Source organism: Lynx rufus, unplaced genomic scaffold (assembly GCF_022079265.1).
Source record: "Lynx rufus isolate CCGP_SWC_20201006 ecotype Redwood Valley unplaced genomic scaffold, mLynRuf1.p SCAF_8, whole genome shotgun sequence".
In the NCBI taxonomy this organism is placed as follows: domain Eukaryota; kingdom Metazoa; phylum Chordata; class Mammalia; order Carnivora; family Felidae; genus Lynx; species Lynx rufus.
In genome coordinates, this window is record NW_025814896.1 from 16,968,653 (window position 1) to 17,112,831 (window position 144,179).

General features: G+C 45.5%; 2 long non-coding RNA genes across 2 annotated transcripts; both read left to right on the forward strand.

Moving 5' to 3' along the window:
- The first annotated feature begins 7,989 nt into the window (after positions 1–7,989).
- LOC124502986 (uncharacterized) lies at positions 7,990–51,947 on the forward strand. The gene is made up of 3 exons (XR_006960093.1): positions 7,990–8,115; positions 15,054–15,174; positions 51,757–51,947. It is a non-coding gene; the product is annotated as an uncharacterized LOC124502986 (long non-coding RNA).
- Positions 51,948–58,059: 6,112 nt separating this feature from the next.
- LOC124504396 (uncharacterized) lies at positions 58,060–67,310 on the forward strand. The gene is made up of 7 exons (XR_006960393.1): positions 58,060–58,222; positions 59,359–59,526; positions 61,780–62,023; positions 62,150–62,437; positions 65,015–65,156; positions 65,444–65,604; positions 66,331–67,310. It is a non-coding gene; the product is annotated as an uncharacterized LOC124504396 (long non-coding RNA).
- The last annotated feature ends 76,869 nt before the right edge of the window (positions 67,311–144,179 follow it).

A 144,179-nucleotide genomic window follows, 5' to 3' on the forward strand; every position in this document is an offset into this window, starting at 1 on the left:
CAGTTGTCTCAGAAAAATTTGTTGAAAACATTGCTTTTTGTTTTGGATCACTTTGGCACATTCATCAAAAATCTGATGCCCCCGTGGATGAGAATATGTTTCTGGGCTCTCTAGTTTGTTCCACTGATGTATTTGTCTGTTCTTGTTACCAGTGCTGCAATTCCTGGCTTAGTGTGGTATTATAGCACATTGCCTATTTAAGTCAGGCTGCTTAGTCCTTCCAATTTGTCCTTTATCAAGATTGCTTTGGATATTTCTAGATCCTTTACATTTGTACGTAAATTTTAGAATCAGCTTGTCAGATTCTACAAAATGGACTGATCAGATTCTGGTTGAGATCGTACTACATTTATAGATAATGGACACCTTAAAGATGTTGAATATTCCAGTCGGTCAGTTTGGCATACCTCTTCACTCATTTAGGTCTTCTTTGATTTCTCTCAGTAGCGTTTCGTAGTTTTTGATATAGATGTTTTTATCATAGTTGTTTTTAACATAGAGGTAATGTCTTCTGTTAAATTTGTTTCCAAGTATTTTGTGTTATTTGACAATACAGTAAAGAAATTGTTTTTTTAACTTCACTTAACTATTTTCGCTACTAGAATATAAAAGTACAGTTGATTTTTGTATATTGTCCTTGTAACTCCAAGTTTGCTAATTTACTTGTTAGCTCTAGTAGATGTTTTGTAGATTCCTTAAGATTTTCTGTGTGAACAATCATGTCATCTGTGAAAAAAGACTTTTACTTCTTCCTTTCCAATGTGTATGTCTTTCACTTCTTTACCTTGCTTTAATTCACTGTCTAGGACCTTTGATACACTGTCGAATAGAAGTAGTGAAAATGGATATTTAACCATTAAATATAATGTTAGCTGTATGTTTTTTGAAGATGCCATTAATTAGATTGAAGTCTCCTTTGGATTCTGAATTGCTAGGTTTTTTTTTAGTGAATGGCTGTTGATTTATTTTTTCAAATGGTTTTCCTGCATCTACTTAAGTATTTAATTTTTCTTTTGAATCTGTTAATATGGTTAGTTATATTAATTGGCTCTGCATAAGCTAAACCAAATTTAGATTCCCAGAATACACCCAATTTGGTCATGATACATTATACTTTTGATATATGTTGTTTAATCTATTTGCTAATATTTTCTGAAGGATTTTGAATCTATGTTCATGAATGAGATTGGTCTGGAATTTTTTATTGCTGCTTACTTTTTTTTTTTTTTTAATGTAGCCTCCATATCCAGCGTGGGGCTTTAACTCACAACCCTGAGATCAAGAGTTGCATGCTCTATGGACTGAGCCAGCCAGGAGCCCCTGGAATCTTATTTTTCTTTCTTTCTTTCTTTCTTTCTTTCTTTCTTGGTACTTTCTTTTTCGGATTTGTCACTAAGGTTATGCTGGTCTCATAAAGTGGGTTGGGAAGCGTTCTTTCTTCCATTTTCTGAATTTTTTAAGAGAAGAGTTAATTCCTCCTTAATAAAACTCACTGGTGAAACTACATGTAGATTTCTTCATGGGAAGGTTTTAAATTATGGATTCAATTTCTTACTAGATATATGGCAATTTAGATTTTCTGTTTGACTTGTTAATCAGTTTTGGAAAGTTGTTCTTCCAAGGAATTTGTCTATTTTATCTAGATTCTCTAAATAATTTTTAGTATAAACTTATTTATAATTTTCCATTATTATTTTCTTAATATCTGTAGGATTTGTAAGGCTGTCTCCTCCTTCATTTCTGATATTGGTAATTTGGGTTCTTTTTCTTCTTTTCTTCAGTCAAGCTAGGGTTTTTTTTCAGAGAAACAGCTTTTGGCTTTGTTAATTTTCCTCTATTGTTCATTTTCTATTTTGATGATTTCTGCTTTTTTTAAAAAAAAAAATCTCTGTTTTTACCTACTTTGGCTTTGCTTTGTTTTCTTTTTCTAGCTTCTTGAGGTGGAAACTTAGGTCATTTATTTTACATCTATGTTATTTTCTAACATAAATATTTAGATTTTAAAAAGCCCTCTAAGCACTGCTTCAGCTGCATTCCACATATTCTGATATATTGTATATTTATTACTTATATAAACATGTTTTAAAGTTTCTCTTATGCTTTCTTCATTGACCCAATAATTATGAGTCCATTGCTTAATATCCAAATGTTTGTTTTTTCTAGATTTCTAATTGCTAATGGTTTTAATAATTAATTAAAATTGCTAATGAGTTTAAATTTAATTCAGTCATTGTCAGAAAATGTACTCTGTTACTTCAATTTAATTTTATTAAGACTTGGCTAATGGCCTAGGGTAAATGTACCATAAGCATTTGAAAAAAATATGTTTTTTGCCATTGTCGGGTACAGTGTTCTATTAATATAAGTTAGATTGAGGCGGTTTATGCTATAGATTGCTCAAATCTACATTTTTAATTATTTTAAAAATTTAGTTTTTCTACCAGTCACTGAGAGAGGAGTGTTAGGTTAGATTTTCTTAATTTTTGTTTCATGCATTTTGAAGCTCTGTTATTAGGTGTGATTGTAATTTTTATGTCTTACTGATGAAAATGGACCAGGGAAATTTTCTTCTGGTACCAAGTCCATGAAATCCAGTATGTATTTTTATACTTACAGCACAACTCAATTTGGACTAGCCACACTTCAGGTGCTCAGTAGCCACATGTAGCTGACGGCTACCGTATTGGACAGCACAGTTCCTAGAAAGTCAGATAGTGAGAGGTGGGGGAAACTGCCTGGTAACACCTCACACTGAAGGAACGCAGTAATTTCTTTGCCCCATTTCCAAGTGTTGGCCAATTTTTTTTTATAACATTATCTTCTGCACATGACAGCTCTGGAACCAACAGTAGAACTTGGTAGGGAAGGAGAGGCTAATAAAGAGGTGATTGAGTGAGAAAGGGCTCTGAAAGAACAGGTGTCTGAAGTTTTGAGCTAAGGAGCCAAGGTTCCCACTTGCCTATGGTATTTTGGTTCACATTTGAAAAATGGGCCACTCTGGGTGGATGAATCAGAAAAGCCATGCATATCCAGACATCTCATGCAAGGGTCTAGGACTTGGAAAAGAAATGTGGGTTGGATTTTAGTTCCTACTGGCACCTTGGCAAGGTGCTCTTGTGCAGTGCACAACCCACACAACTGTACTATCAGGCCCTACCAGGGTTGAGAAGCAGCCTCAGATTGATAAGTAATGGGACCTTCTCCACTCTGGCAGGGAGGATGGTGGTGAAGTGAGGGCATGTGGCTGGGAACAGGACAGAGTGAGAGGTATGTAAGGATGTTGAGGGGGTTCTATTTGATGACATTATTTTCATTGTGAAGAAGGAGAAATAGGCTGAGTGAGGGTCATAGGTTTTGTGGGAGAGGCAGGTCTGGAACAATTACTGTGGAAAAGGCAAGAGGACAGACTAGAACATATCAGAGGTTGTTGAGCAATGTCACAGCCTGACAGACTTTTGTATGGAGTGAACAGCAGGAGTGACCAAAAGTTAGAAAGTGAGCAGTGAGCGCCCCCAGGGAAGTAGACCATCCTGAGGTGCAAGAGTGCAGAAGGTGCAGGAGGTGCAGGTGTGCAGGAGTGCAGGTGTGTAGGCGGTGTGGGAGTGCAGGAGGTGCAGGGGTGCAGGAGTGCAGGTGTATAGGAGGTGCAGAAGGTGCAGGTGTGCAGAAGGTGCAGGTGTGTAGGAGATGCAGCAGGTGCAGGAGTGCAGAAGGTACAAATGTATAGGAGGTGCAGGTGTGCAGGAGGTGCAGGAAATGTAAGAGTGCAGGAGGTACAAATGTGCAGGAGGTGCAAGGGTGCAGGGGTGCAGGAGGTGCAGGAAGGCAGGTGTGCAGAAGGTGCAGGAGTACAGAACGTGCAGGAGGTGCAGAAGGTGTGGGAGGTGCAGGAATGCAGGTGCCCAGAAGGTGCAGGTGTGCAGAAGGTGCAGGAGTGCAGGAGGTGCAGAAGATGCAGGAGGTGCAGAAGGTGTGGGGGGTGCAAGAGGTGCAGGAGATGCAGGAGGTGCAGGAGTGCAGGAGGTGCCGGAGGTGCAGGTGTGCAGGAGGTGCAGGAGGTGCAGGTGTGCAGGAGTGCAGGAGGTGCCGGAGGTGCCGGAGGTGCCGGAGGTGCAGGAGGTGCAGGTGTGCAGGAGTGCAGGAGGTGCCGGAGGTGCAGGAGGTGCAGGTGTGCAGGAGGTGCAGGAGATGCAGGAGGTGCTGGAGGTGCAGAGGTGCAGGAGTGCAGGTGTGCAGGAGTGCAGGAGGTGCAGGAGGTGCAGGTGTGCAGGAGTGCAGGAGGTGCAGGTGTGCAGGAGGTGCAGGAGATGCAGGAGTGCAGGAGGTGCTGGAGGTGCAGAGGTGCAGGAGGTGCAGGTGTGCAGGAGTGCAGGAGGTGCTGGAGGTGCAGGAGGTGCAGGAGGTGCAGGTGTGCAGGAGTGCAGGAGGTGCCGGAGGTGCAGGTGTGCAGGAGGTGCAGGAGATGCAGGAGTGCAGGAGGTGCTGGAGGTGCAGAGGTGCAGGAGGTGCAGGTGTGCAGGAGTGCAGGAGGTGCCGGAGGTGCAGGAGGTACAGGTGTGCAGGAGATGCAGGAGGTGCAGGAGTGCAGGAGGTGCTGGAGGTGCAGAGGTGCAGGAGGTACAGGTGTGCAGGAGGTGCAGAGGTGCAGGAGGTGCAGGTGTGCAGGAGGTGCAGGAGGTGCAGGAGTGCAGGAGGTTCTGGAGGTGCAGAGGTGCAGGAGGTGCAGGAGGTGCAGGTGTGCAGGAGGTGCAGGAGATGCAGGAGCTGCAGGAGGTGCAGGAGGTGCAGGAGGCTGTGTGTGTTGGTTAGACACAAGACAAAACGCCAGCAGCTTGCTTTCATCAAATAATGTATTCCAGTGCCTTTTATAAGCATTTTATGAGTATTAAGTCACTTGATTCTCAATTGTTACTTCCACTGGGCAGATGAAAAAAGCAAAGCACAGAAAGGGTAAGTGACTTGCTCAGAGTCACACAGCTAGTAAGTGGCAGAGCAACGTTTGAACCCCGGGCGGTCTGGCTCTAGCAGCCTATGGGAAGGATGATTTTGGTCCTGATTCTATCCCTCTCTAACTGTGGGATGCCTTCCCTTCTACCAGAGGTATGCATGAGGTCATGGGGGGAGTCTCAAGGATGGGGTAAGGTAATTTTTTAAAAGCCAAAATGTTAATCATTCGTTTTGTTCAGTCTGAGCATTCTTAGGTCATGATATCTAAATACCTTGTGCCCATAGGGAGGACCTGGGAACCATGGGTAGGTCTACATTCTGTTCCAGGCTCAGAGACAGACCTGGGTGGCCTGGGGGAATCCTGGGGGTGAGGTCAGGAAGTGACACCCATCTTCTTCATTAGCGGGTGGGGGGAGGTGGCTAGGGCAGGTAGGGGGAGTTTTGATCTCTAAGTCCTATCTCTACATGTAGAGCCCTCATCTGAGAGAAACCATTTTTCCATTTTCATTTTTTTTTAATTTAGGAAAACATGCCCAAATCAGCTTTATAACAATCTCAGTGCTGGTTTTATGAAACGCAACATTTCTGTTGAAGCCACCAGCAGAATCACTTCTGTCAGCCACCAGCCTTGTAAAAGGAATGAATGCATTTTCTGTGCCCATAATCATTCCTCTATGGGAATGAGGTCGATTTCAATGACTATCTAATAAAGGAATAACTTAACATTCGAAAAAAAAAATCAGAATCCTGAGGAACCCTAGAGGCAAAAGGCAAAGGGAATTTGATCTGATGGAAAGTGAGATCTTTTTTAAAGGAAAGCTTTATTTATTTATTTATTTATTTTCAAAGATAAAACTACCTTTTAAAAACAGTAGGTTGCTTAATCAATAAATCTCTATTTAAAGGAATTGAATACGGAACTGATTATACAGCTGGCAAAACCTCACTATTCCTACACATTCGGAGATGGTCTAATTTAGTGAAAGGTCTGAATCAGTTTGAAGCATGTGGTTTTGTAGCTCTGACGGGCTTAATTACCTTCAACTCAGACTAAGCCGGGAAACTCATTCTTTCAGGTTGTGGCCTCCAGAGCCTGGGGGAACTTGCGGCAACAAGGTAATAAGAATGGTTTGTAATTAGCATGTCAATTGAGCACTATTAATCACCCACTTCCTGATATTTGCACTGTTTATTGTATAGGGGATAGATTCCGTCTGTGGTCTGGTTCCTGTGGGTGTTTGCACCCTCCAAGAAAGAGTCTTAACTCTCTCTCCTTGGACTCTGTGCATCACCACTGCACCGGTGACATACACACGAGGAAACTGAGGCTTAGGGAGAAGGGGTGCTTTCCTTGAGGTTTCAAAGCTGAGCTGCTCCTGGAACACGCCTCCTTCCGACTCCCAGTCCAGTGCTCTCTGTGACTTGTGTCAAAGCACTTGGAATATGGTTATTAATAAAAGAGGAGAATGTTTAAAAAAACAAAAGAAGAGAATGTTAGAAAATGGATCTCTGATGCATTTTAGACATTTCCCTATAATCTTGCCAACTAACTCATGTGGCCTTTCTGTGTAGTAATAATGTGTATACAACAGTTGTTATGTACCAGGTCCTATCCTAAATACTGCATATATTCTCAGTCCTGTCAACAACCTTATGATATGTTATTATCATCCCCAACTTATACTTAGGGAAACTGAGGACCAGAGAAGTGAAGTAAATGCTGAAAACAGAGATTCCCACAGTTTCTCTGTTCCCAGTACCCACAGTATTTCAGTAAGTTTTCTAAGTGCCCAGAGGCCAAAAGAAATACCTATTGGTCTTTTTTTCTTTTAATTTTGTTAATGATTATTTTTGAGAGAGAGAGAGAGACAGAGAGAGAGAGAGACAGAGAGAGAGACAGAGCATGAGCAGGGGAGAGGCAGATAGAAGGAGACACAGAATCAGAAGCAGGGTCCAGGCTCCCAGCAGTCAGCACAGAGCCAAACGCGGGGCTTGAACTCAGGAGCCATGAGATCATGACCTGAGCTGAAGCCAGATGCTTAACTGACTGAGCCACACCTCCCTAGTAGTCTTATTTATTGAGTAGTTAGGTACAAACAACTTAAAGAGTTATTTCATCACAGCTTAGTAGCCATTTGAAAAAATAACTCACATAAACTGAAAGAAAAAAATTTTATTCCATCTGATATAACACCATCATGTAGCAACGGGATGTATGTGCCCATTGGGTATTGCACAACTTTTTAAAACTTAGAGTCAGATGGGACATTGCTGTCCTCATTTCTTGTTCTACACTGATTTTCACATGGTGTTTGCTTTTTATCTCTGTAACCACTGAAAACCCAGATTTGAAAAGATACGATGTCGTCAGAGGGAACGTGGCACAGATTAATGTTCACAGGGTGGCCACTGTGTACTTAGGTCATGATAGGTTTGCGGTTGTGTGACACACACCGGTGTTTCTAACACTTAAAATAACCCATGTTACCCTTGTGTGTTTGCTGCAGTGCACAGGGGTTTCTTGGCACACACTTTGGGAACTGTGGGCCTGAGCGGGGAGGGCCGGCAGACTTGAGCTGAAGCAGTCTAGCTCCTGAGCCCACATGCTTGGTACTGGGCTCTTTGGCCCAGTGCAATCCATCCAGTAGTGCAACCCATCCTGTAGCCCTTACTCTGTAGGGAATGGGCTCATTCATTCAGTGGATGTTTGGTGAGCTGCTACTCTACTGCAGACCTTGTGCTGTGGCTGGGGTAGGCCAGGGACAAAGACAGATTTCCTCCAGGGCCTGTTTTTTAATCATCTTGTCATGTAGGCAGAGAATTGCAATTCAACTGTAAGAGAAGGATGTGTAAAACACCACCTCATCCTGGGTGGGGAGCCTGGAGGTGATGTGGGGTGGGGCCGATGTAAGTGCCAGGAGAGCTTATGTGGGCTACGGTGATAGCAATGTGGTTTGGGGAATGAGATCATGCTGTCCCTTCCCATTCTGTGCAAGTCAGATCACTCCAGAATTGTGTACTGGCTGGAGAAGAGACAAAGAGGGGTTTCGGTGGGCATCTTGCCACCTCTGAGGGCTAGTGTGGGCAGAAGCAGGAGGTATGAGCCAATCATAAGCCTGTGATAAAGAACTTTGGGCAAATATAGTGCTGAGCACCCTGTCACTGAAGGTATGTAAGAAAGGGTATGTGATAGGGACCCACTTCAGAGGGGGCTGGGCCAGCTGGCCCTTGAGGTCCCACCCAACTCCAAAAGGGGATGATTTGGGGAAGCTGTCCTCTTACTGTCCACAGCTGTCTCCCCCTTGTCACTGGCTCTGAGATTCCAGCATGCCTGTCACTGGCCTTGAGACAGCACTGCTCTTGTCTCACCCGTGGAGACTGGTTTCTGGAAACTGATTTCTCTTGGTTCATTTAAAACGCATTTGTCTTGGGACTTCAGCGGCAGCTCCTGTGTGAGGTCAGGGGTGAGGGCGGGAGGGAGGAAGGGCTGTTGCCCGACACCCTGCAGAGGCTGGAGGGGCCCGTCCATTGCTGGAGGTGGAGGCTGGGCATCTGATCACCCTCACTGCTGCCAAAGTGACCTTTGCACAGTGCACCTTGCCTTAGCCCTCCCTTGCTCAGGATTCCTCCTGTGCCTTCCCACTGTTTTCTGGATAAAGTCCAAACTGCCGCGCTTGGCACTGGCCCCATCTGTCCCAGAGGCCCTGCAATCAGTTATCTTGGGTGACTCCTTTCTCTGAAAACAGAGTCCTCCAAGCCCACATGGCTTTGCTTGTGCTGTTCCCTCTGCCTGGTTTATTTTTCCTTATTTGTCCACCTGGTAAATCCCCCTCATCCTCCTTAGCTCTCTCCTTTGCTGTGGAGGGTTGAAAACAACCACCATCCACTGAACTCACGGTCTGTAGTTTGGCAATTTGGGCAGAGCTCAGCCGGGTGGTTCTTGCGGGCTAGGCTGGGCTCGCTCGTGGTCTGCAGCGTGGGGGGACCAGGGCTGGCTGGCTGGCTTACGGTGGCCTCCTCTGGGTCGTCTGAGATGGTGGGCAGGGCTCTCTCTGCATATGGCTCCGGAGGTCTCTCATTCTGCAGCATGTTAGCCCGGCTTTTTTCACACGGTGGCTTCTGAGAGCTGCCAGAGAGGACAAGCCCCAGGCCCAAGAGTGTTTCAAACCTCTGCCCGCATCATGTTTGCTGACATCCTCTTGGCCCACACGAGTCACCTGATTGAGCCCAGAGGACTGACTGGGAGGGCATTTGAAGTAACATAGCAGGAAGTGCAGATGTGAGACGCGAGGGGGATTTGGTGCCATCTTTCACAGCCGGACAGCCTTCATGCCAAAGAGGGTCTGAGCTCAGTAGGCTGGAAGCTCCCGGAGGCCTTGGTTTGAAGTGCGTTTCCTCAGAACCTGGCACAGAGCAGATGCTCACTAATGACTGACTTCTGCTTCAGTACCTGTGAGGCCACCTTGAGGTTTGGCTTAGGGAACCCAGGGAGCCCCAGGGGAAGCCAGTACAGGCTGGGGGAAGGAGAGACAGACAGTCCTTCACAAACTTGTGCTCAGGGCTCAGGGGTCCAATTTGTCCCAGAGAGCGATCAGATTTGATTCAGCCACAGTCTGGTCTCCACCTTTAAATGTTGGGAACTGCATAAATCAGCACATTTCCCCCCAAGCGGAGTCTATATACAGCACTACCAGGCTGCTCGCCATAATTAGGCCTCCAGCAATGATTGTTTTTGCTCCCTGTGTTTTATCACCAGCCTTGCAGGGGAAGGGGAGGGGTAAGATCAGGGTTATGATGTTTGTGTGCGAGCCCAGTATTTGAGAGGTCTGGGGCCAAGTGCAAATGGAGGCTCCGGTCTGGAGCCTCCTCTTTTCTATCACACGCTTTTGTCTTGCACTGTGAGGGGTTTCCCTCCGTGCAGGCGATCATGTCTGAGTCCTCCCCACCTCCTCATCCCCCTGCAAATAACCTCCTTTTGGCCCTTTGGGACTAGGGGTGCACACACTGGGGTCAGTGCACCCCTGGAGAGAAGGATTGGAGAAGGTCCTTGAGGCAGGCATTTAGGCAGGGAATTAGGGGTCCTGGGGAACTACGGCATGACCTAGGAGGGAGTGGTGGCTTACAGGAGGCACATTCTCTTGATCGTTCGGATTTGTTGCCCTCTGAGGGGGCATTGGCCATTGGAAGGCCAGAGAATGTCCCTCTAAAGTAGGAGTACAAGGCAAGGAGGCCCTGGTTGCTAGACTCTAAGGCTGATTCTCTTTGTGTGTGTGTGCAAAGCTAGAGAGGCATGGAGGTCCTGAACTCTGACCCTGTCACACCGCCGGCAGGACAGGGCCTCCCCCACGTTCTAGGAGTCGCCTGCGTAAAGCCAGGCCTGTTCACTGTTCTGGAAGCAGCAACCATCACCCCCCAAATTTACAAAGGCCTCTACTGATATGAAAGTCTCTCATGTCTGTTTCTTAAATTTTTTTTTTTTCAACGTTTATTCATTTTTGGGACAGAGAGAGACAGAGCATGAACGGGGGAGGGGCAGAGAGAGAGGGAGACACAGAATCAGAAACAGGCTCCAGGCTCCGAGCCATCAGCCCAGAGCCTGACGCGGGGCTCGAACTCACGGACCGCGAGATCGTGACCTGGCTGAAGTCGGACGCTTAACCGACTGCGCCACCCAGGCGCCCCTCTCATGTCTGTTTCTATTTGGCTGTCACCGTAGACCTATGACCTCACTAAGAAAGGATGAGGCTCTCAATGGATGAGGAAGCTGAGCCTCAGAGGAGTGACGTGACTTGCCACACACCACACGCCTATCAGCGGTGGAGGAAGGCTTGAGCCCTCACGGTGGACGCCATGGGCAATGCTCCTGTTGCTGATTTTAAAGTAGATCTTACTCTAAATATCACAGAATTTAGAGTAGATCTTAAATGTATCGGTCTATCACTCACACCGATAGTTGTTTGAACATTCCCTCAATGGTAGCAATTTGGGTTGTGTCCATTTTTTTGCTGTTGTAAACAACGTGGCAGTGAGCATCCTTGTACTGGCAATGCAGTGTCAAGGTCTGGAGTAGAATCTGACCACCGTTGGGAGCAGTTACTGAAGCTTGCTCAATCTCCATGTCCCCTTCCATGTAATAACGGTACTATTACCGTCTTCGTGAGATACTGAATAAATGAATGGATCGATGATAGTGGTGATGGGGATGATGATGATGATGGTGGTGGTGATGACATCTGGTCTGCCTGACAATTATGTTCCTTGTTGGGTATTCTGGTTTACATGCTAGGCTCTGGTGACCTTTGCTGGTCTGAGGCAGCATTTCTGCCTATCCTATCCTGGGATATCCTGGGCCTAGCATATCCTGGGACCCCCACCTCACCTAGGTCCTATGCTTTTCTCTACTTACGCTTGCTCTCTGACCGTGGCTTTAAATATTACCTAAATGCTGACGCTTCCAGGTCTACCTGTCTAGTTATGACTATCCCACTGAGTTCCACATTCATACATGCATCTTCTTTGCTGAGTCTTTGAAAGTATCCCAGATCTTCCTCCGCCTCTGCTACTATAGTCCAAGCTTTTATCACCTCTCTTGCTCTTTTCCAATTTCCTTACTGAACATTTAGCTTGTTTGCATTAAATCTTTCTGGTTTTATGATAAATTCTTTTTTTTTCTTAAGTTTTTATTTAAATATTCTAGTTAGTTAACATACAGTGTTATTAGTTTCAGGTGTACAATTTAGTGATTGAACACTTCCATACATCACCCAGCGCTCATCATGATGAGCACACTCCTTAATCCCCATCACCTAGTTCACCCAGCTCGCCACCGACCACTCCCTGGTAACCATCAGTTTCTTCCCTATAGTTAAGAGTCTGTTTCTTGGTCTGCCTCTCTCTTTTTTTTCCCCCATGTTGATTTGTGTTGTTTCTGATATTTTTCAACTTAGGCATTTTGCTCTAGGCATTGCTTTAGTCTATTCTCCCAAATTTTGACATGTAGTACTTAGTTTTATAATTCTATAAGTTCTTATAATTCTACAAATAGTTATTAATCCATAAGTTATGTAGTATGTTAATTTCCAGATATAAGAGAATTTGTCAGTTATCTTTGCTGATTTTATTGCATATGGTCAGCAAAAGAGCCTAATTGATCTTTCGATCTTTTGAAATTTATTTTGGTTTACTTTAACAGTTTTTATAAATGTCCTGTGTGTGCTTGACAAGAATGTTGGCTGATTCTAAGGTTAAGCATTCTGTATACATGGATCAGCTTGCTGATTGAAATATTCGTTTGTCTGCCTGATTCATTTCCAGGAGAGATTAAAGAAAAAAAAATAAATAATTTTGTCTCTAATTCTATAAGCTGGCATTTTACGTATTTTGAAGCTACATTTTTTAATGGAAATGTATGCTCGTGGGTGGTTATTTGAAAATCTGTTATTCTTTCTTATGATATTATGGTTTGCATTGGATTCTGTTTGTCACATCTTAGGACTGCTACTATTAAGGTGACTGTAGCTTTCTTTTGGCTCATATTTACCTGATATATAATTTTTAATTCTTTTCTCTTTAATCTCCATATCCTTTTGTTTTAAGCATTTGCTTGTAAACAGCACATCTTGGATCTTGTTTTGCTTATTCAGTCTTAGATTCTCTCTCTTTTTTTTTAATGTTTGTTTTTGAGAGAGAGAGAGAGAGAGAGAGGAGGGGCAGAGGGAGAGGGGGACAGAGGATCTGAAGTGGTCTCTGTGCTAACAGCAGAGAGCCTGATGTGGGACTCAAACCCACGAACCTGTGGGATCATGACCTGAGCTCAAGTCAGATCTCAACCAACTGAGCCATCTGGTGCCCCAGATTCTCTATCTTTTGGTTGATGACTTCAACCCATTTATCTTTATTATAAACACTGTTATATTAGGCCTCATTTTTTGCTGTTTTATTTCATATTTCCCATTTAATTGTGCTTTCTTTTTGTTTCCTTTTTTCTCCTTTATTACCTTTTAGTTTTCTTTTGTCCATCAGCTGGTGAAGAAACTGTGGCACATCCATACAGTGGAATACTACTCAACAATAAAAAAGGAACAAACTACTGATAAATGCAATAATTAGGCAACTTTTAAAAGCCTTGTATTAAGTGGAAGAAGGGAGACTCACATGTTTCCATTTACATGGCATTCTGGAAAAGACAAAACTATAGGGACAGAAAACAGATAAGTAGTTGTTAGAGCTGGAGGGTAGAGGAGAGGTTAACTCGAAAGTGGCAAGAGGATTGTTTTTGGGCGATGGAAATATTCTATATCTTGATTTTGGTCATGGTTTCATGATTCCATGTATTTGTCAAAATTCACTGAAATGTGTACTTCAAAAAAGTGAATTTTACCATGTGCAAATTGTATCTCATCTTAAAAAAAAGAAAGATAGGGGGCACCTGTGTGGTTCATTCAGTTGGGTGTCTGACTCTTGGTTTTGGCTCAGGTCGTGGTCTTGTGGTTCATGGGTTGGAGCCCTGCATTGGGCTCTGTGCTGGCAGCGTGGAGCCTGCTTGGGATTCTCTCCTTCTCTCTCTCTGCCCCTCCCCTGCTCGCTCTCTCTCTTAAAATAAATCAACTTTAAAAAATAAAAAAAAAAAGGAAGCTAAAGCTCTACCAAAGTTCTCACATTGGTTTTGTGCAATCTGTCATCTCACCCCCAAGGTCTGTCTGGACTTCTTCACCCATATGTGCACAGAAGTCACTCTTTGCCTCTTTCAAAAGTTTCCTGATCAAAGGTCTCCTTATCCAAGGGCTCCTCCTTAACCTCTCCCTGTCCCCAACTGTTTTTCACCACCAATTTACTTGAGATTTGCTAATTGTATGTCTTTTCTGGAATCCAAGCCCCATGAGAGCAGGGGCTTTGTCTGTTTTGTTCGCTACTGCATTTTCTGAACAGTGCCTGACACACAGGAAGAGCTCAAGGAAGAGTTAACAAATTCACTGAGACAACTAGATCCTAGACCAATGCTGTCAACAGAAATAGAATGTGAGCCATAAATGTGAGCTGCATATACAATTTAAAATTTTCTAGTTGCCTCATTGAAAAAGTAAAAGGGAACAGGTAAAATTAAGTTTTTAATAATGTGTTTCATTCTACTCAATCAATTCAAAATATTATTTCAACATGCAAATCATATAAAATTATGAATGAGATATTTAAGATTAGTTTTTCATACCAAGTCTTTGAAACTGGAAATATATTCTACACATATGGCACATCTCAAATTTGGCTCGGTCACCTTTCAAGTGTCCAGTAGCCACATGTGGGTAGTGGCTGCCTCATTGGACAGCACAGTTCTAGAAAAGGGCAAAGACTTGTCCCAGGGTCCAGAAGTAGATTTTCTCTCAAGGGGCCTGTTCTGTTGTTGGAAGTAATTCTGAATCAATAATGACTTTTGGATTTAAAAGTAAACAGTGAGGGGGCGCCTGGGTGGCTCAGTCGGTTAAGTGTCTGACTTCGGCCTAGGTCATGATCTCACCATTCCTGAGTTCGAGCCCCACTTCGGGCTTTGTGCTGACAGCTCAAGAGCCTGGAGCCTGTTTCAGATTCTGTGTCTCCCTCTCTCTCTCTGCCTCTTCCCCACTCACGCTCTGCCTCTCTCTCTCAAAAATAGATACACATTAAACAAAATAATAAAAGTAAACAGTGAATGATGGAATTAGAATATCAGAGTTCTGCAGTACCCAAGGAAATAACGGATCTAGGTAATGACCATGGGTGGTTGCTGACATCAGTAGAGAGGTCAGTTGGCATCACCTGCCTCCTGATAGCAGACATAACAAGAGATGAAGACAGACAGAATCTGAATAAACCTTTGGATTCAACTCCCACTGACAGAATGTACAACTTAGAAGTCTGAGGAACATGTTAAATGTTACCATAGGGGTGAAACCAACAAAATCCCAAGTGTGGGAAATGTGACCAGGTTCTTTCAACAAATGAATTTCAAGTGAAACAAACCAAAAACCATCCCCCCCACAACCATTCTTCCCCCCAAACACGCAAAAAAAAAACCCAAATGGAGGAGAAACCTATAGATTAAAAAAAACCTCCCACTCTTTTCGCTGCTGAAGAGAGAAGCCATATGGAGAGGCCCAAAGAAAGAGAACCCAGGCACCTCAGCTGAATGCAGGGAGGTGTTGGAACCACCACCATGTGGGGCAGAAGAACCGCCCAGTCAAAACCCAAAGATCGGTAAGCAAAAATAAATAATAAATTGCTATTGTTTGGAAAAAAAAAAAGACTCAAAAGACATTGCAACATGTAGTTGCAACATGTAGACTTTATTAGGATTCTGGTGAATAAACTGTAGAAAAGCATTTATGAATTCATGAGACACTTACCCAGTTGTCAAGATATTGTTTGGATATTTGAGGATATCGAGGACTTCTATGATTTTTTTGGTGAGACAATGGTATTGTGGTTACCTTGTAAAAGTACTTATTTTAGAGAGACATAAGAACACATTTAGGGGTGAAATTATATGTTGCCTGGAATTTGGTGGGAAATAATTTGGAAGGGGTAAGCAGGAGGGAAGGGTAAAGAGGAAGCCAGATCAGCCATGCACTAACTAGCGAAGCAGAGTGATGGGTATCTGGGAGTTTGTGACTACAGTTCTCGCTACTTTTGGGTATGTTTAAAGTTTTCCATGATAACATGCAGAAAAAGGAACAATAAACGGCTGATCTGCTCTCATGGGCATGGCATCTCCTCACCCCTGCAACTCCTATTGCGGGGGGCCTGAGGCTGGCTGGGCGTGAACTGCACTCCCTGAAGGCTCCAGGAGGTGGCGCCGTTGGCTCTCTGCTCCTTGGCTGTTGCTAGAGGGCCTCAGAGCTACTGGGACCCCCCCCCACCACCACCCCTGCCACCTCCCCAGACTCCCAGAGGCTGCTGGGGTTTCTGCTCTTTCCTACAAGGCAGGGTTTGGGGAGGGTGGAACCTGGGTCCAGCGGGGACTTTCCCTTTCCACTGCGTGTTCCAGGCTGCTCCTGACCTCTATCCTTCAGAGCTGTGGCCACCCCTGATCCGCCAGCCTAGGCTGGGGGAGGGACCTTGTCTTGGTGTTGGGTCACCCCACCTGGTCTAGGCTCCTGAGCTCCACCTTGATCCGGAGTCCCTATCCCATCCCCTCTGGCCTCCCACACCTGGAGGTTGAATTCCTGCACCCACTATGGGTCAGGTGTATCAGCCCTGCTGCCCTGCACCCCACTGCTGCCTGTCCCCCATGCCTTCATTCCAGACCCCTCTCTCAGGGATGGGGAGATGTCCCTTGTGTCTGGGCCTCCAGGTGCAAGACCCCCATTTGGAAGCAGACCCATGTCTGTGGGTGGACTTGGCTGTGGTATTGAGCTGAGTGAGCACTGGACCAGGAGTCAGTAAATTTATGTCCCAAACCAGCCTCCCTGGGGAATAAGTCATGTCCCTTCTAAAAAATGCAGCAGCTGGAACTGTAGAATAATGGTTTTCTGACTTTATTTTTTATTTATTTATTTATTTTTTTTAATTTTTTTTTTTCAACGTTTATTTATTTTTGGGACAGAGAGAGACAGAGCATGAACGGGGGAGGGGCAGAGAGAGAGGGAGACACAGAATCGGAAACAGGCTCCAGGCTCCGAGCCATCAGCCCAGAGCCTGACGCGGGGCTCGAACTCACGGACCGCGAGATCGTGACCTGGCTGAAGTCGGACGCCCAACCGACTGCGCCACCCAGGCGCCCCTGGTTTTCTGACTTTAAAAAAAAAAATGTTTATTTATTTTTGAGACAGAGAAAGACAGAGCATGAACAGGGGAGGGTCAGAGAGAGGGAGACACAGAATCTGAAGCAGGCTCCAGGCTCTGAGCTGTCAGCACAGAGCCTGACACGGGACTCAAACTCACGGACCACGAGATCATGACCCGAGCCGAAGTCAGATGCCCAACCGACTGAGCCACCCAGTCACCGCAATGGTTTTCTGACTTTTTAGAGAAGTGAAACTCTATTTCCAGAACCCCAATATGTGAAATCAACAGGAGTGGAGCATCCTGGTTCCATATGGGAGAAGTTTAGTCCTCTGGCCCCTCTTACCCATCCCTCCCCTCAGAGTGGAAAACACTGGGCTTCCTGATCTCTGGGTTCCTTGTATTTCTCACTGGCTGTCAGCCCAAGAGTTCAGTTCCTTCAAGTTGGTCTCAAGCTCTAATAAGTCCTGGCATCCATCCATCCATTTAACATTTACCAAACTTGTACTCCCTGCTGAACCTCCAGTGAAACTAGTTGACCAGTATGGGGACTCTGTCCTCTATGGGTCCACAGCCTGCTGAGCAGACAGCACCATCTGAGGCATGCCACACAAGCAAGTGGTCCCAAATTCAGGGAACACAGAGGTCTGGATGCCTGCCAGCTTGAGGAAGTCAGGGAAGCCTTCTTGGAGGAGGTGACACTTGAGTGATCTTGAGGAAATGCATGTAGAGAATGAATTGGAAGGGAAGAGGAGGGTCTGGAAGACAATGGGAAACTTTTCTTTCTTGATGCAGTCATTTAGAAGGGACTCCCAAAAAGCACAGGGCAGAGCAGTTACTCCAGACTATGGTTTGGGTGGAGACCAAGTGCTTCACCGTAGATACCCTGCATGACACTTTGGATGAGCATTTATCTAACGGGCCACCCACACAGATGAAGCAGTGAGAAACACCACTACAGCATGTCTGGGAGGAAATTCACTTCCTTCACACAGTGCAATTGCCAATAATTGGTGTTGCTGAGAACATGAATAGCTTCATGGGCCCCAAATGAAAGACTAAATCCCAAGTGTTCATTCCAAGTGCTGGGGGTGCATCAGTAAGAAGATGCCAAGATTTTAAAGCCCCCCCTTCTTGGGCAGAATGCCTCTCCATCCACAAATAGAAACTTGCTGAGATTTTAATTAAGAACAGTGTACATAAAACTCACTGTTCCCAAGTAAACAAATATTAAGCAAGATACTTTGCTTTCGTGTTATGGGCTCTTAAGAGATGGGAAAAGTAGGGACAGGAGGGGTGGGTGGAAGATATTGAGGGGGAAGAGGAAGAAAGACTCAGACTAAGAAGAAAATAGATTCCAGGTTGGAGAGGGAGAGCAGACGAAAGGCAGACATATATGCTCCAAAGAAAAGAGAGGAGGAGAGGAGGCAGATGGAAGGTTCTAGCTTCTTCTCTTCCCGCAGCTTTCTTTTGTCTCAGGGCCCCACTTTCTGGCTTAGTTCACAGCAGGTTCTGATAGCTACTAGTTTGTTAGTTGGAGACCAACGCTGTTGTTACACTCAGTTCTTCCCTTGGGCTTTGTAGCAGACACTGGTGATGACTCCTACCCCTATCTGGCCCTCAGCATTCCCAAATATGCTGAGGGTATCCTACTTGAGGCACTGGCCACTTTCTGCTCAAGGACTATCCCTCAGCCCTGGTGCGTGGGCAGGCTGGAATTACTGGGGAGTTAATGCCCCTGGAATTGGAGAATAACTACCCAGATCCCTTTGTCCTTCAGTGGGTCAATTCAGAGGTGAGTCAGTACCGTCTCCCAGAGTCCCTGTAGGATCAAGTTGTAGTCACCCACGGTGGTAACTGGGTGGGTAACATGCTATTAGTTCCATCCCTTCTCTGTCTTTCCTCCCCTCTCCCCTGCTGGTGCCTCCTGGGGTCATCTCCCAAATAAAACACTTGCACTCGAACCCTTGTCTCAGGGTCCCCTTCTGGGGGAACTCAACTCTAAAAAGACTTTATAGAGCACGATTTTATTTTGAGGATTTCATTAGCCCTCCAGAATTAGGCCAAGCCTGTTTGCAATGTGGAGTGACTGATATCCTTCTATTGTCAAGGTTTTGAATTGAGGCTTATTTTCTTATTGCGTTTTGAAGGTCTCTTGTCTCAGAAGGATGGTTTAGGGTTTAAAAAGTTACTCTGAGACTGTTCAGTCAATGTGGGCTGCTATAATGAAGTTCCATAGGCTGAGTGGCTCATAAACAACAGACATTGATTTCTCACAGTTCTGGAGGCTGAGAAGACGGGGCTCAGGATGCCGGCAGGGCTAGGCTCTGGCGAGGGCCTCTTCTGGGTTGCAGACTGCTGACTGTTCTTTGTACCCCTGTGTGGTGGAGGAAGAGCCAGCTAGCAATCTGCCCTCTTCTTATAAGGACACTCATTCCATTTATGGAAGCTCCACTCTCATGAGCAAGCCACCTCCCAAAGGCCCCAGCTCCAAATGCCATCACATTGGAATTAGAATTTCAACATAGGAATTTAGGGCTGGGGGGCACAGACATTCAGCCTGTAATAGGGACCTTAGAGTTAATGGTCAGTTTACTAAAAAGTACCTGAATGTTTCCATTTGTTTTTTTAATTTTTAAAAAAGCTTAGAGAGAGAGAGAGAGAGTGTGTGCACAGAGGAGGGACAGAGAGAGAGGGAGAAAGCAGGCTCCAGGCTCTGAGCCGTCAGCACAGAGCCCGACGCGGGGCTCGAACTCACACACTGCAAGATCATGACCTGAGCCGAGGTGGGACACTTGACCGACCGAGCCACCCAGGAGCCCCCTGATGTTTCTTTTTCTAAATCCTATGATATATCTGGATGCCTGGGAAGATGTTCACTAGAAGTGTGTAAATGCTCAGCTGTGCTCATGGTTCATTCATTCATTCTTTTTCACCATGAAGCAAGTTTTTATGAGCAAGCACATGCGTGTGCCAGGCATCCCTGCCCTGTGAACTTGTTCTCCTGAGTAGCTTGAAATTGGGTTTCTGATGAGCTTTTGGTCCATTTGGTTCTTCATTCAGTATTTACTGAGAGCTTCCATGTGCCTAGTGCTGAGCTAGACCCTGGGCAAACAGAGATGGCTAAGGCAAGGACTGCATTTCCCAGAAGCCTAGAAGCCAGAAGGCTGAGATCGACATTTTCCACATATGGTGGAAATGTTTCTTGTGACAGATATACCTGCAGAGTCACCGGGGCAATGAAGGAGAGATGGGCTCATTTTACCTTGGTGGCTTGGAAGGGTTAGAAAGTCTTCATGGAGGAGGGGACCCATGAGTGGAGCCTGGTGCATTGAGGGGAGGCAAAACGGTGTGAGCAGAGGTATGGCAGGACCGGGAGCTGCAAAGGCTGTAGTGAGGCTGCAGCCAGAGAGTCTTTGGTGCTAAGATCTGGGAAGCAGTGCTTCCCAGTGGTTAGGACACAGGCTCTGCCTATGGACCAAAATTCTCATCTCAGGCCTGCCACTGGCTCATGATATAGCCTGGACAGGTTAGCCTCTCTAAGCCTCAGTTTACCCCTCAGGCTTATACTGGGGAGAGACTACCTTCTGCATAGTCACTATCCTGGCACAGCACCTAGGAGGCAGTGACTGATGATAAAAGGAAATTATTTGTTAATGATATGCATCAAGATGCCCTGGCTGGGCTTACAAGAGAATGTAGAATTGAGAGCACTTCACCACTTTACGTTTGTGTCAGCCGATTACTTAGGGACTGAGGAACCTCTTTGTAAAAGAGACTTGACAGTGCCCCGGGCGGTAAGAAGCAGGAAGTGCACTGAATCGGGACAAAGGGGTGCTACCCCAGAGGCTGTAGAATTGTTACCATTTCCATCACCACCAGTGTTCCAATGCTTCCAGGAATGTATCCATCGACACCTGGGCAAGCGCAGGGTGCCCTCATCTCCTGGAAGGACCCAGAACCCCCATGGGGAGTTATCAGTGCTTTGCATTCAGGGGATGGATGGTGCCTGTCTGGGGAGCGTGGGGACAGGCAGGACCGAGTGGCAGCACTCCAGACTTCTCACTTATCGCAAGGCCCACGTCTCACCCTTTTCAGAAGCATCTGTAGAGATGTTCTCAGAGAAGTTGGAGACCTCCCAACTGCCCACCCATCCCGGTGTCGCTCTGTAAACAGGACTGGCAGATGGGCAGTGAGACCTGCTTTGCAGAGGGCCTGGAACATGGCTCTGCTTTAACGGTTTGGGGACACCACAATCTCATGAAGATTCCTTGGATCTGGGAGATAGAAGGGACCAGAGAGAGGGAGAGCTAGGACAGCCCTACATTTGTGTACACAGAGAAATGAGGCTTGGTGAGGTGTAGAGAGTGGCTCAGAGTCACATGGCAGGTCAGGGAGCCTTTGTCTCCCTGGTCAGTATTCTATCTATACCATTCATAGCTACTTGTTCCATTCAACCTAGGAGATCTACCAGCCTACTGGCCTCACCTCAGCCAGGTGTTCCTCATTCTGCCTCTAGAGTTCTACCATGCTCTCATTCAGCATTTGTCTGTCCGTCTGTCCATCCATCCATCCATCCATCATCCATTCAGCATCCCTCATTCCTCCACCATCTATCATCCCTCCCTTCATCCCCCCATCTAACCCAAAGCATTGATGCCATGTCTTTGCCACAGATACTTTTTGCCATTGGTATACAAAGATGCATATTGGGTGTGTGTGTGGCGGGGGCGGGGAGTGAATTTGGGCTCCTCATTGAAACTGGTAGGTCTGGATTCATAGCTATTCCAGTAAATATTTTGCCTCTGATTTCCCCATCACTCATGAGTGCATCTACTCATCTATTGAACCAGCCTCCATCCATTTGTAACTTGTAGTCCCTTTGACTCATATTTTCCTTTCCTCCTTCCCATGCGAAAGTTTGCTATCAGTCTGAGCTATCATTGCTGGGCACGATGGGGAGATCCAAGGATGACTTTCAGGGCCAAGGGGTCTGGCATGGCTCTGGTTTTTCAGGGAAGATTGGAACCATCTTCAGAGGCCACAGGACATGGAGAAGATGGGAGGGAACTTTCCAGAAAAAACCTTGAGTCACAGGTAAGGGCTACAGTAGTACATTTCCCCCTTGTCTCCTGAATGTCATGAAAAATATTACCCTCTCCTTGGGTTAGTCATGAAAGGGACTTACTCTTTTGTATTTAAGTCTTGCTTATTTGAGTCAGGTCTCTTTGGTTGTAAGTGAAAGACACTCATGTGCTGGTAATAGTTGTAGTAGTAGAACAACATGGAGCCTGAGAGCTCACAGTTTCAACCCCCAGGGAGGGATAAGTTCAATTCTGTTAGTTCCAAGTCCAAAATCCCAGGGAAGGGTTCACCTTAGGTCAAGTACCCAGCTGTGGCCAGGGGAGTGAGGTCATAGTATATGAAATGTCTGCTTTTGTAGTAGCCATGGGAGTGGTGGCAAAGGCTCCCACCAAAGACAGTTGGTGAGCTGGGTTGGTGAAATATTTTTTCGATAAAGGTTTGTTTAGAATGCTCATGTGGGAGAGGGTCTGGAGATACCAGTGCCTTTGCTCCAAAGGTGCTCAGTTTGACCTCAGTATATTTAGTTTATCATCAGGTTTAATAAGCTTCTCCAGGCACTGACGCTTGTCTTCATTACCTCAGACTCCAAAGGCCACAGCGACTACAAAGGGGCCTGGGGCTGGTGGCCTGGCCTTTGTGGTATTCGTGGTCTGAAAGAGACAGACCGTGCCCCAAGCCAGCCTTCCGTCATCCCCTGCTGCCTGTCTTCAAGGAGATGTGTTAGAACAGAAACAGCAGTCCCTGGTATCATACTGAGTGAAGTTCATCCTGTTACTAAGTCAGGACTAAATCAGAACTTGGGGAAGGCATGAGGACTCTTCGGCCTCAGTTTCCTTGTCTATGAAATAGGGACAAAACTTTCACTTTATGTAGGTAAGATATAACTGACACCGCTGTGTCAAACTTGAAGGAGCATCAGATCCACCTGGAGGCCTTATTCCTGGGACCCACTCCCAGAGTTTCTGATTCAATGGGTCTAGAGTGGGGCCTTCCAACATTTGCATTTTTAACAAGCTCCCAGCGATGCTGCTGCTGCTGCTGCTCATTAGGGATCACACTTTGAGAACCATGGGTCCACATTTACAGTGGTCCTCAACTGAGGGCAACTCTGCTCCCCTTCTGCCTCTACCCTCACCTCAACCAGGGGACATTGGGCAATGTCTGGAGATAATCTGGTTGTCGTGACTGGGTGAAGGGCTGCTATTGACATCTAGTGGGTGAGGCCAAGGATGCAACAGCCCCCCCCCCCACCAAAGAATTATCCAACCCAAAATGTCAGCAGTGCTGAGGTCGACAACCCCTTTTGTAGAATAAGGCCCTGGTCCTAGTTTTACTTCATAGCTGTGCTACCTTGGCAAAGTCACTTCATTTTTCTGAGCCTCATGATCATGGAGAATTAGTTCTGAGAAACTTTGTAGCTCTAATGTTCAACAACTTTAGTTAACAAACATTTATGGTGTGCCAACTGCATGCAAAGCATGGTAGCATCTCCAGGTAAGGGATTTCTCCTATAGGAGATCGCATAGTTGGCAAACACTTTGAAAATGTGGTTTGTGATTCATGTCACTATATGTAATGACTGCTTTTACAATCCTGCATAAATAGTACTATGTTTCCCTCCCTGTCCTTGGTGGAATTTAGAAAAAAACAATGCACAGCACCATAGCTGTTTATTTTTGTTGATATGTCATCATTGCATGCACTAATGAGTGCTTTTGAGGCATCAGCATGCTAATTGGTGATGGTGACTATGGGCATATGTGCAAATCACCGTAATCAACTGTTTCACACTTGGTTAATTGAAGGCAACCTTTTGTTTGAAAATTAATAAAATATTGATTGCAATTAGTTCTGGTCTACAATATATTGTTAATTAACAGTAGCTTTCAGTGACTGGCTAATTGAGGTAGAAAGTACAGAGAAACTGCAGGAATGGAACAGGCAAGAGCCTTCCTCAGGCAGATGTTTGGCTGTTGTCTTTGGATTCTAAGTAGCTGTTGTGGAAAAAATGGCAGCTCAGCTGGGGTGACCAGTGCATCCCAGTTTGCGTGGGATCATCCTGGTTTTTTTTTTATGTTTAGTTTTGAGAGAGAGAGAGACAGAGTGCAAGTAGGGGAGGGGCAGAGAGAGAAGGAGACACAGAATCTGAAGCAGGCTCCAGGCTCCGAGCTGTCAGCACAGAGCCTGATGCAGGGCTCGAACTCATGAATGGTGAGATCATGACCTGAGCCGAAGTCAGACACTCAACTGACCGAGCCACCCAGGCACCCCAGGGTCATCCTGGTTTTAACACTGAAAGTTTTGTGTCTCAGGAAACCCCTCATGCCTGGGCAAACCTGGATGGTTGGTCACCCATGGCAAACAGAAGAATTAACAAGAATGATGATGATGATGATGATGATGATGATGATGATGATGGAGAGGACACATAATGAGAGGGATAGCTTGTGCAAAGGACACAAGGAAGGTTAAAAATATTCATGGTAGCCTTGTAATGCTTCTGGTGATGGCTGGCAATCCTTGGTATTTCTTGGCTTGAAGCTGAAATCTGCCTCTGCCTTCACATGACTTTCTCCACTTGTGTGTCTGTGTTTTTGTGTTCCTTCTCTTCTTATAAGGACACCAGTCCTATTGGATTAAGAACCCACCCTACTCCAGTATGACCTCATCTAACTAATCACATCTACAATGACCTTATTTCTAAATAAGATCACATTATGAGGTACTGGGATTAAGACTTCAATATATCTTTTGGGGAGACACATTTCAATTCCTAACAATTGTCTAGAGACATAAGTTCCTTGCCATGTGGACCCATTTGTAGGGTATCCTTCAACATGGCAATTGTCTTTTCTTAGAGACAGCAAGGGAGAAAGAGAGGAAGCCAGCAAGTTAGAGGTCTCAGTCTTTTTGTAACTTAATCTCAGAAGTGACATCCCATCACTTTTACTGTATTGGAATAAGGTCACTAGGTCTAGCCCACCTTTAAAGGGTGGAGATCTCACAAGGACCTGAATATTAAGTGGTGGTGTAATTGGGGACCATCTTGGAGGCTGCCTATCATACTCCCCAAGAGGCAAGTTTGCTGGTTTATCCACCAGATCCTACTTTTACTGGTTGAAAGCTTCTCCCAGGGAGTTTTCCTGGGTTTATTCCTGAAAGTTCTGTTCCTGGGAAACTCCTCAGTCCCAAGCAAACCAGGACAGTTGGTCACCGCAACATGAACAGAGTCTGCTATCTGGGCAAAATTGCATCAACAAACAATGACATACTAAAATCTCATGAGATGTTATGAGATTTTATACCTGGATCCAAAATACCAACAGCTGAAATGCATGGAGAGGATGTGGCTTAGAATTACTCATGGAAAGTAAATCAGGGGCTTTTGTTTATTATGGGTTCAATTAGTGTCAAGCATTTGATGTAGCCCTCCAAAATCCAAATGTGTCAGAGGCATTGCTGAAAGCATTGCTAAAGGAACAAAATTCACAACAGTAGGCAAAAGCTAGGACCATCAGCTGATCTGTTGTCAAAATCTGGGAGGACTCTGCACTGATTTGAGAGGACAAAGTGGGATTAGACAAAAATAAGTTCTCAGCGTGCCAAAGGAAAAGGCAAAGAGCTGGGACTAGTTGTCACAGACAGGCAAAGCGACAAAGGGCACAGGAGTTTGATTTTATGTACAAATTCTTCTAAGAAAAGATGTTCTTGTGGTGAATGTCTGAGACCCACCAGGAGCATCCATGTTGCTATGGTGATGTACTTGGTCTACCAGAAGGAGGGTAGGCTACTCTCTGTAGTTGTCTACTGAAGGGGTTCCTGGGGCAGAGGAGGATACAGGCCTTTTAGCATTTTGTTTTTTTCTGGTGTGACTTTTCCAGATATCACAGGTATGGAAAATGGTTCTCAAATTTGAGTATGATAATCATCTAGAAGATTTGTTAAAACACAGATGGCCGGACCCTACCACCAGAGTTTCTGACTCAGTAGGTCTGGGGTGGGGCCCAAGAATTGTCATTTCAGGCAAGATAGCGGGTGATGCTAATGATGCTGTGCTAGGAACTACTGACCTAGGGTAATGTGGCCCAAACCAAACCTGCAATTATATTAAAGGAGGTTAAAACTTACCTTTTAATCCTACATTCATAATTTTCTCCTAATGCTGTCCTCTCCACCGTGTGTGTGTGTGTGTGTGTGTGTGTGTGTGTGTGTGTGTGTGAGAGTGAGAGGGGCGGGGGAGGAGAGAGAGTTTATCACCATTTCCAACATCTCATGGTGAAGAGGCTCCCTATTAAATCATCTAATTGTTAGACTTCTCCCACCAACCTAGCATTCTTGAAGCTGACATGATGTTAGACATTTTTGCCTCTTTATGATGTCTTATCCAGTCGTCAAAAGTGGGGAAAGAAACATTATGGGTCTTTCCTCTACCTAAACCCTGACTGCACATTAGAATTTCCTGGGATTTAAAAATTCCAAATGTGGAGCTCAACTCAAATGAATTAAATCAGGACCTCTGGGGGAAAGTGGGACATCACCAGTTTCAAAAAGTTTCCCCATGTGATTACAATGATGTGATAAAACCAGGGCTGTGAACACTAATCTTTTCCTTATTGTCAGAGGTGGTAACAGGTCCTATGCACAGATAATTCTAGGTCAGTGGTCCTCAACTTTGGCTACACATTAGAATCACCTGGGGAGCTTTTAAAACTCAATTCTTGGCAGTACCCCAGACCAGTTAACTCAGAATTTCAATGCATAGGATCTATGCATCAGTGTTTTTAATATTTCTCAAGTGATTTCAGTGTGCAGCCAAAGTTGGGAACCATGACCCAGAAGTATCTCTGCATAGGACCTGTCATGGTTCCAGATCTTGGCAGGGGGATGTTAAATGCTCGGCTTAGAGCACAGGAAATACAAGGTCTGGTTCCAGCCTCAAGGGGTCCCTTGAGATACCAGCACAGCCTAGCAGTGCCGGCTCCTCAGAGGTCTGATTTTCAGGTCTGTAGAGATGTTCCTCCAACCTTCTAAGTATTTTTAAAAAAATTTTAATGTTTATTTTTGAGAGAGAGAGACAGAGAGAGAGAGAAAGAGACAGACCGCCAGTGGGGGAGGGGCAGAGAGTGAGGGAGACACAGAATCCAAAGCAGGCTCCAGACTCCGAGCTGTCAGCACAGAGGCCGACATGGGGCTTGAACCCACAAACCATGAGATTATGACCTGAGCTGAAGTCAGATGCTTAATTGACTGAGCCACTCAGGCACCCCCCAAAATTTAAATATTTATATATTATATATTAATTATTATTATATGATTATTAGTTATTATATATATTATATATAATGCTTTTATTTTTTGGATCTAGCTTCTTTTAACAAGCAGACCAAAAAATACCTAGGATCTAGCTTTTTTTTTTTTTTTTTACCTGGACAAAAGGACAAGACAGAGGAATTCATCCCAAAAGAAAGAACAGGAAGTAGGAGTAATGGCCAGGGATTTAATCAATACAGATATAAGTAAGATGACTGAACTACAATTTAAAACAACAATTATAAGGATTCTACCTGGTCTTGACAAAAAATCATAGAAGACACTGGAGAATCCCTTTCTGCAGAGATAAAAGAGCTAAAATCTAGTCAGGCCAAAATTAAAAATGCTATAGCAGAGATGCAAACCTGAATGAATGCCATAACAATGAGGCTGAGCAAAGCAGAGGAATGATTGGTGATATAGAAGATAAAATTATGGAAAATAATGAAACTGAGAAGAAGAGGAAAAGAAACATAATGGGTCATGAAGTTAGGCTTAGGGAACTCAGTGATTCTTAAAATGTAATGACATTCATATCATAGGTATCCCAGAAGATGAAGAAAGACAAAAAGGAGCAGAAGGTTTATTTGAGCAAATTATAGCTAAAAACTTCCCTGATCTGGGGAAGGACACAGACGTAAAAATCCAAGAAGCATAGAGAGCTCCCATTAAATTCAACAAACCTGGCCATCATCTAGACATATCGTAGTCAAATTCACAAAATACAAAGACACGGCAAGAATCCTGAAAGTAGCAAGAGAAAAAAAAAAGTTCTTAACCTACAAGAGAAGACAGATCAAGTTCACAGCAGATCTGTCCACAGAAACATGGCAGGCCAGAAGGGAATGGCAGGATATATTCAACCTGCTGAATGGGAAAAATACGCATCCAAAAATACTTTGTCTAGCAAGACTGTCATTCAGAATGGAAGGAGAGATAGAGTTTCCCAGACAAACAGAAACTAAAGGAGATTGTGCCCACTAAACCAGGCCTGCAAGAAATATTAAAAGGGACTGTTTGAGTAGGAAATAAAAGGCCCCAAACCACAAAGACTAGAAAGGAACAGAGAATATCACTGGAAATAACAACTCTACAGGTAACACAATGGCACTAAATTCGTATCTTCAATAATCACTCTGAATGTAAATGGACTAAATGCTCCAATCAAAAGACATAAGGTATCAAATTGGATAAAAAAACAAACAAACAAACTTAAAAACAAGATCCATCTATATGCTGCCTACAAGAGACTAATTTTAGACCTAAAGTCACCTCCAGATTGAAAGTGAGGGGATGAAGAACCATCTATCGTGCTAATGGATATCAAAAGAAAGCTGGAGTGGCCATACTTATTTAATACAAACTAGAGTTTAAGACAAAGATTGACTGTAACAAGAAATGAAGAAGGGCATTATATCATAATTAAGGAGTTGGTCCATCAAGGAGATCTAACAATTGTAGGGGCAGCTGGGTGGCTTAGTTGGTTAAACATCTGATTCTTGGTTTTGGCTCATGTCATGTTCTCATGGTTTGTCAGATAGAGCCCTGTGTCTGGCTCTGTGCTGACAGCATGGATTATGCTTGTGATTCTCTCTCTCTCCCTCTCTCTCTGCCCCTCCCCTGCTTGCTCTGTCTCCCTCTGTCTCAAAATAAGTAAATGAGCTTAAAAAGAGAAGATCTAACAATTGTAAATATTTATGCCCCCAACTTGGAACATCCAAATATATAAATAAATTAATAAAAAATATAAAGAAACTCATTGATAATAATACAATAACAGGGGACTTTAACAGCTCACTTACAACAATGGGCAGATCATCTAACCAGAAAAATCAATAAGGAAACAACAGCTTTGAATGACACACTGGACAGATGAACTTAACAGATCATATATTCAGAACATTTCATCCTAAAGCAGCAGAATGCACATTCGTTTTGAGGGCACATGGAACATTCTCCAGAATAGATCACATATTGGGTCACAAATTAGCCCACAACAAATACAAAAAGATTGAGATCATTCCATGCATATTTTCAGACCACAATGCTATGAAACTTGAAGTCAACCACAAGAAAAAATTTGGAAAGACCACAAATAACATGAGGGTTAAAGAATATCTTACTAAAGAATGAGTGGGTTAACTAGGAAATTAGAGAAGTAAAAAAGTACATGGAAGCAAATGAAAATGAAAACACAATAGTCCAAAACCTTTGGGATGCAGCAAAGGCAGTTTTAAGAGGGAAGTATATTGCAGTACAGGTCTACCTCAAGAAGCAAGAAAAGTCTCAAATATGCAACCTAACCTTACACCTAAAGGAGTTAAAAAAGGAACAGCAAATAAAGGGAAGGGAAATAATAAAGACTAGAGCAGAAATAAATTATATAGAAACAAAACAAACAAAAAAACCCAGTAGAACAGATCAACAAAACTAAGAGCTGCTTTTTTAAGAGAATTAATAAAATTGTTAAACCCCTAGCCAGACTTACTAGAAAGAAAAGAGAAAGGACCCAAGTAAATAAAACCATGAATGAAAGAGGAGAGATCACAACCAACACCACAGAAATACAAATAATCATAAAAGAATATTATGAAAAACTATATGTTAACAAACTGGGCAATCTGGAAGAAATGGACAAATTCCTGGAAACATACAAACTACCAAAACTGAAACAGGAAGAAATAGAAAATTTGAACAGACCCATAAACAGCAAAGAAATAGAATCAGCAATCAAAAATCTCCCAACAAACTAAAGACAGGGCCAGATGGCTTCTCAGGGGAATTCTACCAGACAGACATTTAAAGAAGAGTTAATACCTATTCTTTTCAAACTGTTCCAAAAAATAGAAATGGAAGGAAAACTTCCAAACTCCTTCTACTAGGCCAGCATTACCTTGATTCCAAAACCAGACAAAGACCCCACTAAAAAGGAGAATTACAGGCCAATATCCCTGATGAACCTGGATGCAAAAATTCTCAAGATACTAGCAAATCAAATCCAACAGTACATTAAAAGAATTATTCACCATGATCAAGTGGGATGTATTCCTCAGCTGCAGGGCTGGTTCAATATTTGCAAATCAATGAATGTGATACAACACATTAATAAAAGAAAGGATAAGAACCATATGATCTTTTCAATAGATGCAGAGAAAGCATTTGACAAAATACAGCATCCATTCTTGATAAAAACCTTCAACAAAGTACGGATAGATGGAACATATCTCAACAAAGGCCATGTATGGAAAACCCATGACTAATATCATCCTCAATGGGGAAAAACTGAGAGCTTTTCCTCTGCCATCAAGAGCAAGACAGGGATGTCCACTCTTACTATTTAACATAGTACCGGAAGTCTTAGCCTCAGCAATCAGAAAACAAAAACAAATAAAAGGCATCCAAATCAGAAAGGGAGAAGTCAAATTTTCACTATTTGCAGATGACATGCTACTCTATGTAGAAAACCCGAAAGACTCCACCCCCAAATTGCTAGAACTAATACATGAATCAGCAAAGTCACAGGATATAAAACCAACGTACAGAAATCTGTTGCATTTCTATACACCAATAATGGAGCAGCAGAAAAAGAAATCAAGAAATTGACACCATTTGCAATTTCACCAAAAACCATAAGCACCTAGGAATAAATCAAACCAATGAGGTGAAAGATCTGTACTCTGAAAACTATAGAAAACTTATGAAGGAAATTGAAGAGGACACAAAGAAATGGAAAAATATTCAATGCTGATGGATTGGAAGAACAAACATTGTGAAGATGTCTATACTACCCAAAGCAATCTACACATTTAATGCAATCCCCATCCAAATACCACTAGCATTTTTCACAGAGCTAGAACAAACAATCCTAAAATTTCTGTGGAATCACAAAAGACCCTGAATAGCCAAAGCAATCCTGAAAAAGAAGAGCAAACCTGAAGGCATCACAATTCCAGACTTCAAGCTATATTATAAAGCTGTAGTTATGAAGACAGTATGGTACTGGCACAAAAGCAGACACATATCAATGGAACAGAACAGAAAACCCAGAAATGGACCCACAACTATATGGTCAACTAATCTTTGACAAAGCAGGAAAAAATATCCAATGGAAAAAAGTCTCTTCAACAAATGGTTTGGGGAAAACCAGACAGCAATATGCAGAGGAATGAAACTGGACCACTTTCATACACTGTACACAAAAATAAATTCAAAATGGATGAAAGACCAAAATGTGAGTTAGGAAATGATCAAAGTCCTAGAGGAGAACACAGCAACCTCTTTGATTGCAGCCAAAGCAACTTCTTACTAGCCATGTCTCCAGAGGCAAGGGAAGCAAAGCAAACATGAGCTATTGGGACTTCATCAAGATAAAGAACTTCTGCACAGCAAAGGAAACAATCAACAAAACTGAAAGGCAGCCTATAGAATGGAAGAAGATATTTGCAAATGACATATCTGATAAAAGATTAGTATCCAAAATCTGTAAGAACTTCTCAAACTCAACACCGAAAAAACAAATAATCCAGTTATGAAATGGGCAGAAGACATGAATAGACATTTTTCCAAAGAAGACAACCAGATGGCCAGCAAACATATTAGATGCTCAACATCTCTCGTCATCAGGGAAATAGAAAACAAAGCCACGATGAGATGTCACCTCGTATCTCTCAGAATGGCTAAAATTAACAACATGAGAAACCACACATGTTGGCAAGGATGCAGAGAAAGGGGAGCTCTCTTGCACTGATGGTGGGAATGCAAACTGGTGGAGCCACTCTGGAAAACAGTATGGAGATTCCTTAAAAAGTTAAAAGTAGAAGTACCCTGTGATCCAGCAATTGCACTACTAGGTATTTACCCAAAGGATAAAAAAATACAGATTTGTGGGGGTTCATGCACCTTGATGTTTATAGCAGCATTATCAACTATAGCCTAACTATGGGAAGAGCCCAAATGACTGATGAGCATATATATGTAAGCGTCTGGCAGTGCGGAGCCTGATTAGAATTCTCTTTTTCTCTCTCCCTCTCAACCCCTCCCCCACTTGTGCTCTCTGTCTCTGTCTCTCTCTGTCTCTCAAAATAAATAAATAAACTTTAAAAAAATAAAATAAAAAATAAATATAACAAAATAACCCTACAATTATACTAGAAAAGATCAAGACAAAAACTCTCAGATCATACCACTAAAAACCAGAAGAGGGGGTGAAAAGAGAGTGAGGATGCATGAAGGAAGGTATTTTCTTATATTTCATAAAGGGAGTCAACTGCTATTTTTTTTAGTTTCTGAAATTAGTATCTTCAGACATGGATGCAAAGTATGTTATTTAAAGATATAAAAATAATCAACAGTAGAACTAAAAACATTCTGTTTACCAAATTAGCAGAAGGTAGGAAAAATGAGAAAAAGAGAAGCATATAAAACATAAAACAAAAAATGGAATTAAGGCCAAAGATATCTGTTATGAATTGAAAAAAAAATTCTATCCATTAAAAGAAAATGACTCTCATGTTGGGTGAATTCAACCCAGATCCAGCCAGATGCCAATTCAAAGCACATCCCTGAAATTAAATAATTAAGGCACAATAATCACAAATACATTGGACAAATGAAAACGAAAAGAAGGCAGGGGTCACAACACTATTATCAGAGGAAGGGGAATTCAAGGTAGACATTACTCAATGAGACTAAGAAGGTCACTTGACAAACTGATAGGGGTTTCATCCACAACCAAGATATAACAACCTTGAGTGCAATATAGCTTATAAAAATATACAGAAATGAAGTTGGACATGCCAATCAGAAATTGATAGAAAAGCAATTAGTGAGAGACTTGAAAGTATTCTTTTAATTCTTGACAGGTCGTATTGATGAAAATCTAAATTAGATTATTGAGAGTATTTAAATAACAGAATCACTTGAACGCTGTGCATGAAGATTAACGCCCTGTCTCCCTTTGGTTCTGGAAGAGTGGTCAAGGGTCCCCAATTGTCTTTTGTAAAGTGGGTCTTGGGGTGAAAATGGGAGGAAATCTGCAGATGATGGGAAAGGCGGGGTTTGGAATCCCTCAAGCCTGGATTTCTGACTCAGCCCTATGACTAACTGCTGTGCAACCTTGGGCAAGACACTTCACTTCTCTGAGCCTCAGTCTCTCCTGCTATAGAATCTGTAAATGCTTCTTACAGAGTTCTGGTAAAAATGGAATGAGGCCCCCTCTAGGGAATGGGCAGGACTTGATCACAGAGCTACATATCCATATCTGTATAGTAGGATTTCTCTGCCTCAGTGCTACTGACATTTGAGCTGATAATTCTTTGCGTGGGGTGGGGGGCTGTCCTGTGCATTGTAGGATGTTTAGCAGTATCTCTGGCCTCTACCCACTAAATGCCAGGAACACTCCCTCCCAGTTGTGACAACCAAATATGTCTCCAGACATTGCCAAATGTCCCCTGGTGACAAAACTTCCCCAACTGAGGACTGCTGGAATGGAGAGAGATGTGGAAGAATGCTCTCCAAAAGTGGATGATTTTTGTCTCTGGGTGGTGAGATTTGGGGGACCATTTTTGTTGTTCATTATAGCCTGTTCTGCATCTTTGAATGCAAAATCTACAAAAGTCCATACGTTAAGGTGGTGAGTAAGACACAAATGTGCAGTGTTTTATTTCATTATTATTTATTTTGTGAAACCATAGGCCAAGCAGCACTCTCTCTGTTCTCTACTCTGGCTCCTATGAGGAGATACTTGTTCAAACCTCTTTTGTGTGTGACTAGTTGTCTCATGGGAAGAACACCATCATTGTGGGCTTTCTGTCCCTCCTTCAGCTCTTTACTGCAGGAGAACATGGGGTGATTAGTACAAAGTCTTCCTCTACAGGGCAAGCAGAATGGAGCAGTCTTTGTGCAAAGACATTACAACTTCATGATTTTATTTCAAACGAGTAGACGTGCAATTTGTTAACAAAAATCGACCAAAGAAGCATGCATTAGGCAGTAATCCACCTGAGCTCCTAGGCTTGTGGCAAAAATCTCAAAGACCCCAAAAGCGTAGCATCATCATGTTTACATCACGGCTCTGAAACGAACATGAAATGTGCCATTGAGACTGATTTCTCCATTATCCCCTTGCGTTCTGATTTTTAAAAGATATCAAAATTCCATTTTTCCCGAAGAAAGGGAGCGCAGATTCACAGATTTCATTACCAACTTAAAACAAATTGAGCGAAAAATTAGGGAGAATGTTTTTTCATACGCAGCAAAGGCCTCTTTTTAAAACGAGCAAACATCTGTGCACTTAAGTACCTTCTGTTAAGGTCTAAGGAAGTCAGTTTCTGGAATATGTGTGAGTTCATTGACTCTGCCTCACTTTCAACTACTGAATAAGAAATGAAGAAGTCATCCTTCAGTTTTTTTAAAAAGTGTAAAAAAATGATACATCTGCCAAGAAAGTTTGGATGGGGCATTTAGATCTTATAATAAACAGATGCAGACTGCAGCATTGGGCTGGAATCGGGCCAGACGCTGGGGCAGCATTTGGATTTTCTGTTCTGAATTTTTATTTATTAACTTAGAAATGTCATCTAGTGCTCTTTTTCTAAGTATTAAAAGATATTTGTTCACGTTAAAGCTCTGCTACTGTATTCAGTAGCCAGTAGGCACGTGAGGTTATGGAAACAGTAATTGCAATTAATAAAATCATATAAAAAATTCAGGCCCTCAGTCATATCTTGCATGACATATTTCAAGTGCTAATAACTACTTCCTACCATATTGGACAGCACTGCTCTACAGGGTTTGGAAAATAAAGACGTACATAAAGGAGAAATGATAAAGGGATTGTATACCTGTGGCCTGCATCTCAGAACCACTGTTGTTGGAATGTGATGGATTACCTCCTGATCTTTTTTTTATTTCTTTCCATATAAAAATTAAAAAGCTGTTTTAATTGGGCTATATATTATGTATAGTAAGTATTTTCTTTGGGTATCTCACTTTCCCTCTAAACTTATTTCATTTTTTTTTTATTTTAGAGAGAGAGAGAGTGAGCATGAGCAAGGGAGAGGAGCAGAGGGAGAGAAAGAGAGAATCTCAAGCAGGTGCCACGTGGAGCCCAAAGCAGGGCTCAATCCTAGGACCCCAGGAGCCAAAATCAAGAGTCAGATGCTCAACCGGCTGAGCCACCCAGGTGCCCCTCTGTCCAAACTTTTCACATGAGATTTTCCCCATCTTAAAATACATTCTTTGAAAACACATGATTTATAAAATTTTCTGCTGCGGAGGGTAATTCTTATTGTAGGAAATTGAAGTAAAGGGAAAGCAAAACTCCCCCTAAATCTTACCACTCAGAGATCAACATCTTCAGTCTTTTGGTGAGCATTCTTTCAGATAGTTCTTTGGACATAAATACACAGATGGGCATATAAATAGTCAGCTTTATTAGGGATGTTTCCATGTCAGTGAATCTAGAGATGCATTATCCCTTTTATTAGCTACAGATTGTTTCAAGACACAGATGTCACATTTGACTCTTGTTGCTACGTCTATCAGTACCTCCTTGCCTTCTGCAGTGCTGTCCTCTTCGGGATTTTATTCCCCCTTCCTTTCTTTCTCCCTTTCCTCCTTCCCACTTCTCCCTCCTTCCATAAATGTTTTCTGTGCCTGGCACTCTGCTGGTGTCAGGGATAGAACAGTAAAGAGAATAGTTAAGTTCTTGCTTTTAAGGACTTTGTATCCCATTGGAGGAGGCAGAAAGGAGAATGGGCAAAGGGAAGAAATACTAACAAAGAACAGTTCATTACAGGTTGGGGGAAATGCTAGGAAGCAGGCAGCCTGGTGGGAGTGGGTGTGGATGGATTCAGTCCTCAGGTTTCGCCTTGCTTGCTGGCTGGTCCTGGGCAGTGGAGCAGGCAGGTGGCTGCCCCAGGAAAGGGACAGATAGATGGAAGTGGTGTCACTGGGTCTGGAGTGGTCAAAGGCACTGGACCCGGAGTCCAGATGCTGATGTTGCTCTAGACTGGAGTTCTCTTCCCCTGGAAGACATTGGACAATGTCTGGGGACATTTTTGGTTGTCCTAACTGGGGGGACAGGCTACTGGCATCTAGTGGGTAGAGGCCAGGGATGCTGTTCAGCCTCCTACTGTGTGCTGACAGTCCCCACAATAAAGAGTTATCTGGCTCAAAATGTCCATGGGACTGAGGTTGAGAAACCCTGCTCTGGAAGGCGCCAGGACATAGGGTGGAGAGGGAGACTGAGTCTGGAGATGGGTGGGGAGTCTTCAGGAGGAGGGACGGTGATGAGGAGGGGACAAGAGAGCTTGAAGAAACAGCTCTACCTGGCCGGGGGAAGCCTGGTCCTGGGGTGGCCGCTAGCAGCTGCGAGGGTGCTTACTGAAGGTGCTTACCGCGGATTCAGATTCGGGCCCTAAGGTGTGTGTGCATGGGGGAGGGGAGAGGGCCCCAGGGCAAGTGGGGGTCTGGGGGACAGAGAAGTCAGGCAAGACAAAAGGCTTGGTTGCTGAGCTTTTGGTGAAATGGGGGTGGGTTTGTTTACATCAATAAGGGGCTCCTGAGGGCGCAAGAGAGGTCTGGGAGGGAGCAGTGTGATGAAAGTGGGTCAGGCTGGAGGAAGCCTGGAGCGGTGTGGTGGTGGCCCCTGGGGCAGTGACAGGTGTGGTCAATTAAGTTCCTCTGAGTCAGGAGGTCCTGGGTACAAATCCTGCCTCTGCCACAAACCAGTCGGGTAAGTTTGGGCAGTTGATTTGACCTTTTTGAGCATTAGTTTCCTTCTTGGCAGGGTTGCCGGGAGGATGAAATACGATGGGGCATGGGGCGGTGCTCTGTAAACTATCAAGTGACGTCCCCGCGGGAAGTAGAGTGAGAAACAGCCCTTGAAAAAAGAGACAAGAGTTTTTGAGCAATGGACGCTGACCAGATGCAGCCTGCGAGGGGACGCGAAAGATACTTTGGATTTGAAATGTCACCAGAACAGGCTCTGCCTGTGGTATTTCCGTGCTCACTGCCCGAGGCTGAGTCAGGAGAACAGCTGATAGGACTTGAGACCTTCACACCCCTCCTGGAAGCAGAAAGGCAGTGAAAGCATGGCGAAGGAAGCTGGAGGAAGAGCCCGCTGAACAAGTGTCCTCTCTCACGCATGGCCCCTCTGTGCTACCGGACCCCAGGTGATGGAGGGCTTGGGAGACAGCGACCATGGACTGCCCACCTGGGCGCCGGGCTCTTTCCTCATGTCATCTCACTTAATCTGTACCACAGTCTTGGGCGGGGGGCACTTTTTAGCCCCATTTCACAGATGAGGAAGCTAACACCCAACGGATGAATTCGCCGGCCCCGCGTCACATGGCTCACAGATGGCGCTGCCAGAATTTAAACTCAGGCTGGTCTTTCCTATTTGAGGAAAGATTCTCTTCCGCTCATGTCTCCCCAGCTTCCTTCATGAAGTTGATGCTGGAGAAGATGTTAGTTTTGTTTTGTTTTTTAGATAGGAATAGCATAAGAGCTGTTTGGGACCCAGGCCTCAAAGGGCCAATGATTGTGGCCCAGTGGCCAGGGGTGACCTGAATAGAGTCAGGTTGTAGCCAGATGGTAGCTGAGCCAGAGGCTCGATGCCTCCATCCCCTCCCCATCCCAGAGGGAACCACTTTCTCATTTCTATAACCGTGAATTCGTATTCCAAGTGGGGTTTTGTAAGGGTGACCAACATGTTCTGGTTTGCCTGAGATTTTTCTGGTTTTAGCACTGAAAATTCTGGCAAACTAGAGCAGTTGGTCACCCCAGTCAAGCCTCATGCTCCAAACAGGTCCCTTCTTCTGCTTCACAGAACCCATGGCCTCTAACAAGGGGAGCTTTGGTCCCCAGTAGCCATCTCCCTTGGTACTGAAGGCAGGAGTTAGGTGTTTCTGGTTCTCCTGACCCTCAGTACCATCAGACACCATCAACACTCAAGGTTTTATTTATAAGTAGGACGATGAAGAGAAGGAGCAGGTGGCAGTTGACAGTGGGTGGTGCGGAGACTCATTACTCCAAGTGGGGTCCGTGGACCAGGCACACCCATAGCACTGGGATCTTGATAGAAATGCAACATCCCCAGCACTGCCTCCTGTCCCTGCCTTCCCTCCTTCCAGACCTACTGACTCAAGATCTACATTTAACAGGCTCCCCATGTGATCTGTGTGCCCACTGGGGTTTTACTTCTCCCATCAACGATGATCATGCTCCCTCTTTCCATCCTCAAGCTGAGACCCTCCCCTCAGACCAACCAGAGAGTGGTCTCAGAGAGCTGTTGCTAGACTCACAGCCCTTGCCTATGGAAGGTTCTTCATTTCATCATGCTTAGGTTCTGATAAATTATTGAACCAGGTGAAAGTTTCCTTCCATCTCCCTGAAGTAGATTGGGCGAAGCATCCAGTACATTAAACCCTCCCCCATTTCACTCAAACCCAAGGTCATCTCTCGTCCGGATGGAGGGAGGGCGATTTTAGCTTGTATTGAATGCGTTCCTCCATTCTCCCTTAAGGATGGAGCTCTGCACTCACACCCAGCTTCAGGCCATGAATTATTGAAATCTGAGAAACTTGTATTTGGTCAGTCACGTAGGCTTGGGGTGTGGGGAGAGAGCAGGGCCTCAGAATAGTGCTTTATTATTTGAGAAGTTAAAACAAAATAAAAATACAAAAGTAGTAAATTGGCACGCTCGCTGCTGGGATAATAACTGTGAACATCTTGTTATATTTACTTCAAGTATATTTTTAATAAAAGATAAAACATTACAAAGTTGAAGTGCCCTTTGATTGACATCCTCAAATTTTATCCTTTACCCCTTTCCCAGAATCAATCGCTATCATGGCTTTCATGAATAGCTGTGTTTCCTTCCGGGCAAGCCTTTTAAAAGAAATTGTTTTGAAACCTTTGTATTTTTATATACATATGTATTACATTATAAATAATAGATACATGGGGTTGTTTTGTGGAAATGCATTTCAATATGTACATAAATTTGCTCTGGGTCTCTTTACACCTGGCTTTTTCACATAAGGCCACTTTTGACCTCTATTCTTGTTGATAAATTTATCTCTAATCCATTTGTTCGAACTGCTGCAAGGTATTCTGTCATGTGGATAGGCCATGTTTTGTTTCTCATTTTCGCCTTGTTGCATATTTAGATTGTTTCCAATTTTTCACCATAACAAACAGTGCTGCAATAAGCATCTGTGCCCTGGATCTCGTCCGGCACACGTGGTGGTGTTTCTCTGGGGCATGTCACAAGCCATGGAATCATTATGTTGTACAGTTCGTGCACTTTCAATTCTACGAGGTATTGCCAATTGCTCTCCAAAGTCGCTCTAACGATTTACATTCCCAACAGCGGTCTAGGGGAGTCCAATTTTCTCCACATCCTCTCCAATGCTTGATATTGTCAGAATTTTTTACTGTTGCTAGCTCCGTGGGAGAAAAATGGTATACCTCTGCGGTTTTAACTTGTCAATAGTTCCCTTTTGGTTGGAGGGAGCCCTGGCAGGGTAGGATGAGGGCTGAGCTGAGATCAGTAGGCTTAGATTCTTATCTAGCTCTGCTGTTAACTTGAATTTGAGCTTGGGTGAGTCCCTTTCTTTTTCTGGTCATCTATGAGGTGGTTGGGCTGGGTGGTGTGTAAGAAGGATGTCACAAAGTGGGCAGGACCCTTCTGATCCATGGTATATGAAGTTTTGAAATGACAAGACTTGCACAGGAAGGTTCCACTTGGCACCTGTACTGGATCCTGGGGTTACGTCACAGTAAATGATTCTTGAATTACTGACAAGGCTGCAACATGGAATCAGAAGAAGCAAGTTTCCATCGGGGCTCTAACGTTAATCTACAGCGTAGTTGTGGATGGATGACAGCTATTGGCAGTCTGCTAGGGCTCTGGAATGGAGGTCTAGCTGCTTCAAAGGCAAGGAGACCCACTGCTGGGAGCCCAGGTGGAAGGTCATGTTTCAGACAGCAACCCAGCCCTGGACCAGCTGTAAGACCTGGGCTCCAAGAGCAGCTCTGGCCAAGTGAATTTCCTGAGGCTGACTCTGTTTGCTCTTGGCTTTGGCTTAAATGGTTTTTGAGAAGTAGAGGAAGTGGCTTCACCTGAGATTGAGCTCATCTGGCTGCTTCGGGATTGGCATGCATTGGGCTTAGGCACCTGGAGAGCTGATGGGTAGGAGTATAGGGTTGCCAGATTTAGCAAATAAAAATCATTCTATTTGTATGGGACACAACTGCTAAAAAGTTACCCATTGTTTATTAGAAATTCAAATATAAACTGTATCCTATGTTTTATCCGACAACCCTAGGTAGGAGATGACATGTCCCTCAATAAAAGAAATAACTGAAGATAAGATAGTCTAATTTCACAAGTAATGAGCATCTTGCTGCTGGAGATATATAAACACAGCTCAGATAAATCATGAGTGGAAATTCTGTGTGTGTGTGATATAGTCTTGTGGCCGCTGCTTACATTGCCTCCAAGGTGTTCAGTGCTGCCTGAAACAGCTGTGGACATCTTGGAGGGTAAGAAAAGGAGAATATTTCCCGAGCCTCCATGTGTCTTTCAAGGACTGTCCTCAGTGAAGCACTGTGCCACCATGGTTCTCAGAGTGAGATCCCTGGACCGGCAGCATGAGCACCATCTGAGTTTAGAAGTGCAAACTCTCGAGTCCTACTCCAGACCCACTGAATTGGAAACTCTGAGGGTGGGCTCCAGCAATCTGTGACTTGAGCCCCCCCCCCCAGAGGGTTCTGATGCATGGTCAAGTTTGAGAATCAGGGGGCAGATCATTGGATTAGAAAGCTGACTTGAGATCCCAAAACCACTGCTTTGAGCTCCCCTTCTCTGGGGGGGAGGGAAACTGGAAATTGAATTGGGATGAGAGTGTGGGAAGGAAGAGGTGACTGTTGCCCTGTGGGGGTGTGTCCAGCACAGAAGTGAGGGCCCTCCTTCCAGTTTCCTCACATGGCTGAGAGAGAGAGAGAGAGAGAGAGAGAGAGAGAAAGAGAGAATACATGCAAGTGAGCCAAGGAAACTTGGTGATTGTTGTTAAAGAATTGCATTTTTTAATGAAAGGCTTTTTAAGCATCTATTTGGAATCAAGGAGAAAGACTCAGTTTATGGCTTCAAGGACCTCACAGTCAAATGGAGGAGGCAGATAGCTATAAAACAGGTGGAAACACAGATAGCTGTGTGTGCTGAGAACAAGGGTGGATAACGTGGAAGAGGAAGGATTCATTTTGACTGGGCAGGAGGTTGTGGGGGGTGGCATGGTGCTTCAGAGGGGACAGCTTGGAAAGACCTTCTCAGCCACAGATATAGATTGCATGTCGAGACAGGGAGCAGCTGGGGTGCTCGGGCAATAGTCTGCCTCTTCTCACCATCTGAGATGTCCACAGGCTGTCTTGAGCAGCAGTGAGCGCCCTGTCCTTGGAAGCATGCAAACAGAGGTTCATGACCACACTAGCGCCAGATGGAAGGGTGGTCTGTGTGACCTTCTGGGATGAGTCCCTCTTAGGATTGTTTAGCTTCTCCTGGGGTCAGCTGTGGGTAGCCTGGGACCTCTAGTGCTGGTCCTCTCCCTGCACCCCAGTCCTGCTAAAGACCTGTCTTCTACACAGTACTCACTACTGAGCAGAAAAGAGTGGCTTTAGGGGCCAGGTATTAAACAAATGAAAGACAACAAGGGGCAAGGTGGAAATATCCAGGCTGCACCCTATGTGTTCATGAAATGTGCTTTTGTAAAAAACAGCTTTATTCTACTTATCTGCCTCTATTGAAGGGTTCATGGATTTTCCAGATCACCTTGTACTTAGCCCATGGGTTGTGTTTGGCATCTCTGTGAAAAGCTTTGTGGGAGCTTGCTGCTCACAGTTCTGTCCTCTGGCTAAGCTACAGAGCCAACCATCCCTGTGAAACTTTCTCTGGGGTGGGGGCTGGGGGCTGCTGGGTTTCCGGGGGCCTGGTGAACACTGAGGCCATTTCTATGTAACTTTACAATTGCCCTAATTGTGAGCTGAATTGCTTCTCTGGAAGCTGACTGCTCGGCGTCGGGAAACATGGTCACACCGTTTGCTGTCTTCACAGTCTCCATTTTGGTAACAGAATGTTGGCGCTATTGAATTTGGCTGCATAATTTTGTCCAGGTTGTTAACAGCCTCATAAACATCTACCTTGCTTTTTCTCCCTGATATTTCCGGTCCATTGTCACGACCAAATGTATGAAATCTTCACTATTATGACTGCCAACCCTAGGAATATTTGTACTACCCTCACGGCAAGTACAAAATACTTCCACATACAATACCTAAGCTTCTGAGCGCATCAATGTTTTTATCTGTAAAATGGGAGTAATGACAGTTTCTAGTTAGTGAGTTAATACATGTCAAGCTCTTAGAACAATGACAGACACTCAATAAGTGTGAACTATTTTCACTTAAAAAATTTTTTTAATGTTTATTTTTGAGAGCGAGAGAGAGAGAGAGAGAGAGAGAGAGCATGAGCGTGGGAGGGGCAGAGAGAGAGGGAGACACAGAATCCAAAGCAGGCTCCAGGCTCTGAACTGTCAGCACAGAGCCTGATGCAGGGCCTGAACTCACAGACTGTGAGATCATGACCCGAGCCGAAGTCAGGCGCTTAACAGACTGAGCCACTCAGGCACCCCCTGTTTTCACTTTTTGAAGTAGGAAATCCCCCAAAGAAGGGAAAGGGCTCCAGTCAGAGCATATGGGGAAGGGCGCTGCCCTGGGCACAGGCAGTAACAGGGAGCATTATCTGTAGTGAATATAAAAACTATAATGGTGGAGTGCCTGGGTGGCTCCGTCAGTTAAGTGACCAACTCTTGATCTCAGCTCAGGTCTTGATCTCAGGGTCGTGAGTTCAAGCCCCGTGATGGGCCCCATGCTGGGCCCCATGCTGGGCGTGAAGCCTACTTAAAAAACAAACAAAAACTGTAATGGATTCTATGCCATATCATTGGTGAAACACTCTTTTACCCTGAGATATTCGGTTGATCAACTGTCTCATTGGCTGTGGTCACTGCTGAGTTCTCATAATAAGTTTCAAATTAGCATATTTCAGTCATTTACACTTTCACAAACATTGTGTTTTTCATGGAAGCTAATTCAAACAAGTCCATGTCAGGCCTCTACATACATGGGCTCAGCTACATGTGTCCATCTTGAAGGTAAGTTCCTTAAAGATCCAGAATCATCCAAGTTTGCTTTGGGCCCTGTTCTGGTCTTTGATGCCTGCATTATGCATATTTCTGTATTTCCACAGCCAATTCAATATCAGCAGTGATAGCCCAGTAACTAAATGATGAAGGAGCTCTTGAACAACTTTGATCCCATCATTCTGCACGACCACTGGGAGCTTTTATTTGTGTTTAAGATTTAGAATGGCGAAACAGGGCGTGGGAAAGTTTTTGCTTGGCAAGTAAAAATTTTAATTCCTACAGTAAGTATTTTATTGACTCTGAATAACATATGTAAGATAAAAAATTTTTCTTTATATATAAGTTGATAATTATTAGTCATTTTAAAACTAAGGGCCAGGGACATCTGGGTGGTTCAGTCGGTTATGCGTCCAACTCTTGGTTTCAGCTCAGGTCATGGTCTCATGGTTCTTGAGTTTGAGCCCTGCATCGGGCTCTGCACTGACAGAGCCTGCTTGGGATTCTCTCTCTCCCTCTCTCTGCCCCTCCCCTGCTTGTGCTGTCTCTATCTCTCTCAAAATAAATAAAACATTAAAAAAAAAAACTAAGGGATGAATCAGGAAAGTAAAGATTATTAGTAGTTATTACCAGAAATGATTTTGCTGTAGAGTAGAGAGGGTGGGTTAAAAAATGATCTCTCCTACATGGTTCTATTGACTGTATAGTAGGTTCTGGTGGGTCCCTTGTGCACAATACCTCATTTAATACATAGGTTGTCCCCGGGGAGGGAGGGCTTATTATTCCTGGTTTGTGTTTTGAGTTGATCCAATTCTGCTAATGATAGAAAACTCTAAAACATTGCTTATTCTTACATTGAAATTCACTCTCATTTTGTTTCTTCCTCATAAAATGCTTTATTACAAATGTAACTCGAAAGCCTCTCTCTAGTGCTGTGAAATGAGATCGCCCCTCCTGCAGAAAATTAAATCATTCTGGCATCAGCCCCTTTTGGGCCTCTTGCTGTTAATAAAGCCCCTCTAAAGTGTCCCCTCAGTTATTTCAGAAGGCTACTCTTCTGCTGCCATCTTGCATGTGTGGGGAGGGGTATGGCAGGCCCCCCTGTCACTGTGGCCACGCTGCTCCCAGAGACCCCCATGAGAAATCTGCTCTGGGGGCATGGATGTCTTTGTGGCTGATGTCTGCTAATCCCCCTTCTTCCCTCCTGGGCCCCCTCCCCCTCCCCACCTTGGCTGAGGACATGGGGCTGAGGTTACCATGAGAAGCAGGTGCTCTTGCAGTCCACAGACCCAAGTGGCACCTTAGAGATAGCGAAGAGTTTCTGGCTGGCCCCCCGCAGGGCAGGGTCAGCTCAGCCCCAGCAGCTGCCACTTCTAGGTGTCCATATGGCTTGGAATGCCAGCCAGATTTCCTCCTTGACCTTAGCAGGCGAGGGCTGTCTTTGGTGGTCCAGTTCAAGACCCCCTCATTTCTTGCCCTGGGATCATGCTAGAGACACCTCTGCCCTTCAGGGAACCACCCCCCCCATGCCCCTCCCAACGCACAGGGATTTGTTCTGGCCCCCAGCTCTGATGACAATCACAACAGCATTTAGTATGTTGCTTAAAGTCTGCCCTGTTCTGTCTTAAATACCACATCATACACAGGGGCATCCAGTCCTCTAGCCTCCTGATGTGCCCTGCCTGGTCTTATCCCCAGTCCTCCCTTCCTGGGCTCCTGCAGCCTCCCTGGGGTGCAGGACCCTTTTCCTGCTGGATCTGTCCAGTCCTCCCCCTCTTAGTCCCAGGGGAAGTTATCGTCATGGCTGGTGGGGAGGAGAAGGACATTTGGGCCAGGCTCCTCTCAAACATTTTGTTTCAGTCCCCAAGGGCCAGACTTGTGGAGCCCCAAACCAGGCAGGGGTCTTTGTTTCTGCTCACTGGAAGGATGTTCTGCGTCCTCCAGGCAGTGAGCTCAGGTGGGTGGCTTGTTTCAGGGCTGGGGAAGGAAGTGGAGAAAGCAAGAGAGTAAACCACGAGGAGCAGCAGTTTTGTTTCACTCAATTGAAAACCTATCGATTGACCAAACATTTAACTGTTTGACAAGTATTTTTAAACAACTACTTTGTGTGAAACACTGTTAGGTGTGATGAAGTGTGCAAAGAAATGTAATATAATTCCATCAAATGAGGCAAAGGAGACAAATTCCCGCCACGCGCCAAGGGTCCTGCTAGGCTCTGAGACACAGCGGTGAGCAACATCTCAGAAACGGCATCCTGCAGAGTCCAGGGGAGCCTCTGATAATAGCTGCATCCCATTCCTCACAGCCTGTGGGCTCATCTCAAGGTTTCTTTAAGTCTATAAAGTGTATTCGTGTCCTACGCTGTGCAAATTACCATAAACTCAGTGGCTTAAGGCAATGTAAATGCATCATCTTGCGGTTCTGGAGGCCAGAAGTCTGAAATGGGTCTCACTGGCCTAAAACCAAGGTGTCAGGAGGTTGTAGGGGAGATCTTTTCCTCTGGCCTTTTCCAACTGCTAGAGGCTCCTTGGCTCCAGCCCCTTCCTCTACCTTCAAAGCCACCAGGATAGCATCTTTGTCTTTCTGATTCTGACCCCTGATCCACCTGCCTCCCTCTTTCACTTGTAAGAACTCTTGTAAGAACGCCGGGCCCATCTGGACAATCCAGGACAGTCTTCCATCTCATGACCCTCAACTTAGTCACATCTGCAAAGTCCCTCTTGCCATGTAAGGTCACATATTCACGGGGATTCTGGGGATTAGGACCAGACAGCTTTGGGCGCCATTATTCTGCCCTCTGTATGTCACAAGGGCATTGGAAGGATGTGTGTGAGGGGACGTGTGTGTGGGCACACATCTGACACATCCTATTGTGAGTTTCTCTTCCCACCCGAGGGTCTAATCCTAAGGAGGAGCATGTTTCCTGGTGGGGGTCCCCTTGGAGAACATAGTTAGGTGGGCCAGAAGGTGGCCCTGATCCAAATCCAGCCACCCTGTGCAGGGGCTGCCGGTGCCCTCCCTCTCCCCCTGACCCCACTGTGCCCCAGAAGTCACCTGCCATTTCAGTGGGAGATTTCTGCATACAGGATGGTTTCCTACTGCAAACACCAGTGTCTCTCTGCCCGAGGTCTTTCTCTGGCTACAGAAGGGCACTCAGCTTCTGGTAGTACAGGCTGGAAATGCTGGGGAGTTGACCCCAAGAGTAACCCATAACCAAGTGGATATATCAGTGGATATATATATATCAGTGGATATATCAGTGTCCTGGTAGCTGTAACAAATTATCACTAATTGGGTGCCTTAAAACATAGACATTTCTTCCCTCACAGTTCTGGAGGCCAGAAGTCTGAAATCAAGGTATCACAGGGCCCTGCTCCCTCTGAAGGCTCTGGGGGGAATCCTTCCTTAACTCTTCCAGCTTCTGGTGGCTCTTAGTGTTCCTTGGCTCATGGCTGCATCCTTTCAACCTCTGCCTCTGACATCACATCATCTTTTCTTTTCCTCCCTGTGCATCTCTTATAAGGACACTTGTCTTTCGATTTAGGGCCCCGTGGGTAAGCCAGGATGATCTCATCTCAAGATGTTTAATTATATTGACAAAGACCCTTTTTCCAGTTAAGTTCACACTAACAGATTGCAGGGGTTACAACGTGGACATATCTTTTTGAGGGTCACCATTCAGTCACTTCAGTGAATGAACACCTGGCTTTCTCACCCCTTGGGGACACTTCTAGGGTGTGCTCTACATGGTCTCCTAAAGAGTTCCAAGTGGCATTAAACCCGGCCTGTCCAGTGACCTACCCACTTAGGAATGCAGACTTTATTGGCTGTCTTCGCTCCCCTGTCTCACTCCCTGACTCTTCCACTTAACTTCCTCAGATCACTTCCCAAACTGCCTGCCTGCACATAAATCCTTGTCTCCGGGTCTGCTCTGGGGAAACCCAAATTAAGACAAAGCCCCTTGTTTCTAAGGCCCTTGCACGCAGCTAGAAGTCACGTCTCAGCTGGCTCCCAGGCATGGTTTGCCTTGTGCTGCACACTCCTGGTGGATCTTCATCTTAGGTGCTCCCTGGTCAGTCCTCCCCCTCCCTGGTTTGTCCCCTCCCCCATCACTTTGCCCTTGTGATTGCACAGCCTCATCTCTATCTCTCAGAGACTCCCGGTTGGTGGCTGGCATGCAGCCTCAGCAGAGGGGAAGTAATTGCAAAGGTACCTGCTGCCTTAGATAGTGGAGAAAGTATCACAGTCAGCATGTGGCTTAATTGGATTAAAGAAAAAAGCCCTGCTCCTATCTCCACAGTAACTCATTGCCCTTGATGGGATGCAGATAGAGCTCATCACAGTAGCAAGAGTCTCTGCCAAGATACTTGCTGGCCTGGCTTTAGGAAGCTTCTGGACAGGGAAGGAGCTGAGTTCTTGGGCCTTTGCCCAGAGCTCAGAGACATAAGCAGGCACAAGGCCTAGACGTGAAGAAAAGAAGCTGTTTGGGGAATGGAGAGACAAAACCCAGGTTTTGCCCTGGGTTGGAAAGCACGACCCAGGAAGAAGGTCTGACTGAGACAGTCCTGTGTTCAGGGCCAGGAGGATGGGAGAGTTGGAAAAGAAGGATCAGAGGTGATGGAGATGGGCTCTCGCTGCCCCCAGGGAGGAGGAGGAGTTGACCGTCTGATAGGTGTCAGTCCGTGAAGTGATCAGATCATGCACTTGTGCAGGAGATCACATGGGTTGTATACATAAGTCACCCCTTCCTTCCTGAGGGGGTGCTCCCAGGCCAGCGTGTCCTCTTGGCCAGCCCACTGCTCCTGGAACTCCAGCAGTCATGAGCCTGAACTCTGGGCTCCAGCCTTGGGTCCTTGGAGTTCTGTGCTGTGTGGATGGGGCATGGGGCCTAGCTCCCCGCAGCAGAATGTAGTGTGTCCTGTTTGGTGACTCTTCTCTGGCGAGGCCTCCCTGAGGAATCCTGTGGAGAGGCACAAGTCAGGAATTCGTGGGTGTCCAAATGTAGTAATGTAATCAAGACCCTAGTTCTTTCCCACTGTAAAGGTAACCTTGATGCTCCTTCTGCATCTACGAGTTGGGGGTCAGTAGGGGGCTGTAGGGCTAGTGAAGCCCCAGGGCACAGCCATGCGCCAGGCACATCTTTTGCTTCAGAAATACATTCAGCAGTGACTGATCTTGCATTTCCTAGTTGCGTAAGGCCCTGCGTCACAGAATAAGGGCAGAATAACTCTATTTTCAGTCCACTAGTAAAGAATTTTCGGTCCTATTAGTACTTGAGCTGTATGAATTGACCTTCAGTCACGTCACTGCTGTGCATTCCTACTTCCTGGTTTGTCTTGGGACTGCCTGCGCAGGAAGCTCCCTCCTCTGTCACACCCCAGAAGCTTATGTTTCTCGGAGACACTTTCTCTCCATGTGGTTGGAGGGGTAATAGGAGCCAGATTGAACATAGTCTTGACCTAAGGCAGGGGAAGTTAAGAGCAATAGACTTCCTCAGGGGGGTGCCGGAGATTCATGGACGGCTGCTGAGCTGGGGGAGCACCCTGTCGGAGCCATGCATTGGAATGTGAAAGAAGAGACACATGTGCAAATACAACAGGACTTGATGGGGACAGGAACTCAATATATCTGAAGCTGAATGTTTAATCTGAAGGTCTTATGTGTACTGGTCCCTCTGCCTAGACCATGTGTCCCTTCTGAGATATCACTTCTCAGAGAGTTCTTCCTTGATTCCCCTTCATATCTATGTTTGTTTCCCATGTTACACCCTCTCATGGCTTCCTCTGTTTTTTTTTTTTCTCCATAGATTTTACTACAATTTTGAAAGTTTTAACTTGTCTTCCTAATCAGACTTTAAATTCTTTGGGGGGGTCAGGATCCATGTTTTACTCATTTCTGTGTGATGCCAAAGAAACATTGCACTGGATGGAGTTAAACAGGTGAGGGAGACTTTATGTAAGACTACTGCAGTAGGGGAGAGAGACTGACCTCTCAAGTCTACTGAAACAAAAGGCAAGAGGGTTTTCAAGCTAATGGAAAAGTAACGGAGGGCACTGGTTTATTTGTATTGGCTCATTGGTATTTGTTAAAGTTAGGCTCCTACTGTCCCAGAGACTGGGAGAGAAGGTATTATCTTTCTTAATGATTACATTTCTCAAGGATGGCACCCAGGTCCTTGAATAAGACATATCAGGGTTGTAAAACTGGCAAGAGGCTGGGAGAAGATTTATATCTCAAAGGGGCAGAGAAAGAACTTACAATTGCAAGATTTCTAAAGTAAACACTCTAAGAAAAGAGAAGTCAGGGGCCTATGGTCATGAAGGGACTATCTAGGGTATAGTCAAGCTTAGGGGAACATTGAGGTATCTTGGTCAATGACCTCCCACCCATGCTACCTTCTTCCCCTACAGGGCCTGGCACAGAACCCAGCAGATAATAGATGCGTTCATTTTAAATTTAACTTGAACATTTGTCTGTCCATTTGGTTAATCTCCATTTTCTTCTCTAGACTGTGAGCTCCATGAAGAGAAAGGCCATGCCTGTCTTGTTCATTAGTATAAATCCAGCAGTAATAGGCTCCACCTATTACAAGCAATAGGTGCTTGTGGAAAGAGTGAATGATGGATGTGTGGGTGAAGCGAGACAAGCAGCAAGGCTGACTTCCAGGTTTTTGGAATGCCTGGAATGTAGACATCATAATGATGGGCTGAGGGCAGAGCGGCTGTTTGATCAGGACCCTCCTGCTGACTTTCCAGGGGGGAGAAGCCTCACGGTGTTCCGTGTCTGAGTTGGAGGTGATGGAGGGCGCACAGCTAGAGCCTGGGGAGATGGTTGGACATGTTCCTTACCCCTTGTTTGATTTCTAACAACTGACAATGATCTGGGGAAGTGACAACGTATGATCTTTTGAGTTTATTTAGAAGACAGAGCTGCGTGGAGGTGAGGACCCCCTTCCAGGCCACCCCTCCAGCAGATGGATGTTGGTGTACGTAATGACTTTCGGGGTCAAAAGGCAGTGCAATCAGTTCCTTCAGCAGCAGTGAGCACTGAATAGTTTTATTGAGTGCCTGAGGGTGATTTGTTCCATGGGAGTCATTTTCCAGTCAACCGCAGGTCCTGGGGGTGGTGGTTTGAAGGAGCATTCCACGCATTTGTGATGAAGACTGGAGAGCTTTGTTAATTAACTCAACAAACATTCATTGAGCACCTACTGTGTGTTGGGTTGTGCACCAGGCCATCAGGAGGTTGGGGGGGGGGAGAACCTATGGAGGGGTGCCTGTGTGGCTTACTTGGTTGAGCATCCGACCCTTGATTTTGGCTCAGGTCGTGGTCCCATGGTGGTGGGATCAAGGATCGAGTCCTGTGTTGGGCTTGTGCTAAGTGTGGAGACTGCTTGGGATTCTCTCTCCCTCTCTCCCAAATTAAAACAAAACAAAACAAAATAAAACAAAACAAAACAAAAAACATGGATTGTTAAAAGGGATAAACAGAACTGCCCTTAATCTCATACTCATCACTGCAGGTGCTCCAGTGAGGGGCCTGATGAAGAAGGCTTTAAACTAGGGCCTGGGAAGATGATGGGTGGGAGTTGGGGTGTGTGTGGACAGTTGGAATGGGGATGGGGAGTTGGCATAGATGGACATTCAGTGTCACTGACAAAGATTCTCTCTTTGACCAAGCTCCAGCCAACCTCTTCTGAATCTTCTTCTTGACTAAGCTTCAACGTTGGCCTGTAAAGATTTGAACAAACATTAACATAATTTCTAATGGCTGAAGGCAACATCCCTAGGATGACCCCAGACCTGTTAACGTCCCTGCCTGAGAAAAATCAAGGCTCCCAAATGAATTTGCTGTTTGTTCCAGCCAACACCTGGAACAAGATAGGGATCCTGACTCCCAGCCTGTGCGGGAGGGTAGGGGCCTGACTTTGGTAGGCACCAGTTAGCAAATCCATGTGGGTTTCATGTGGACCAACATCCCCTTCCCACTTTTTGTAATTTTTCATGAGTATTTCCCCTCCCTCTTTCCCCATTCTCCCTTTATGATGCCCAGTCACCTCTGCACAATCAGAATCAAGCTCAGCACTTCCCCTACGGTCAGTGGGTACTGAATAAAATCTGTTTTCACTGCTATAATGAATTGCTGGCTGTGTTTATCTTTATCAGTTCTCCATGGAAAAATAAAAGCAGAAAGGTGATCTCCAAAATTGTTCAAAAATTACTGGTCAGGAAGAGACCTTCTGGGATTTGATCCATCAGGGGAAATAATGAGAAAAGGAGCAGTAGAGAAGAGGGAGAACCAGGACATATAGGGCCTTGAAGGGTTCAAGCAAGGAGTTGGGGGCTTTATTCTAAGTCCCATGGGAAGTACAAGCTTTTAGGCTGAAGAGTCATAGATTAGAACAATACCTTGCACAATGTAAGCATTCACTATTAATTGTTAGAATTATTATTTACAGTTCGAAAGAGCAATTCCTCCAGCTGTGGTATGGAGAGAGGAAGTGTGGGGAGCCAAGGTGAGTATGGGACAACAGGTGGGAGTCTACTGCAATATTCCGGGCCAGAGATGGTGGTTATCTTGCTTGGCTCAGTGGTCATGGGGATGGAGAGAAGCGATTGAGTCCAGGGGAGATTTAGGAGGTCACATTGGCAGGACTTGGTGAATGGCTGGAAGTGGTGGGGGCAGGGGAGGGAAAGAGGAAAAGCAAGGATAATGTCTATGTTTCTAGCTTGGGAGGATAAGTGGATGATGGGGCTGTTTCCAAGTTCGGGAGCGAGTTTGTGTGTGGGTGGGGGCAGATGGGGAGGTCACTTTTTCAGATTAAAAAAAAATTTTTTTTAATGTTTATTTTTATTTTTGAGAGAGAGAGAGAGAGAGAGAGCGAGCGAGCTTATGAGCGGGGGAGGCGCAGAGAGAGAAGCAGACACAGAATCTGAAGCAGGCTCCAGGCTCCAAGCTGCAGCACAGAGCCTGATGCGGGGCTTGAACTCACAAACCGCGAGATCATGACCTGAGCTGAAGTTGGACGCTCAACCGACCGAGCCACCCAGGTGCCCCAATGTTTATTTATTTTTGAGACAGAGAGAGACAGAGCACGAGCAGGGGAGGGGCAGAGAGAGAGGGAGACCCAGAATCCCAAGCAGGCTCCAGGCTCTGAGCTGTCAGCACAGAGCCCAATGTGGGGCTAGAACTCATGAACTGTGAGATCATGACCTGAGCCTAAATCAAATGCTTAACTGACTGAGCCACCAGGGCGCCCCTAAATATGTAGATTCTTATTCCAAGCTATCTAGAAACTGGTCCTCTGCTTAGTTTTATATCAAAATGGTGGAGTTAACTGCAATCTTCCAATAGTTGTGATCGCTGCAATTATGTTTGCAGCACGGGGGTGGGATACAACTGTAAACAACTTGTGAGCTACCAGTTCCACATGTCACCCACTTGGGGCTTATTAGTTTGTTAGAAATGGGCAATTACTGAACATCAGCTATGTGCCAGGCCTCATGCAGGGTACTTGATGCATGTAATCTCATTTAATCTTTATGATAAAAAACCCTATGAGATAGGGCTGGTTAGACCCATTTCATAGATGAGGAGGTACTTGGTGATTTGCTTTGGTTGAAATAGCTTGCAGTTAGCAGAGCCAAGCTGTAACCCATTTTCTTCCCTCAACCTTAGCTGGTGCCTAGTAGGTAGAAATCACAAGAACAACTTTAGCTCAAGCATTTGGTTCACATTTGCATTCAATATTTATTGAAGTTCCTAGGCCCATCCAGTACTTACTGTCGGGGCTTAATAAGTTCTAAACAATAATGATTTTTCCCTGGATGAGTATAGATGCTTCTGTCAGCTGAGGCTGATTTCCACCTAATTTGCAGGGAATTTGTGCGGCACAATGATGAGCTAAATATTTATGCAGAAAGGATGTATGTACAAATCACATTTCCATAAGAAACACAAGGCAAATGAGAGTTTCCCACAAAAAAGTTTATTGATGGGAAAAGATGCTTTAGAGAATCAAACATTAGCCAGGATTAACCAGCATTATCCAAGAGTTAGCCATATTTAGGCAATTTTAGCATTTATGCTAGAGAAGTGTTTTTATTAAGTGTTGCCAAGGATTACTGGAGGAGAAATTATTTTTGCTCCTCATAGTTGAGGGAAAAAACTTGGGAATATCTCTTAATGACCAAGCCATTTTAGTGGGTGACCACGGGCAAGCTGTCACCTCTCAGTTTCTTCCTTCCTTCCCTCCTTCCTCCCCTCCCTCACTCCCTTCCTCCTTCCTTCCTTCCTTCCTTCCTTCCTTCCTTCCTTCCTTCCTTCCTTCCATGTTTATTTACTTATTTTGAGAGAGAGAGAGGGAAGACACAGGGCTTGAACCCACTAACAAGGAGATCATGACCTGAGCAGAAACCAAGGGTCAGATGTTAACCAAATGAGCCACCCAGGCACCCCTGAGTCTGTTTCTTTTCTTTTTTTTTTTTATTTTTAATGTTTATTTATTTATGAGACAGAGAGAGACAGAGCATGAGCAGAGGAGGGGAGAGAGGGAGAGAGAGAGAGAGATAGAGAGGGAGGGAGAGAGAGAGAGAGAGAGAGAGAGAGAGAATCCGAAGAAGGCTCCAGGCTCTGAGCTGTCAGCACAGAGCCTGATGCAGGGCTCGAACTCATGAGCTGTGAGACCTTGACCTGAGCTGAAGTCGGACACCCAACCGACTGAGCCACCCAGGTGCCCCTTTTTTATTTATTTAATTTATTTTTTTAAACCTGAGTCTCAGTTTCTTAAGCCGCCATCTGCTGGATAGGATTGGATGTTCCCCAAGCCTTGCCCACCCTGTTTTGTAATTTCTGTGTGCTACAACTGTGCCTCTCTGTCTTTTTATTTATACTGAGGGGCGGGCTGTTGACCTCAGACCACCAACCTTCCTGTTGAGGAAAAAGAGTCAGCATTTAGGCTATCTACTATGTGCCAAGCACCTGCTAGGTGCTTTATGTCAGTCAACTCATCACCCCTCACAGCATAGGTTTTATTTCATTTTATAGCTAAGAACAAATAGTTTGCAAATTGAGAAGCAGCTGCTACTTTTGGGGCCATGCTCCAGTCCTTTCACCCCTATCTAAGTTCAACAGAATTTTTTAAGTGGTTTCCCAAATAGGTACCAAGGGGCAAAGAGCATAGGGCTTGGAGTCATTTAGGCCTGCATTTGAATTCTGCCTCCCCAAGGTACTAACTGCATGCTGGGGTGAGTCCTGTCATTCCTCATGTGCACACACTTACCTTATGATCTCCACAGAACAGGGCTATTGTGTGCCTTCTCTGGGAAGCTGTCTGGCTCTGTGGTCCCAGTCTGGATGGTTGGTCATTCCAGGCTTCCCTCCAGTGGTCATCTCAGATGGCCATTCTCACGGCCTCTCTGATGGAGGAAGCAGCTTTGGATGTGGCCCTAACTTTTTCCCCATCCTTGTTTCCTTGAATTCCTTAGCCTGATCCCACCCATGCCCTGGCCCTGCCTGACTTCTGCCTGTGTATATGGTGTATGGCTGGAGATGTGGGTTTAAGCCCCAGCAATGCCAGTTTCTAGTTGAGTGACCTGGAGTCACTCATTTGATTTCCCTAAGACTCAATTTCTCTTCTTTGAAGTGGGGATGATTTTATAGACTTTAAGACTTTTATAGTTGGTTAAACATCATGATGTTGAAATTGCATGCTGAACTGTATTGTGCCCTCACCCCAGGGAATGACCTTGGTCTTTCTGAATGAATTCTTCTGTGACCTTAAGACTTCCTGGGTTATAGAGTCCCTCTGGCTTTATTACAGAGGGACATCTGAGTCAGCCGGTCCCTTGTGGTCAAGATTCAGATGCCTTGAATGAGCAAATGGGTGAACAACCTTTGTCCCACAAATGTTGCTTTAAGAAGATTCATTTCTGCCTGGCTGAGACATATTTCACCTAGATGTAGCTCATTTAATGTTTTTAAAACTCTGTGTCCAGGCACCACCTGCTGAGGTCACAGAAGCAGCAGGTGGCTGCCCCAGGATGCAGAGCCAGACCCCCTTGTTCTTTCTGCTGTGCCCGCTGGTGCTCACGGGTCCAGCCTCTGCTTGGAATTTAGCTTTGGCAACATCAAGACTCACGGTCAGACTTTTCATTTTGTTTTCTTCTGAGATTGTGACATGGCTTTGAAAAGATGTTTCAGGAAAATGAGAAAGTTGTAGAAAAAAATTAGAGGTACAGTTCCACAGGGGATCTCAGAAATACACACTCTTCCATCTTAAATAAATAACCACTTTATTAATTATAATTCACATAAAATAAAAATTTGCCTTGTAAAAGAATACAATTCAGTGGTTTTTTTTTTTTTAGCATTTTCACAGAATTGTTGTGCAACCATCATCACTGTCTAATTTTAGAACATTTTTATCACCTCCCAAAGAAACCCCACACCTGTTAGCAGTCACTTTTCGTACATCCTTGGTAACCACTCATTTACTTTCTGTCTCTGTGAGTCTGCCTATTCTGGACATTTCATATAAATGGAATCATCTGATATGTGGCCTTTTGTGATTGGCTGCTTTCACTTAGCATCATGTTTTCCAGGTTCATCCATGGTGTAGTGGGTTTTAATATTTCATTCCTTTTTGGCTGAATGACATTCAATTGATGGCACATCACGTACTGTTGATTCATCACCAGAGCTAATGGATGTTTGGGTTGTTTATACTTTTTTTTTTTATAATTTAACTTTATTTTTTATTTTTTAAAATTGACATCAAAATTAGTATATAGTGAAGCAATGATTTCAGGAGTAGATTCCTTAATGCCCCTTACCCATGTAGCCCATCCTCCCTCCCACACCCCCTCCAGTAACCCTCTGTTTGTTTTCCATATTTATGAGTCTTTTTTGTTTTGTCCCCCTCCCTGTTTTTATATTATTTTTGTTTCCCTTCCCTTATGTTCATCTGTTTTGTCTCTTAAAGTCCTCATATGAGTGAAGTCATATGATTTTTGTCTTTCTCTGACTAATTTCACTTAGCATAATACCCTCCAGTTCCATCCACATAGTTGCAAATGGCAAGATTTCATTCTTTTTGATTGCTGTATATATATATGGCATATACATATATATATATATATATGTACATTGTACATATATTGTATATATATACCACATTTTCTTTATCCATTCATCCATCGATGGACATTTGGGCTCTGTCCATACTTTGGCTATTGTTGATAGTGCTGCTATAAACATGGGGGTGCATATGTCCCTTCGAAACAGCACACCTGTATCCCTTGGATAAATGCCTAGTAGTGCAATTGCTGGGTCGTAGGGTAGTTCTATTTTTAGTTTTTTGAGAAACCTCCATACTGTTTTCCAGAGTAGCTGCACCAGCTTGCATTCCCACCAACAATTCAAAAGAAATCCTCTTTCTCCATATCCTCGCCATATGTTGTTGCCTGAGTTGTTAATGTTAGCCATTCTGACAGGTGTAAGGTGGTATCTCATTGTGGTTTTGATTTGTATTTCCCTGATGATGAGTGATGTTGAGCATTTTTTCATGTGTCGGTGGGCCATCTGGATGTCTTCTTTGGAGAAGTGTCTATTCATGTCTTTTGCCCATTTCTTCACTGGATTATTTGTTTTTTGGGTGTTGAGTTTGATAAGTTCTTTGTAGATTTTGGATACTCTTTATCTGATATGTCATTTGCAAATATCTTCTCCCATTCTGTCAGTTGCCTTTTAGTTTTGCTGATTGTTTACTTTGCTGTGCAGAAGAAGCTTTTTATTTTGATGAGGTCCCAGTAGTTCATTTTTAAAAAAAAATATTTAAAGTTTATTTCTTTATTCTGAAAGAGAGAGAGAGAGAGAGAGAGAGAGAGAGAATGATAAAGAGGAAGGAGCAGAAAGAGAAAGAGAATCTTAAGCAGGCTGTGCACTCCCAGCATGGAGCCCAGCATGGAGCCTGACACAGGGCTTGAACCCATGAATCCTGAGATTATGACCCCCATGAACTATGAGACCATGACATGAGCTGAAATTAAGAGTGGGACAGATGAACAGATGCTTAACCAACTGAGCCACGCAGGTGCCCCTGGGTTGTTTCTACACTCTGGCTATTATGAATATCGCTGCGATGACGGTTCCTATACAAGTTTTATAAGGACACGTATTTTCAGTTCTCTTGAGTATAGACCTGGGGATGGAACTACTGGATCAGCTGATAACTTTGTTTAACATTTGGGGCAACTGCTAGACCACTTTCCAAAGTGGGTGCACCACTTTACAACCCCATCTCCAGAAGCTCTATTTTGGCCTTTTGGTTGAAATGCAGATGCTGACAATTTATTGAGCTTCAAGCCCGATTTGGTCCCAAGTCTCAGAGGAACATTCAGATAGAATTACAGGATTGAATTTAGCATGGCCAGGAAAGACCTGCTGTGATCTATGATGTTGCACCTTAAATGTCCTGTAATCAAATTTACAATACGGTACAGTCTGGGATTTGAGTTCTTGAGGAAGAGCTGTCATCTAGCACAGGAAGAACAGTTTAGGACAGTGCCTATCTTGCTTTGAGTTCCTTTTGGCTGAGACAAAGATTTGAGTGCAAGTCATTTCCTTGGGAGGTGACCCCAGGAAGCATCTGGTAAAGCATGAAGAAAGTGAGACAGGGAGGGGCAGGAAGTCAGTAAGGGGTGTATCATGGAGCAGGTTGCCGCTGTGAGCAACCAGACCTCATTTCAGCCGGGGACTCTGGGATCCAGTGTAGAACATGGCTTTGAGTTCTCTCCGTGGAGAAACAGAAAAGCTGGAGCATTTATCCACCAATCCCTGGTCTGCCAGTTGGTTGAGGACTACTTCCAGGGACGTGAACTCCTTAGGACTCTGGTTTGTCTTGCCTGTACCCACAGCCACGGGAGGTGAGTTGCAGGGCTGGCCCTAAGCAGACCATGCTGTGTGGAGGTCCACGGGCAGGGAACTGCCAGCATCAGCCATGGGGCCAATCCAAACTGTCAGCTGAGTAACTCTCCAGTGGCCATCTCTAACTAACCACATTTAAAAGGTTCGATCAATGTTGTGTAAGGGTATCTCTGTTGACTTAAAGGAATCAAAAGTAGGAGAAATAAAATCTTTTCTTAAACCCTCCCCCGAGGTAGAAAGCACAAAGCTTCTAGAATGTGGGAAATGGCTGATATATATTTAAAAAAAAATTGAAGTTAGAGGCTGTTCTTTAAGAAAGAAAAGAATGGGGCAATTGAAAAGCATTTGCTGAAGTAATCAGAGCTGAGAGGCAGGAATAGAAATGGAAATCAGAATCTGTCTTGAGACAATTTAGTGGGATAATCAAGGGCTAGGAATTGTGCCAGTTCCCCACAGATCAAAACCACTGGGTTCCACAGAGCCCTGAGTACATGTTTATGTTCAGGCCCAGTGGAAGAAAGGGCCTGTGTGCCAGCAGCTTCCAAATCCACTGGAGACCTGAGTCACCTGGGGCATGTAAGAAAATTACACGTCTGGGGTCTTTCCAAAGCAGGGCCCGGGAATCTGTATTTTAACAAGTTCCCTGGGTGACTGTGGTTCAGATTGGGGGACCTCTGACAGGAGACAGTCTTACTGTAGATAAAGTTCCAGACATTTTTGGGAACTGACAGGAAAATGGACAATCTACTGTGCTTCCTTCTCAGCCTTCCCCAACACCCTGCTTACGTTTCACTGGCTCACGCTTTGTAGCTAGCCCAACCTGTCAGCAGAAAGAGTTAGGGGTCCCAGGAAAAATAAAAGACAAAGCTTTCAAGACATACAAAAAGTCATTTTAGGTCTCTGCCCATCTTGTGATCCATGCCCAAAGCACATTTCTTACAGAAATTCCTGGGATATGTTGAAATTGCATAAAAATAGACCCCAGTAGATAATGATTTTAGGGGAACAAAAGAATATAAGAGCCACTATCAGGCCAGGAGAGAGCCTAATCATATCAGGGGCAATGAATCAGAGGTAAAGCTTCTAGTGCTGGTTCAGAAGTAAAGTCTGACCTGAAGCATGTTCTATTTTGCAGGATCTAAGCCCCTTTGAGTATTCAGACACCAACCAACTAAAGCCAGAGAATTGACAATATTGACCGTTGCTGGCCTTCATGACTTTGACCTGAACTCTGTCCCCTTAAAATGACTTTTGCCCCAATTCCATGCTGGATTCCCCATTGGGCAAGCTGATTCATGAACAGGTATGCCTCCTTACCTTAAAACTTCCCCAGTTTTGTTGCTCAAGGAGACACTGCTTTGGGAGATATCTCTGGTGTTCTCCTTTACCTGTTGCTAGTAAAACCCTTGCTTTTCCTATTCTGTGGCTTGGTCGTTTTCTTTTGGCTTGACACCCACTAAAAGGCAAACTTAGTTTTGGGTAACAAACCTTTAGTTCCATCCTTGGCTGAAGTGTCCGGCAGGAATGTCTGTGGGATAGGATTTTCACCCCTGGGAACTGGGAATCTCAGAGGGCGTGGTCCTCTCTGTAAAGCATGGCCCCAGATGAACAAACAATCAGACTGTCAAGTTAGTTAAAAAGGGTACATAGGGGTTTTCTTGACCGAGTCTCTCTAAAAATATGAAAGGCTGTGAAAACTTCTCACTCCCCACCAAACTTTTCTTAGTCAGTGTTATGGGTTGAATCATTCCCAAAATTCATGTTGAAGTCCTGTCCCCCAGTACCTCAGAATGTGACCTTATTTGGGATAGGGTCTTGAGAGAAGTAATTGGTTGTCGAAAACAGAAAAACAAGCCCCAAATGGAGTCATTTGCCACCCCACCCCATGACAGCAAACTGAGACTTAAATATTAGCGTGTCAACAGATCCTAGGAATGTGATCTTTTAGGGGTCAATCTGAAACTTCCTGATCAACACCAGTAAGGTCATCTGCAAAACAATAACCCTGGCTCCCTTTTGTGAGAATAGATGGAGTCCTGGTCTGATTCTTTCTTTTATTTTGCTAGTAACCTCCTTGCCCCACCCTCCTTCCCTTGAAAACCTTCCATTTTGTACAACCCAGACCTTCTCTCTGCTTGCTAGGCGGGATGCTGCCTGCCTCATGAACTGCTTAATAAAGCCAATTAGATCTTCAAAGGGACTTGTTTGAATTAAAAAACATTTTTTTATTATTTATTTTTTAAAGTTTATTTATTTTGAGAGAGAGAGAAAGAGAGAGAGAGAGAGAGGGGCAGAATGAGAGGGAGACAGAGAATCCGGAGCAGGTTCTGCACTGTCAGCACAGAAACCGACTTAGGACTAGAACTCACGAACTGTGAGATCATGACCTGAGCCGAAATCAAGAGTCAGACACTTAACTGACTGAGCCACCCAGGCCCCCCTGAATTTTGTTTTTTAACCCGGTGAAAATGAAGTCTTTTTTTTTTTTTCCAACGTTTATTTATTTTTGCGACAGAGAGAGACAGAGCATGAACGGGGGAGGGGCAGAGAGAGAGGGAGACACAGAATCGGAAACAAGCTCCAGGCTCTGAGCCATCAGCCCAGAGCCCGACGCGGGGCTCGAACTCACGGACCGCGAGATCGTGACCTGGCTGAAGTCGGACGCTTAACCGACTGCGCCACCCAGGCGCCCCGAAAATGAAGTCTTTAGGGTGGGTCCTAATCCAGTATGCCCCATGTCCTTATGGAGACAGGTCGTGTGAATTTAGGGCGGCCATGCACAGACCAAGGAGAGAGGTCTGGAACAGATCTCTTCTTCACAGCCTCAGGAGACCCCAAGCCAGCCAGTACCTTATTTCAGGTTCCACCCTCACCCTTCCAGCTAATTACCCTTCTTCCTTGAAGCCTCTGTTAATGTGGTTCCTAAGGGGTCATCAGGTTAGATTTTTGGCTGTATGCTTTCTTCATGTCCTGAGCTCTGCCCCTGTAGCAGCTACACATTTGTAATTAATAATTTGTGTAATGATTTATGGAGTGTCTTATCTAGAATGTAAACTCCATGGGGGAAGGGATTTTTGTTCTGTTTGTTCAGGTCTGTTTCCCCAGCACCTGGAACTGTGTCCAGTACATAGTGGTGGGTTTTCTATGGCTATTTGTTGGCTGAACAAATGAATAGCATGGAATCGCCAGAAGGGCATGGACCAGGTCTGTCTTGTTCACTCCTGTTTCTCCAGCACCCAGAGTAGGTCCTGGCATAGAATAAACCCTGTGACTGTCAGGGGAAGGTGAAGAAGAAGGTGACGGGGAGGGAGGACATCAGGCACAGCTTGCCTGGGTTGGGAGTCTAGAGAGCTCTTGGCTCCATGGAGACACCCTCCTACTAACAGACCAGTGTGATGTAAGGGTGATGGGTCCACCCAGGGGACTGCTTGAGTCCAAGAAAGGAGGATGCCTGGTGGGATGTAAGAGAGGATGTGGTTGAAATGGATGGTGGGGAGAGCTTAGGAGTCAGTGTTAGAGCTGGAGAAAAGGCCACTGAAGAGGCATTTTTTTCCAGGTTCCCCAGGTCCTGCTGGCTTGAAGGCCACGTGAGGAATGCCCTCCAAAGCTCACCCCCAGCATGTGAGCTCAGGAACAGCAGAGCCTTTGGCTTGTTGGGCTGCATTGTTCACCATGGCCTGTATTGTGTTGGGGTTCCTCTGGTGTGCCCAGACTGGGTTTTTCTCATGGGCTGAAAGATCATGTGTGGATGAGGCTTCCACTTGGGAAAACAAGTTCCTGCTCTTCTAGTTTCCAGAAAGGTAGGATTTATTCCGGAGGTTGTCCAGCAGGCAGACCCTGTTATTTAGAGAGCCCCCCACTGGGCTGGCCCTACCAAAGGAACCGTTCCTCTGACTGTGTTCCACGGGTATCTCTGTGCATTTCAGGGTACTTTGACACCTTGTCAGACTGTTTGCATTTGGAATATGCAGTCAGGTATGTTTCCAAGGAAGAGGGTGGGGGACACATCCACAGGCATGGCTGGGTCCCCAGATTGGAGCTGGAGCAGAGAAGGAGCCTGGATGACATGCCTGCGAGAGACCACCCGTCTCAGGGCCCCTGGATGTGGTTCCTCAAGCAAAGATTCCTTGGGCATCATGGACCATCTGCCTCCTCCTATGGATGTCTTTAGCATCATCTCTCTCCCTCTCCCGCAGCAAGAGGGCTTGATCAAGGTATCTTTGATTGAATTAGTAGCTCCTGAAGCACAGTGTAAGATAAAATTGGGGACACAGTGTAAATGAGAACACGAAAAGATTTACTATATTAGATGTTCATTGTGGTAACATGGAAATGTGACGGGATAACTTATGGGGATTGCTCTGGGCTTTGTTGATGCTGCTATAGTGGGGTCAGAAAGTGCAATCTGCTTTGGTTTTCAGTGTTTTCTTCCTGTCCACCCCCCTTTCCAGGTGGGTGTCTTCTTGCCTCCCCTGGAGTGAACTGGAGCCTCTCAGGTGAGCCTGCAAGGAAGGCACAAATGCTTCCCTCACCTTTGCTCTCACGCTCCATCGCTCCATCAGCCCTTTGGGGCAGGCTCACAGTGATCCCAACCTCTCTGTGCATCAGTTTCTTCATCTATAAAATGGGGACAATTTTACACATTGTAAAATTGTGAGAAAATGAGTTAACATTTGTTCCTTCTCTTCAGTTATATATTTATATACATATATTTATTTCCAGGAATTGGCTCAGGTGATTGCAGAGGCTGGCACATCTGACATTTGGGGGGCAGGGGATCAGGCTGGGGACTCAGGCAGGAGCCCATGCCACAGTCTTGAGGCAGAATGTCTTTATCCCAGAGAAACCTCAGTTTTGCTCTGAAGGCCTTTCAATTGATTAGATGAGGCGGGCCCACTCACATCATGGAGGATGATCTCCTTTACTTAAAGTAAAGGATTCTGCCTGAGTGTAGATGTTAACCACATCTACGAAACACCTCCACAGCAACATCTAGATTAGTGGTTGATTAAATAAACTGGGTGCTGTAGCCAAGCCAAGCTGACATATAAAGCTGACATATAAACGCTGTCCCTCCAGTTTTGTTAGGGCATGACATCCCTAACCCAGCTAACTGGCCCCTTGCATGCAGGCTGCATTGACCAGCTAGGTCTGACCTCTGGGGAAGCTTCCTGCTCACACCCTCTGCCTCTCCCTCCATTCCTGACCCCCTGCATGGCTCTTGTTTTTCTTATTCCACCCCCTCCCCACCATGGGTAGCGGAATTTGGGGGTGTCTTTTGGGTTCTTGAGGTGGCAGAGGGGAGAAGATGAAAGAAAGAGTCTGGTTGCATAAAGGCAGCTTGCTTCTCCTTCCTTCCTGTTGACCCTGGTTATTAAAGAGAAAAAAAAGCCAGCATCACCCACTGCCAGGGTGCGTCTTATGCCAGTACTCATATGGCTTTCCAAACTCATTAAGCTGAAAGTGTCTGTCTCTTTTGCAGTCTTGAATTATATTAACCAGCCCCCTTTTGTTGCCCCTAGCTCTAATTTATTTTCCTTGATCATGATAGATGGGGGAGGGAGAGGCTGCCCTATCCTGATGGCTGGTGACTGTCTCCCAGCCTGGAGTTTGGTTGGAAAATCAGGTAGTGACGTGCGTTTCTCACTCAGTTAGAAAGTGTGTGTCCTACCTCCCTCCCCACGGGCTTCTGACTCTTTAGCAGAAATCTCCTTATTATATGCAGCTTGTCACAGTCTCCCCAGTTGTAAAAGTTTATTTTAAAACTGCGTATGCCACATAATATTTACAGATGAAATTATATACTGTTTGGGATTCGCTTCAAAATAATGCAGGAGGGGGAGGTGGGTGGGATACAGTTGAAACCAGATCAGCCATAAATCAATAATTGTTCAAGCTGGGTGGTGGGTATATGGGGGCTCATTATATTTTCTGTATACTGCTGAACATGTTTACAATTTTCCATAGCGAAAAAATTAAAGAGGAAAAGATTTTTCTAAAAAAACCCCACATTACTAAACAAAATCCTTAAGTATGTTTTCAAATAGTGTTCCTCAAGAATATACTCAAGGTTCCACAGATGTTTGATTAAAATTTCATTTTTAAATATATTCTTAACTCTTTAATACTTGAATAACAGGATGTGGAAATACAGAGCTGGGGTTGACAAACGCTGTGAAGTGCCACACAGTAAACGTTTTTGGCTTTAAGGGCTACATAGGCTGCTGTTGGAGTGCAAAAGCAGCCACAGGCAGTATGCAAATGAATGTGCACAGATGTGTTCCAATAAAACTTTATTTGTGAACACCGGAATTTGAATTTTTTGTAGTTTTCACATTTCACTAGTCTTCTTTGGACTAAAAGAAAAAATCATTAAAAAATAAAAAAAAAACATTCTAAGCTGGTGGGACTTACAAAAACAAATGGCAGGCTGGATTTGGCTTATGTCACATAGTTTGCAGACCATGCTATAGGTGATAGTTTGACCAACAGGTAATTTGGCCTTCCAGGATCGGTTTGTTTCCTCGAACAACCCGGGGAATAAAACTTTTGTCATCTGTGGGTGCATTAAAAAACAAAACAAAACAAAACAAAAAACAAAACAAAACACCCAAGCCAAGTACTGCATATGTTGATTGAAACAGAACCAAATAATTACCATGTGACAAAAGAATAGGAATAAAAGTCCCTTTCTTTATTGTTCAACTCTGGTGTACAACCCACAGGTAACAGCTGGGGTCCCTGTCCTCTATGATCTGAAGACACACCAGCCCATCCTTCTTCCTCCCCAGATGGCTGGACTACATCTGCTTTGAGGATCAAGCAGGAGACAGAGATAAGCTGCCACTTCCCCAAATACAGAGTTGTACACTTTACATCTTGAGAATCAGACCTCCCACTGGCGGGAGCGCTTGCCCTTAACTGATACATCAAGTAAGAAGGGAATGATTGTATGTCTGAGCTGAACTGACAGGTGTCAATGTTTCATGATACCTCTGAGTAGGATCCCATGAGGGAACCATGGGCAAACCTTTCTTCCTGCCTCAACTTCCCCAGTCCCTCTGGCCCCATTTGGGTCCCCAGCTGCTGGGGGGTAAGTTATCTGGTCAGTCTATAGGTTTGATGTCTCCTATGCTTTGTTTTGTTTTCTCTCTACTTTTCCTTTTGATTTTCTGAGAGTGGACACTAATTTAACTCTCAGCTTCCTCTTTTTTCCTTAGGGAATCAAACCAGGTTATTTTTGTTCATGAGATGGTGAAATACACTGAAAGTAGTGGGGGGGGAAAGGCGTGAGAGAGAAAACGCCCGCTGCTTCCACTGGGATCCTTGCTGGCTGTTCCTGAGTTTTCCATGGAAAGCACTTAGATACTCAGAACAAAGGGTAAGCTGCATTATTCTTTTAGAACCAAGAGGGAGAACCTTGGGGATTAGCTGGTCCAAACCTATCCATTTACAGATAGGGAAGCCAAGGCTCCCAGGGGTGGAAGGCAGGAAATAGGGAGTGGTGCATGAATGGGGGAGAGAGACGGTTTGGGAAGGATGAGCAGGCAAGGGGCCTGAGGAGGGTGGGAGGTGCTGCAGGGTGTTTGCCACATGAGAGATGAGGGGGAGGAGGCCATGCCAAGATGGTCCTAGAATGCCCAGCTTGAGATGTGGCCTCCTCTTGGGGATTAAAGGCTGCTGGAAGGTTTAGGTGGAGGGTGTTGGGTTGTGTTATGCTTCAGAAAGGTCTCTGTGTGGAGGAGGGATGCACTCCAGAAGCTGGAGGCTGGAGGTCCTGGAGGAGGATAAGAAGGCTGGGCAGCAGATGTGGATGGCCGGTTGCGGGGGGTGGGGGGAGGAGAAGACATGGCAGCTTGGGGAAAGGTGGAGCCAGGGAAGGGGGTTCCTGTCTGGATGGGGGGATAAGCCCATCTGAAGGGTGGCACGAAAGAATCTGGAGGGGGAGAGACTAAGGAGAGAGCTGCCCTGGTGGAGTGAGACCTTGGAGGTGGTGACCCAGGGCCTGGTGAGGAGCAGGGGAAGGCCGAGGTGGCAGGTGTCGGCTTTGACAACTGGGAACCCAGTCTACAAAGGCTGACCTGTGACACCCCTGTTCCCGGTTGAGGTTCTGATGTCACACACTCCTGACCATAGAGGCATCAGCCACTGAGAGGACAAGCCAGACGGGTGATCTCTGGACCCACGGCTTCTGGCTCACTCTCCTGGCTCTTGGAAGGAGGTAGAATCAAGCTGGTGCTGGTTACTGTTCTGTGTTGGTTGATGTGAGAAAGTGGAGAACCTAATGACCAAAATGAAAAAAAAAAAAACTGCTCCGTGTGTGTCTGGAAGCATGCTCTCAACATCCCTGCGTTTAATCTGACGTCTTTGGCCGGGTTCCCTATGTGACATGAAGTGCCGTATTTATTTCAGACCCTTTCCAATTTCTGACAATTAGTTTCTTGGCCATTAAGCTGGGCTGCAGCAGGAATACTTTAATGTGCTTATTTATATCTCATTGGTTACATAAGTCCCCTCGTAAGTAAGCGCCATGATCCCCAAAAGTGTCAGCGTGAAAGCTTAAATGGACTCATCAATCTCTCAGCCTGTCTTCCTGGAAGGTCAGCCTTGAGGCAAATTGCAGCTTTGTCACCACTGATCTGATGGCCCATCCACCACTTTTGCCTGATTTTTGAGCACTAGGACCTTAGAACCAATTTGAGGGGGGAGGTGGGGGCAGGAGGGACACGTGGAGAGTCACCAGAGCCTGGTCCTTCAGAGAGCTGGGGCCCACAGCCATGGGGCTGAGACACAGACAGGCTGGGGGCAGATGAGTGGCAGTTGTGGGAAGATCTTACACAGGGAGGGACATGGTCAGGCTTCCCCGAGGAAGACCATTTCGGCTGTATGGCGCAAGGTGCATGGAAGGGAGGGCAGGCGGCAGTCCTGCTGAGCGTGACTGGCTCCAAACCCCCATGAGAGCCAGCTGAGACCAGCTTCATAATTTCTGAGCCCACTTCAAAGTGAAAAAGAGAAGCATCTTATTCAAAGTTTGAGGACAATGGAATATCATTCAGCCATATAAAGGAATGAAATACCGATGCGTGCCACCACATGGATGGACCTCAAAAGCTTTACACTAAGTAAAAAAAAGCTAGACACAAAGGGTCACACATTGTATGATTTCATTCATATGAAATATCCAGAAGAGGTAAATCCATAGAGACAGAAAGTAGGTCAGTGGTTGCCTGGGGCTGGGGGCTATGAGATGTGAGGGGTGACTTAATGGGAAGGGTTTGCATTTGGGCTGATGGAACCGTTTTGGAGCTAGAGAGAGGTAGTGGGGATGCACTAAATGCTACTGAATGGTACACTTTAAAATAGTTAATTTTATGTTCTGTGAATTTTACCTCAATAAAAAAATGTATTCACTGGGATTGGGATGTAGACATAATTTGGGGGACTTCTAGAGTGATATTGTGTTTTTTTTTCTTAGCATTTTTTTTTTTAGAGAGAGAGAGAGAACAAGCAGGGGAGGGGGGGAGAGAGAGAGAGAGAGAGAGAGACACCCTCAAGTAGACTTCACGCTGAACGTGGCTCAACCTCACGACCCTGAGATCATGAATTGAGCCAAAATCAAGAGTCAGACGTTTAACTGACTGAGTCACCCAGGCGCCCCAAGTGATGTTGTACTTCTGACCCAATAGACACACAGCCAAATTCTTCCAAAAGACTTAATTTCTTGATAGGGCCCAGAAGTTCTTTTACACTTTTTAGGTAAACTGTCTTGCTGTTGTGTGTGTGTGTGTGTGTGTGTGTGTGTGTGTGTGTGTGAAGATCTGTTGATTTACAGTAGTAGCTACTATGAATATATAGTAAGTAGCTTGGACATTTTGGATGGATGTCATGAATTCCGTGCCAGAATTATGTGTCATTAGCTACTCTAAATTCATCCAGTGTGGAAAGAGAGAGGCTGGTGTTATAGCAGCCTGAAGGACCACAAGGGCAGTCTGTGAGCTAAATTATGTAGTCTCAGTCTCTTATCTGATACATCACAGGGATTCGGGAGTTACAGGAAAACTTCCCTAAGTGCCCTGATGATCTTCCAGCCCGAATGAAATACTTGGAGTGAAAGGAGGTCGCTACTGGTGGCAGCAGATTACTCCAAGGCTGAACATTTCAATGCCTAGAATGTTTTTATTTTCCTGTACCTGAAAGATACCTCTCTTTGGTTTATACCCACGGGTCCAATGTTTTCTCTGGGGCACACTGGTTACCCTTCTGCTGGGAGGTGACGATAGGAATCCCATCCCCTTCTTCTGAAAGCTAAATATCCCTTGTTATCTTGCAAGCTTCTTCATGGGCCGGTCATCCTTCCTGGACACACACTGCCAGGGAAATGTGCTCACATCCATGCTCTGACCTGGTGACCTAATCTCTTGCCCCCATCCAAATGCCCTCATCTTCCCCTCTACTCAGTCTCCTTCTCGGGGTGCTGCCCCCTCTTCTTTAGGCCATTTTACACAGAGGCCCTTCTTCTGATTCTTTACTCCATGGTGGGGCTTGTTGGTCTCCTAGGAAAATAAAACCCTGCCCTGTATGAGGCACCCTGACCTTGCTGACTCTGAAAGAGGAAGGGTCAGGGATGGGCTGAATTATGCCCCCTGCCCCCAATTTTTATGTTGAAGTTATAACCCCCAGGACCTCAGAATGTGACTGTGTTTGGAGATGGTAACTTTAAAGTGGTAATTAAGGTAAAATGAGGTCATATGGTGGGCCTTAATCCCCTAGGACTGGTCCTTAAAGGATTAAGACATAGCAGGGGTGCCTGGGTGGCTCAGTGGATTAAGTGTCCGACTTCAGCTCAGGTTATGATCTCATGGTTCATGGGTTCCAGCCCTGCATTGGGCTCTGTGTTGACAGCTCAGAGCTTGGAGCCTGCTTTGGACTCTGTATCTCCCTCTCGCTCAACTTTGCTGACACCTTGATCTTGGACTCCTAGTCTCCAAACCGGGAGGAATTCACTTTCTGCTGTTTGGGCCATCCTGTCTGTGCCAGCCCCAGCAAACTAGTTATCAGAACCTCCCAAACTGGCCTCTTCTCCTTCTCAGAGGGGTCACTCTCTGCACGAGCCCCACCCCCCACCTTCCCAGGAAAGAGAAGGTGATTTCTTCTTTTTTCTTTAATGTTTATTTCTTTTTGAGAGAGAGACACACACACACACGGAGTGCAAGCAGGGGAGGGGCAGAGAAAGAGGAATCTGAAACAGGCTGCAGGCTCTCAGCTGTCAGCGCAGTGCCCGACATCGGGGCTTGAACTAACCACAAGCCATGAGATCATGACCTGAGCCGAGGTTGGACTCTTAACTGGCTGAGCCACCCAGGTGCCCCAGGAGAAGGTGACTTCTCACTGAAGCAGAGAAAACCCTGATCCCAGAAACAGAAGCATAGTCTAAGTTCCTAGCAGGCTGCCCACTGGATAAGTCACGGCAAAGCTTTGGCAGTGTTGTTTGCTTCTCCAGGAATCTGAAGCCTAATTTTAGTGTCTTGTTTAGAGTCTCTCAACCCCTCTTTGGACTGTGGGGTTATGGTCCCTGGGTGCCCAAAGTGGCAGGTCTGACCTAACTGCTAGATTCTGATGGAAATTGGATTTAATAAGGCTACCAGCCGGGGCATTCTGGTAAACAACACAGATTTGGCCAGACTCTAGGAATGCTTCCAGATGCTTGGGAAGTTGGTTCCCAGACATCACTCCCCATCAGCACTGGACGGTGGGTCTGCGTGGGACCTGACCTCCAGAATGCAGCTGGAAGGAGGTACCTGGGGGGGGGGTTTCAAGCACTGGTAGCTTGGATTTCCCACCCAAGCAGAGTAGTAGCCACATAGGGTCTCGCATATGCCCTCGGGGGGTCATCTCTCTGAGGTGCAGTGTTCTGAAGCTCTTATTAGCTGGATGCCTGGGCTACATTAAGAGCAGAACAAAGTGCATCTCTCTGTGGCTTCAGTCTAGATGGTGTCTCAAGCCAGGCATTGATTATAGAAGTTGAGAAAGGCCAGTGCAGAAAGCAAACCCAGCCCTCTGATTGGCTGTGCTAAGTCACCGGGAGCAGACAAGATGGAAGGATGGGAGGTGGGGTCTAGAAGCCAGGGTCCCAGGTTGGACCCTTATTACTGACAGCCAGCTTCCTTCCATGTTCAGTGCTGTAGGGCAAAACTAAATGTCTGGGTTATGGGGCCTGTTTTTTTAAAGGAGCAAAGGGCAGATGTATTAATGTCTGTTTGTGCCAAATGCAAGAGATAGGAAAGAAAGCAAGGGATTCAAATAGCCGGGGGTGGGGATGTTTGACCTAGCTGGGCCTGGGAGATTTAGGAGGAGACAGGAGGGTCAGCAATGTGCCCATAACGGAGCGTCTCCATCACTCGCCCCTCAGGCTGAAGCACAGCACTGAGCCCACTTTGGGCAGCACTGAGTATTAATGAATGGGGGGGGGTCTGACATTCTGTGCATGTGGAGGCTACCTGAGCTGACACCACTAACCCAGATGAGTTTTGTGGCTGCTGCTGTTGTCATCCCTGGGGCGCATTAATTAAAATTAAGGCACAGTGTGGTGTGCTGTGTTTACATCTGGTGAAACTGGGAGGCTTTGCCTGGCCTGACTGCAGGTTCCCCTTTCCACTCTGCTTCCACAGTTAAGGTACCCTTGCTGAGCAACCCTCCTTCTCAAGGGGACCGGGTGCAGTTCCCTCTTATCCCTGAATAGCAGGTTTCAATTCCCTGCCAGATCGTGGGGTTGTTCAAGGAAGCCAATCACATCCTCTCGTGGGAACCAAGGGTCACCTCACTCTCTTGATAATACAGGCCTGCCACCCACAGCCCTTGGTGGCGCACTCTGTTCTGGCATAAGATGCCCATGTGGCCTTGTGTGACATGCAGTGTCCTCCTCACCTGGGCCGTATGTGTGATCAACACATTGCCGTCAAGCGTATCTGTCCAGTGTCGAGTGTGGTAAATTAGCCATCCATCCCCATGACCCTAGGGCAGGAATATCTCCCCCACCAATGGAGTGGTTGAGGCATACTGTCTCCCCAGCCATGCCTAACAGCTGTCATGTTAGGTTCTCTGGAGAATGGAACTTGTCTTGGTTTAATTCAGTTAAACCTTAGAGCTGCTCAGACCAAGTTCCCCTTGGGCTGGGCCAGAGGGCACCACTTAGGGTCAAGCCTTCATGCTTTCACCTCTGAGGTTAGTCCCTGCTCCTTCCCTTGATCCAGGGCCCAACACCAAGCACCCCCTGAGCTCTGCTAACAGTCCATGGGCCGTCCTCCTTTTCTTTTCTCCTCCGAGGCACTGATAAAATATGACTGCTGGTGGCTGTCTTGGTGTGCCAGCATTCCCATAGTACAGATGCTTTTTGTCTAGATGCGTGAATGACTGAGCAAAAAGGAGTAATAATGGTGTAATAGGGAATTTGGCTTACCGCTTCCTGGGGGTGTGTATTAGTTGTGATGAAAGGCACAGCACAGCAGGTGCTACTGGTACTCCGCCCACATCCCCTACACTCGCATGCTGGTGGCTTCCTATGGCAAGATCCTGCAACTCCGCCTGAGGGTTTTCTCTGGTTGCACATACTTGCTGGTGCATGGGGAATGTTGAAATACCAGGGAAATTAACCCCTGGGAGCAGCACTCAACCGATGATGCATAGAAACTGGCGGGTAGAAGTTCAGCTCTCTCACCCCTTGGGAGGAGTAACTCTAAGGTATGTTCTATGTCTGCATCGAACAATAGAAATATAATGTGAGCCATAATTGTGAGCCACCTATGTTCTTTTAAGGCAAAAAGAAATTATCACATAAGATCAGTTTTAATACTATATTTTAACCCAATATATTCAAAATGTTGTCCCCTGAATACATAAATGATACAAAAATCATCAATGAGATATTTTACTTTTTTTAAATACTAGGTCTTCAAAATCTGGTGTGTATTTTATAGTTACTCTATATCTCGATTTGAACTAGCCACACTTCAAGTCCTCAATAGCTCCACGTGGCTCGTGGCTCCCATCTTGGCCAGTATGGTTCCCTATCATCTTCTTTAAGCAAAAATCTTTAAGCCAAAATTCCCCACAGTGGTAACCTGTTCATTAATGTCCCCCTATTAGCTTCCTTCCTTTCCCTAAATTATTTCCCCACTCTCCAGCTAGAGGTTCCTAAAAGCACCTTCAGAATCAGGGTCTGCTTTGGGTGATCCCTTCCTAAGATAGACAGTCATGACACCAAGCATGCTCCGGAGAGTAGCACCAGGACTCCTGGGTGAAAATATCAAGAGAGTTATTTGAGCAGCACCAGGGCCATTCATTCATTCATTCATTCAAAATTATGTATTGAGCTCTTTCTATGTGCATTACACTGCAGTGCTGGCCACTGTCCAAAAGGGGAATGGGTATGAAGCTTCCTACTACAAGGGGAGTTCAGGAAGATTCAGACTGGCTTCTTGCTGGAGCAGCTCCACAAGGACTTTATGAATCAGCCTAGGATTTTGATCACGTGCTGTCTGGCATCCTTTCCAGCCTATAGGCACTGCCTTCCATGATTCATCTGTGCCTCTGAGAAGCTTCTCACGTTGTTAATTGCCTGTCTTCCATGGCATGCTGCTCCCTAAAGCTGCAAATCAAGGTTTTTGTGACATTTCTTCTCTAGCAGTGACTTGTGATTAGGTTGTTGTTCCTAAAAAAGGTTCATCCCTCATCATCTTTGCAATTTCCCTTTGATTTTCTTGTTTGGCAAATTGCGGTTCTCCAGATAAAGACTGGGTTCAGAGCCTATTCACTTTCCCCCTTCATTACTCAGCTGGAAAACACACCTAAGCCTCCTGTTGCTGGAAGGGACCTCAAGACCATCTGGTTCAATGTTTTCATTTCAGAGATTGGGGGACTGAGGGCTGGAAGGGGGAAATTACTTGCCTAAAGCCCTGTGGTGCAACAGCAGTGCAGCTGGTATGGAAGGGAAGTGCCTGAGGTCTCTGTGGTCTCTTCCCAGCTCTTGGCCTCAGCCATCCTAGCTGCTGTCCGTGGGGCTGGCCCAGCCCAGGCCAACACTGTGTATTGGCATGCATCACTGGCTGGGAGGTTGAATGCGCCCCAGGAAGGATCTAGGGTTGTTCCTGATGGGGGAGAAGGATGTTAGTCCTGAATTGCCCTGAAGCTTTTGGAGGAGGCCACACAGTAGTTAGGACTTGAATCAGGTTTCTAGCTCCTCCTCTGATGGCTGTGTGACTCTAACTGGGTCTCCTGGCCTCTCAGGGGATCAGTTTCTACTTCTGCAAAGTGGTAACGGTGACCACAATTAACTGTTATCACAGTTTGATAAATCCTTGTCCTGGCCTGCAAGGTATGGCCCCTGCTGAACTCAATGATTCTCTCTCATGCCATGCTGCCCTTTGGTCTCAGGACTCAAGCCTCTTGGACTTTTTCTCAGTCCTCCAAGCAAGCTGGAATTTTCCTGCCACTGGGCCTTTGTCTATACTATTTCTCCTGCTATCAGTGCTCTTTGTACCTTCTCTTTAACTGCTTGTCTACTTAATGGTTGCTGATCCTTCAGATCTTAACTCAAGAATGACCTCAGAGAATACTTCCTGGACCCCCAGATGATTCTGGGCTCCCTGTTACATCACCATGCGTCTCTCTCTCTCAGTGCACCTGTCTCAGTGCTTCCTTCCACTCTCATTGGTGGGATTATCTGATTTTTGTCTGTCTCATGCACTAGTCTGTAAGCTCCATGAGGATATTCTTGGCACTGAGCATCAGGCCTAGCAGATAGAAGCTGCACAGTAAATATTTTACTGAGGTTTAAATGTTAAAATCCTTTTGAAATATAATTGTTCATCTAATCCTTTGAGTTACCTTGTAAGGGAGGTATTATTATTGTACCTTGTGGCAGAGACAGTATTGCTTACTAAAGATCCATTTGTTTTCTTATATTTCTTGGTTTCTTTGGAATTAGGCAGAGCCAGGCGACTAGTTCTGGCCAATAAAATATGAGTGGGAGTAATGCATGTCACTTCTGAGGTAGTTAGAAGCCTGCTCTAATTTAGTTCTTCTCCTGCCATATGAATATAGATGCCTGTGTTTCAGATGGTTCAGCTACAGGAGGGTACAGACTCTCAGTCTGTGTGATTGTGTTGAGCAGAGTTCTTCACAGGCTCACCTTGGATACTATGAACAAGAAATAAGTTGTTGTAGTATAAAGGCATTGAGTTTTGAGCCTTGTTTGTTACACAGCATAGCTCAATTTATCCTGACTAATACACTCCCATTTTTCAGGTAAGAAAACTGAGCCCCAGAGAGGGGTAGTGACATGCTCAAAGTCAATGGAGTTATGGCCAGAGCTGGGATTCCACTCCTGGTGGTCTCATGGGTTCATGTGGACAAAGGTAAAAGTAGACTGAAAACTGTAAACTACAGTGTGAAAGATGAGCTTGCTAAGGTGTTTTTCCAAAGGTCTGGTCTAGGGGAAACAGGCTCCACATTGCAGGGGGTGGAGGTAAAGATACAGAGATGCCACCATGGGCCTGCTGGTCTGGAGAATCTTGTGCTACCCTCCAAGTCTGAGGCTCTTGCCTCATCGAGACTAGTGGGTGGCATTTGGTGGCTATGAACATTGTGGGTGAACATTGCCCTACTTCCCAGTCCTCCCTTTTATCCCCATCGTGGGGCTTTTTTGTCCTAAATGCCATAAGACCTATGTTTTTGGGGGTCAATTAGTTCAACTCTTTGCTAGCCATTGTGTCTCCTGGACCACATGCTCAGCCAGGGGTCACCCAATCTATGTGGGAGCACATTCTGCATTTTCCAAACCAGACTGGAGATTAGTCAGACTGCCCAGACTAGACCTCACACCTCCTTTGTTCTCCATCCCAGCCTCATTCCCGGCTGTCACAACACAGATGCAGATCCAACCAAAAGCCTCTCAAAAGAATTGAAGTACATTCTAGGCAGAGGAAATAGCTTGAGCCAAGGCAGGAGATTTCAGAGAACTTGGTGTAGCAGAGACAACAGTTATGAATGAGTATTTTTAACTTTCCCTGATTCTATGGTAAGAATTCTGGCCTTCTTGGTCACCTCCTGAGCTCACCTTTGTTGTTCAGAATCCAGGTAAAGTAGGAAATGGGCAGAAGGCACTAATGCTGTCAGATGGTTGAGATGGTTTACGTGGTGAAGAGCTAATATGGGAATACATGGAGGGGTAAGAAATAGAAAAGCCTCATGGCTGGGAGATTGAGACTGAGGAGAGAGGGTGAATTTCGGGGGAGATGCTATGTGAGAGATTGAAAGCAGCAGTGAGAGGAGGTTTTAAAGATGCTTATTGTGTGTTAATGCATGTCTCCCTTTGAAATTCTTGGAGATGCTGAGCAAATATTTGAATACTTCAAATTACTTTTTGGTTCCTGGATTGTTTCTTTCAATAGAACATTATGTTGAGACTGGACCACATAATCCACATCCATACTTGGGTTACATGACGTCAGGATCATGGTTGGGGGTGATAATCAGGGCAGAGAATATAAATATGTGAAGCTGTAGGGGATGATAAGAATCTTCAGAGCAGTGACAAGTTCATTTGTATTCCCTAGGGCATCTAGGTCACCCAAGTCCTGCCTGCTGCTGTGTTCTTCACCTAGTGACTGTATGTGGGAGTAATAGTAATAATATTTGCTCACATTTACCATGAACTTACCATATACCTGGAACATTTCTAAGGGCTTTACCTATATTATCTCAGTAATCCTCACAGCTACCCAATGAAGCAGGTATTATTATCATCTGCATCTTATAAATGAAGGAATTGAGGCATGGAAAGGGTACATGATTTACCCAAGGTTATGCCACTTGGAATTGATGGAGCCTGTATTTGAATTCAGGTAGTTTAACTCTTAATAACTATGATAAGGTTCAAAGCAATTGTTTTTAAAGGGTGGAAGGCTTTGGAAATCTCTGCAACATTTTTCTTATCCTTTTTTCTCTTTCTTCCTTTCCCGTCCTCTCTCTCTTTTGTGAAGGACTTACCATAGAATTATGTGAATTTATTGGATTTATAATATGGTTTACAGAGGCAACAGTTTTAGTTAAAGAAAATTGGCTTCCTTTTCAAAATGTCATGTTTCTCATTTTCTCTCAGCATCTTGGGCTTTTTTCAAGCTCCCCTCAGCTCCTAAGTCATTCAGAAGCATGCTTCACAATTAGAATGCTAGAAACCCTCAACCAGCCAATTTAGGTTTTGTGATTTGTTCAATAGGACACTTAAAATAAACCCAGGAGTTGATTGTGAAGGCGAGGAATGAGTGGGAGTTAGAAGGAAGAGGCAAAGAAGCAAATGTGAGGTAGTTGGGTGTCCACAGGGATGAGGGGCTCCGTTCTCCACCCATAAATGATTCAGCCATCTGTTTATATGCCCTTCCAAAGGTACACACATCTTAATTTATCCATCCCTCCTCCGTCCATCCATCTTTCCATTCATCTATTCAGTTATCCAACCAGATCCCTGTGTATCCATCATCCATCCATCTTAGCTTTTGGCTCATCCTGTAGCGCCTCAGTGCAGTGATGCTCACACTAGTTCTCAGGAATCCATCTGGAATGGCTGATCCACTACCATTTGTTGAACATCCTCTGCATACTGAGAATTGTCCTAGAGAGTTTATAAACATGAAGGTGTGTTTGTGTTCCCAACATTCCCAACAGCTCTACAGAAGTGAAGCTCAGAGGAGTTAAATATTTTTTTCCAAGATCACACAGTTAATGAGAATCAAAATAGAAACAGAGAAAGTGCAGGGGGAGGGCTGGGAACTGGCACAAGGTTTGCTTCTAACATGGGATAGGGTCTTGGGGGACTGACTTACAGAAGATAGAGGGGCAGAAAGTTCAGTCAGGTGGGGTATGCACTAGTGTTCAGGGGTATATCAGTCACCTATAGCTGCATAACAAACCACCTCCAAATTCTCACCTCTATCTCCCAGGAAATTTTAAGGATTTGGAGGTTACCTCTTAGGAGCCAGGAGCAAAGGCCAGAATCTCTCCTTGGGCAAGGCTTAATTCTTTACCTCATGATTTTATTTTTTTTATGTTAATTTATGTTTTAGAAAGAGAGACAGAGCATGAGCGGGGGAGGAGCAGAAAGAGAGGGAGACACAGAATCTGAAGTAAGCTCCAGGCCCTGAGCTGTCAGCATAGAGCCCAATGCGGGGCTCCAACTCACAAACCGTGAGATCATGGCCTGAGCCGAAGTCGGACACTTAACTGACTGAGCCACCCAAGTGCCCCAGTTCTTTACCACATGAGATTAAAGTTTGAGAAGTGTTGTTTAGGAAGAGGGGTGGAAGAGAGGTGGAATCTTGTTGCTTTTATCCTTGGACATCTTATCCTTTGAGTAAGCTCAGAACAAGATGGCATCTTAACAGCTTCTCTGTCCATGGTTGTTAAATTAAAAATTTTTCCCCTCGTGCCCCTTTTTCTCCCCCTCCACAGCAGAGTTCCTAGACTTGTTCTTCCCTATGGATCCCTCCCCACCAATAGCCAGGTGAAGCCTATGGATCTCTGCTCAATATAAAGGTTTTAAATGCGTAACAAATACATAGGAATCCAAAGAAAACCAATTATATTGAAAGATAGTTATACAAATGTTAAGAAAAGCAATTTTGTGATATCTTGGTAAGTGTGCTTCTTTATTAATGCTTTAACTATCAACCTAGAGGAGAATTTAAAATAGTGTTGAATGTAGGGGCACCTGGGTGGCTCAGTTGGTTAAGTGACCTTCTTTGGCGGGTCATGATCTCACAGTTTGTGGGTTTGAGCCCCGCATCGGGCTCTGTGCTGAACGCTTGCTCGGAGTCTGGAGCCTGCTTCGGATTCTGTGTCTCCTTCTCTCTCTGCCCCTCCCCCCGCTTGTGCTCTGTCTCACTCTGTCTCTCAAAAATAAATAAATGATAAAAAAAATTTGTAAGTAGTGTTGAATGTAAATATTTCAAAATATATGACGTATATAGCAACTGTTAGGTGATATGAAAAAAATCCATGGGTTTAAATGGTGAAAGCCCAGGTCTTTCTTCTTCTTCTTTTTTTTAAAATGTTTATTCATTTTTGACAGAGATAGAGAGAGTGTGAGCAGAAGAGGGGCAGAGAGAGAGGGAGACACAGAATCCAAAGCAGCTCCAGGCTCCACGCTGTCAGCACAGAGCCCAATGCGGGGCTCGAACCCATGAGCTATGAGATCATGACCTGAGCCGAAGTCAGGCGTTTAACCGGCTGAGCCACCCAGGCGCCCCTTGTCCTTCTCATACTACTGTGGTTTGTTGCCCATATTCATAATGGAAGAAAATACTAAGTTTCAGTGGGAAAAACGAGTAATTTTTTTCCTGCCTAAGTTCAAAGATCACTGAATTCTTTCCATAGACCTGTCCAATCCAGGCAAAGAAACTCTGCTTTGAAGTCTCACATGATATGAACTTATTTTTAACTGGATACTGAATGAAAATTCAATTTGTTTTGAGAAATTTTTGAGAAGTTTGCAAGAGTCATTGAGATAATTGGAGGCACCCTGGAGCTGCACGAAACTTAAACTGGGACTTGGTATACTGGTGGCTGATGGATTGATGGCTAAGTGGGAGGGAGGCTGTTGATGGCCTATAATCCCCTCTTCTGGAAAGTTATAGTGTGTGGCATGGCTCACAGGTGGGCATGATTTTCCTATTATCAGTAATGACATTTAAATTTATTCAACCCAAAAGCACTGGCCCAGTGCCAGGTGAGGGTAGAAGAAAAATAAATGAAAATTAAGAAAAGCTGAAAGAAAACCAACTGTGCACAGCCTTTGGGGAATCCATTTGCAGCCACCCAGAGTCAGTGAGTCCATCTGGATAAAGGCAACATTTCCACACTTTTCAAGACAGAAAAAGAATGGACGAGACCCAAGAGCAAGACTCATGTTTGAAGAAAAGGCATTTCCAGCGTGACCCACAAAGATTTGATTATGCTAATCACTTTTTGCATAATTTTCACTCGCACTGTCAAGCTTCCACTCACAGAAGGGTTTTCCTCTATGTTCCGTTTTAAGGGATGTGAAGGCAGACGTTGGCTGTCGGACGCGTGCCAATGCTGTCAGAGCAGAGCATTTCCTTAGCAACTTGGGGGCCAGGAACCCTTTCATAGTTTTATGTAATTGGCACCAGCCTCTGTCCTGCAGGTGACAGACAGGCTCTAGTGTGGATCCCCTTGGGGATCCAGTCAGGATAGAAGCCTAGTGGTGAGGTTGGGGAACATTCTTGTCCAGGCCACTTGAATTGTCAGAAGTTGGACAATGCAGAGGTGAGAGGGAGGGACCTTCCTCTCTCTGCTTAGGCCAACCTGCTGCTTCAAAGTCCGCCTGACAGCCTGCAAACTAACATTTGAGTCACCAGAGCCTTCCTGAAAATCCACGGGACGGAAGCAGGGAACCCTCTGGGGGCACTCAGCCAATGGGCACTGCCCTGGTGTAGGGCTGAGCCCAGCACACAGAGCCCCAGGAAGAGATGTTATCAGTGCTGGAGGGAAACTGAAGGTGCATGTTACCCTTCGAAGGTTGGGTTGCTCCTTAGATGCACTGTGTCCAAGATGGGACTTGACACCATGAATAGTCCATCAGCACATCCTACTAATTTCATCTAATTATCTTTGAAATCTGTCCACTTCTCTCCATTTCTACTACCCTCTCCCTAATCCCTGCCACCATCATCCCTCTCCAAGAGTCTAGGATCTAAGTAACTGCAATGAACTCATCACTGATCTATGTCTCACTGTGTCCATTTTGCTGATTTTCCTGTGAACTTTTATAAGCAAAGGAGAGAAAATGCATTGTTGAGTAGCTACTAAGGTTTAATTCTTTAATTAATCCATTCATTTAATATTTGTTGAGTATCTTTGATGTCCTGCAAGCTCTGTTTGGGGCCTGTCAGGCTGGGATGTGTGGTCACATTATCTCTGGTGGCACTGAGTGTTAACCTACGATCGTCTCAAAGTTAAGTATCTCTGTTCTTAGTCGATAATGATTACCAACGCTTGACCATTTTACTTCTTCTGTGTTGACGAAATGTTGCAAACAGAATGAGGAATTTGGAAAGTAAGAAGAACCAAGAAACTATCATCCCAAACTAGCACATGTGAACATTTAATCATTTGCTTTAAATATTTCTTAAAAGGATAAGTAAAATGCTATGCTTCGTGTCTAAGTGCCCTTTGTGCCCTCCTCAATCCTATTCTCCAGTCCTCCAGTTACCCCTATCCTCAGTTGACATATTCTTCCTGCTCATGTTTTAATACCTACATTACATATGGATGTATTTATAATCTCTCTCTTTGCCTTTGTGAATTTAAAAAATTAACATAAGTGGGGCACCTGGGTGGTTCAGTTGGTTAAGCATCTGACTCTTGGTGTTGGCTCAGGTCATGATCTCTAGGTTCATGAATTTGAGCCCCACATCAGGATCTGCACTGACAGTGTGGAGCCTGCTTGAGAATCTCACTCTCTCCCTCTCTCTGCCCCTCTCCTGCTCTCACGCGCTCTCTCTCTCAAAAAGAAATAAAATAAGGGATACTGTGCTGTAAACATTTTGAGACTTGATTTTAAAAATTCAAACGTTAAGTTAAAAAGTTTTTTTAATGTTTATTCTTGAGAGAGGGAGAGACACAGCATGAGCAGGGGAGGTGCAGAGAGAGAGGGAGACACAGAATCTGAAGCAGGCTCCAGGCTCTGAGCTGTCAGCACAGAGCCTGACGCGGGTCTCAAACTCACAGACCGCGAGATCGTGACCTGAGCCAAAGTCAGACGCTTAACTGACTGAGCCACCCAAGAGCCCCCCAAACATAAAGTTTTAGAATTTCCTCCATGCTGATGACATAGATCAAGTACATGCATTTTAGCTGCTGTGGCTATTCCAGCACAATTTGCCTCTGTGTTTTTCTATTGAGGGATTTTTAGGTTGTCCATACTTTTGTTTCTGATGACAAACAATCCTGCATGGAAACATCTTTATACCTTTCTCCTTGATCACACATATGGGATATTTGTATGTCTTCGGTCTTTACCAGATACTGACAAATGGCTTTCTAAAGAGGCTGTCTTGTCATGTGGCAGGGAAGTTCTAGAATTGGGAATCAGGTTACCTAGTTCTAGTCTAATTCTGGCATCAACTCACAATATGCCCTCCAGCTTTCCCTTGCTTGCCCTCAGTCTCCCCATCTTTAAGATGAAGATCTGGACTAGGATATTTCTACAGTTCCCTCCTCCTGAGCTGGTTCAAAAAGGTGTTTTGTGGAAATATCTGCTCTCCTAGAAACAAAGAAATGTCCCAGAGGCAGGTTTTCTGTAAGCCCTAGAAAGGGGTTTATTGTGGAAGGCACTTGACACTTGGGCACTTTTGTTTTTCATTTACTTGACTCATGAGATTAAATGGCTTGCTCAAGACCACAGAGCTAGGATGAGCACTGGGTGTTGTATGGAAACCAATCTGACAATAAATTTCATATTAAAAAAAACCCCATAGAGCTAGGAATGATCAGAACTGAGACTTGAACCCAGGACTTGGGGGTTCTAGAGCCTGAGTTCTGTCTATCATGCAAGATGCTTTTGCTTTGCCACAGGGCAAGTTCTCTCACAACACCCGTTTGGGTTGTTGAAATGGTTTTATTCTTGGGAATCAATGGGCAGGCCATCAATGCCAAGGACACCTTCCCTGGACCCTGCCCCAGAAATGCAGAGCTGAGCCTTGTAGACATGAGGAGGGTGTAAGAAAGAGCCCTCCTTTGGAGGGAAGGGAAGGAGCAGGTGGGACTAAGCCAGAGGCTGAGGACACCACAAAAGCATGAACTCTGAAGGCATTTATCCTCTGACCACAGCCAATGAACCAGTGAGGAATCGGCATCAATACGAAGCAAATTAAACACCAGCTCCAGTTAATTAGTAAGCACAGCTGCTTGCTTTCCTGCCTTCAATTTCAGACTCACATTATGAATTGCCTCCCTGGAGAAACCAGCCTCCTCCTCCCCAAAGAAGGCCTTGATCCAATAAACCAACTTTTAACCCAGCAGCATCTTTCAGTCGAAGGACGATGGCAACTTATCTCTGGGTCCTAGCTCTGTGGTGACACAAATTCTCTAAGCTGCCCAGTCTCACTCAAGGTTAGTAATTAAGGCATAATTGAAATGAAATTAATTGCAATAAATGTGTAATTAGCACAGCCATTGATTAAGGGCATTTGAAACACAGTCTGTGCATGAGACATTGATTGCCATGCTTTTTTTTTTTTTAAATAAATGTAATTGCAGTGATATCTTTTGTTACTCCAGAAGGTCTTTTTTTGTGTAATGAATTTCCACAGGAAGGACTGGCCTTGAAGCCATCTGACTTCCTGAAATTCAGAGATATATAGAGAATATTCCAGGCCCCAGATGTGTTGGGCACAAGCTCTTTTGCCCAGATTTTGTATAGGATCTGTTTCAAGGTGGCCCACTGGCCCAAAGACATCTTTGTTCAAATTAGAGAAAGGCACGCTTTCTCATGCCAGGTGCATAGCTTGGCCAGGGGAGCATGGGCTGGGTTTTAACCCTCACCGTCCCATCCAGCTAGGCAGTGCAGTGAACAACTTTTACATCCATACACACCCAACTTGATATTCTTCTCCATGTGGAGCGATATGATGGGAAGGCAGAACCAGACCTTACTGGCTTGAAGCTTGTCTTGGGAACAAAGCCTACAGGTGCCTTCCACCCCCTGGCCACCTTAATTGGTTGGATGTTATGCAGAAGCTGTTAGCAGTAGCCATAAGGGAAGACAATTGGACTGGGCTGGGTAAGGTGTGGTAGGGTGGGGTATAATCTGGCCACAGGACTGGGTGGTGGGCAGGCAGTAACAGTCATGGGCAGTCTGTGGTTCTGACTGCACTATTGTAGGAGGCATGGTGACTTTAAGACAAATCAGGCTGGTATTCATATACAGGGATCAGATGTGGCAGAAGGGTGGACGAGACCTGCCAAGGAGTTGGTGGGCAGTCGGACTGTGGTCACCTGGGGTCCCAGACTGAGTCTGGGACAGTGGGGTCCAGCTCTGAGTCTGTGGAGGGGGATACAGTATGTCAGTGCAGCTGATCTACTCCAGGCCCCTCTCCTGGATGGGGCTGAAGTTCAAGGTCGAATGGGACAGTCAGATGGCCTGCCCATTGACTCCCAAGAATAAAACCATTTCAACTACCCAAACGGGTGTTGTGAAAGAACTTGCCCTGTGGCAAAGCAAAAGCATCTTGTCAGGGACAGTCAGGCTTTAAATAATCAAACAGACTTCCATATCCCCCTAATTATAGGGTGGAGCCAGGTGGGCTACATGCTCTCTGTTTGCCTCTCCAGATCCACACTCTACCTTCCCCCCCTCTACCCTTTCTCTGTGCCCTGGAACCTGATCACTGTGGACTGCATCAAAGGCTCTTCTGTCCTCTGCTTTTAGGTTGGAGTGTGGGCCAATGGGGGCTTGGCCAGAGACCAGAGGGAGGGAGGGAAATGGGGTATTTATTCCCCCAGATCACTGGAACTTGGCTGTGTCCTTAATGGTACAGCTCTCCACTCAGCTCTCAGGTTCTGGTACAGCTTCCTCCCCACTAGGCCAAGGGGTGTTAATGTTGCCCCACTGTTTCTGGCTCTGGAGCACCGCCTAAGCCACTCTGTGTTTCCCTTCACCTTGACTTATCTTTGTAAATGGTCTCTTTTAAACCTTGGGTTACTCAGCCTGGCTGTGCCATATGTTTCTTCTGGGGGACCAACTGGGTTGGTAGAAATACAGGGGACTATGAGAAGGGACCACGAGGAGCACTGGCTTGCTCGTGTGTGCATGTGCGTGTGTGTGAAGGAATGCTTGTTTGCAATTAAAACTGCTATTTGAAAGAGGAATAAAGGTTAAGTAGATGTGAGAAAGTGGGAGATAAAAGCAATTTCCCTGAAGAGGAAGAGCAGTGCAAAGGCCCTGAGGTGGGAGGGGAGAATGTCCTTGAGGCCTGGGAGGAGGCTGAGTTCCTGCTGGCATACGTTGCCTCTTCTGGCCAAGATCAGGGGCAGCTCTGGTCCCTGAAGCTTGCAGCAGCCTTCTAGAAGCCAGAGGCCTTTTGGACACAGCATCTTTGACTTTCAGGGTTATATACCCTATATGCGGTCCGGCCTAAGCCCCTGTGGCATGACCTAGAGGCCTTTCAGCCATTTCCTCCAGCAAGAGAGTCTCCCTTTCCTGAAGTCTACACACATCTTTTGATGTGCTTCCTAAGGGCACAGTAAGCCGTGTGTCCTTGACCCCCTGGAACCAGAGTTACCTAAAAATGAATCCTCTCTACTCTGGGCCTGCTACAAGGTAGACACCTCTTGGAGCCCCATTTTCTCACCTGTAAAATGGGGACAGTAAAACCCACTTACACAAGACATCTCTCAGCTCTCCTACCCTCTCCCGGCCTAGTTCTGGACTTCAGAAGCCCAGTCTCTCTTGGCTGGCTGCTGCAGTCTCCCACCTTCAGATTTGATCTCACATGACCCCCTCCTCCATTTTTTCAGCCAGGTTGCTCCTTCTGAAATGTTTGATCTCATAACACCCATAACAGTAATCCCTCCATGGCTCCCCAGGGCTCTTGGCAGCGGGGCACCAGATACACCTGGAAAGTTTTTATTTTTTAAAATTGCGGTGAAAACACATAGCGTAAAATGTAACTGGCTCAATTGGTTAAGCGTTTGACTTCAGCTCAGGTCGTGATCTCACGGTTCATGGGTTTGAGCCCTGCATCAGGCTCTGTGCTGACAACTCAGAGCCTGGAGCCTGCTTCAGATTCTGTGTCTCCCTCTCTGCTCCTCCCCTGCTCATGCTCATGCTCTGTCTCTCTCTCTCTCAAAAACAAATAAACATTAAAAAAAATTAAAATTAACTTAAAAAAGTACTATTTTAACCATTTTTAATTATGCAGTTGATGAATGTTAATTATATTTACATTGTTGTGCGACAGAACACCTCTTCATCTTCTACCCATGAAACGGCTCCCCGTTCCCTTCCCCCAGCCCCTAGCAGCCACCTGTGGATTTGATAGCTTGAGGTACCTCATATAAGTGCAAGCATAGAATATTTGTTTCAGTGTCTGGCTTATTTCACTCAACACGCTGCCCTCAAGATGGAGGTGCTCGTCCCTTTTGTGGCACATGGCAGAATCTCCTTCCTTTGAAGACCGGATAATATTTCATTGTTTGTGTAGACCGTATTGTCTATCCTTTCATCCACTGGTGGACACTTAGGTGGCTTCTACTTCTTGGCTACTGTGAGTAATGCTGCTGGGAGCAAGCATGGATGTACAAATACCTCGTTGAGACCTTGCTTTCAATTGCTTTGGACATATATCCACAAGTGAGATTGCTGGATCACATGGTAGTTCTGTTCTTAGTCTTTTGAGCAACCATCATACTGTTGGAAAGGCCTTAAAAATATGGCTGCCTGGGTCCACCCTGAAAGATGCTGACTCAGAAGGTCTGGAGGTGATGTGGGGGGAGGGTCGGGGGAGTTGAGAATCGAGTCTAAATTCCTGAGCTTGGTATAACAGACTCCTTGGTGGTCTAACTCCCTAGCCTCTGCCACAGTCTCCTCCTCATATTTACAGTCGAGAAATATCCATCTGCTTGTCTTGCTGGACACATCAGGGCCCTTCATTTCTCCAGGCCTGTGCACACACTCTACCTTCCAGCCAGAGTTCCCCGTTTCTCTTCTGTGCCTGGAAAACCTCAGTTCATTTGGCAAAGTTCAGCTCAGATAATGGTCACCTCCATTAGGAAAGCCCTTCCCTTCCTGGTCGTGGCTTCTCATGGCCAGCAGCCAGACTAAGCCCCACAGAGGAGGGCACAGAACCAGTTCAGTCCTTGTAATGTCCACACAAAGAGCCATTTTTTTTTTTTAATCTTCATCAGCAGCTTTGGAACAAAGTTTGAAAAACACACATGCCATGGTTGCTATGGTTACTATAAAGGCATTCTAAATGTAGATGATTGCATAATCAGCTGGAATAACTCTTCTGGGGAAAAAAAAAGTTTTTGACCCTCCTCTTGCAATGAACCCAAGGACCGTGGGTGGTGATGCTACATAGAATCACTGTGGAATGATGCCTTTGGGCCGGGGGAACTGTAAGACTTGCCTTCAAAGTGCCCCATGCCACCAACCAGGACAGAGCTTTCATTCGGCAGATGGGTAAAGGAGGCCCAGAGAGGAGAAGCAACTTTCTCTGAGTTCCAGAGAGCGAGAACCTGAGCCAGGACAGGCTCCAGGTCACCAGGGGCAGGGCGCCATGGAGGCAGGAGCTCTGAACTGGATATGAGGCAGACTTAAATACAAACCGTGGCTCTTGGAGCTTCAATTTTTAAACTTGGGATGTTACTTGTATTAGTTAGTGTAATTAATGCTGGTTGCTATAACAAACAACTCCAAAATCTCAGTGGCTTTTCTTTTCTTTTTTTATTAAAAAAATTTTTTTAATGTTTCTTTTATTTTTGAGAGAGCAAGAGACAGAGCATGAGTAGGGGAGGGGCAGAGAGAGAGGGAGACACAGAATCTGAAGCAGTTTCCAGGCTCTGAGCTGTCAGCACAGAGCCCGATGTGGGGCTTGGACTCATGAACCGTGAGATCATGATCTGAGCTGAAGTCGGATGCTTAACTGACTGAGCCGCCCAGGCACTCCTCAGTGGCTTTTCAACAATGAAAGTTTTGTGTTTTTTGCTTATGATACAGAACAATTGGGCATTTGATAGATGGGCTCCCATATAGTGACTCAGGAATCCACGCTCCTTTCGTCTCTTGGCTCTGCCATTTCCAAGGATCCTGAAGAACAGGTGACAAAGGGCCTCCTTCTGCAAGGTGGAGACAGGGTGACAAGCATAGTGGATCCATAAGAGGGAACAAGGGAAAAAGCTATCCTCCAGCCAGAAATATCTGCTAGGATTGCTACATTTTGAGGTCTATTTATTACTTCAGCCAAACTTAGCCTCGTCTAATATAAAGATTGAAAGTCTCTGGAGCAGAACAAAGAGATGATTACCCATCTTGGGGACCTATTAAAGCCTTCCACTTCTGCCTGGCTCCATCCCCAGATGCTTTGTTGGAACTCACCTTTTAGGGAGGCCACAAGATGGAGGGAAAGATCAGAAACTTTGAAATCATGCAGACCTGAATTTTATCTTTGTTTTATTAACCATGGGATCTTGGGCAAGTTATTTATCTTCTCAGAGCTTCTATTTCTTGGTCAAAACAGGGAATAATTAATAAAGATGCAAAGATTAAGTGAGCCATATATAGAACAGCATGTGCCCATAGTAGGTGCTCAATAAACATGCTCTTTATCATCTTTCTGGTTCTAAGACATTTTCAGAACCTAGAATCTACTGGCCCTTTAAAACTGGGACCACTTGTTCCTCCATACTGTGTCCTCACCTCTTGCATCTTCACCTCTTTTTATCCTCAGCCTGATAGCTGTACTTTGGGCATATTCCATGAGAGAAGCTCTACCTTCTTAGCCTCTGCCAGCACCCCAAGCTCTATCCTGGGATGTCGTCAACCCCAACAGGACAGAGTTGGCTAGGCTGGTGGACAACTCTTAGGTTCCACGGGCCAAACCAGGCAGTGTATGGAAGCCAGGAGGTGGCTGGATTTCATTCTAAGTGCAACCAGAAACCACTGAAGGATGTTACAACCTGAGAGAAGAATGACATAATTTACATTTTAAAAGAGATGCTGGTGTGTTTTCCCCACCCCCCTGCTCAGTAGAGAATGAATTGTAGAGGTGCAGGACTGAAAGCAGGGCGATCTGATAGTGTGGGAGTCGTTGGGGTGGAGGGAGGTAGGCAGATTTAAGAAACATTTGGAAGGGGGAATCAATGAACCTTGAGGCTGGGAAGTGTCTCACAACACAAGGAGCTGAAAGTGATCAGAGGGCCTAAGAAGGATATGGAGGGTATGCAAGAGAGATTTGAAACATGGAACATTGTTATTTTTCAGCAAGGCACAACAATAGCAGTGGTATCTAAAGGTTCAGGTACAGAAAACTCCACTGAGCTAAAGAAAGATTTCAATCTATAGCTGGAAAGCCTTCCTATATAAATAAGAAAAAGAAGCCATCCCATAGTCACTGCCAGGAGAAATTTTAAATTTCAAGGATAAAGAAACAATCTTACAAGTGTACTTGAAGGTAAACATTTTCAGAAGAAACAAGGGGAAAAAACCAGACTGATTTGACTGCAGATTTCTTCACAAATATTAAATACAGAAGAAAAGAATCCGAGGCAAAGCTTTGAAGGAAAAGTTACCCCAAAATTCTGTGCCCAGGCAAGAGGTCATTTATATTGGATGACAACTTAAAAACATTGTTAGGTATACAGAGACAGAGATTTTATCACTTGTGTATATTTTTTTTCTGAAAAAAAAAAAGGCTAGAAAATGCATTTCAAAATATCAAGGTCTGAAGCAAACACTTAAAGAATGGAAAATACAGGTGGCACCTGGGTGGCTCAGTTGATTAAGCATCTGACTATTGGTTTCGGCTCAGGCCATGATCTCAGGGTTCATGAGTTTGAGCCTCGCACTGGGCTCTGGGCAGAGCCTGCTTGGGATTCTCTCTCTCTGTCTCTCTGTCTCTGTCTCTGTCTCTCTCTCTCTCTTTCTGCCTCTCTGTCTTTCTCTGTACCCCTTCCTGACTTGTGCTGTCTCTGTCTCTCTCAAAATAAATACATACATTTTTTAAAAAATGGAAAATTCAAGATATCAATGGCAGGCAGTAAGAATAGAAATAGTTTAAACCTAGCATCAATCTAAATAGATCTTTAAATGAAAAGCAAATGTCATAAAGAACTCTTGAAACAATGAAAATAATAATAGCTAATGGTTGGGGACCACTTCCTATATAGTAGGCACTAAATGCTCTACCTGTATTAATTGATTTAATTCTCATATCTTCTGAGGTGGGCACTTGTAGAAACTCTAATTTGAAAAATGAGGAAGCTGAATATAGAGAGGTTAAGTAATTCTCCCAAGGTTATACGCACATGAACCCAGGAAATCTGACTCCAGAGCTTGTGTGGCCAGTTATACTCCTTTCTGTATATACTGGAGGGAGAGGGTAATAAAAATAAAAGTAGCCATGGGGTGAATCTTGCAAATCTGTGTAAATAAAGATTTGCACAGGAGAAAGTTCTGGTGGATGTTCAATCGAGATACCTTCCTACAACAAACACATAATAATCTTGAAAGAAAAAAATCTTTTTTAATGTTTATTTATTTTTTTAGAGAGAGATAGACAAGAGTGCAAGTGCAGTGGAGGTTGGGCAGAGAGAGACGGGGACACAGAATCTGAAGTAGGCTCCAGGCTCTGAGCTGTCAGCACAGAGCCCGATGGGGGCTTGAACCCATGAACAGCAAAATCATGACCTAAGCTGAAGTTGGATGCATAACTGACTGAGCCACCCAGGAGCCCCAAGAATAAAAAATAGTTTTAAAGTTTGGGTTATTTGACTTAGGAGTGCTACCTCTGTAATTATGTCCTAAGAAATAATTAGAAATATACCCAAAGGATATTTTGTACAAGGATATTTATTGCACAAATGACCAACAATTTATAATTAGCTCAATTCAAGAACTTTTTTTTTAATTCAACAAAATTTGATGCTAAACATTCATATGGCAGAAAAACATGTAGTCATTCACACTATACCATGGAGGAAGATCCAGAGACATGAATTAGGATATAGATTTAGACCCAAATTAACAATGAGTTAAACACGGTGGACGTTTCCTTTTCCCTCACGCAGAGGTCTGGAGACGGTCAGTCCCGGGCTTGCAGCGGCTCTGCTCCATGAGGTCACTAAGGGACCCAGCCTCCTTCTATCTTGTTGCTCTGCCTCTGTACAGCGTGGTGCAAGGCCGCCCACATTTCATCCTCATTCCCTGAGAGGTAGCTGAAAAGTGGCCAAAGAGAGCAATGGAGGGCATGTGTCTTTTAGTGCAACATTTGGAAATAGTATACACATCACTTCCACTGGTTAGAACTGGGTCACATGGCTACCCCCTAGCCGCAAGGGAATCTGGGAAATGTAGTTTTTAAAAAAAAATTGCTGCTAATCATCAAAAACTTGGGAGGATTCTGTTAGTAGGGGGAGAATGGGAGAGTGGATGTTGGAGAGCAAACAGCACCCTTTGACTCAGCACAGAAAACAATTTTACAACATATCAAATGAGAAAAGCGGTAAATAAAACAGGATCAGTTTTACATGTCTGCATGTACCCATACAAACAATTCTTCTCCCCCTACCCCCCCCCCCCCATATAAACAGTGGTTATCTTTGAGAGCTGGGGTTGTAGATGATTTAACTTTTCTTCTTTGTGCTTTTATTGTGTTCTCCCAATTTCCTACAAATTAACTTTCTCCCCCATAGTCAGAAAAACTCAGCATAGATACATTAAAAGAAGTAATTTAGGAGAGAAAGCAATGTGTGTTGTGTCTGAGGCCACCTCTCCTTTCTTCTCTGACTTAGCTCTGCCGGGCCTCTTTTGTTGGTGGATTTCTCATTTCTCATGCAAAGGAATGGCATTGTCTATTCTATGCCTCAGATAGGAAAGCCCAGAGTGGGTTGTCAGTGAGTTTATTTTAGTGTGATGCAGGCACTTTTCTGCCAGGAATACAGCCAGCCTCAAACGTGGCCTTCTCCTTCAGGGGGATAATTAAGAGCTGTTCTCTGGTTCTCAGGAAGGAAGCACGAGCTCCTGCACAGAGATGGGCAACAAAGGGGTAGTTCAACAGAGGATGGCTCTGGAGGATGGTGCAGGAACCGCGAAGGAGGAAGTGCTGAAGAGGTTGTGCTGCACAACCCTCCTGGACCTCCTGGAGCCTGAGACGTGAGGGTTTGGGCAAGACCTGCTTCTCCCTGGGTTCTGGCTTCTTACCTGATCTTTCCCAGAGCGGGGACAGTTCTGACTCCTCAGCGCTTCGTAGGATTGGTTGTCAGCTTGGCCTTTGGTCTAATGACAGTGTCTCAAGACTCCACAAAAACAGGGCGAGGGCCTCCTGTGTGCCAGGCATTGTTGCGGCTGACAGGAGTTTAAGGTGCTGCTCTGCCTTTCACTCACCGCGTGATTGCAGAGTACTCACCTGCTCTGTGCTGCAGTTTCCTCACCCCTGAAGCAGGACAGTACAAACCCTACCTCACAGGATGGGTAAGAGGATGAACTGAGCTGAGGCCTGTGAAGTGCCTCGTGTGTGTCTGGTGCGGACGAGGACACCGGATTAGTTTGCTGGGGCTACCACAGACCGGATGGTTTAACCAGCAGCGCATCGCACAGCTCTGGAGGCTGGAAGTCTGAGATCAAGGCGTTGATGGGGCTGGTTCCATCTGAGGCTGTAAGGCAGCACCTGTTCCGGGTCTCTCTCCTTTGGTATGTAGGTGGCTGCCTTCTCCCTGTGGCTCTTCATATTGCCTTCCCCCTGTGCCTGCCTGTGTCCAGACATCCCCCCTCTTAAAAAAATACCAGTCTTATTGGGTTGAGACCCACTCGAAAGACTTCATCTTAACTGAATTACTTCTGTAAAGATCCTGTCTCCAAATAAGGTCACATTTGAAGGTGGGAGGAGGTTAGGATGTCAGCCTATGACTTTTGGAGGGAAGACAAATTCAACCTGGAACGAGCAGCTCTAGGGTCTAGAGCAGAACACTGGAAATCTTGGTCATTATTGTCACCAGGTCTTTGTGAGCTTTGACATGTCACCCTGCCCCAAGCCATGGCACTGATTTCCTGGAAAAGGGGACAGCAAAGTCTTTCCTGCCTCAGACACGATGGTGACACTCCTGTCCGTCTCCCAGCGCTCTATCCTGGACAGGCCAATGTGCCAACAGTCTCTGGAGTGCTGGCCAGCTTCTGCCTTCTAGGGCCATTCCTGTTCAGCAACTTCTCCCTCCTTCTAGGAGGTTGAAAATTTCATTTATTATATTCATTTACTTAACCACCACTTCTATCATGCTTACAATGTGCCAGACATTATTCTAAGCCCTTTACAAATATTAACTCATTTAATCCTCCTAACAACCTTATGGGGCAGGTACTGTTATTACCTCCTAGATGAGGAAATGGAGACACAAGGAAGTCATACAACTCACCTGAGATTTCATGATTAGCAAGTCGTAGAGTTTGGCTTTGAAGCCGTGTGGAGTTTTGTTCTGAACAGCTACACTATGAAAAGGAAGTCAAGTGGCAGGACTATAAACTTTGGAATCAGGGAAATGTGAACTTGGATTCCAGCTAAGGGGCAGTAGAAATTTCCACCACTGCCTGTTTCGTCTAAACCTTTTCTGAGAAGAATGGGCTCATCCTGTACTTCTCTTCATCACATTCCCTTGTGTCATGCCAGGCTCAGCTGATTGGACTGGGGTGGACATGTGACTTAAGGACACCCCATCTGTTGGCTGAGACCCATGATTTGGATGCCCAATCAGATTTCATTCTCAGACATTTGGCTAAGATGCTTGAGCAGTGACCATGGGAGCTGAAACCTTTAGTCAAAAGGTGTTGTTGGGCTGGAAGGGTCCTTTTGGGTCATGTGCACTCCGGGGTTAGAAGGCTCTGGAGGACAGGTGTGGGCAAATTGAGGACTGCTTTCAGAGATGGAGAGAATGGAACAGGGCACAGAGAGATACAGAGATCCCTTGTACTAGGGTAGAGATTGTCCCCAAGACACACACACACACACACACACAGCACACACACACACACACACACACACACAGTTGGTGCTTCTCCCCTTCATTGGGCAGGCACCCCATCCCTCAATCCCTCAAGATCCTGTGAGTGTTGGCTGCTAATGCCTTATAGTTGGTCCTTCTCCAGAGAAACCCTTGACTTAATGACTTCCCGGCCACGTTGGTTCGTTCCCCACCCTCAGCCACCGGCTGCCAATGACTGACTTACATGGGGTACAAAAAGCCAGCTTCCTTTATTCAAGAGGGAACCAACTTTGTGTTTCCATTCATGCTATTGAGCTCCCTGTGAGATCAGGCTGAAGCTTGGTTTCCACCCAAGCTGGTTTCCACCTTGCTTAGCTCTCTTTTTTCCACTTCCTTGTCCTGCTTCCTTCTCTCTCTTTCTCCTGAAAGCCCCTTCAGTAAGTCATTTACACAAGAACCTCCCATCTCAAGGGCCAGATGGATTACCAAGAAAAAAAGAGAGACTGTTGTCCATAAGATTTCGTTTTGTTGTGTTTCCTATCCCAAAATGTTGGGTCATCTACTTTCTTTATAGTAACCCCTCTTTGCTTGAGTTAGCATGAGATCTCTGCTTCTTGCAGCAAAACAAGTCCAAATTGTGTGAACTTGGTAAAGTTAACTCAACCATTCTCAAGTTCACTCCATTAGGAAAATGGTACCCATTATTCTTAGGATTTCAGTGCTTGCTGTGGTGACTTACTAAGAGAATGCATGTGACAGCTGCCAGCATTGTGATTGGCTTAGAGTAGGCACTCTATTAATGACTTCCCTTTTCTTTCATAATATTCTCTTCCTCCCTGTTCAAGTCAATTCAGGGGGAGCACAAGGAGAAATTACATCAGAGAAATATATCATATATCAGCACGACTTTCAAAGCAACATGGAAATGTGGGTGTTTGGAGAGGCAATGATTTAGAGTCCCAAAATTCCAATTTCAACTCTTTAGCCCTGTGCTTCTCAAATTATAATGAACATATAAGTCACCTGGGGATTTGTTAATATGCAGACTCTGGATGGAGCCCGGGATGCTGCCTTTGTAACAGCTCCAGGCAGTGCCCATGCTGCTGGGCTTTGGAATAGCACAACTTTGAGTAGCAAAACTTTAGTCTGTCTTTGGTTCCAGAGTGATATTTTTTTCTTCCCCAAACAGAAAACCTGAATGGCAGGCTCTTCCCTTTCCATTTTATTTTGCATGTCTTGTGAGATGTGGTTCTTTCCAATAAGGAGGTCTCAGTGGTTGGGGTGTCCTTTGGAAAGCTGTCCTTTGTAAAGTAGAGCTAAGTGTAGGACATATGGAGGCTGATGGGGGCACTTGCTCCTGGAGAAAGGAAAGTGGGAAAAGTCAGGGAGGTCTCCTTGGAAGAGATGGGCTATTAGTCTATCACTCTGTGTAGATACTTCCTGATTCCTATCTTTCTGCTCCTTTAAGCAAGGACCACACACTAGAAACACAGGGCTGCTGTGATGTCACTGTTGCCTGCACTCTGGTCCAGGTGCCCTGCCATCTGAACAAGACTGTCCACACCTGAGCCCAGCATATCCCTTTGGTCATGGCCTCGGGCCTCCCGCTCCCTACATGTTAGAAATCCTAGCCTGCCTGTCCATGATTCAGGGCCTGTTTTTACACTGCATTTATAAAGATAAGTTCAGGGAGTTCAAGATACAAGAGAAAAATTTGTGTTATTTCTGCAACATTTACTGCAATTTCCCCTTTTATTATAATCCTGGACAAATCCTTGCAAACATTCCCCTTTCCCCACTGAGATTAATTTTCCTTATTCATGGCTGCCAGCAACGTAGGTAGGTTTCTTCCATCTGTTCATTTTTCCTTTGCCATTCTCCTTTTTTTGCCCCTCTTCTTCCCTCAGGGTTCGGAGAGTGGAGGCGTTGTCTCAGAAAGGCCACTGTTGGCCCGAGTAGGGGGAGGGAAGTCTGTTGCTAAGCCATCTTCTGTTGGCACATCTGGGAGTTTTCACTTATAGTCTAGAAGTAACTGGACAGAGAACAGGTCCTTAATTGATGAGTCCTTTCCTTAACTTATGTTGAGAATGTGCCAGAGATGTGCCAGGCCCTGCTCCCGGTGTCACGGACACAGCAGTAATCAGGCAGGGTTCCTAACCTGACACACTAGCTGGGCATGTTACACGTTCCTTATCAGTGGGGGCACCTAACACACACGTGTGTGTATATACACATGCATGTACACACACACACTGATCTTCACCCTCCTCAGTCTCACTGTCTTCAGGGAACGGCCTCTGTCCCAGGCCCAAGGAGAACAAAAGAAATTCCTAGAAACATACCTCACACCGACTAGCATGGCTATTATCAAAAAGATAAGAAATAACAAGTGCTGACAAGGATGTGGAAAAAAAGGGAACCTTGGTATACTGTTGGTGGGAATGTAAATTGGTGCAGCCACTGTGGAAAACAGTATGGAGGTTCCTCATTTATTTTTAAATTTCATACAATCCAGCAATCCCACTTCTGAGTATATATCCAAAGGAACTGAAATCGGGGTCTTGAAGAGATATCTACACTCCCAGGTTCATTGCTTTATTATTCACAAGAGCCAAGATAATGAAACAACCTGATGTCTGTCAAAGGATGAATGGAAAAAGGTGTAATATATAGCAATATTATTCAGCCTTAAAAAAGAAGGAAATCCTGCCATTTTTGACAACATGGATGAACCCGGAGGATATTATGTTAAGTGAAATAAGCAAGACAGAGAAAGACAAATATTGTATGATCTCATTTCTATATGGAATATAAAACAGCCAAATCCATAGAAGTAAAAAGTAGAATGAAGGTTGCCGAGGGTGGGGGCAGAGGGAAATGGGGAGATGTTGGTAAAGGGGTACAAAGTTTCAGTTATGCAGGATGAGTACGTTCTGGAGATCTAACGTACAATAATATGACTCACTATATTGTGTACTTGAAATTTGTTAAGTAGATCTTAAGTGGGCTCACCACACACCAAGAAGAAGAAAATGGTAACCCTGTGAAGTGATGGACATGTGAATCAGCTTGACTGTGGTGGTCGTTTCACAAGGTATCTGTATATCAAAACATCAAGTTGTACACCTTAAATACATAATTTGTCATTTATACTTCAGTAAACCTGTTTAAAAAAAAAGCTAATACACTTCAATAACTTAAATCTGGAGACATTTTGAGAACAAATAAAGTGAGAGCCACAGGGAAGGTTTGGTATCATCGGTCAAAGAAGCCAAAATGCTGGGGACTAACTTGATGTGGGAGAGGGGACAAGCATCCCCTGGAGGATCTGGCGCCTCGGAGGAAGAGTGCTCTTGATAGGTGGCCATGAGTTAGATCTGGGCACGGTGTGCTTAAAGACAGAATTCCACGCACCACAAGGAGAGGCTCTTGCCTGAAAACTGATGGTGAATACAGACAATGCTCCAATCCCTGTGGAAAATGATTGCACTCAGCTCCCTAAATTCTGTGTTTCTCCATATTTATATATGCTGTTACCCAGTGAATACCTGATTAAGGAATGCAGCTGCCAAATGAATACATTTGTTGCTCATCAAATGGCACCATAAAGCCAGCGATGATGGGGCTTATTAAAAACCTTCTTTCACTCAGTGAAAAATCCCCCACATGTCCCAGCCAGTCTCAATATCGCAGCTAATGAAATGGGTAACCAATACACAAAGAGATGTATTCAAGAGCAAATTAACTGCCTCAGGAATATGCATCATAAAGATTGCAGCCTGGAAAATAAATAGACAGTGTATTGGACAAATTGGCCTCGTGTTTAAGTGTTGATGGGTTGGAAATATTGGTTTAGCTTCTCGATAGAAGCAGGCAGTATGGGATCCTGGAAGGCAAACATTAGCAATGAAAAATCAGGCTGGGGACCTTCTAATTAGCTAGAACTGGGGAAAGGTGTGAGGAGTGACAAACATTTATTGAGCCACTTCCTGAGAGCCAGCCAGGCCTCGTGCTGGCCCTTTATGTATGTTGCCACTTAGTCCTTTTGTTGCCCAAAAAGGTAGGAGCCCTAGATTTTTGGTTTCACCTACCTGTGACCACATGATGAGATTACACAAAGAGATTTTGTTTTCTCTGTCTGTGCAAACTATTAGTGCAAAGCTTCTATCAGATTCTTTAAAAATACCTCCTTTAAATTGCCCCTGGGTAGTACCAGTCTCCTGAGCCCTTGCTCATGATTAAAAAAAAATTTTTTTTTCCCTTTGTTTCTTCTGCTCCAAATTCTTGTCCTGCTATCCCACTGCCTACTCTGCCTTGATTCTTTTCTGGGAAGCTTCCAGATCAAAGGGAAGCAGCAACCTGAAGGCTGAATGACCATTCCTACTGTGGCTCCTCCAAGACCTGAGGTTGAGTATTCACACTCGTATCCCAGTCTCTAGATGCAGGAAATACACACACACACACACACACACACACACACACACACTCTAAGGGGGAAGGCAGTAGTGTGGGTTTCAAGTCATGTGGATGTGGGCCCTGTGATCTGGGACAGGCTACCTGATTCCCTTGAGCCCCTGTTACCCCACAGGAGAGGTAGATGATACTGCCTTCCTCAAAGGTCAGTTTGGAGGAACCGATGAAATAACGTGTAGAAGATTCTAGAGTCCTGATCTACTGCATGATTTTCATAGGCCTTCCTTCTTTCAAGAAGAGACAGCCATGGAGTTAGTTGAAGGGAAGGTCACTGCAACTGTGGGGCCCTGCCTCCCTATGAGGGACTAAATGAGCTGACTTAATGTGCGGGGAGACCACAGGGAGACAACACCTACAGCCCCACCTGCTGGAACACGTGCCCTCTGTGCTTGCTTGGGCAGCATTTTCATGATTATGCTTATTGTTTTATATTAATATATTTAATATAATGTTATTATATTTCGTTAGTTTGAGCCTGATTTTTATGATTGTTTTAAAGAAAAACTAGTGAATTGTTTAGACATATCCCCTGATCCATTACAGGCTAGTCAACAGTACATTTCCATTTGAGGTTAACAGACTCTGAAGACCTGTAAAAGGGCTGTGCACCTCATTTATTTGTTGGTGCATGTTCTAGATTGGGCTCCCCAGAAGCAGACAAAGATATGCATGCGAGTGGTTTTTCTGGGAGGGGATCTGAAGAGGCAACCAGGAAGGTTGGACAGGGAAGGGAATGCATAGGCTGTCTTATTGAGCAGGTTACTGCCATTGGCCACTGGGAACTCCTGATGGGCAGTTTAGAACATACAGCATGGTTATGCCCCCCGAGGGCCGAGGGAGCTGGGGTGTTTTTGCGCTAACTTTGATGAGTTGTTGCTTGAAGGCTATTCCTCGGGACATTTATTCTCCAGCACTTCTAGCCTGCACACAGGGGATACTCAAGGGAGGGATGCAGGTACTTGCACTAGGAAGCCATCACCTTGCACAGGAGTGGCGAGTGCCGAGGGGATGTGGGTAAACGCTGATGGTGTCTATGCAAACTTAAAAATCTGGGGTCCATAGCACATCCTACATTTTCAGTGATGTGTTTCTGTATTTGTTTGTCTTTTGCTACAAGCTATGAGCTGTCTGAGGACAGAGCCATCTCTTGTTTTCATCCCCACTGTCCTGCAAACAACTGCTGACTGACTGACTGAATGATTGAGGGAATGAGCGATTGAAGACTTGAAAACACAACAGGACTGAGATTGCAAATCAAATGCCTGCAAGAGCCTGGAGGGTCATGAGTCAGAGAGGCAAATATAGATCCTGCTTTTGAGATGCTCACAGCCCAGGGGAGGCAGACCCTACTCCATGACAACACAAATGTTTAGGGTCAGTGGCATTCCTTTACCTCCTGGGCATGGAGCTTGACTACATTTCCCAGACTCCCTTGAAATTAGGTGAGATCATGTGATTGAGTTCTGACCAATGGAATGTGGGCAATATAGACCAATTCCCAGCATGGTTTGCAAAATTTCCTATGCAGTTCTCAACTTTCTCTCCTTTTCACCATCCACTGGATACATGGAGAGAACTCCAAGCACTGAGAGGAGGGTGGAGCCACAAGAGGGAAAGAACCTGGGTCTCTGAATGACTGCCCAGAGGAGAAATTTCCACAATTCTAACTGACCTGTCTTGTATCCTGATGTCACTGAAATGGGTTGTTTTTTACATCAGTTCCCTGGTCTGACTGACATAGTGCCCTAAGGGAACATGTCAGGAAGAATGCTTTGGGAACTCCTTGGCCTTCTTAGAGGAAGGCTCTCTGCTGGGGGAAAGGTCAGACTCCTACTCAGGGTTCATTAAGGAAGCTGTAGGCTCTCTGCCAGGACAAGAGAAGTATGGAGCTGGGGAGTTGGGCGGATGTGCTTCCACGTATGTTAAATTAAACCCAGTCAAATGGATTTTGTGACGCTCTTTGGGGAGGACAGAAAGAACTTCAGGCAACAATACTTACCCCAAATTGTTGGTGAGAATTGCATTTCTCATCCTCCAGGGATTCTTGGTATGATACATCCCAATGGCGTAGGGTCAATTCTACTCCTTCTGGGGTAGTGAAAGACTATGAGTTACTTGTGGAAAATGGTTCTACTTCTGAGAGCCACTTTTCCTGCTCACTGTGTGAACAGTTAACAGTGGCACTGAAGTTCACAAGGCAAGCAAAGATCACTGAGTTTGAAGCTCTACCATCAACTTCTTTCCCGCCCTGGGAGATCTGGGACAAAGAGTGTATATTCTTCTCTTGGTGCATATCTGCTTCAGAAGGAAAGGGGAAGTGGTTCAGTCCCTCATCATTTGAGGCAAATGTGTCCAGCCTCTTTGCTGAATGTTTACATTATCTGTATGTAGGGAAACCAAGAGGAGAATTCAGAGAATATGGTCCTGCTTTCCTCAAGGATCATATTACAAGATTCAGCAACTAAGTGAGGCTCACCCTCATAAGATGAAGGTTCTCAGGGCCTTCAGAGCCTCAGAGCCTCAGAGCCTATGGGGGCTGGAGAGCAGGTGTGGAAATCAAGGCAGCTCCTGAGGGTAGGAAGCAGAGTCCCTGGGAGATGGGATTAACCCCTATATTTTTAAAAGTTACTTTGTACCTCTGCTCAAGATTTAAGTTCCAGAGAGAGAATCCAGCTATAGAAAGCATGAGACAGCACAGAGGACTCCCAGAGACATTTAGTCTTGTAGGGCTCCCCAAAATTTTCTAAGGAGATGCTCAGTTTTTGCTGATGCTACTGCTGGCCGAGAGAAGGTAACCTTTGCCATTCTCATGAGTCATTATAGTCTCCAGGTGTGCTCCCCAACCCCCTGATTATTCTGGACACTCTGCCAACAAACCAGTAAAGTGCAGCTGTAGTGCCCTTCTGAGTGATGGCTGTGAACCTGGGAGATCCGGAGGTGAATTTTCTAGACATAGCTCACTCAGCAGGTCCAGGCGTCGGTGCTGCCTGAGGTCTATTCCTGGGTGGGAATTGGCTTTAGTCCTATTTGATTCTTCCTTCCCCCAACAGGCAAACAGCTCATCATGTAGGGCCTTTTTGTTACAGATTGTGGCAGCTCCACTGCCAGGTACCTCTGTGTCTCTTAAGATTCAATAATCCCTAAAAAATAGTAATAATAAAATAAAAATAAAAATGAAATAGTCCCAAGGCAATATTTGAGCCTAGACGTGAGAGTGGTCGGGGTGGTGATGGCCCCTGCCCGTGATGAGAGAGGGGCATCTGCAGGGATGTGGGTGACCAGATTATTCTGAGAGGAAGCCCCTTTTCTGGGGTCTCCAAGTGACTAGGGACAACAATTTCAGAAGAGCAGCAAATTCCAACCTCTCTGAACAAAGAGGCACTGGATTAGCTTGTTGAATGCATCAAAAACAACTCTTGAGATCTTAATGTTTCACCAGGGCCTTCTAACACTTCATTGTTTGGTCATCTGGGCTGTGCCATCAGGAGGCAGTCATCTCACTGCACACAGACTAATTTCTGCCTACGGGCCAGGGTGGAGCTTCTAGAACAGAGAAAAATCAAATCAGAGCACAGTTCGCCATGGGAGGGAGAAGGAGAAGGTTTTAAAAGGTGATGTTTTACTCCCTCTTTAAATGTTCATTAGTGTGCTATCCAAAGGCTTATTTACCTCTTAAGGCATTTATGAAGCGTTTTCAATGTGTGAGGCATTGGAGGGGTGGATGAAAACACACATAAGGTATGAGCCTCACTCCCAAAGGAATTATAAACTAGGGGTAGTGATAATAGGTAATGTTCATGTGCTATATAGTTTGGAAGGCTTTTTTGGTGAATATTGTAATGCCACTGATTATAAGTACTGTTGAACAGTCAGCATTTTTCCCGAGTGCATCAGGAAACTGAAGCTCCGAGAGGGCAACAATTTGACCAAGTTCATGGTTCACACAGCTTCTCAGAAAAGAGACTAAATTTGAACTTGGATTCTTTGTCTAAATCTCTTGCCTCTTTAGCCAAGGAGACAGACACACATGGTGAAGTGATATGAGGGACTGTATGAATATTAGAAAAGAGGAAAGAGTCTCCAAGATGCAGGGATTTTTTAAAATGTTTTATTTATTTTTGAGAGAGAGAGAGCGCAAGCGGGGTACAGACAGAGGCGATGGGGACAGAAGATCCGAAGCAGACTATGCCCTGAGAGCAGCAAGCCAAGTGCAGGGTTTGAACTCACAAACTGCAAGATCATGACCTGAGCTGAAGTGGGACGCTCAACAGACCGAGCCACCCAGGTGCCCCAAAGATGCAGGAATTTTTAAATTTTTTTTTAACGTTTATTTATTTTTGAGACAGAGAGAGACAGAGCATGAACGGGGGAGGGGCAGAGAGAGAGGGAGACACAGAATCGGAAGCAGGCTCCAGGCTCCGAGCCATCAGCCCAGAGCCCGACGCGGGGCTTAAACCCATGGACCGCGAGATCGTGACCTGAGCTGAAGTCGGACGCTCAACCGACTGAGCCACCCAGGTGCCCCGATGCAGGAATTTTTAAAGACAGATGAGGTGTACTGGTGTGCTTGGGGTCTTCAAGCAATGAAAAAATTATGGTCAAGCTGCTCTACATGGGAAAATGAGAAAGATTACTTTTTAGAAATTTGAAGAGGAAAAGAGCAAGGAGGAGGAGGACACTGAGGAGGAGGTATGGAGAGAGAAGCCTTCAAGATGGTTTTTGTCTGGGGACCATTTAAGGTGATAGGATAGCTCCAATGACTTTTAAAAGCAGCCATGCCTAAGTGCTGTTTTATTCACTTGCTGTTTTGTATTATGTGTCTCCTGGCCATGGCCTTCCAACATCTTTGGCAAAATGTTCTACATTCTTGCTTTTTTATCAGTGGGATTTTGAAATTGAAGGTGGGATTATTTCCACCTGTGGATCAACTTGGTGTAGAACAAAGGTGGCATGTACAGAAGCAGGAATCCAGAGGCTGAGGTGAGCATCCATTCATTTATTCATCCATCTGTCCATCCATCCGTCCATCTATCCATCCATCATCATCCATCATCCATCATCCATCCATCCGTCTATCCATCATCCATCATTCACCACCCCTCCCTCCATCCATCAGCCATCCATTCACAATCATCCATCACTCACCCATCCATCTATCATCCACCATCCATCATTCATCATCCATCCATCCATCCATCCATCATCCATCCATCCTCCATCACCCATCCATCCATCATCCATCCATCCTCCATCCATCCTCCATCTGTCCTTCTATCCACCCACCCACCCATTCACTAATTCATTTATTCAAATACTCATTGAGCATCTACCATGTACTTGGCTCTGCTCTGGGTACTGGGGATACTATAATGAATAACAGACAGATACCCCTTTCCCAGGAGCAGCCAATAAGTATGAAAATCAGACCATAGTAAAGCAACTGAATAGATTACCAAGATAATTTCAGACTGTGATAAACACCATGAAGACCATAAAACAGGGTGATGTTATAGAACAGTGGCTCTCAAAGCTTTGCTCCTAGACTAATGGCATTAACACAACCTGAAAACTTGTGAGAAATATACATTATCAGGACCCACTCAGACCTATTGAATTAGAAACTCTGAGGAATGGGACCCAGCAATCTGTATTTGAAGCCCTCCAGGTGAATCTGATACATGTTCAAGTTTGAAATCCACTGGTATAGAGTGACAGTGTGGTTGCCTGAGGTAGGGTAGTCCGAGAAGGCTTCTTAGAGGAGGTAACATTTGAATTGAGATCTCAATGATAAGAGTTTAGTTGTGTAAACCTAGAGATATATCTTCCAGGCAGAGAGAATAGCAAATGAAAAGGTCCTGAGATAAGATCAAAGTTGGGGGCCTTGGGAGACTGAAAAAAAAAGGCCAGTATGGTTGGAGTGTCGTGTACAGTCATGCAAATTCATGATGACAGACAGTGCTAGGAACGTTCTGGTTGCTCTTTGGATATTCATTCTCTTTTTTATAGAAATGTGATCTTTGCACATTTGCATTGGAAGCTACATATTGGGATTCTTTTTGAAAGTAAAATAATTAATTTAAATCTTACTAGTAATACATATATAAATTTTCCTCATAAATGGATTTCTTGGCTTCTTATGAAGCTGCAGTTTGTCTTGGGAAGATTGCAGTGGGCTAGGAGGCAAGAGGATTGGGATCTAATTCTGTCACACTCTGTTCACTGCTGCTGACCCCATCTGCAGGGTGAGGGAGGAGAGCTGGTCTGTCTCCTGAAAGAGAAGACTGCTGGCATCTCCTTGAGGGGCAGTCTAGTTGTCCTTCAGCCCCCTCACCTCCTTTTCTTCTTGCTGATTTGACCTTGGATGTATGTGCCTGGGGCAGGGCAGGAGGAAAGAGGCAAATGGGTTCCCTTGGAATTACCACCTATGTCAAATGGTGTTTTGGAAATCTGCCTTGAATATACAGTAATTCTGGGAGCTGAATTCCATGCTCTCAGTGGCAGTTTTCTTCATAGTTATTGCTCTGCTGCTGAACCCAAAAGTTTTATTTCTTGCAAACAGACATCTGATGAAAAGAATAGTAAACAGAGCTGCACAATCAGGGGCATGGCATTTGGACTTGACGCTGCAGGATTGGGGAAGGAGGGAAGGGAACAACCTGGATCTTCTCCGGGGAGGCTGTGAAGTACATTGGGAAGACTCTTGGGTGAATCCTTTAAGCTGGGTGCATTGTCAGGCCTCTCTGAGCCTCTGTTTCCTCATCTGCAAAATGGGGATGATGCCTCTTATACAGTATTAAATAAGATGACATGTTCCAGGTGTGTGGCACACAGTAGGTGCTCAATAAATGTCTGTGCTTGTCTTCCATCCCTCCCCTGGGAGCAAGGAAATGTCTCTCCTCCATAGGCAGCGGCCAAGCCCCTCTTTGCCTACAACTCTCCTGGTTTGTTTGCTTGTGTAGTAATTAGGCACAGCAGCTAAGAGTATTCAAACCTGCAGCATTATCTTTTCCCCAAGCTGCTTCAGTTGATAGAGGGTTTGGTGGTAGATGACAGCTTGTTTATCCAGGGAGGCTATAAAATATTCTGTCGAGTGAACACACAGAAAAGCTCATTTGTCTTGTCTTTTGTCTCCACAGCTACATAGTTCAGAAGGGATGCTCTCATCCCATCTTACTGACTGCTTTCTCCTCTGAGCATGCTCACAGACCCTCTTCTGCCCACCCTGGGCCCTCCCTCCCACCACGCTGCCTCTATAAGAGCATCCATCATGATGCCTCTATTGACCACTCCCAAATCAGACTGCTCCCCTAAGCTTTATACTGGACACTACTGCCTGGATGTCCACAGGCCTGTCTGCTCCCTTCCCTTGCTGCTTCTCTTCTCTGGATCTCAGCCCTCAGTGGCACTGGCCACCCACCCTCCCTGAGCCTGAAGCCTGGGAGTCCATCTTGGGCACCTCATTCTTTCTTGCCACCATATCCCTTCACCCATCAGGTCCTGTCCACGTTCTCTCTCAAATCTCTCTCCTGACTGTCCTTCCACTCAGCCCCAACCACCAACCCCCTGTGGAGGGCTCCCCCTCCACCCCCCGTATGGCTGCAGCCAGGGGTCTGGTTCTGGAGCACACACTGAGGTGTGTCAGGCCTGCAGTCCTGAGGGACAGGTGGAGGGAGGGATTTGTGATCGTTCCCAGAGGCCATGGGGTGGGGGATGGGGACATAGGAGGTTGGGGGGGGTGAGGCAGGAAAGGAGCTCAGGTTTTTGAGAAAAACAAATAAACCAAACCAAGCATTCTGGCCTTTAGTGCTGGTCCCAGCACATGTTAGCTGTGTGATTTCTGACAGCATTTAAAAGCTCTTTGGAGCCCAATTTCTTCAGTTCTGAAAAGGCACCTATCATTCCTACCTCAAAAAGTTGCTATGAAGTTTGGATGAATGAACCCATATATATGGTAGATAGTAGAGGTTTGATCAGTGTCAGGCTTTTCTCCCTGTCTTTCACTTTGAACAGTACTTTGTAGTTCTCAGCAGTCTTTCTTAGATCATTCATTCATTCCATACATGGATTGTGTGCCTAATATGATCTTGGCCAGTTATGGTGCTGGGGTGTAGCGGAGACAAGACAGGTTTAGTCCCATATCCCCTGGACTTTACATTTTTGGTGGGGAAGACAGACCAAAAGCCGGTAACACATAAGTAATATAGTATCAGGTAGTCTTAAGAGCCATGATGAAAAATCAAGCAAAGTAAAATAGGAGTGATGGGGACTGGAGAGTCCCTGGAGCTGAGATCTGTGGAAAGGAGTCAATAAACAAGCCAAAGAATAATTAAAATAATTTACTGACTGTGGTAAGTGCTGGGAGGGAAGTGAGCATGGTTATGTGACACCACAGGCAGGTTGACAGAATTAAATACTAAAAGGGTATGGGAAGTGACTTGTATGACGATAAGTGACAGACATTCAATGATGCATTCTTTCCCCCAACAGCTCTCTTTCCTGTACCTTTAATTTCTTCCTCTAGTGGATCCCTCCCACCAGCATTTACTCGCATGAAGGCTTCTTGTGCTTAGAACATACCTCTCTGCCTCAAACTCCAGGCTTTTCTCCAGCTGTGATCCTACCTGATCCCCTCCAGAGCAGACCTTTCCAGAGTTGTCTACACTTCCAATCTCCACATCAACTCCTCAGTTCATCCTTCAACTCCATCACTCTGGCTTCTGCCCCTAGAAGAATTCCAGAAACTGCTTTCTCTGCAGTCACCAGTGACTTCCAAGGTCATGGTCACTGTACCCTTTGAGTTCTCACAGCCTGTCTCCTGGCCATATTCAATATCATTCTTTCTATAGGTCCCTACATGCACACCACCTCTTCAACTTTGTTTCCCCCACCTCTCCTTACTCCTCCTCAGGCTTCTTTGCTGACTTCTCTCCCCCTGTTGGTTCCTTAAATGTTGGAGTGTCCCAAGGTTCCATCCTGGGTCCCCTTCTCTTCTCTCCCTATACATTATCCCTGGGTAAGGGTTCAAGTCTCCCAAATTCCTATCTTCAGCCCAGTTTGCTCACCTGAACTCCTGGCCTATATTCTCAATTCATTTTCGGACGCCTTCACTTGGAAGTGCCATGGACATCTTGAACTCGACAGTTCTAGACTGGAATTCACCAAAACCTTCCTCCACCCACCCTGCTCCTCCAACCTGCCCATGTTAGTGGGTTTCACTAGTACCCACCTGTAGCACAAGGCAGAGCCTTGGAATTCACCAGTTCCCCTTGAGCCCTCCCTCACCCCCATATCTGCTGGCCATCAAGTCCTGTGGATTCTGCCTACTGAATGCTCTCAGAAGTATCCTTCTGCCACCACTTCCTCTGCCCCCTCCCTAGCCCAGGCCTCCAGCACCTCTTGTCTTGACCACTGCAGAGTTTCCTCTTGGTCTCCACTGTTGTCTCCTCTGATCCATCCTGCACACAGCAATCGGAGTGATCGCTCAAACATGGAAACCTGATGGTGCTCACTCTCCTGATTAAAGCCCTTCAGGGCTCTTCCTTCAGTGTTCTGAAGCCCAGAGAGGAATTTCTTCGCGATTTGCGAAGGCTTCCCAGCAAGTCCAGCGTGCTTCATACTAAAGCAGAACATCTCTCCTCTTAGCCATGATTGGAAGGAAACGTGGCATCAGCAAGGACCCTTCCCCATAGATTTGGCTCTTTCTGTTGCTGAAATCAGAAAGATGAGCAAGTGGTAAGTCTTCCCGGAAAAGGGTTGGAAATAATGCCGGATCTCTTTGCCTTTGCCTTGGACTTCTGAGGCTGAGGCCCTGGTGTCACATTGGCTTTTTCCGTCACCATTCCAGACCCCTTACAGTTCTGCCTCAGCTTTCCCCTATGCCACCTCTAATACAGATCCTCACCGGCAGGCACTCCTGTCTGCCGTCTCTGACCTGAAATAGTTTGAGTTTCTCAGTGGCTGTTGGCACAACCTGCCTGGGCATAGGTCTGGCTAATATTTGAGAGTAGGAGTACTCAGGCAAGGTGGCAAGTCCTTGTACGCTGAGCTGAGATGGGGTTGATGCCAGGCCAGGGTCAGTCAGTGAGCCTTTGGCCACAGACTGGGCTGTTAACCAGGTCATGGACTAAGGCCCTGACTCTGGCCACAGCCTGATCTTGGCTGTGGACAGGATCCTGACCCTGGACCCAGACACAGCTCCGACCCTGCTTCTAGACTTAGCCTTGATTCTGGTAATAGACTGAGCACTGATCCTCATCTAAGACTGAGCCCTGACCCTTGCCACAGACTGAGCCTTGATCCTGGTCCCAGACTGAGCCTGACTCTACTTCTAGACTGAGCCCTAATCCTGGTCCCAGGCTGTGCTCTGACCATGGACTAAGCCCTACCCACCTCACAGACTAGACCTACAGCTGGGGGCTCATGGTGAGAGTGTAGCCAACTCAGGGAAAAGCTGTCCCTTTAGAGGAAGGGGCGGGAATGACTTTTCCTGGGAAAAGCAGAACAGGCTCAGGCTCTGGCGTTGTTACACTCATGGATTTGAGGGATCACAGGCCACAAAAGAGCCAGGCTCAAAGGACTGCTGCAAAATCACATCTGGCAGAGCTTCCCAGCCATTTTAGCTCCCAAATAATGGGGAGATTATTCCTGTGGCTATCCATCAGGCTGAGATTGAGAACATTTCAGTGAGAAGGTGCTTTAATGACTCTTCAAGGATTTGGGGCCTAATGAAGCACACATCAGAGGACGATTTAATCTTTCCCTCATAAAACTCTCACAATAAGATCAACTTCAGAATCCAAATTCATCCTGACATAAAAATGTAAGATCAAGACAGTCCCGGATCACTGATAATTGTCTGGGGCTAATTGCTGTGGTCTCGGTGCAGGGGAGGGGAGGGGCTTGGGAGAAGCCAAGGGAAGGTGGGTGTGGTAGAGGGCATCCTGGGACATGCTGGGTTGTCCCCTGTGAGGCCCTTGGAAGGAGGACAGTGACACTGGAAAATAAGATAGGAAAGGTAAGTGTGAGCAGTAAACGGTCCTGCTTCCTCTGGTCCTGTAAGGTGGACCTTTTCTCCCCCAATCCCTCTCCAAGTGGGCTAGTGGTCAGCAGATATGCCACAAACACCTGACTCTCAGTGAGCCATGAAGGGGCCAGGAAACCTCTGCTTCCAAGCCAGAAATGTAACAAATAGAGCTTAAGAGAGCTGCTAGGGAGAAAACGAGAAGGAGGCTGTGATGGAATGATCCAGGCATGTGTGGGCTGGATCATCATCCTTAGAACTGGCTCACCAGCTCTCTGAGGGTAGAAGCAGAGCACTATGAGTGCAGGCTCCCCTTGTTTCTTCCCACACCTTGCTGCTACCTGGGGTCACACACATCATCAGGCCCAGCTCATCACGAAAGCAACACCACCTTCTTCTCACAAATGCTGAATTTTTGCCCATGTCTTTAGTTGCAGAGATTTTTTTTTTCCAGAAATGGGTTTTGATGTGAATGAACAGAGCCCTGCCATTGATTTCAAAACATATTTTATAATATAGTAACAAAATAGGGAAACATATTTTATAATAATTAGATGGAAAAAAAATCAAGCAAATTCAGTCAAGCCCTGGTCAGTGCATAGTATAGTCATTTATACTAAAATTACATCCATAATGTACTGCAGAGTCAGAGAAGGTACAAGATAAAGTAATGGGAGCCTCCTCTCATTTTTCTTTGTACTAAAAGAAGATAGCATTCTTTTTCATTCTTTTTTATTTGAGAGAGAGAGAGCATGCGTGAGCGAGCATATGAGTAGGAGGAGGGACAAAGGGAAAGAGAGAGGGAATTCCAGGCAGGCTCCATGCTCAGTGCAGAGCCCAACATGGGGCTCAGTCCCATGACCCCGGGATCATGACCTGAGCTGAAATCAAGAGTTGGATACTCAACCAACCGAGCCACCAGGTGCACCTAGAAGATAACATTCTTAAGTAAGACACAGACACCTTAATGGAAACAATTAACAGATTTTACTATGAAATGTTTTTTAAACTTAAAAAACTTCTATCCAGTGAAACAAAACACAGAGTTAAAAGAAAGTAGACTGGGAGGAAATATTTGCAGCATATTCAACCAAGAACTACTCTATCAAATATATGAAGATTTTCTGCAGATCTGTAACAAAAACACAAAGATGCCTTAGAAAATTAGGCCAACTTCTAGAAGAAGAAAGCTGGACTACAGTGGTGGCCATAGAGGTGGGTTGGTCAGATCTCCCTCCAGAAGAACTTTTGGTGGGAGGAAAAAAACAGCTGATTGACAGTCTCAAGCTAAGGCATCTTTGGGTCCACTATGGTGGTCACACTGGGTCATGCCTCCCCTAGTCTGTTCCCAGCCAGTGACAGAGCCCCTCCACTTTGGAAACCACCCCGCTGGTCTGCTGGAGGCTTTCTCAGAGCAGCACTGTGATCCGAGGATCATCCTGCACAATCCTCCTTCTCCCTCTCCTTTGATAAACATCAGACCTGCATGTGGGTCTGAAAGCTCTCCCATCTCCCCCACCTCCCTTTGTCCCCAGTAAGGCTCTTGCTTGTTCAATCCTGCCTTGGTGTGTGCTTCTCAGAAGACCCCAAATAAAACAATGATAAACCCAAGTGTAAAGGATTATTGAAGTACACTATGTTGTACACCTGAAACTAATAGAACACTGTATGCTAATTATACTGGAATTAAAAAAAATGCTATTACTTACAATAAGCCTTACTTATAATTAAAGTAGCACATGGGATGCCTGGGTGACTTAGTTAAGCATCTGACTCTTGATTTCAGCTCAGGTCATGATCCCAGGGTCGTGAAATTGAGCCCCACATTGGGCTCCATGCTGAGCATGCAACCTACTTAAGATTCTCTCTCTCCCTCTTTCTCTGCCCCTCCCGTGCTCATTCTCTCTCCTTCTCTCTCTCTCGCTCTTTCCAATAAATAAATAAATAAATAGCACAAATTGCGATGTGATACCATTTGCTACCTATCAAACTACGAATATATTTTTATGTCTTTTATATAATCTTTATGCTCAAAATGGGTCTCAAACTCACAACCCTAAGATCAAGAGTCGCATGCTCTACCGATTGAGTCAGCCAGGCACCCCTGACAAATATTCTTAAGGGGTCATTAATACCTTATTTAGTGAGGGGGGAACAGAATGAACCTCTTTCTCATACTGTGCTGGTGCCAGGAGTATAAAGTATACATATTCACCGATTCAGCATTTCACTTCTGGGAATCTACTCTATAGGATATATGTGTAGATGTACAAAAACATACACAAGCATGATGGCATTATTTACACTAGTCAGAAACTGGAAAATAAGCTGAATGCGCATTAATGTGGAATATTTACATCAGTTATGGGGCACCCACACAATATAATTTCCAGCTGTTTGAAAGAAAGAGGTCAAGTATGTGACATGAAAAGATGTTTGTGATGCCAAATTGAATAGAGAGAAAAAAAAATCAGAACTGAAGAATATACTGTGTAATGCCCTTTGAATAGAAAAACCCTTCATTAAATGAGTTTGTATGCATACAAATTGGTGAATCGGTGCAAACATCTGGAAAAGTAGACACTGAATTGCCAAGATCATTTGTCTTTGGGGAGGAGGGTGGGATCGGGTGTAGCTATTAAAGGGGGCCCTCACTTTTCGCTCCATTTCCTTCTTTATTGTTTACATGTTTCAGAGTGAGCATGGATTATTATTTTTAATTAAAATGAGCAATATATAGGAAGAAAGAAAAGAACCCAGAATGTAACTGCCAGAATGAGGATTGACCCTTTTGGGAGGCCGTGTCCATGTTCCAATCAGTCTGTTCACAGTGCTTGGACCCTCCTGGGAGTGCCCGTTAGTGGCTGTGAACAGCGGAAGAATTTTGCTCTCATCCTTGTCTTTATCCTTTAAAATTACTTTTACAAAACTGTTAGCAGGAAGCGACGTTGTTCACCTTGATCCTTGCCTCATGAGCCACACCTGACTCTAAATGTTTTCTTACTCTTCAAAAACTCATGCCTCCCTTCCCCCTGCTCAGTCCGCTGACCTGAAGGCCAAATGTGCTGCTGCTGAAGATATTGTAGGGACACAGCCAAGCTCTCTGGCCTCGGTTTCCTCACCTGTGTCAGAAAATGTTGGATTAAATGGCCTCGGGGTCTGGCTGATGTTTTAGGCCCTGGGGCACTGGCACGCAATTGCCATCCTCCACACACTCTGCTCAGCCCAGCTGAGGTATCAGAGAAGGCCACCCACGGTCCTCGGTCTGACCTTCAGCCGGCTCTTCCAGCCTCGCCTCACAGCCCCTGTCATCCAATGTCAGCCACTCTGAATGTGTCTCTGTCTCTGCCCTCCCCATGTCCAGCTGCCCAAACCGCTCACACTTTTATGATCTCCTCGTTTGGATTTCCATTGCATTTTCTCTATAGATTGTGTGGTCTGAAGAAGCCAAAATAGCCACTTTGCCCCGCTTCCAATCTGATCAAGCACTTCACATACACTGGGGGGGGGGGGGGTGGGGGGTGGGGGGGGGGAGGCCCTGAACCGACAGAGACTCATAAACCCTGAGACAAACCCAGTCTGTTAGGGTCTCCCAGACAATATATCCTCGAATACTTCCCTTAAGTCTGGCCTCTCTAACAAAGACAGGTTTGTCCTTGGGTCCTGCTATTGTGATCTCTGCAGATACTTTTGTGCATATGATCATCGTGTGAGGAAGTTGCTGTTTTCAAGTCATGAACAGGCGAACGTAAACCCAGCGAGCCAGGGCATTTTGCAGTTGTTTTCCCTGAAATAATTGCTTTGTTTTGAATTTGGTGAGCCAGTTCTTCTGAAGCCTGACTCTCTTGCACTCTTTGCAAGAAAAAGATTTTTTTCCTTTTCTTTTCTAAATACTTCTGTTTCTGAGTCTTCCTTTGACAGATGGGATAACGTACTACATTAATTCGTGTTGTATTCTTGCCTTCCCTATTTCAAGGTGGAGAGGCTTTTGTCTCTCCTGCTAAGGGAAGCTTGCATTGTAGGATTAAAGGAGACATTGCCTGTAGAAGGGTCTCTTTCCTGATTCTGTTATTTTTGATAACCTAGGCTCACTGAGTACAGGGGGTTCTGCAAAGTGGGGAGGGAGAGAGGCCTTTGGTGGAGATAAAGTAGAACCAAGTGGACAGAACTAGGGGGTGGGAGGGTAGGGAGAGAGACAGACAGAGGAAGAGAGAGAGAGAGAGAGAGAGAGAGAGAGAGAGAGAGAGAGAGAATTCCCAAAGGCCAGGAAGGACATGTTGTTTGGGATTCTGTGAGCAGAAAGGAATCCTGGAGGTAGTTGGATCAAGACAAGATGACTGTGAGGGGGTTTTAAGATAACTGTGAGAGGGTCCCTGGTGTTGGAGGTACCAGTCTGGGAAGTTTCTTGAGCCCAGCTTGGCATGGGGGCAGCATTGTCATCTGCCAAGAAGGATCCCCAAGGGCTTGGGCAATATCCTAACAAAGGCAACCAGTGGACCTATGGCCACTGGACATCCCTAAAGTTGGCTCTATGAAGATCCTTGTGACCTTCATAGGATCCTGGGGGACAAGAAAGGAACCCCACATGTGAATTTCCTGCCAGCTCTGTAAGCTAGGACTTGAGATAGGTGTAGAGAAAATAAAATTATTGTGACATTTCTTGCCTTTCTGAGCTTAACACCCACTACCATTTCTTCCAGGATTTAGCACCATCTCTCTTGTATTGTCCCCAACCTGTGTTTCCCCCTCTCCGCACACTTCCTGCCCTCCTCACACCCTGCCGCCTTCAGAAAACCTTTTTGTTTGTGTGTCTATCCCACTCCTGATGGTAGGACCCACCTTTATATTCTAATTGTCCACCATGCATGGGGCCTTGTACCTAGTAGGTGCTCAAGAAATGTTGATTGATATGAACTAAGTTGCACTGAATTGTATGTAACCCACCCTCTCTCTGCCTCCCAGCCCTACTGCCTGCTTTGTGTCTAGTTAGTATTCAACACGTTTGCAGAACGGAGGAAGGTGACTGTGGTATTCCAAGGTGACCACGTTGGGGGACACAAGATGAACCTGATTGTGTAAGTTCGGGGGTATTTGTTCAAAAGCGTGTTAGTGACCTGGTTTAGTCACGGGAGACTGGTGAGCAAGGGGCCTGCGCATCTGCGAAATGAGCCATTTTATGCCAACCCTTGCACAGGAGCTGGTGCTGCTTGATCAATTAACCCCACGCCCTTGTCTTCCATCTGTGCTTGGATAGAGACGCGCAGCTCTGCTGTGAGCACAGAAGGTAATAGCCATCCTCGGATGGGCCGCGTGTGCACGGGTAGTTAATGGATTCTTGGGATCCAGAGAGAGGGGGAGAAAGAGAGGGAGAAGAGATCTGAAATCAATGGCTTGCTGTCTGCACGGAGTGGCCAGCTCCACCCACTGCTTGGGAGGACAGGGGGCATCAGCTGCGGCCTCTTGCAAGGGACACCAGCCGACCAGATGGATGGGGCCTGCCAAGGGCTGTCGGGAAGGCTCGTCCTCTATCCTCAGCCTCTGCTCCACTCTCCTGGCAAAGAAATGAGTCCTGATCTGTGCCTAGGGCCACCCAGACACCTGTCAATTGGTGAAAACGAGCTGCTTTAAAAGATGATGTCTGGCCAGCATGAGTATGCTAGCCTCCGTCTGAATTATTTTTTAAACTTGTTTTTAAATAAGTTATTTATTGGTTATTGAGCCCATCATACTAGGAATCACACAGCCTGGGCTCAGACCTTGGCTCCTCCACTTGTCAACTCTGAGCTCTTGGGTTTACTTAGCCTCTCCGGGACTCAGTTTCTCCATCTATATACTGGGAATAATATTAATACTTAGCTCATAGACCCTTGTAGGGGGTTAGCTAAGGTCATCCGTGGGATCGTGTTCACTCAGTGCTGGATGGTCTTTTACAGATTCAGTGGAAACATTGATGTGTTGAGTAGATGATTTCTGGAGATGTTTGGTCTCTGATTATATAGTGTCTTCCTCCTTCAGTAGACTAACAGCTCCATGAGGATTATAGCTGTGGCTGTCTTGTTTACTGCTGGACCCTGAGAACTTGGCATTGGGAATGGTTCAGAGAAGGTACTCAATAAATATCTGTTTCAGGGAGAAGAGAAGAAAGATGATATGGTCATGAGCCAGCGACCCAGGGAGGGCTGAGGCAGCCCTGAGCATTTGGGGTGGTACGTACTAGGTAAAGGTGTCTGGCCATGGTTATGCTGGAGTGAAATCCTGGAACAGGGTTCAAGGGGCCAGTCAGGAACACTGTGTGCAGAAGGGTGATCTGGAAGATCTCTCACTACTGTCTCACTGACTTGGGTGTGTGGGCAGCAGGCCCAGGCTAGCTCAGCATAAGCATCTATCTGTTTGGCTGGGGCAGAGTGTCTACAAGAACGACACCATCTGTAACATACAGGGAACAGTGTCAGCCACGGGATGACAAGTGAGGCCTTCTAGAAACTCACACCAGCTTTGGAGTCATACAAATACGGGTACAGATTCCATTCTCACCTTTGTGCCCTGGGCAAATTATTTAACTCCTAAACCTCAGTCTCCTCCCTATATTCCTAAGAAAGGAACTAAAATGCCAGCCCCACAAGATGGGCAATTGAAATAAAGAAATAACATGTAAAATGTCTAGTGCAGTGCATAGTAGATGCTTAATAAACACTGGTTTTCTTCCCCTTCCCTTTTGCAGATCACTGAAAAGGCAATAACTCATTTTTTGGGGTCCACTTGAAAGAAACAAAGTACTTTGCAGACGTCTTTATTTAGTGAGTGATGGACCCACAAATTCACTGTAGGAATTCAGTGATTATTTTTGAATGCATGGAGGTTTTAAGTTCCTGCAGCTTCTTTGACTAGAAAGTAAAGCCGGCACCAGCTTCTGACAGTCCCTGTAATTACCTTGCAGTGAATCAAGCTAAGGTTTGTCTTTGTGCCTGAGATTGGTGTGGGCTTTACTGCCCCTCACCCTCCACGCCCACATTTGAAGGTGGCAGCTAATTATGATTTATGGTTCTGTCTGCTTGAAGCTGGTCTGCCTGCTTAAGGTAGGGCGGTATAGGTGGCCCCCTTTCCTGTCAGACAGCAGTCAGGAGATTCAAAGATGGCATGGCCCCCATTATTGAAGGGCCCAGCAGCTTTATTATTAAAAATAAATAAAGTCTAGGGATATGCACTAATGCTGGGCTGCTGACAACCTATAATTCTCATGGTGGTGGCAAGATGTATTTTTCTTTCAGAGTTTTGTTAAGAAGTGATTTCCAAGGGGGAGCTATGTACACTGAGGCTGTGAATCAAAGATATCTTTTTTACTCTGTAGGGGCAGAGAAGGGAGGCCAGATGGGTTCCATAACTAATGGGCTGTGTGTGTACTGAGGTCGTTAACCCTTCTCAGACCAACAGGGGATTCTAAATACCAACTCCCTGACCTCCAAGAGAGTCTGTCCATCCATCCATCTATTGAACCATCGATCTGACCATTCATTGATCATCTATCCATCCATTTGTCCGCCATGATTCCAACAAGTATTTACCGAACACCTTTCTCAAGATTCTGGAGATACTAGTAATAACAACAGCAATGGCAACAGCTAATGCACGCAGAGGTGGATAATATGGTGGCCAGGCTCTAGACTATGCACTTCATCTGATCATCACAACAATGTTTTGAGTTAGGGACTGCCATTATTATCATCATTTTACAGATGAAGAAATAGATGCTTCTAGAGGTTACATGACTTAATTGACCTTTCAGTCGAATGCATGGTAGATCCAGGAGAAAGTCCAGTCAAGTTGATTCTACAATCCATGCTCTTTCCCACAAAACCCCACTGCCTCCCAGTGTCTCCCTTTGGTCTGGGCCAGACCTCACAAGCCAGCATCTGTGGTATGGGTTCATAGATGTTGCCTAGGTTTGTCACTGGAGTCTCCATCTCTCTTTTGGACTACTTTTTTTTTTTTTTTCATGTTTATTTTTCAGAGAGAGAGACAGAGTGTAAGCAGGGGAGGGGCAAAGAGAGAAGGAGATACAGAATCCAAAGCAGGCTCCAGGCTCTGCGCTGTCAGCACAGAGCCTGACACAAGGCTTGAACTCACAGACCACGAGATCATGACCTTAGCTGAAGTCAGATGCTTAACTGACTGAGCTACTCAGGCACCCCAGTCTTGTGGACTACTTTTGATCAATTCAATGGGCTTCAGAGAGTGGGGTTTCATGAAAATTCTCTCATTCTTCAATAATAACATTACAAATAGTAATAATGATAGTAACCATAATAGCAGCTAACATGCATTGGGTTATTGCCTCTTAAGTGCTTTATGAGTAGTTAAGTACTTACGCCCTCACATCAACGCTATGATGTTTCTTCATCAAATCCCCATGATTACTCTTATTTTATAGATGAGGAAACTGAGGTATAGGCAGGTTAAGCCATTTGCCATCTTTCTGAAAGTCTTCCTATAACATTTGGGAATACACTTGTCTGCAAATAACAGAAAATTTGTCACTCACTTAAAGGATGATGGTGGTGATGATGATGATGATTTTAATCTCACATAATAAGAAGTCCAGAGATAGAGAGTCCAGAGCTGGTGTGGCAGACCAAAGGTGCCATCAAGAACTCAGCTCTGGGGGCGCCTGGGTGGCGCAGTCGGTTAAGCGTCCGACTTCAGCCGGGTCACGATCTCGCGGTCCGGGAGTTCGAGCCCCGCGTCAGGCTCTGGGCTGATGGCTCAGAGCCTGGAGCCTGTTTCCGATTCTGTGTCTCCCTCTCTCTCTGCCCCTCCCCCGTTCATGCTCTGTCTCTCTCTGTCCCAAAAATAAATAAACGTTGAAAAAAATTTTTTTATAAAAAAAGAACTCAGCTCTGGATTTCCATTCCCCTGTTCTTAATGTGTTGGTGCTTTGGTGGTTGAACTCATTACCTATGGTTGCAAGATGGCTGTTCTATTTCTATTGTCATCTCTGAATGCTCAGGCAGAAAGAAGGGGTTGATATGAAAGCAAAGGCTTTCCCAGAAATTCTCAGTAGGTTCCCATTATATTTCATTGGCCAGAACTGTGTCACACATCCATCTGGAGCTGCAAGAGAGGCCAGGAAATTGACTCCCCCTCACCCACTCCTTTCCAGGCTTTATAGTAGAGGAAGGTAAGAAAGAAAGGGTTGGGTCTGGGTATTGGATAACCTAACCTCCAGTGCCTACCACATTCCCTCATCTATTTTTGTTGTTGTCGCTGGGTGTCTTTATTGTTTTTCAATCTATAACTTTTCCCCTGCATTTTTTGATTTTTCATGACATTGACGTTTTGAAGAGCCCAGGCTAGTTGCCTTATAAAACATTTCATATTGTTTCCTCTGTATTGCTCAGACTTAAAAAGAAATTGAGATATATTCCACATACCATAGAATTCACTGTTTTAAAAATGTATGATTCAGGAAAACATTATGGAAGTTCCTCAAAAAATTAAATATAGAGGGGCACCTTGGTGGCTCAGTCGGTTGAGTGTCCGACTTCGGCTCAGGTCATGATCTCACGGTCGGTGAGTTCGAGCCCCACATCGGGCTCCGGGCTCTGTGCTGACAGCTCAGAGCCTGGAGTCTGCTTCGGATTCTGTGTCTCCCTCTCTCTGCCCCTCCCCCACTCATGCACGCGCGCTCTCTCTCTCTCTCTCTGTCTCTCTCTTTCTCTCTGTCAAAACTAAATAAACTTAAAAAAAATTAAATGTAGAATTAACATATGATCCAGAATTCCCGCTTCTCCGTATATATCCAAAACTACTTAAAGTAGGGACTTGAACAGATATTTGTATGAAAATGTTCATAGCAGCATTATTCATAATAGGCAAGATGTGGAAACAACTGAAATGTCCATTGATGGATGATTAAATAAAATGTGGTATACCCATGCAGTGGAATAGTATTCAGCCTTAAAAGGGGAGGAAATCCTGACACAGACCACAACATAGATGAACCTGAAAGACGTTATGCTAAGTGGGATAAACTAGATACAAAAGGACAGATATTGTATGATTACATTCATTCATATGAGGTACCTAGAGGAATCACATTCATAGAGACAAAGCAAAACAGTGGTTGCTAGGGACAACTTTTAAGAACAGGAGCTTTTACCAGCGAAGTCTGAATTTCTTTTTCTTTAAAAACTGGAAGATCTGGCCTCTCTGGGTCAAGGTTCCCATGGGAAACAATGGCTAGAGGTGATTAGTGACTGTTTCCTTTAGTCAGAGCACTTGGTCTCCAGTTTGCCGCAGTCCTCATTACTCTCTGCTGGTTTGATCCAAGTGTTGATAATAGTAGACTGTTGAGTTTCAGAGACTGGAAGCATGAAGACCACATGAGATATTGTTAAATAGTCCAATGGCTTGGACTTGGGTTGAGGCTGTGAGGATGGAAAGGGCAGATACGAGGGAGTCTCTAATCATAAAAAAGTCATCATCTGGACACGAATAGACCTGAGGGGTAGCAGAATGAGTCCAAAGTCAGCTAACCTTTTGCAGCCTGGATAGGGAAATTGATGGGGTTGGGGGGCAGGCATTGGAAGGCAGCGAAACTGGAAGGGGGTGAGGAAACATGGCATTGGGACTTAATCCTAATCTCCCCCCTCCACCCCAAAGAAAACCCCCTCCAAGGCTGCCCTCGCTTTGTCCATTTCCCAGAGCTGTGCAATTATGCTCTGTAGGATTCCTTTATGTTCTCCTCAGGTGTCCTGGACCTTTGCAAATGCTTAGGTCACCAGGAGCGATGCCAGGAATTGTGGACTTTTCCACAGCTTTGATTGTTGTGTTGCAACTCAGACAAGCCAGTGCTCTTTGAATTTCTTCTCTGTCATGTCAACCCGGGCAGATGCCAAGAGGCTCAGGTGTGGCTTGGGGGATGAGCTTTGGCGCCTGTCCACAGCACCACTCATGGCAGGTTTCCCTGCCAGCACTTACTTACCATCCCTGGGAGCGGGTCCATTGCTTACGGTTGAGGGAATTTTCCTTCTGTTATTTCCTTCATTATTGCTTCTCCTCCATCTGTCCTGTTCACTCTTTCTAGAATTCCAAATGGGCGCTTATGGAACCTCCAGGATTCATTCTATATTTCTCTTCTCTTGTCTCATCATATTTATCTTTTTGTCCCTTTCTTCTGAATTTGGGGGAAATTGCTCACACTGATCTTCCAAATAGCTAGTTTGAGTTTTGGCAGTATCCAATCAATTGTTTGGCCTCCACTACATTTAGATATTTTGATGACCATATTTGCTTTTCCTACTGAAAGTATTTTCTGGCTTCAGAGCATTTCCTTCATAGATGCAACATTTGTTTTGTTTAGTCTTGTCTTGTTTTTATGTTTTATTTTGGAACTGTCTTAGATTTACAATAAAGGTGCAAAGATATTACAGAGAGTTCCCTCATACCCTTCACCTAGATTTCCCCAGTGTTAACATCTTGCGATGTGTTTTTGGATCTTATTGCGTATATTTAAGAGAGATTTCCTAAAGGTTTCTCAAGTACAGTTGCAGGAAAACATTTGGAGAGACTGCAGAATTAGGCTGTTGTTTTTGCCACAAAATATTTTCTTATGGTAGGTGATATTTCTTTATTTTCTTATTCTTTGAGAGATTTATGTTTGCCCAAGACTGAGATGGATTCTATCAGATATTGTATGAGTCTCTGCTCAAATATTTCCCAAAGAAAGAGAGGCAGTCTAGTTATGTGTGTGTGTTTGTTTGTGTGTGTTCCCAGAGTTCCCTGGTGGGAATGAGCTGCAGGTGTCCCTGCAGGTGTTTGTGTGTGCGTGTGTGGTAGGGTGGAGGCATTTAAAGGGGTGCCCTCCCAGATGGGTAGATCCTTCCCCATGTTCATATTAGTTGTACATTAGCTGAGACAACAGCACTCACCCCTAATGGGCTCCACTGCCCACTCTAGTACCCCACTGTGGCAATGGCCCCACTCTGTTTGACCCACCACCCACATGTTCAGAAAGTTCGGGTTAACTCTCCGCTTAGTTTGGGTCTCCCCAGATCCGGAAATAAGAATTTAAGGGCAACTGGGTCCTGGGTGGCTCAGTTGGTTAAGTGTCTGACTTCAACTCAGGTCATGATCTCGCGGTTCGTGAGTTCGAGCCCTGCATCAGGCTCTCTGCTGTCAGCCTGGAGCCCTGCTTCAGTCAGATCCTCTGTCCTTCTCTCTCTCTGCCCCTCCCCTGCTCATGCGCGTGCTCTCTCTCTCTCTCTTAAAAATAAAATAAAAACATTAAAAAACTGTTAAAAAAAAAGAATTTAAGTGCAGCTAGTTTACTGGAAAGGTGATTTCAGGACACATCTGACAGAGAGAGTGAGGAAGTGAGTCAGGGAAGGAAAGGCAGCCAAGACAAGGTGCATAATCAGGCAGGTTACCTCCAGGGACACCTGCAGCTCATTCCCACCAGGGAACTCTGGGAACCAGTAGAGAGCATGTGCCTCAGATTTATCCCACCTGAGAAGTGAGGGAGTTGGGGTATTTTTACAGAGCCTGCTTCTAGGGGCTTGCTACTTCAAACAGAGTTGGCTCTGTGGTCAGAGAGTCTCAGACAAAACCTTGCAGGTGCTGGTGGCTGGAAGTCAGGCTGGCGTCCAGGGAGATAAGTAAGTGCTGGGATGAATCTGGGCCTGAGAGTACGTGGGTTCTGTGCTTCCTCTAGACGTGTTGCTGTCCCCACAACTCACACCAAGTTAAGATTTGCCCCTTGCCAAGTGTCTCACATCTCACCTTTTTCTCCAGCCCCTGACTCTCTGAGCTTTTAATTTTTTTGGTGGGAGGATAAAACAGGTCTAGCAGAGATCTATACTGACTACTTTCTGGATGGACTGTTTCCTTGCTTGTTTTGAATTGCGAGTGAGCCAGTATCTGCCTCAATCAGGTGCCACCTGCGTCACGTCCCATAGACCTCCCACCAATGTTCTGGCCTGTTGAGAATACCCATCTTTGTCTTCTGACATGGAGGTAGATTCTTCCCTTTTATCAAATTTCTAGATTTCTCTATTCATTTCTATTGGCAGAAAGGAGGAAAGGGATATAAATATATAGGCTCAACTTGGCATCTTAGAATGCAAGTATGACTTATTCCCCAAAGGTATTCTGAATGCATTACCTTGGGGGCATTTGAACTTATGTGTATTTAATTTAATAACAGTTATAAAAAATGGCAGGAAGAAGCAGCTGCATTATTCACTTGGTTCAAAGACCATGCGTGTTTCCCCAACATTAACTTCCTGTACTTAAACTGACAAACCCTGAATAAATGCAGTAATTCCTTTACCTGTCACCATGATCAGCTCTTTACCTCTAGTTGCAACAATTGTATTTCTCATTAACTTGTCCACCGCTGATCCTTTGAGTGTTTGAATCTTAAAAAAAAAAAAAAATTGTAAGAAACTATCATAGCTCCTGTAAGAGACTGAAGAAGTAAAGAAATAAGCTATTGTGGTTTTCTCCTGGAGATAAGGATGCTTCTTGGGTCTTGAGCCAAAATTTCGTCCTGTCTTCCTTCTCTGTCGTTGGTGCTAAATCTCACATAAGCTATTTGTAGCTGATGTTGCTCCAACGTGCGATGGGCAGAGTAGGGGAGGCTTTAGTGGGAAGCTTAAGAGAATATTGTGTGTTCTAGAAGGTCTGGTGTGCAAAGAAGGAAGTTGGGATTTGAAATCAAGAGTTCTGGAATGACTTCATATGACTTCACAGGACTTTGGCATCATTGGCGGAGTTGAGGTCAGACTGAGATTCTGACATTTCTCTAGTTTTATGCCAGAGTGGAAAGTTGTGGCTTCTTGAATGTTTTCGAAAGTGTCTGGCCGTTGGCCAAGCCTCATCTTTCTGGGCACACAGCTCGGTCATGCTTCCCAGCTTCTCTTGCAGTTGGGTGTGGCTCTGTGACTTATTCTAGTTGATGGAATGTGAACGGAGTGATGCGTGTCACTTCCAGGACAGGCCCATGCAAGCCTCGTAGCTGTGTCCACCATACCCCACCGTCTATGCCATGTGGGAAGCGTGGAGGCCTTGGTAGCTATGTGATGAAGATGGCTCCTCTCCACAAGAGAAAAAGAGCCTGGGTCCCTGAATCATCCCTTGGAGGAGAGCCATCTACTGATCCAAAACACCTCTTAAATCTTTATGTGAAGAGAAATAAATTTATATTGGGTCTGAGCTAGTATGTATAAATATTTTACAGCAGCTAATATAGTTTTTAAATTTTTGAAATGTTTTCATGTATTTTTGAGAGAGAGAGAGAGAGAGAGAGAGAGAGAGAGGCAGAGTATGAGCAGGGGAGGGGCAGAGGGAGAGAGGGAGACACAGAATCTGAAGCAGGCTCCAGGCTCTGAGCTGTCAGCACAGAGCCCGACATGGAGCTCAAACCCACAAACCAGGAGATCATGACCTGAGCCAAAGTCGGATGGCCAACCAACAGAGCCACCCAGGCGCCCCTAAAGCAGCTAATATTATCTTGCCTAATACATCCCGGGGCTGGGAGCGGACCAGAGAGCAGTAGGATTAGAGCCTAGGCTCTAATCTGCATCTGAGTCTGCTTTTTGAGGCACCTGAACTGGGACAGCTGGTGTGGGGAGTGGTCTGACAACGCGAGTGTTAACGTGGGATTTTGGAGCCGGATTGCCTGCTGCCCAGCTGGCAATGGGGATTGCATCCCTGGCAGGAGGTGAAGAACAGATAGCTCCGGACATAGGTAGCAGTGGAGACGTGAACCGTCTCACCAGTGGTGAGCTGTGATGATGCTCCGAGGCCGGGAAGGCACTAGGTGACGATGCAAGGTGTCGGGAATTTGAGAAATGGGAGCACAAGGTCTCTATAAACTCAGAGGAATTGGACAGCTATTGCTAAGCTCAGCTGACACATTGGAAAAAGATAAGGGAAGACGATGAATGATTAATGGACAATTAAAAGTCATGTGTGAAAGCCAGAGGCCCTTGTTGATAACAAGGGAAGGAGCTCTGATCTTGTAAAGGCTGGGCAGAGAGAGCCGAGGCCCAGCCCTGGACTTCATCTTGAGAGCAAAAGAAGATATATTTCCAACCTGGTTCCATCCACTAGGCTGTGGTGAGGGCCCTGGCTGGGAAAGAATGGGACTGTGACACATGTGACAGGGACATTCAATATACTGCACCCCTGATGTTGAGTCCCAGATTCGCTGAATCATCTGAGCCTGCAGAAGTGGCCTCCAGCCCTGCCCCCTGTGTCTGCAAGTGAGGCCGGGGCCTCTGTCCGGCAAGGCCTCCTGCTCCTCCGAGGGTCTGCCCCTCCCTCCCTCTTAGCCAGAGGTGACGCCAGGGTTAAGTCTCAACAGAACTGGTGAGGAAATGGGGTAAACCCCAAAGGTGCTGCGGGAGCTGGTCGCCTCTGCTGGTGGAAGCCTGGGTGCACGTGGGAGCAAGTGCTGGTGTGCTGGGTCCAGGGAGGGTGCTGTAGAGCTGGGTACTAGAGGCTGTCCGATTGGGAGCACTGTCCTGGGAGCACGGGATTTAGCACCGTGGGGTGGGCCCTGAGAACTGTGCAGATGTGCTACCGGCAGGGCTTCCAGAAGCAGGGGAGGAGCCATGGGGACTATAGGGGGTGCTCGGACGTGCTGTCCACATCCCCAGGCAGGACTGAAGGACTTCCTCCCCTCGTGGGGGGTGCTGCCGGCTCTCAGCCCTCAGCTGTGGGTACTGTGCTCAACTGCTTGGGCCGAAAGGAGCCACTTCTCTCGAGGTCGTGTCTCCTGCCAGGGCAGCCTGTGCTGATATGCATATGTGGAAGCCCAGACCCCTTCCTCAGCTTGGTTCAGCTTTGAAGGGCCAGCTTTGGGTAGAGTGTCCCATGGAGTCAGCTGATGCGTTGTCACAGGGCAGCTTCTTTTCTGCTGCCTTCCACAGGGAGCAGTCCCAGGAGCATTTGCTGCTCTCGGAGTCTGATTCCTGGGCACTCAACCTGCTACAGCTTCTTGGGAAGGTCTCTCTGTGTAGACTCACATGATGCTTCTGGGTAAATCCAACACTGCCGCTCTTCCTCTAGTGCTGGAACAGGTCATTGCTGCAAGGGCCTTGTGTGAAGAAAGATAGATCCTGAAACCCTGGGGATCCCGTCAATGCGGAGAGGTGTCCACACCTTGAAAGGCTCAAGGGGACCAAAACCCACCAAAGGAATGGTAGATCCATACCCCCAACTCATGCCCGTTCTGAAGCCCATGCTCATTTAGTGGAAGGTTGATGGAGGTGGTCTGAAGTCCTGCTGATGCTGATCACAGCCATAGTAATCCTCTATCCATGCATCCCTGCACCCACCCGTGTCTCTTCATTCTAAGCACACTTACTGGTGAGTGCCGTGCACAAGGCTCAATCCTGGGCGCAGGGGGTTAGGGGGTAAATAGGACTCAGAGCCTGTCCTCAAAGTCCTCGCTGTCAGGGGAGGAGACATGTGTAGTCACAGGTCAGGGGCGGCATGATAAGTGTAATTCTGTGTGCTCTGGGAGCCTGGAAGACAGAGGGACCACACTCCCCATGTCTTCCCAGAGCCTGTCTTTGAAATGTGAATAGGAGTTTTATAGTTTGGGAAACGGAAGGTCAGTGGTGCTTCTGTCCCAGGAGATGACACCTTCAACACTGAAGAAGAAAGATGGATTGCCTGGCATGAAGTTAGGACATGGTGAGGTAGAGAGGGAGAGACAGGTGGCTAGAAGGTGGACAGGAGAGTGCCAGGCTGGGCTGTTAGTGTGCACAGCTGGGGACAGAGGTGACCTTTGCAGGATGGGACAAGGGAGTTAAACACAATATAAAGAATGGGCACTGAGACGTTGAGGACCAGGTAGTCGGCTACTGGGCCCGGCCAGTAGGGTATAGATGGACTGGAAAGACAGGGAGGGCAATGGAGGCGTTCAGGAGACAGAACCAACAGAGAGCTTGGTTAGGCCACATGCAGCAGGTGAGGGAGAGGATCAAGGCCAGGGTTCTTTTGTTGTTTCTTAGGAGTCTGAGGACATGATGATGTGAGAAACAGAGAGGTGATGAAAGGAGACAGGTTCATTTGCAGGATAGAGTGAGGGGCTAACCCCTCTGGGAAGACTCCAGTTTACTCCTCCTGGAGGGGAGTGTGGAAAGGACCTCAGCACGCCCTGAACACTTTGTGGGAGATGGGCCCTCTCACCTGCCTTGTCTTAGCACTGTGTTTGTGTTTATGTGCCCAACATAAAATTAGACACTTTGGGTGCTCCAGCCACGCTGTGGACCCACTTTAATGTCGCATCTTGTTTGAACCCAGTGTGGGATGGTATTTTTACTTTGTGCATTCCGTGGTTAGATTTGGCCCACCATCCCAACCTGGCAAGATCTTCCTAAAACCTGATTCTGTCATTCAATGAGTGTGGGAGAAAATTAATCCTAGCAGCTCAAGGCTGAATCCTAGGATCTTGAGCAACTCTTCATCCCCTTTTAGAACAGTTTGACTGCTCAAGGTTGGGGTGGGTGGGGAGCACACAGGGGACCATTGAGGTAAATGTCTTGTTCTGTAACAATTCTGTGAAAAGCTAGATTTATGTGTGTGTGTGATATAGAACCAAAGCTTAAAAATGAAGAGAGAGGGAGAGTTGAAGCAGGTGAGGTAAGATGCCCAACCCCCAATCAGTTTCAGTCATCATTTATCTCAAGTTCTGAGCAAAGATTCAGGTCAGCAATCATTTCTCAAATCAGTTCTTGTTGTCTCAGCTTCCATGGGACCTGCTCCCAGTTCCTCTGAGCCAAGACTCACTGCTATTCCTGCCTTAGTGACTCTGTGCTGGGCCTCGGGCACCCAGACAGGGGATTGAGTCACTGCCTGCCTTCTCAGAGTTCCTGGGCAGGTGGGAGAGGCACCTGATGACCCAGAGCTCTAACTCTGCCCCCTGCTGTGTGTTGGGAGCCCAGCCCCTAGGGACAGCAGAGTCCAGGGACAAGGGGGGCAGGCCAGGCACTGACTTCCTGTGGAGCCTCAGTTTTATCATCAATGAAATGTAAATAATAATTTGTGCTTTATATATGCGTGAGGGTTAAACCATGTACTGGAGATGAGCAAGCGAGCACCCAGATGTTTGTGTCCAGAGGATGGGGTTAGGGGGCGGGGAGACAGGCCTGCCAGAATCCTATCAACACAAGAGTCCTAGGAGCCCCTGGGGAGATGTGTTCTAGATCCACAAGTTTGGCTTAGAGGTGGTAGACCAAACCAGAGGGGAGCTTCTGAGCCCAGCACAGTGTCTATCACTAAGCAGGTCCTTGGTCTTACTCATGGGCCATTGCGAAGCTTTCTGGAAAGTTTGCTGTACTAAGACCACCAGGAAATCCTATACGTCTGCAGCTTTCATGCCAACATCTCCTACAAGGAAAGGAGATGATCCCCTCAGCTGATGCCAGCCCCCTCCCCACGTCGGATGCCCCACAGAGCCAGATGGAGCCGCAGAAAGTCTTGGCAGGTGCAGATGGCGTGACTGCAGCCAGCCTGGTACCAGAAGAGGAGGTTGGTAGAAACGGCAGGAGAGCCAAGAACAGCCTCCAAGGATGCTCAGAAAGGTTCTGGCGAAAGTTTTGGTGGGCGGGGCTCCGTAGGGGCGTGGCCAGGGAGTCAGAGCAAGATGAGACTTGACGTTCTTATGGAGATCTGGGTTTTTTAAAATTGTAGTAAAATACATACAAAAAATTGATCATTTTAAAGTGCACGAATCAGTGGCATTAAGTACATACACAGTGTTGTACAACTATACCATCACCTAGTTCCAAAACATTTTCATCATCGCAAATGGAATCTCCATTAGCAGTCGCTTCCCCCTCCCATCCCTAGCCCCTGGGCTAATGTCCTTTCTGTCTTTAGGGCTTTGGCCCTTCTGGACATTCCATATCAATGGAGTCCTACATATATGGCTTTTGTGTCTGGCTTCTCTCATTTAGCAGAATGTTTTCAAGGCTCATCCACGTTGTAGCGGGCATGAGTATTTCAGGGCCCTCTGCACCAGACACACAGATGTGTCTGGAAATCAGTCTTCCTCTCTTCCCGCTTTCCCAAATTTACTTCCACCTGTTGGAGCTCCAGGCTCCTCTCAGAGTGAAGGGAAGCACCCTCAGGGCCAGGGCCGGCGCATAGTAGGTGCCCAGGAGTTGGGATGGGTTGCATGGGGAGGGCCAGGGGTGTGGGATTCGGGGCTCCGGGCTGGGCTGACACTAGCCGCGAACGCTGCCAGGGGGCAGCACGTTCCCGCGCAGCCGGAGCTCCGAGGAGCTGCTGTTTCGGAAGCTGCTTGGCTCTGAGCACACTCCCCGCGTTTCCATCATGCATGTTTCAGATGTTCTGCTCCAGCCAAACAAATTGTCCGGGCTTAATTTCTGAGAAATCATGGTCAGGAATTGCTGAACCAGTTTAATTCTAAAGCACATATTTATACGGGGCTTCAAAATTCCCATCCTTGCACACCATTACAAATGGAAGGGAGAGAAAGTTTAATCAGGAATAAGATTAGGTCTGAGCAGGGAGGGCGGAGGAGAGAGTGGCAGGAGCAGCTAAAGCCGAAAGGCCTGCATTTAGTGAACATTGCTTGGGCAGCCAGGGCTGAGGGTCTGGGCTCCCCTGGGCTCAGATCCATGACAAGTTAATCTGAAAAAAAAAAATGATGTATAAGAGGAGCCCAAGGCTGTGTGTCTCATGGGACATCGAGGCTTCAGGATGACGTGGCCTGTTTAGTTTCTGTTCACTGGCCCCTGCCACCTTCTCCACTGTTACCCAATCGAGGATACCCTGCTCTTGTCTCCCCTGCCTTACCCAGGTGCCTCCCCACAGATGAAGTTGAAGGGGGCAGGAAAGGTTGGTCACCTGGCAGGAGGCAGTTGGAGCCTGTACCCCAGAAGAAAGAAGTCAGGGAGATGCTTGCTAACGGAGGTCTCCTGCCACACTGTGCCGGCTCATCTTCCTCAGCTGCAGGTCTGTGCATGTAGCACCTTCCCAGGGAGGTGCTGACACCCCCTCTAGTGAGGCCCAGGGGAGACAGAACCACTCCTTCCCAGATTCAGGATGGAGGGCATAGGATGAAGGGGAGGAAAGCCTTGGGCTTAGAGATAGCAGGGCTTTTAGCCAGACTCACTGTGTGATCTTGGCAAACCTCTGCCCCTCTCTGGGCCTCAGCATTCTCATCTGTTAAATGAGTGTGTTGGACCCATTCAGGTTCAGAAACAAACATGACTGAGCAGCTTTTATATATTAGACCCTGTGCTAAGATGTCATACTTTTGTGATGTTGTTTAACTTTCAAAACAGACTCCCAGGGAGGCATTATGGTCCCGATTTTACAAATGAGGAAATGGGGGCTTAGAGGGGCATGTCACATGGGTGGCAGAAGCTGTGGGCCTCACATACCCATCTGTGGTCATGAGGCAGCTCGGCTCTGACCCCCAGGTCTCTGAACAGGTCTCCACTGGGAACCAGTGGATTTGGGCCTTGGAGACTTATGGCCACCGCGACTTCAAAAGTGTCATCTCAGAAGGAAATCTTTACTCTGAATCAGCTTTGTTCACAGTGCCCAGTACAGCGTTATCAAACTTAAAAAAAATTTTTTTAATGTTTATTTATATTTCAGAGAGACAGACAGACAGACAGACAGACAGTGTGAGCAGGGAGGGGCAGAGGGAGACACAGAATCTGTAGGAGACTCTAGGCTCTGAGCTGTCAGCACAGAGCTTGATGTGGGGCTCGAACTCATGAACCATGAGATCATGACCAGAGTTGAAGTCAGACGCTCAACTGACTGAGCCACCCAGGTGCCTATCGAACATTTAAGGAAAATAAAGACTAAATCCACATTATATTCTTTGACACACAAGGCAGTATAGCTTCATGAACATTGGATTCAGAGAGGCCTCTGTTAAAGTCTCTGCTCTGCCTCTTACTGGCAGGGTGGCCTGCTCTCTGTGCTTGAGATTTCTCTTTTGTAAAACACAGAGGATGATAATGATTTAACCACTTTATAGGAATTTGGTGCAGTAGCATCAATAAACCGTCACTTTCATGCACATACACTGAATGGGAGGTCTGAGGTTTGTACCTGATAGCAACTGAAATCCACAGCACGCGGGAAAACCTCGTAACGTCTGTAACAGCCCATCCTGAAGACACAAGGACTGAAAACTCTGGGGATGGGTAGGCTTGGAGTTTGGGGTGTGTGTAATTCATTACAGACTTTTCAAGGCATTGGCCATAGGAATGAAGAGTGGGCTTCCTCGTTCTGCTCAGCAACCTTCAACTTTATTTATTAAGCTCAGCTTTGTGTTTAATCTTTCTTTTTGTGGCGACACAGCAAAACACCATAATTTTCTAATACTATACAGTGCCAACATCTTGGAGGATTTCAGGACAGATCCTAATAGCCAGCAATCTCTGCATTTTAACAGTCAGATGCAAGAATCTTTGAAAGGCATGCAACTCTCTAAAGCCGAGAACTGAAGCAGTTTTTCTCTAAACATTTATTACAAATACAAACATTATTTGTATTCAGCACAGACCAAAGAGAGACTAAGCAGTTGGTCCTTTTTATTGCAGTTGAAATCTGGCCTGATCTGGCAGCCTTTTTAGAATCACACACTGAATAAAGTTCCCAAGATGTGTGGGGAAGTGTGACAGTTTCTGTTTGTAGCATGGGTGTGTGGGGTGCGGGGGTGTCTGCCTGCATGGGCTGGGCACATGGGTCTCCGGGGAGCCAGCAGACTGCAAGCTTACCTCATTCTGGCTTGAGAAGAAGGTGAGATTGAGAGTAAAGATTGCTACATGGATGTTTATTTTTCACAAAGTTAAAGGTCTCCAAGGTCAAATACAACTTCAGAAACTCAATTCCAAAGTCGTGGGCTGGCTTCAGGCGTGGCTTGATCTAGAGGAGTCTCAGGTTGGATTCCCTAGAATCAGAGCTTGCAGTGGGAATTCTTGTGCATGTGATTTATTAAGGGAATACTCTCAGGAGGAGCAGCAAGGGAGTGAGTCTGTAAGCGAGACATGAGTCCATGAAGAACGTGGTTTCGGCTAGAGTCTAGCTGCAGCCTGATCCCATGAAGAGTTCTGGAGTAGGAATAACATCACAGAATGGTCCCCTTCTAAGGCAAGACAGTTGGCCTTTTGTACTCCCATATTAGGCAGGCATTGGCTATGGGCTCCCTCTGGAATGTAGAGCATAACCTCCTCAGAATTTCTAGGCCAAATGAGCCTCTTTGGCTAAGAGCAATGTTGTAAGGAAAGGTTCATCTATGAGCTGTTAGCAATTTTAGCCAACGCTTAAGACAGATGCATTGGTTTGGTAGAGGGGTCCTGACCAACAGACAATGACTCAGGGTCTCCTGTCTCACCCCATTCTGAGGTCTGCCTCTTGGCTCCATTCTCAAATAGAGTGGGGACAAGATGATCAACCGAAGGCCCTAAGTTTATGTCTTCCATGCAGTTTATAAAGGAAAGAGGGCTGATCTCCCTTGGCGTTAAACATTAAGTTTCCTGGACTAACCCTGCATAATTTCATGCTCATCCCTCCGGTGGGGAAGGTGGTGGAGTTGGCTGTAATTAATATGCTAAGGTTCCCCACAGTGGGTTTATATTTCTAGAAAAGGGAGGGATGCTGAGTAGGCAAAAAGCAGCAGCAACCCCCTGCTGGACTCTGAAATCCCATTTTAAGTCAGAAGGGCCTTCGGGATGGAGGGGACAGCATGTACACAGCTGTAGGGTTCTGTGTAGTGCCAGACATTTGGGGGAGCAGAGGTGGGCTGGGTTGATGGGAGAAGGCAGGTTGGGAGGGAGCAGATGGGGAGGACCGAGATGAGTAGGTTGGTTCCAGGGACTAACAGAGGAGTACAGACTTTATCCTGAAAATTATGGGTTTGGTTTAGGTTCTTTAGAGTCTATATTGGACTCTTCCTCTTATGCTATTCTCCCCCCAGGGTCTGGTATCAAACCACCAATAAGGCTAGAGATTGTGGGCTCAAACCCAACCAGTACCAATGTCAAAGGGATCCATCCCAGGGACACAATTTAAAGGCAGGGCTGCTGGGCAGTGGTCACATGAACTGTGGGGTAGGTGGGCATCACCTATGACATTTGAGACTGTAGTCTCATTTTGAACATGTCTCAGTCCAGAACTAGGGTGGGAGGATGTTGACCAAGTCTGAGTCGTTGGTCCCAAATGGGATCAAAGCCAGTTTTGTCTTGAAGGGAATCTATTGTTCTATTCAGGGAAACTGAGGCAGGAACTCAGTTGCAACGGTCAGGTCAGCATGCAACAGGGAGCAGTTGAAGATTACAGCTCTCCTCAGGGAGCAAGTGAGACTCCAACCCTCCTTCCGTGGGGGGGCCATAGGTGCCAGGTGTCAAGAAGGGAGATACATTAGTTCAGCTTATTTTTTGCTGTTATAACAAATAACCCTCATCATTTTAGTAACCTAATACAAATGATTTCTCCTTATGGATACCCTGGTTCCTTCCATCTTTTGGCTCCACTGTTTCAGGGTCTGTGTCCAGTGGAAAAAGCACATCTGTTTCCTAACTGCCTTGCCCAGGAGAGACACGAATCACTTTTGCTCATCCTTGATTGGTGATAATTGGTCACGTGACCTCACTTAGCTGCAAGGGTCACTGGGAAATGTAGTTCCTGGCTGGGCTGGGCTCCTCAGAGAGCACTGTGAGTCACAGAAGGGGAGCGTGCATTTTGATGAACAGCAGGCTGTCCCTGCCACACGGACCCAGCAGACACTCCATTCTCGAGAGGCCTCAGCGAGTGCAGCTGGCAGCGAGATGGTGGCTTTGCCCTGCCCACGAGCACTTCTCCCGGTTGCAAGTCAGCCCCTAAAATGGTCTGAATGGATTTGAACTTTTTCCAACCCAACAGTCTGTGGAATTGGACCAAGGAGATAAGGAGTCAGTGAAACACGGAGCCTTGCAAAGTACACAGGAAAAAGAAACCCATGCATGAAATGGCAATTTCCTGAGAGTGGGACCTGGGTTCTGGGAAAAGCTTCTGAGTACATAGGGTTTGAGATAAAGCTGGTTTCCCTCCGTAGCCTCTGTTTGTGCTTGGGCTGTGTTTGATCAACTCGATTTCTATTTGGAATCAAGGACCTTCTCCCACCCGTTTATTCCTGGCCTTCTCCTGGATCCGCAGTGAATGTGTGTGTAAGGCTGAATTCATAGCCGGAGGACATTCTCTCAGCAGCTCCTTGTAATGATCTAAATATAGACACCTCACCTCGGATGCAGAGCAGGAGAAGAGAGACAGCTTTGCAGACTCCTTGCTGTCGCATCCTCAGCTGGGGCAGAGGATGGGATTTGAGTCTTGGCCTCTGTGCTTACTCTGTGTGACCCCGCTGAGTCACAAGACCTTTAGTACGGTTCCTTCATCTGCAAAATGGGAACAGCTGCTGTTGCCATGATAAAAAACAGATAAGAAGTCCAAAAGAGTTTTGCAAACTGTAAAGTGCTATGGCGACATCAGGGCTTGTGGACAGGGTCCGTGGGCAGTCGCAAGCACGGTTCTGGAGGCAGGCTCTCTGAATTCACGTCCTGACTCTGCCACTTCCTGTGACTTGGGCGAGTGACCGCACATCTCTGTACGTCAGCTTCTCATTTCTGAAATGAGATCATCACAGTTCCTGCCTCATGAGGGTGTTGGGGGATCAAGTGAGTCAACAGATGTAAAGATCTGAGCACAGCGTCTGGCCTGTGGCTCCTGCTCGGCAAACACCGGTGGCTCTTGCCGTTCCACACAGGGCTCTGCGTTTCCACCCACCGTATCTTTGCTCCTTTTGTGTCATCCAGCTGCAGTGCCTTTTCCCAGTCTCTGTGGGTGTGGATCCTACTCCTCCTTTTGAGGCCCAGCGACAATGCCCACTCCTCTGGAAATCCTGCCCCGATCCCAGAGTGACAGGTGGCACAAATCCAGGTGGTGGCTGGTGCTGTCAGCAGTCCTGCAATACAGTGGAACCGCCTGCCGTCACAAGAGTCTGTCCTCCAGGGTCTGAAGTTCCTGTAAGTCACCTGTCTGCTAGGATGCTTGGGTACATGTCTCCTGTCTCTTACTAGACAGGGAGTTCTTTATGGGCAGAGAGCGTTAGTATGAGTTATGCTTGCTGCTATAACAAATGAATCCCAATATCTTAGCAGGTAAACACTTCACCCGTTTGTTATCCCAGACCAGCGTGGGGCATCTGATAGGAGTGCCACCATATGTTTTGAAGGGATGAAAAGAATGCACAAATGAATGGTCAAAGTTCTCCTTAGGCCTTTTTGGAACTTGTGACACTCATGGGAAAGAGATTTGCTGAGCAACTCCTATGAGCTCAGACTCAGGGGAGGGTGACAGTGAGGATAGAGGCCCACAGGGTCCCGGCTCCCAGCCTAGCAAGGTGACAGGGAAAAGGAAAGGAGCCTACTGCGGATCAGCTGGGTCACAGGCCTTAGCTGATGTCCTCGTGTAATTGTTCTGCAGAATGTCGTTCTGCAATTGTTAAAGGCCACAGCAGTCACTTTGGTGCCCTGTGTCACATCTTGGCTCACCTTGGACTCAGCCACAGGCATGGATGGTCCCATGCACAACGACAGCCTCCCACCCCAGTGCCCCCTGCTCATGTTACCCTTCTCCTGCTTCAGCTGTAGCCATATGCTCGGTCCACACACAGGCACAATCCTGAATATGGGGGAGTTAATACCGCTGGGGACTCAGCTAGTGGGGATTGGATACTGCTGGATTAATGCCTGGTGCTCTTCCTGTAGACAGTTCTGGGAGGCACCCTGAGCCCTAGAGTCTCTCACAAAGCTGAGCCATGTGGCCTCCAGCACGGACCTGGAAACACGCCCCTTCCTGGCTTTCCCTCCTCTGTGTCTGGCTCTCCTGCTCCCTGGGATTGCCTCTCCAGTGAATGCTCATACCCATGTCCTTGTCTCAGGCCCTGCTTTCAGGGGCCCACACGGGTCACCTGCATTCTCCGGATGAGCAGACTGGAGCTCTAGGAGATTATTTACCCAGGGCCACACAGCTGGTAAGAGGCTAAGCTGGGATCGAAACCCAGGTGATACAAATCTGGGCGCTTCCTCTCCCCTACAAGACTAATCACAGAAATAATTGCATGCCAAAACGTTGGGAGTAACGTGCTAATACAAGAGGTGAAAACTGGAATTGCTGTTCTGAAAATGCTTCTGCTTCCTTCCATAGGTGCTCACGTGCTGCAAACTCTAGGGAGATGGAGAGGAGGAGAGATGGGGGAGGAGGGAGAGGGAGGGGGGAGGCAGAGGCAGGGGAGAATCACAGAGATCCAGAGATTCATAAAAAAAGCACAGAGAGGCAGCGAGAGGTCTTGCCCATCTACAAGCCTCTCTCTCCTCTCTACGCTTCACTTTTTGAAGCAAATGAAGTGAAATGCAGGAAAAACAAGCAGTTACTTCAGGTCGTTGTGTTGGTCCATTCCCACTTCTCAAACATACATTTGTGCCTAGAGATTCTGTTCCCATGCTTCTCATTTTTGGAGGGGGAGGGTGTTCCAGTAGAATCCAGTATTCTCTGAGTTGGGTATAAGTGTCATCATTGCCTTTATAAAAATAATTTATTATGGAAAAATTATACAGAACATGAAAGTAATAGTACAATAAACCTTCATCAATCCATCACTCAGTTTCACAATTGCTGAGCAGAGAAAACTCTGCCTACAATAACTCAACGATCATAACCATCTTATCCTACGGGTACTATTTTCACCCCCATTTGGCAGATGAGGAGACTAAGGCCCAAGAGGTTAAGTCACTTTCCTAGAGTTATCCAGGCAGCTGGACTCCAGAGTCCATGTTCCTTTTTTTTTTTTTTTTATTCTTGAGAGAGAGAGAGAGAGAGAGAGAGAGACAGAACGCGAGCGGGGGAGGAGCAGAGCAAGAGAGGGACACAGAATCTGAAGCAGGCTCCAGGCTTTGAGACGTCAGCACAGAGCCCGATGCGGGGCTCAAATTCAACCGTGGGATCATGACCTGAGCTGAAGTCGGACGCTCAACCGACTGAGCCACCAAGGCACCCCCAGAGTCCATGTTCTTAACTTCCAGGCGACCTGATGGTGGCTCTTCATACATATTGTACCTTTTACAGTCCTGGGAGGACTGCTGATTACTTCAGGACCCTGAGTAACATGTGACATATCTGTACCTTTGGTCAGTATACAACCTAAACACTGATACTCCAAGTATGATCCACAGGCTGGCAGTTTCAGCATTGCCTGGGACAAATACAGAATCTCAGACCCAGCCCAGACCTCCTGAGTCAGAATTTCTGGGGGTGGAGTCCCGCACCCAGTCTGTTTCCACGAGCCTTCCCTGTGATTCTGCTGCAAAGCATTTGTCTCCAAGACTTTGCTTCATTCCAGAGTGCTCTGTGGATGCCTGCTTCGCAAGCCAGCCTGGGAATGGCTTCTCTCTCTCCCCCTTCCCTTTCCCAGCTGCATGCTCCGTGTTTATTTAGACGCTCCGTGCCTGGTGTCCTGCAGACGATGCTAATCCTCTGACACACCATCTTTATGACCACACAATAGCTGCCCTGCGTCCAGTAAATTGTCTGCACCCCAGCGCTCTGTGTAGTTTCTGCCCACGTGTACTGCAGGCTTCTTGAGGCCGTGAGGATTGTGAGTCTTGTAAACCAGGCTTCTGGCCTTCCTGGCCTGCCATCTCGTGCCACTGTGATTTATATATGCAGGTGTGAGGGGCAGCACCTGTTAGAAATATACGCCAGGCAGGTTTTACTTTTGCACCATAAAAATGGATAAATCTGCCACTCATAAAGGCTTATTTATTGCTAAGAGTTCATTATATATGCATGAAAAACCAACTAATTTAACTTCCCCGCGGTAACTTCCTGCCTGAGGCTGGATTCAGGATTGGAATTCAGGTTTAGGTGGGGGCAGCTGAGGAGAGTTTGAGGGAGTAGAATCGGTAGCCGAGTGCTAAGGGTCTGGGGGTCTAAGGCTGGGTTGCAGGCGTGGCCTGATGTAGCTAGTGGGGTGGTTCTAGGCAGGTCTAACCTTAGCCCGTTTCTGGCCTGTCAAATGGGGATAACCATACCTACTGCCTAAAATGATTGTGGCAATTAAAATAATACCATATTCCATCAAACCAAAGCCACTGACCATTAAGTGTAAGATGTGCTTTTATTTTATGCCTTTTACCAAGAAGGAAAAAATATTGCCATCCAAGCTGGATTCCATGCTTTTTAATAATTTAGAATTTTTGTTTTATACTCATTGAAAGACCTCTTTTAAATTCATTTAGACATAGATTCCATCATATATCACATGTTTGTATACACTAGAAGGAAAACATAAGCGAAATAAACTCCTGAAGCTATTCCTAAAACTTTTCCACCTTCAGAGTTTAATTTCTCTAAATAGCTTTTTGACTCAGTCTTTGATGTCTGTATTTTTCCATGTAGTCCTGTCCTTTGTGCTACCCAAGAGGGTTCATGCGGCACGGATTCTTGGAAGAGTGCTTTCAAATCTGCCCTCAGGGTTTTTTTTCCCCCCAAGCTGCCCATTCTGCAAATTTTGACGCTAGGATTTTTAGAATTTACCAGGAGGTGTTAAGGGAAGGTTGGCAGACAATAGCCAGGACTCGCTCATTCCTCAAATGTCTGTGTGTTAGTCATGGTTCTCCAGAGAAACACAACAAATAGGATCTATAGGTCTATCTATGTGTCCATCCCATCAATTTTTTTCTTTTTTCCACGTTTTTTTTTTTTTTTTTTGGGACAGAGAGAGACAGAGCATGAACGGGGGAGGGTCAGAGAGAGAGGGAGACACAGAATCGGAAACAGGCTCCAGGCTCTGAGCCATCAGCCCAGAGCCCGACGTGGGGCTCGAACCCACGGACCGCGAGATCGTGACCTGGCTGAAGTCGGACGCTTAACCGACTGCGCCACCCAGGCGCCCCCCCATCAATTTTTTTCTAATTGAAGCAGGCTCTATGCCCAACATATGGCTTGAACTCACAACCCCAAGATCAAGAGTTGCAGGCTCTATCCACTGAGCCAGCCAGGCACCCCTCTTGGATTGCGTGGTTACGAAGGCTGAGAAACCCCAAGATCTGCCATTTGTAAACTGGAGAAGCAGGAATTCAGTCCAGTTCCCAAGGCCTGAATCCCAGTCTGATTCTAAAGGCCCGAGAACCATAAGCACACATGTCCAAGGGCAGGAGAAGATGGAAGTCCTGGCCCAAGCAGAAAGCAAACTCCTCCTCCTTCTACCTTTTGTTCTAATCAAGCCATCAGTGGACGCCATGCACCTGCACTGGGGAGGCGTCATGTGCCTGCCTGGCCTGGCTGCCATAGGCAGCCCTTTTCAGAGATGTCAGGATGGGAGAAGAATCACGTCTAGGATGAATCAAATGTGATAGATGTGAGACACTTGGCAGTGAGTTTGACACAGAGGAATGGAGAGGAAATCAACATGCCCTCCACATGCCAGGCTGTGTTAGTTTGCTTGGGCTGACCTAACAAAATACCACAGACTGGAAACTTCTCTTCTCACAGTTCTGGAGACTAGAAGTCTGAGGTCAAGGTGTGGACAGGACTGGTTCATCTGAGGCCCTCGCTCTGGCTTGTAGATGGCTGTAGAGGTTTTCTCCCTCTGTCTTCACATGGGCTTCTCTCTGTGTGTGTCTGTGTCCTAGCCTCTTCTTGTACACACACCAGTCGTATTGGGTCATGACCTCATTCTAACTTCCTTACCTCAGTAGTCACATTCTGAGGTCCTGGGGCTCAGGACTTCGACATAGGAATTGTGGGGGGCAAGTGTGTGTGTGTGTGTGTGTGTGTGTGTGTGTGTGTGTGTGTATGTGTGTGTATGTGTGCAGTTCAGCCCCTAACACAGGCCTAGAGTGGCTGTGTTACAAACAGGGTCTCCTTTAAGCGGGATAGTGATCAAATTGAGTCGGTGGTTTTATATGCATTTTACTGATTAGGAAATTGAGGCTCTGGGAGATTAAGACTACACAGTTAGTAGTAGGGAAAGCTGACTTTCACATCCAGGAGAGGCCCGTGCTGTGCCTTCCTGCTAGTTTCTCATGTGGGACTGTGTTTTATGGAGTCAGAGGGGATGTCAGGCATGATGGTCTTGGGGGTGGCGGGGGTGAGGAGGAGGAGGGGGCCTGATATCCTGACCCCCCACTACATTAATCAGAGTTCTTCCAATAGCTGATTGAGCACCCTACAAGTTTTGATTTGAAGAAAAGGTGGCTGAACAGAAAAGTTTGAACATGCCTGTATCACATAGTGTATTGGTTTCCCTTGGCTGCCATATAAATTACCACAAACTGGGTGGCTTAACACAGAAATTTATTTGCTTGTAGCTTTGGAGGCCAGAAGTCTGAAATCAACATGTTGGCAGGGGCCTGCTCTCTCTGAAGGCTCTAGGGAAGCATCCTTCCTTGCCTTTTCCTGGCTTCTGGTGCTTATCAGCATTCTCTGGCTTATAATCGCTCCAATCTTCCTTCTCCTCTGTGGGGTGTGTGTGTGTGTGTGTGTGTGTGTGTGTGTGTGTGTTCTTCTCTTCTGATAAGGCCACCATTCATACTGAATTTAGGACCCCCTTAATCCCATGTGAACTCATCTTAACTAATTATGTCTGCAGAGACCCTATTTCCAAATAAGGTACTTGGGGCTAGTACTTCAAAATACCTTTTTCACGGACACAATTCAAACAGTAGCACATGACATGGTTAAGCAAGAATACGTATTAGAATGGAAGCTGATAGGCTAGAGAGGGAGTTTCAGGCAGAGCCCAAAGATGACGGAAGGAAGCTGCGAGTGGTCACAGGGATCAGGGGTGATTCAGTGAGGCCCCAGGGATAAACTGGGATGAGTTTACTTTTTGGGGGGGAACTTGCAGAACCTGTCATTTGATGAGGTAGTTGGGTCCGAGCTGCCCTCTCTCTGTCTCTGCTCATTCCCCTGTACCATTCACTCACTCTAAACCCCTAAAACCCAACATTGGAAGGAAAGAAGGCAGGGCGGATGATGGTTGGTAAACACCAGCACCACCACCACCACCCCCTCTTTTCTCCTTGCTGATGAGGCAGAAGCCTTTGAAGACAGCAGGGGGCTTTGCTTTAAATCGAAGTCATCACAGAGTTTAATTCGTTTATAATCCTTGGTGGGGGGCTTCCAAAAATACCTTTTCCTTAAGCAGGTTTCATTATGGATGTTAGTTGCTTAAACCTTGACTAATTCAGGTTAACTTAGACCCCAGTGGAGTTTTTCTTTTCTTTTCCTGACATCCTCTGAAGTCAGGCCCAACAGAAATTAACACAGAGGATGTGCGCCCCACGCTTCTCCCAGCTTTCTATCAGAACGGCCCTGGGAGTGTATTAATAGCCTGGAGTCATGGTACAAATGGTTATTTATATGTGTAGGTGATGGCTAAAGTACACCCTCCAGTAATTATTCACAATTAACAAGCACTTCAGTAAATGAACAAAATCTGTTCTTAATCCATTGAGGCAGCAATTCGTTATCCGGGACTCATGTACCCGAAACTTCTGGTTAACCAGCCCTCCCACACAGCTCCAGAACAAAGCTAATTAGAGATTATAATCATGACCTTCAGGCTCTGGAAGGAGCCTGAAGGGTACTTGAATCATCAATAAAATATAATGTGTTCAGTAGAGTGTCGGTTGACAAGCATAATACAGTTGAAAATCGGTGATCTGTACGTGCCTGTTAACTCTCGGTTAACTGGAAAAGTGAGGCAGCCCTTGTATGACGAGGTCGCGCTGTGTGCTGAGAACCTACAGGATTATCTCATGCTGCCCCCCCCCCCCAACACTGCTCTACACGGCAGAGAGTCAGGCTACGGGGAGACCCAGCGTGTCCTTGGGCAAACAGAACCAGGCTGCTCTCTCCTGCTTGTGCGTTCTAAGTTGTTGTCCTGGAGTCAGGTTCCCTGTGTTCATGCAGCTTATGGAGAATCTGGAATACCTGAACTGGAAGAAACCTCTAAGAGGGTCCCTTTATATTACATTTTATGTGAGGAGAGTGAGCCCAGGGTGGTTGCCTGATATGCTCGACTTTGCCCAGAGCCCTGGCTGCTAGGCCTACAGTCTCTCAATTTCATCACAGTGTTTTTGACATAATTCAATTGCTATATTGATCATCTCTGGGAGTGTGTGGATTGATTTGATGGACAAAGACAGGATCCAGAAGACAGATCCTGTCTTTTCTTATGACAAAGAACATTAACTAAAACCTTATGTGTTGACTATATAAGTGTTGGCTGAGTCTGGATCCTTGAGCTATGTGAAATTTATGCCCACCTGTGTGCTATGGTGTACATTTCCACTATTCTTTCCTTCCTTCACTTCCCCCATTCAATCTGTTAGCAGTCCTTCCAGCACTATTTTTGAAATATGTCTGAAATCTGACTTCTGATCATTCCACAGCCAAAGCTCTGGTCCCAGCCACTGTCTTCTCTCACTGGGATGACTTCCACAGCCTCTTTATTAAAATCTCTGCTGGAATCCATGTGTCACATCACACTTAGGATGCAATACAAACTCAGGGCCTTAGACCAGGTAGGACTTGACTTCTGCCCACGTCTCTGACCTCATTCCCTTCTGCTCTATACTCTCTCACTCTTGTTCCTATTACCCTGGGTTTGCTAGGCTTCAAATCTGCCAAACTAATTCCTGCCACAGGACCTTTGCACAAGCTGTTTCCGCCGTCTAGAATGCTCTTCACCCAGATGGTTTCCTGGCTCATTCTTCCGTTTTATTCAGGTCTGTGCCTAAGTACCACTCCCTTAGGGAGGTTTTCCTAATCACTATGTGTAAAATAATGCCCCCATCCTTTCATTTTGTATTTCCTAATACTGCTTTAGTTTGTGAAAAACATTTAACACTGCCTTTTTATAAATAACAATACTATTTATAAAGACTTATTTGTTTTTCTCTTATTTGTCTACCTGGCCTGCTAGAATTTAGGCTCTATGAGGGCCAGAATTAAATTAGCTCTCTATTTCTTACAACAGTGCCTTGCGCATGGTGTGTGCTCAGTAAATAATTGTTGAAAAGATAAATAAGCTAAAAATTTAGAACCAATAAGAGAATTCTGTAAGGTGTCTGGTTACACACACATACACACACACACACACACACACTTCATGGAAAAAACCCCCGAACTCTAGGAACTTCTATAACTAGAAGGTGCAGTACTTACATTAAATAAACCAAAACTTCACAGACACATATGGGAGCCAACTTAAAAAATAGAGAGGCATATTATGTTTTTGGATGGTAAGACTTAATTTTGTAAAGAATAATTTCTCCCAAATTAGTTAATAAATTCGATGCACTTTCAACCCAACACCCTTAGGAATTTATTGTGTAACTTGACAAAATTATTTAAAAACTCGTCCTGAAAGGTAAATAGGGGGAAATAGTCAAGGGAGTTTTGGAAAAATAATAAAAATGACACGGAGACTTGAATTCAATGTCCAGATTCTAATATGTATTATAAAATTGTACCGATTAGCATAGTATATTGGCTGAGCAGGAATGTACCAAACTATCAATGAAAGTTGACAGAAAGAGAAAAAAATGGTATATTAGAATTTACTGTAAGATTGGGATCATAATCCATGGAATCAATACTAATGAGTCTGTAAAAATAATTGTATTTATTGGAGGAGAAGGGACAGCTCTTCCTTGCAGAGGAACTTCAATGAACAAATGTAGAAGGAACGATGGAAATAGAGAATTGCCACTAGGCCAACATGGCCATAATAATTGTTGTGGGCAAGTACCATTGATCGGTGCTAAAAGTAGCAAGTAAAAGCATGATGAGAAACAGGATATTTGCATGGTCCCAAAACATTTCTCCACAAAAGGTTTATTAATTACTAAGAGAGAAAATAGTAACATTACAGTGAAGAAACCTGGCAGGCACCACCTTACCCAAGTGATTGAACTTACCACACGTAATGAGACACATCGATATCATGTGCCACTTGATAAGATGCACTGAGGACACAACATCACTTCTGTGCCCAAGACACGTAACCTCAATCTAGTCATGAGAAAATATCAAGCAAACCCAAACTAAGAGACTCCACAAAGTAGTTGGACAGTATCCTTTAAACATGTCAAGGGCGTGAAAGAAAAAAAAGTCTCTAAGATCCCTCAGATTGAAGAACACAGAGCAGCTATGACAGCCAAATGCAACATAGGGCCCTGGATTGGATCCTGGGCTAGAAAAAGGACATCAGTGGGAAAGCTGGTGAAAATCAAACAAGACCCAAAGAGTATTTAATAGTATTGTATGAATGTTAATGCTTTGGTTTCAGTAATTACACTACGGATCCCTAAATTCCTAACGTTAGGGGAAACTCAGCGAAGGGCATATGGGAACTCTCAATTCTACTTTTGTAAATTTTCTGAAAGTTTAAAATTATTTCAAATTAAAAGAGCAAAGTGGGGGAAGTAATGGATTATTCAGCCAATGATGGTGAGACAATTAGCTAACCATTTGGAGAAGCTATTTTTAGTATACGTGTGTGTGTGTGTGTGTGTGTGTGTGTGTGTGTATAATGTATGTTTTATTTATAAAAATGTAATTCATACCATATACCAAAATAAATCCCATGTGGATTAAACTAAGCAACAAATAAGGATAAAAAGTTACACAATCTCTTTAAAGCAAAATGAGAAATTAAGCTTAGATGAAGCAATGTTAGAAAATGAATACTTATTTATACTCAATAGTTAGAAATCAGTTACTATCCATGCTACTGTTAATTAACACTTACATTTATAGTTTAATATATTTATACTTATGTTAATATTTATACTTTTATAAAAAAGAAGGTATTGTCCTACCTTTCTAGCTATCCTACTTTGGGATATGCTGGTCAGTTTTCAAGGGAGAGTCAGAGAGAGCTGCAAAGACACTCTGTTGCAAAGCAGCTGTGACCCTGAGTCTGTTTATATACAAATTAATGAAGTAGATTAATATTTGTTGAGTTACTATCATGTGCCAGTCGTGGCACTGGGTTTCCTGTTCTGTATCTTGCTTTTAGTCTCAATTAAATCACTTATGGACTAGAGATTACAGTGTCTGCCTCCTCAGGCTGATGAGAGGTGGTAAGATGACGAATGGAAGCTCTCAGAAGAAAGCCTGCTGTATTGTACGTGCTCATTCGACGTTGGTGCTTCCTGCATCCGTAAATTAGACACTACTTCACTTGTAAGTAAGTGACCACACACAATCACCTGAATGATTAAAACATCACATTTAAGAGGATAATGTACTGGGTAGGAAAGCACACGTTCTAGAATCAGGCTACATTACCATTCTATCCTTTCCTCATACTAGCTGTGTGGCCCTGAGCCAGTTACTCAGGTTGTCTGTGCCTCAGTGCCCCATCTACAAAATGGGAATAATAAGAAGATCTGCCTCATGAGGGTGTTATGAAGATTAAATGAGTTAAGATTTGAAATGGATTTGGAATAATGCCTGACACATAATACGTGCCGTATAAAAGTTTGCTAAATAGAATACAAATTACACCTCGCTTTTCAAAACAGACTGTGAGAACACAAATCACTTTACTCCCTGCATTAAGATTGGGAAAGTGTGGTATCGTTTTT